The 121,896-nt window shown below is 37.4% G+C and overlaps 6 protein-coding genes and 2 pseudogenes across 17 annotated transcripts; 3 read left to right on the forward strand and 5 right to left on the reverse strand.

The window, feature by feature from the left end:
- LOC112196313 overlaps window positions 1-1,406 on the forward strand; it is a 4,329-nt pseudogene extending 2,923 nt beyond the window's left edge.
- A 2,279-nt stretch (window positions 1,407-3,685) lies between these two features.
- On the reverse strand, window positions 3,686-8,625 carry LOC112175747 (ethylene-responsive transcription factor WRI1). Its single transcript, XM_024313481.2, has 7 exons — window positions 8,247-8,625; window positions 8,073-8,155; window positions 7,858-7,866; window positions 7,494-7,582; window positions 7,141-7,265; window positions 6,972-7,048; window positions 3,686-4,685 (listed from the first exon to the last, which is right to left on the reverse strand). The coding sequence occupies exons 1-7, from the start codon at window positions 8,441-8,443 to the stop codon at window positions 4,060-4,062; spliced, it is 1,206 nt and encodes a 401-aa protein (XP_024169249.1). The 5' UTR covers window positions 8,444-8,625; the 3' UTR covers window positions 3,686-4,059.
- A 35,102-nt stretch (window positions 8,626-43,727) lies between these two features.
- Window positions 43,728-49,663, reverse strand: LOC112181834. Of its 2 annotated transcripts, XM_024320229.2 has the most exons (8): window positions 48,994-49,662; window positions 48,744-48,902; window positions 48,508-48,639; window positions 48,278-48,388; window positions 47,166-47,297; window positions 46,309-46,446; window positions 45,247-45,480; window positions 43,728-44,305 (listed from the first exon to the last, which is right to left on the reverse strand). In XM_024320229.2, the coding sequence occupies exons 1-8, from the start codon at window positions 49,483-49,485 to the stop codon at window positions 43,913-43,915; spliced, it is 1,791 nt and encodes a 596-aa protein (XP_024175997.1). In that variant the 5' UTR covers window positions 49,486-49,662; the 3' UTR covers window positions 43,728-43,912. The 2 variants fall into 2 exon arrangements, with proteins under 2 accessions (XP_024175997.1, XP_040368845.1); XM_040512911.1 differs by lacking the exon at window positions 45,247-45,480 and having other exon boundaries at window positions 48,994-49,663.
- A 2,408-nt stretch (window positions 49,664-52,071) lies between these two features.
- On the reverse strand, window positions 52,072-52,551 carry LOC112203492. Its single transcript, XM_024344461.1, has one exon. The coding sequence runs from the start codon at window positions 52,549-52,551 to the stop codon at window positions 52,072-52,074; it is 480 nt and encodes a 159-aa protein (XP_024200229.1).
- A 21,341-nt stretch (window positions 52,552-73,892) lies between these two features.
- LOC112182527 lies at window positions 73,893-78,525 on the forward strand. 2 transcript variants are annotated; one of them, XM_040513340.1, is made up of 7 exons: window positions 73,893-74,311; window positions 74,400-74,518; window positions 74,610-74,858; window positions 75,611-75,745; window positions 76,082-76,264; window positions 77,540-77,745; window positions 77,851-78,143. In XM_040513340.1, the coding sequence occupies exons 1-7, from the start codon at window positions 73,987-73,989 to the stop codon at window positions 77,996-77,998; spliced, it is 1,365 nt and encodes a 454-aa protein (XP_040369274.1). In that variant the 5' UTR covers window positions 73,893-73,986; the 3' UTR covers window positions 77,999-78,143. The 2 variants fall into 2 exon arrangements, with proteins under 2 accessions (XP_040369274.1, XP_024176797.1); XM_024321029.2 differs by having other exon boundaries at window positions 73,896-74,311; window positions 77,540-77,701; window positions 77,914-78,525.
- A 1,036-nt stretch (window positions 78,526-79,561) lies between these two features.
- Window positions 79,562-86,284, reverse strand: LOC112176273 (probable tRNA N6-adenosine threonylcarbamoyltransferase). Of its 10 annotated transcripts, XM_040513345.1 has the most exons (7): window positions 86,076-86,284; window positions 83,789-83,900; window positions 82,549-82,648; window positions 81,761-82,009; window positions 81,040-81,618; window positions 80,337-80,492; window positions 79,562-80,157 (listed from the first exon to the last, which is right to left on the reverse strand). In XM_040513345.1, exons 5-7 carry the CDS (start codon window positions 81,610-81,612, stop codon window positions 79,816-79,818), a joined length of 1,071 nt encoding a protein of 356 aa, XP_040369279.1. In that variant the 5' UTR covers window positions 81,613-81,618; window positions 81,761-82,009; window positions 82,549-82,648; window positions 83,789-83,900; window positions 86,076-86,284; the 3' UTR covers window positions 79,562-79,815. The 10 variants fall into 10 exon arrangements, with proteins under 10 accessions (XP_040369279.1, XP_040369290.1, XP_040369283.1 ...); XM_040513356.1 differs by lacking the exon at window positions 82,549-82,648 and having other exon boundaries at window positions 86,103-86,284; XM_040513349.1 differs by lacking the exon at window positions 82,549-82,648.
- Window positions 86,285-98,578: 12,294 nt separating this feature from the next.
- LOC112203506 lies at window positions 98,579-101,949 on the forward strand (annotated as a pseudogene).
- A 1,491-nt stretch (window positions 101,950-103,440) lies between these two features.
- On the reverse strand, window positions 103,441-104,340 carry LOC112203514. Its single transcript, XM_024344477.1, has one exon. It carries the CDS (start codon window positions 104,338-104,340, stop codon window positions 103,441-103,443), a length of 900 nt encoding a protein of 299 aa, XP_024200245.1.
- Between the last annotated feature and the right edge of the window lie 17,556 nt (window positions 104,341-121,896).

The following is a 121,896-nucleotide window of genomic DNA, read 5'->3' on the forward strand; positions in this document are numbered from 1 at the left end:
CATTCATGCAAGAGGTTTTTCAGTTTATCATGTGTTTAAACATATCACGGTATAAGCTTTACTTTCCGGTTGAAGTTTATTCTTATGCAATTGGGCCTCGGTTAGAATACTTATCAATTATTATTGCAGGAACATGCTGGTTTGGCCTTGCAGTACTTTCTTGGGGTTCAAGCTGAAACAGCTCTATTTTCCCTTTTGGTTAGTCTCTATCATGTTCATGTTAACTCACTGAACTAATTTATTTGCACAGGCGCAGAATCTACACAATTATGTCTAACTTTCTACATGTATTCTATAGCTCTGGATCTGCAGCTACCAAACTCTATTTACAAAAGTTTGCAGGTACAGCCTTCTCCTTTAACTTTGAATTTCTTTAGTGGTTTTGAAGTTATTAATTTCTTCTATTGGGCGCAGTAAGTGCGAACGACTGCTAGCTATGGACCGACAATCAGCTTTACTGTTGCCTTCGGTTAATCGTCCTTACCGGCAGTTCTCCACATCGAATATATCCTCCAGTTTAAATCTTACCGAGACTTACCATGTAGGTTGTTTTACGGAGGAAAGGTGATCTCTACTACTGACAGGTAAATTGTCATCATCATCATACATAATGGATCGGAAAGCCAGAAGATAATTTGTCATTTAAAGAGCTTCCACCTGAATTTTGAATGTTACTCGGCTATATAAAAGATCAACAAAATCAGTCAGTATAGACTTTTACTGAAAGTTGAGGATTCTCTTTGAAGACTACTATTGGTCTGAATGCTGAGACTCCGCTCTTATCTCTCTTTCTGGGTTCCTGGATACAGTTTCAACTATTATCTGAATTGAGGTGGTTGTTAGTGTTGCACTTTACAATCTGTGCCTATCCAAATGGGTAGGTAAAGATAGTCAAGTGATAACAACTATTACAATTTTTGAACTGAAAAAAAACTATTTTCTAATTGTTGAAAATCCGGAATATTATGAGTAAGATATGTGGTAACTGGTTAGAAATCATACTTTATTTGACCATATCTCTTTTCTTTTTTACTTGAGTTACTCTGCTTCTTTTTCTTTTGTTTTTTCCTTTTACTCTTTTATTAGACAGTTGTACATAGTTTGATGTGTTTTGTTTTCCACTTCATTATGCTAACTAACCGTTTTGCTTTGATTCAGGTAATTATTTAGTCGGGCATATGAGTTGTGTCAGAGGACTTAGCATGGCTGGGTGTTTTTAACTAGCTTTGACTTATAAAAAGACATCTGCAGAATATCCATAGATTTTGGAAAGTCCGTGTATGTGATCATATTGTGAACAGTAGGGTTCTAGTCGCCCTCAGAGTCGATATGAGACTCTTAGTGTTGAGTGTAGAATATTTTGAAGAATCAATCGATATATGCGTCAGTTTGCTATAGAAAAACAATTTTAACCCTCAAATTGACGATAGAATGGATAGAGGTTAATGTCATGGGGTAAATCGACAGTTAATAAAATGTGATGGGACAGATACGTTGAAATAAAACCTGAGTGAGTAAATTGACAGTATGTGCAAACCTTAGGAGGCAATTCAGCATTTTTAGCCTTAAGTCAGATAGTAACTCTCATATCAAACAATAACTCGAAGAACATAATTCTCGACATTCCATAGCATTTATTGACATACACATGTCAACGCATAAACAAAACCCAAAATCTGAAACTTCAATAATCAACACATTTCATTGGACCTGTTGATAAGTTAATTCCAATATTGTAAAGGTCACGGGTTCAATTCTTACTGACATATGTAAAAGAGAAGTAGGCTATGAATTATATTAACCATAGAATATATAGAAGAATTATATTAAATCTTGTATCCAACATATCTTTCGATAAATGCAGATCAAGTTCATCAATACCAATCGGAATCAATATCAAAATTTATAAGGTTTAGTGAAGTGACAGGTCATAACTAAATTGATATTTTAAACCAAGGTAGGAATCTCATCGCAATATTTTAGAGTTCATAAATCTCGCAAATCAATTTATCAGACAATCGAAAGTCATAACACATCACAGAAAACCATTTATTTCAAGACATGGTAAGTGAAATGATATTAAATGCCAAAGGCTTACTTTGTCGAAGAAAAATGTCAAAGGCTTACTTTGTCGAAGAAAAATGTCAAAGGCTTACTTTGTCGAAGAAAAATGTCAAAGGCTTAAAATCAGGCCCATTAGCCCAGTTAGAAAGACAGAGGTCTGTGATTAGATTCCTATATATATATATATATATATATATATATATATATATATATATATATATATAGTCTGGTTAGGGTTTTACTGTTTTAGCCGCACTGAGTTAGAGGACAATGGGGGCGTGGCGCCAGGGGTGGAGGCGAATTACGGTGGCGGGGCGCGAGGGCTGGAGGACGATTATCAAGAAGGCATCCTGGTCGAGGTTCAGAAGCCTCTGTGAGAGGGAAGAAGCTACGATCAATGTCATGTCCACGTTTTCTTTCGGATCTTACGCGGTCTTCAAGTTCCATACTGCTGCTCCGGAATTTACCAGGTTGGTTAATGCGGTCGAGGCACCGTCAGCTCCAGAGCAAGAGGTAAAAGAGATGTTTAGATACATGTTGTTGATTTTAGATCTACAAATGCAAATACAAAGAGATGTTTAGATATATACATGTTAATTTTAGATTTCAACTACAGGAAACGAATGAAAAGGAGAAGGATGCTCCGCTATCTCTCAAAACTACATCTTCATCCACCGATTTGCCTATTCACTCATTTGCCGATTCACTCAATGATGAGCGAATCTCTGTTCGTTGCTTGCTTAGCTTTTCTGGAAGTTTGAGAATTGAGGTCTCTTTCACTCTTGAAATTTCTCTCCTTTCTTTTTAGGGTTCTAGTCGCCCTCAGAGTCGATATGAGACTCTTAGTGTTGAGTGTAGAATATTTTGAAGAATCAATCGATATATGCGTCAGTTTGCTATAGAAAAACAATTTTAACCCTCAAATTGACGATAGAATGGATAGAGGTTAATGTCATGGGGTAAATCGACAGTTAATAAAATGTGATGGGACAGATACATTGAAATAAAACTTGAGTGAGTAAATTGACAGTATGTGCAAACCTTAGGAAGCAATTCAGCATTTTTAGCCTCAAGTCAAATAGTAACTCTCATATCAAACAATAACTCGAAGAACATAATTCTCGACATTCCATAGCATTTATTGACATACACATGTCAAAGCATAAACAAAACCCAAAATCTGAAACTTCAATAATCAACACATTTCATTGGACCTGTTGATAAGTTAATTCCAATATTGTAAAGGTCATGGGTTCAATTCTTACTGACATATGTAACAGTGAAGTAGGCTATGAATTATATTAACCATAGAATATATAGAAGAATTATATTAAATCTTGTATCCAATATATCTTTCGATGAATGCAGATCAAGTCAATCAATACCAATCGGAATCAATATCAAAATTTATAAGGTTTAGTGAAGTGACAGGTCATAACTAAAATAGCTAAGGAGCTAAAATAGAGAGTGCTAAAGTTGCTCTAAGGAAGACCTTATTAGAGTAACAAGGGGTGAGGGTAAAATAGTCTCCTATGGCTTTTCTATTGAGGACTATAAATGCTTTAAGTCTCTAACAAACGATGAATTGATGAAATAGGGAGGATGATGAAAGAGTAACAAGGGTCACAAGTATCAACCCAATTTCATTTATGACTTTTCTTAAATTGACATTGACCCAGGCGTTCGTGCTTCTTAAAGAGTGACTGATGGAGATGTTATTTGTTGGGTGTTCCCAAAATTCATCCCTTGAAATAAAAGCAATTAACTTACGATAGAGAGAGCCTTCATAAAGATCCCATCTTGTTATCTATTTTCAATTTTTCCTGATATAAAGTAAATAAATTTTCTATCTTTCTAACAGAAAAAGAAGATACAAAAAAGACCAAAACATATATATTATCCATCTTCCCAGCCTCCTACCAACCCACCCACAACAAATGACAACAAACTAGACCAACCCCAACAATCCACAAGCCTCAAAATTGGCCAACACCTTCAAACAGAGTAGTTACAAGAAACCGATGTAGTAGTTGAAGATGGAGAAGGAGAAGGAGGAGAAGACCCAATATCGTCCAAGTTTCCTGGCACAGCAGCTTGAACCCCACAAGCTTCAGTGTCCAATAAGCCACTCAAATTGACATCACTTGCACCTCCAAACATCAAATCAAAATTTTCCTCAAAGCCCAAGTCCCCAAACAAGTCCGGCAACTCCGAGGGCTCATTATCCAGTGGGATGTCAGGAACTGGAACAAGATTTTCCAAAAAGTTCCAATTGAACTGGAACTGGTGATCATTTGTAGGATCCATGACATCCTGCATTGTAGTGGTACTACTTTCTATGCAAGGCACAACATGTGGATACTGAAGGTTGGGGGAGACCAATATTTGTTCCTCCTCTTGTTCCTGTTGTTGCTCTTTTTGTTCCTGTGGCTGTGGTTGAAATTGATGTACTTCTTGTTTTACTTCCACTTGTTCTTGTGCTACATTGGGAGGTGGATCTTGTGGTTCTACACTCTTGAGTTTGTCAATGTAGTTGCTGATATCAAAATTGGTCACTGCATTTACTCCTCTGTACTCTATAGCTGCCACATCATATGCTGCTGCTGCCTCTTCTTGTGTGTCTTCATCAACAAATAGTAACAGACAGTTAAAACATATTAAATCAAGGGACGTGTGTGTAACTTAACTAAAGAAAAAACAATCATACTAGTTATCACATTCTGTATATCCACAATTTCAGTGCCCCACAGCACCTACCTTTTGCTGCATTAAAATGTAACAAGAAGGCAGGAATTAGGTGGAGGGATACATGGACCCTCACATGCTCATTTTCTATTTCCTTTTCTTTCCACTTTTGTTTTGTTTTTTTTTTTTTTTCATTTGTCCTAATTCCTTGAGGGAGGGGGTGTCTCTATTTACTATTTAACCACATATATTCAAAAACAAAATCCAAAAGGAATCATAAAGAAAAGAAAGAAACATAGAACCTGACGCAGTGGATCTATGTTTCCAGACAGTAGAGAATTCATGCTTTAAAATATGTATTGTCTTGAATTTCAAACACTTCACACTGTATTTTCTTCAACAAAAAAAACACCCATCATGTTTTCTCTAGCTGACTATCTTGAATTCTAAATCAACTACTCAAAAAATCTCTCTATTTGTCATATAGTGCCCAGAATTTCGCTTTAGGAGCTGTCGCTTGAAATTGAATATTTCAAAAGTTTTCTTTTTTCGTTTCTTTTTTTCAAAAGAATTTCACAACTTTTTTCTTTTTTCGAGGAAAAAAATTTCAGAAGTTGACATGAGTAAAGTGCCTTTAGTGCTTCACATATTTAAATTGTGAAATGCCCAAAAAAAAAAAAAAAAAAGGTTGTGAGAAGGGGTATGTGTGTAAAGGTCAAATGAGTGTGGGTTACTTCTAACCGTTGATGATTACTATAATCTTCAACAGTTTTTCTAAGAATTCGAAGAGCAAATTCAAGAATTTGGGTTAGATCTCGTTTACACGAAGAAAACGTAATGCAATAACCCATGGGTACGAAGACGGCTAACAATCGTTGATGGTTCAATCTCTCGAAAAACATTATAAACCGTCAACTCGAGTGAAAATGCTCATGTGATGGACTGACACTTTCAGGCTTTCTCTAAGTAATAATATTGGAGAGCTAACTTAACCCAAGATTAGGACGTTTTGATTTGGCAAAAGCCAACCAAGGCATGGCTCATGGCTGACTTGGCTCACTTGGAGAAATACACAAGAAGAGCAATGGGACACGTGAGAGTGTGAGACCCAGTGCCTGTCCCTTTCCAAAAGGGCTGAATCAATACTCTGAAATCTCAAATCTGGTCCTGTGTCCTTGAAGAAGAATGACAGTACCAACTTTACTTTTGTTTCTCAGTAAAGGGTGTCACGTGCCCTTCGGACCTCAAATAGAAAAAAGAAGAGGGTGTCACGTGCCCCACTTATCACACTCTTTTGCTGCTCAGACTCAGACCCAGATAAGGTCAAACAAGTTCTGTATATCCTGCTACTTCAGCCATGCCCAAACCCAAACCAAACTAAGCTCTATGTTTAAATGTATCTAGCCCCCTCTCAATTTTGGAACTTCCCTCAAAACCAACATGACAGCCATGACTAAACCGGAAATATGATGAACTACAAGATCAGTAAAACCAGCTAGGCTTCATTATTGTAAAACAAATATGACAGAGATAAAATTGTATTTTCTTCAGATCCAAATTAATAGTTTTTCCTGGGAAAAAAAATATATATTTGATTTACTCGGGAAATATGGTACTTTCTGGTGGTCCTGTCACATGTGGAATTTACTTGTGGCCTGTGGGGATGCAATACAAGTACTTTTGCTCTGGCCACCTAATAAACCTATCAGTTTCAACCTCTTTGGCAGCTTCCTAATATAACATACAGTTTTGAATTAATGACATTGATTACCAAACAGCCATTTGTAGGTTACCAAACTCCATTTTAAGGCCGAGTCTGTAATTTTATTTTCAAATGCGTAAGTGAAATAAGAACAAAATTCAAATATTAGAAAAGCTGTGTTTTTTCATGCAGCAGACAGTTTCATTTTGACATGTAATATATAATGTTTTGGACTAGACTGGAAATATAGCAGCCACGTATGTGCATTGACTGAACTAAAGGTTTTGAAATTGGCATCTAGCTCAGCACACAAGTTGGCAGCATCTTGTTGTTCAGAAAAATCCAAATCAAATATAAGCTGGACGAAAAAAAAAATTTGGACTAAATATAAGCCAGAAAATGGGCAGAAAAATATGTGTGATTGTGTTATGTGTGAGGAAAAAAGTGAAGGCACATATGCAAATTGTATCTGAAAACTGTGAACATTTAACAACAGAGAGGAGAGGAGAAGTGTACATACTGTAAGTTCCCAGGTACAAATACTTGTTTCCTAAAACTCTCCCAATTCGCGCCTCCCATCGCCCATTATGGTGATGCCTGTGAAAATTGAAATTGCAGCAGAGCTATAAGATGAACATCCAAGGCATTGCTTACCCAAAACCAAAAGTACAAACATGATTCATTAGTACCTAGCCACCCCACGATACTTTGAAACGCCTCTAGAAAACCCACTGCTCCGGCGGCGCAATGAAGCCAAGTATTCTTCCTTGGACACCTTCTGCATTTCATCAAGTTCCTTGGTGTATGTCTCCAGCTGCAGCATTCACATAAATTCAACCATTTCTGGTAAGTTAACAAGACACAAATTCAACCATCACAGCTGTACACAACCCATATCTTACATTTAACCCGCTAGGTGTGTGGTTAGGTGACTAGTTATTGTGACAATTCAACTGGGTTAGCCAATTATTGTGAGATAAACTATGTACACAAATGATTTGTACCCAAAAAGAAGAGGAAGTTGAAGAATAGATTAATGTACCGGGAAGTTGAGGATGGTTTCAGGACCCCAATACTTAAGGGCAGCAAGATCATATGTATGAGCAGCAGCATCCTCACTATCATAGGCCCCTAAATAAAATAAAATAATAGTTACGTCAAAGGCAGGCACAGCCACTTTATTTAATAAGAACACATCAGCCCACTATAATGACTAGAATCTTAATTTTTTTTTTTTTTTTTCCAAAATCAAATATTTGTTTATTCTTGAGCAGAACAGGAAAAATAAAATAACAGAAAATCACAGAGAGAAGGATCAGAATTGCAAGGAAAATACTAGAGTGAAATCATGTATGGTGATAGCAGTGATAAGAGAGACAGAGACAGAGACAGAGACAGAGAGTTACCCAAATAAACTAAATGAGCAGAGCAGAGCGGCAAAAGTGCATATGAACGTTGCATTGACAGGGATTTCCAGGAATAAAAACACAAGTCAGAAAACGCAAAAGAAGATTAGATTAAAAAACGAAAATTATAGATCTCCTTGAATTTGGTTATCATTATTTTATCAAATTAAATTAAACTGAGACTGAAAGAGAAAGAGAAATTTAATCATAATTACCTTGCCGTCCTTTCTTTTTCTGAATGTCATTCCATGAAGTCTTATCCCAGAGATGAGCTTCATACCTTCCAGTCCATCTATGCCTGTGAATTATGAATCAAATTAACATAAAGGTAACAACTGTGACACATGCAAATGAAATCCCAGTAAAAAAATGGAGAAATGAATGAGTACCTGGTGACCCCTCTGTAAATTGAGCTTCTTCCGCCTGAGTCTGGGCATTTCTCTGCAGAGTTCTTGTGGGTTTTTCTACTGCGTTTGGGTTTGGGTTTGTCTGATTGTTTCAGGGTGGTTGGAATTTCAGGGCCAGCACATGAGGAAGATGAAGAAGAAGAGGAAGAAGAGCAAGAATAACTAGGAGACCTCTTCATTTCTGGGCACTCTCTCAATTACTCAACTTGTTAGTAGTGGTGGAGGAGGAATGAAACAAAGCATAGATGAAATGATGGGTATAAATGCATGTCTCTTGTTGTTACGGTTGGATTGCTCAAGGGACAACATGTAATAGTAGTAGAAGAAGTGGCATTTTGGTAGGCTGAAGTGGTTAACCAAAAAGAGGGACTCACTGACTGACTAGTCTCTAGGGGAAGATAGCCAATTTATTTTGTAATGGGGGTTACTGGGGTTTGGTTTTGACCCAAGGTTAATGTGGAGCTGGGTTAAGTAACCAGGAGTTAATTAAAAGCCCTACACTTGTCATGTGTCACAGCCATGCTACCAATGGGACACACCGTCCACGCTGGCCTTTGCTAAGCTTCAGCTTCAGCTTCACAGAGAGAGAGAGAGAGAGAGAGAGAGAGAGAGACTCTATCCCAGATTTGAAAACTGAAATTCAATTTCACTGTCTCCAGGCTTTCAGACTGTAAGTCAGTTACTAGGTGCATCTGGGTTGGGCTTCAGCTTCTACAGGGTTCATAATCAATGGAGCTGCTCTAAGCTTCTCATAAAACTAATTCCACCAAAAGAACAAGAACAAGAAGAGGAAATGCTTCCGATTCATTTGGGCCTCTCTTCTCGAGTATTAATTGGGTTTAGGGAATTCAGAAATTTTAATCATTGATTTAGGGTTTAAGCATACAGAGAACTTGTAACAGAAGAGATCCATTCGTTTGGGTGGATTTGCTGTCTTCCAAAAAAAAACAAAACACAACAAAATCATAATTTTTTTAGGGGGGTGTATTGTATATGGGCCATGACCACTTATCCAAACAAGGCTCAATAGGAACCCAAACACTCCACCTAGTGATATTTGTGCCCATTTAGCCAAACTAATAGTACAAGGACGTTCATGGACTCTGAAACAAAAAATTATAAACGTGCCACTACCCACTAACCCCACGACTCTCTCTCTCTCTCTCTCTCTCTCTCTAAGTCTGGGGAAACGACCTCGATACTCACCGAACACTGGCGATTAGGATTCAATATCCGGCAACAGTTCTATTTTCTCCTGCTTCGAAAATATCGAAAGAGGTAAAAATTGAATTTCCGACTCGTTTTTTCAGATTTTCATGTTTTCTGCAAAATTTATTACATAAATCTTTGATTTAAACTTGTTGATAGCTTCAATTTAGTTCATATCTATGAAATTTGTGATATTGACTTTGCATGTGTGAAAATCTGTGAAATCTAGGATTTCTGGTTCATACGTGTGAAATACTGTTTTGAAAGTTATTTTTTTATTATAAATTGTTAATTGAGTGAAAATGTAGATTAATTGAAAGCCTATTATGGAGTCCAAACCATAAAAAATAAAACATTATTGCCCCCTAATAGACTTTGTATTGGAGGCCAATGATCACTGCTTTTTTTATTAAAGTGCAATACCATGTGAATTAGGGTTGGGCGTCCGGACCCGAAAGACTGAGGACCCGACCCGAACCAAGGGAAAAAGCCCGATTCGGTTCGGTTTTAGAATAGAAATTTTCGGTTCGGTCTAAAGCCCGACCCGAATTCATGTAATCGGTTCGGTCTCGGGTTCCATATTTTCAGGGCCCGAAAGCCTGAACCGACCCGAATTCATGTATTTGCTTATTGTTTTAGATATATGACTTCTTACATGAGTTTTCCTTTCTCTTTTCTTTGCAGGATAACTTGTAAAACGTTTCAATGTACAACCTGGAAAGGTTCCCTTGTAGTTTCCATTAGGATAGTTATATTCTTGTGATACTTTACAATTTATATATTACAACACAGTGACACACCTTATATTATTAGGTTGCTAGAAAGAGACCCATCTAGGGGCCCCGTGGCTGCGGGTGGCCTTTGATTTTGTAGCTAAATTAAATCTTTATCTTGATCACATGTAACATATACAATGATGTGGTGTTGGGCATTAGAAAAGGAAAAAAAAATGTTTCGTTTTTGTTTTTCAGTGGAAATAAACGTCTGGGCCCGAAAAAGCCCGAAAACCGAACCGGCCCGAATGGGTTCGGTTTCTGTCGGTTTTCAGTTTACAAAAAGACCGAACCGGCCCGAACCAACAGTTTGGGTTCGGTCTCGGTCTCACTAATTTTCTGGCCCGGCCCGACCCGAGCCCAGCCCTAATGTGAATGACTGAAAATGGAATGTTTTTTCAGTGGTCTATTGGGGGGCAATACACACATTATTGCCCTCAATAATGTTTTAACTGTGGTTCATTAATCATTGCAATTAGGGATTTGAAATGTCTTCCATTGTTTTGTGTTTATTAAAGTGCAATACCCTGTGAATGACTGAAAATGGAGTGTTTTTTTGTGTGTGGTCTATTGGGGGGCAATAGACACATTATTGCCCCCCAATAATGTTTTAATTGTGGTTCATTAATCATTGTAATAAGGGATTTGAAATGTCTTCCGTTGTTTTGTGTTTATTAAAGTGCAATACCCTGTGAATGACTAAAAATGGAGTGTTTTTTTTTTTGTGGTCTACTGGGGGGCAATAGACACATTATTGCCCCCCCCCCCCCCCCCCCCAATAATGTTTTAATTGTAGTTCACTAATCATTGTAATTAGGGATTTGAAATGTCTTTCATTGTTTTGTGTTTGTTAAAGTGCAATACCATGTAAATGACTGAAAATGGAATGTTTTTTTTGTGGTCTATATTGCCAATAATGTCTTTATTGGGGGTTCAGTAATGTTAGAATGTTTGATTATAAAATGATCATTTTGTTTTTGTTTGTGTGCAGAATGGCAAGACTGAGATTCACCCTGTTGAGTGATTCTGAAGAAGATGTCCACAATTCAGAGAGCTCCGATCAAGGTATTGAGTCAACATTTGATGAGCCACTGCACAAAAAAGTAGAACAAATTAGAAAGAGGTAGCAACAACAAAAAAAGGACAGCACAAATTAAGAATCTGATGAACAAGAAGAGGTTAATGAAGATTTTGAATGATCAATTGAAGAAGAATTAGAATCCAAGGACGAACAGACAATGAAGCAGTTTGTAATAAAAACAAGACAACAACAGAAGAGGAAAACAGTTCATGAAGAAGGAGATGATTCAGATGAACAAGAGTCAAAGAAAAGGAGAAAAGTTCAACCACAGAAGAGTAAAGGGAAGAAGCCAACGAAGGGGACAAAGAAATAGGAAGGGAAGAAAAAGGAGGTCCAAAAAGCTAAGATTGACTGGAAGCAGTAGAAGTGAACCCTCGGTTCATTTTGGAGAGTGATGAACGCACACAAGGAAAGAGTACCGGAAAAGATAAAGGAAATATTGAGGGGTACGCATTTCGGTGATATGATCGAATCCTTCCTGCAAGACAAGATAACCAAAATCCAACTGCACAAGCATGAAGTGGACCTCAAAATAATAATGAGGCACTTCGACCGCAAGGATAATAACTTCAAGTTTGGTGATGTTGTTATGGAAATAACAGAAGAGGACATCACGGCTTTGTGTTGAGACTAATTTCTACTACATTTTTAGTACATTTCTCTCTACATTTTGCTTAGTTATTTCCTTAACAATGTCATTTCTAACTTGTTTTATGTTTTTTAGGTAGTTTTGAGTCTGGAAATGAAAGACAACGAGTTATTTGAGTAGAAATGAGAAGAAATGGAGAAATGAAGTTTTCCCAGTTCTACTAGGAAAAAGAATCCCAGTTGAAGTAGGAATCCTAATTCAACTAGGAATGAGCTCGAAAATGAAGAAATGACAGAGTCCCAGTTGGACCAGGAAACCTGATGACATTAGGAGTCCTGATGCTGCTAGGAGACCTGGTGAGGTTAGGAGATGCTGTGTCTTGAAGATGACTCAACATAGTTCAAGAATGTTCTGGAATAATGAAGAATTTCGGAAATACATGAAATGGAATTCGAATTGGCCCAATAGGGAGAGTCTGGCCCAAAGCTTGAAGCATGTGACTTGCACATGATGCTCTAGATCCTTCTTGACGTCTTTGAGGAGTCCATGACCTATTTTAATAATTACAAGGAATATCAAGGAATTTCGGCAAATATCTTTTTGAGATATTCTTGGATTTCTATGGAATTTTGGAGAAGAAAATAGAGAAATAAGAATTGATATATGATTCCTAATTCTAAGGAGGTCGAAATATGGTCTACACATATGGAAGATTTCGGCAAAAGGAAGGTTACTTGCTCTCCAATTCTCATGCAATTTTCTTATTGGCCGAGTGATGCAATTAAAGAGAAATTCAAGGGAACCCTAGCCCTTGCCGTTCACTATATAAAGGAGGTTTGTGAAGCTCTTCTAGATACCACAAAATTCAGAATCAAAAGCCACAAATACTTCCCCTTCTCTTCCAAGTTTCGGCAACTTCAAAGAAATCCAAGTTCAAGGCCGTGAAGCATCCTTCTCTCCATTCAATCATCCTTGTCGTGATCCTCATCCATTCCACCACCTTTTGAAGAAAGTGCAACCATGAACACCATCTTTTGTTTTCGGTTTTGTATAGGAAAGTTATTTCAGGTTTCTATGAAATTTCGATTTTATTTTCTGTTTTGGATCTTTAATTTGCAATTTCTATGGTTGATGAAGTGTTGATTTTAGATATGTGATTTTTCGAATACTATGAAGCATGTTTTAGGTTTTAGGATTTTAAATTGAAAAGTTGCGATTTCTATATGTTCTTGCATGATTGTTAATTTCGAGCTTCAATCCCATCTTTTATGTGTTAATTGATCTTTGGATGCATACTTAGGTTGATGAACATGTAATTGAATCCATATTAAGTTGCTAGCGTTCTAGGCTTTAATAATTTCAGTGGAAAACCTAAAAATACTTAGGTAAATTAACAATGAGTCTTGCATGCTTGATTAGCTTTCTAACTTGTGTTCTTAGATTGGATTGATCAAACTTCCATAATTCTTAATGCGTTGAAAGTGTTTTTGTTAGTGATTAGCTACCACTAGTAATTGCATGATTAATAGGGTTAACTATGGTGCGTTCATCTAGTTAATTTAATTAAGGAAAGTAAAAAGAACTTTGTATGCGTTCATCTGTGTTCTTGATTGATTCTATGCTTTGACATATTTTGATTTGTGATTTGATGTTTGCAACCTTGCCAACGTGTTAGTAGTAGTTAATTCTATCTAAATTCGTTCAGTCCATAATTCTACTTGATTCTGTGTTTTGATGTGCCACATGTATATATTTACTTAGTTGTTAAATTAGAAAATAAATCCTAAATCTCCTTTACTTGTATTTTTCATGAATAATGTATATATATTCTTTAATTTGTTTTACTAACGTTTTATTTTTCAGGAATTAATTAGGCCCTAATCCCCGGTTGAGAACGATCCCTACTTATTCTTACTACATTGATAGAGTTTTAAATTGAGCACTAATTTGTGCAGGTCACTTTGTTGCACCTTCCTGCCAAATGAGAAGTATTCAACGTGAACAAGAGGGTGGTCAGGGATGAGATGGAAGTCTCTCCAATATTTGGTAGCCCTTTGAAGAAGTAGGTTGTCCTGAGAACAGAGGTGTAACAAAGCTCTTAATCGAGTTGACAAAGCCGACCAAACAGAAAGACGCAAGGAAGATCGCCGTGTTGATGATCACGTATCTCTTCAACAGAACCGGGACTCAGATAACGTGGGATATGGTCGCTGTTTGTGAAAGCATTGGGACCAAAAACATGTACAATTGGCCAAGGCTGATTCTCGACTTCTTAATGGAAGCGCTGAAGAATTACAGGAGAAAAAATCCAACGACAATGAATGGATGCCTGCTTCTCATTTACTACTGGTTCCTTGAGAAGACCAAGGCAAAGAACTGGATCCCGGGAAAGCAGAAGGAAACTCCAAGATTTGTCCGATGATCGATAAAAAAAATATTTAACTTGGAGCAGCTTTACAAGAATGAGAACTTGACTGTGGTAAGTAAAACACAAATACATTATATGCATGTACATATCTCATTATTACATCCAACTGACTTATAAATGTAACAAGATCTAATCAAAGTTGGATCGTGGTCTGCAGATAGGGCTTGATAACCTCGAGCTGGATGATGAGGATGAGGACACTCCAAGTTTTGACAACTGGATAAGTATAACAAACTGAGTTTGTCTATTGCAAATTATTGGGGGCAATAGACACATTATTACCCCCCGATAATGTCTTGACTCTAGTTAATTTACCACTAAAGTTAGGCTTTGAAAAGAAATTTGTTTTTTTTTTTTTTTTTGTTTCTTAAAGTACACTAGCCTGTGAATCATTAAAACGGGAGTTTTTCTGGTGGTCTACTGGGGGAAATAATCTATTTATTGGCCCCCAGTAAAGACATTATTAAGGGGCAATAACTTACAAGTTTTGTTCTATTATTTGCAGGTGCCCCAGGCAAGCCAAGCAGAAGAGGAACAACATGAAAGGCTTACGAGGAATGTCAAAGAACTCATCGATGAGATGGAGGTAGCGACGAATCCCACCAAAGAAATGGATGCAAAGTTAAGAAGGATTGCCAAAGCAAATGAGGACCTGAATGCACAGAACAAGGATCTATGGACCAAGTTAAAGCTTGCCGATGAGAGCATTAAAGGTCTGGAGGATGAAAAGAAAACATGGGCAGAGGAAAAGAGAGCCAAAAATAACCTCATCAGGGCTCTCTACATTAGGCTTGGAAAGGAAAAGGGAGAGCTCCCTCCACCACAAAGTCAGCTTCAAATAGTTCCATTTACGTCCAAAGTGTTCTATGATGAAGTTGAGGAAGAAACTCCAAATGTTGGAGCAAGTGTGGGAGAGGAAACATATTATGCAGCCAGTATGGGACATGAGACGGAGATGGTGATATCAACATATCCTCTCTCTATGGAACTACCTGAACAACAAGAAGAAAGCCGAGAATAACCTCAACAACTAGAAGGTGGGAATCAAGAAGAGGAAGAACATCTCGATAACATCATAAGGATGATTGCTGAAAAAGAAGAGAAGGCAGAACTTGGAAACAAAAAAGAGAAAGAAGGGGCCCAAACCTAACAACCAAAATAGAAGAAAAACGTGGAGATCCATTCTATAGAGAAGAATGTGAAGGCATACAAGAGGGGTGCCAAGAAGCCTAAAGAAGAGGAATGGAAGTACGACACTCCTGAAGAAGCAAAGGTGAGGAAAAGAGCAGCACCTAAGAGAGCTACGAACGTGCGACAGACACTGAAAATAGTGGAGAACAAGATCAAAATCAAGGGTGTCAACTGCAAGAAGCGAACTTGGAAGACATTGAACGTCGGAGTGGCAAGGCACTTTAAAGACTTCTTCAGAGTTGCCGAGAAAGACACATAAGTACACAACCTAGTTTCATTTAGTAGAAAAATTCAATTTATGTGTTTCAAATGGTTTACAAACTAATTAGAATCAAATGTTTCTGTTTGCACATATCAGAATAATGTATCAGTAGCGATCTATTACTCTAGATCACCAAGAATAACCTCAGAGAAATCATCCAAGAGGGGGTTGTCGAACTGATGTAAGTCTTTCAATGAAGCGTTCCATTTAATGTATTATTGAGGGACAATAATCACATTATATGGTTATTTGGGGGGCAATAAACTTTAAACTAGTTCACTGATATAGTTCTAATGAAAAATCAAATGACACAATTGCAGGTGATTAGTGTTTATATTGGGATGTTGAAGTCTGATGTTGAAAAGCAAAATGCTCAAGTGGGATTTCTCAGTGTAGACGCAGTGGTAAGTAATCAAAAAAGAAAAGAAAAAAGTTTTGTGTTTATTAAAGAGCAGTAGTCTGTAAAATGTTGAAAATGGACTGTTTTTTTGTAGTCTATTGGGTGGCAATAGACAGATTATTGCCCCCCAATAATGTTTTGACTGTAGTTCATTAATCATTTAAATTAGATCTTTGAAAATTGTTCTATTGATTTGTGTTTATTGATTGAAAATGTAGTGTATTCTGGAAGTATATTGGAGGGCAGTAGACATATTATTACTCCCCAATAATTTTTTTGTTTGGAGTCAGTAATGTTTTGTTAACCCCACAGTTTTCAGTTTTAACTTGAATTAACTTGGTTATGTTGTCTATATAGTACTATGCCATAAATCATGAACAGAACAAGGAAAAAGGTGAGGACCCTAGACCATTTGAGTGTGGTGTCGAAACAATGTTGATCAAACCATTGTGGTCGATTTGTCGTTTCAAAAATGTGCTAGTACCGATCCACCACAGTACAAGCTTCCACTGCACTTTGATGGTCATCGACAACGAAAAAAGTTGCTTCACTCATATGAATTCATTGCGCTAGCAATCGATGAATTCACCAATGAGGAGAAGTACCACTTAAATGCAGCAAGAGTGGTATGTAATCATTTCACGACACTTGTTTGTTTTTCATACTGTTTAGGATGATTTCCAAGAACTAAACTTTTATATCTGCAAAAAATAGGTGAAGCGCATAAAGAAGTTCATATATTCTGTCAACTTGACCAATATCAGGTTCCCAGGTGACAGCCAAGATCCAGACGTCACAAGAGAAAAATGCAAAAGAAAGGACAAAGATGATAACCTAATTGTGGTTGAAGAAGAAATGACCGAGGAGGAAAAAGAAACCAGGAACTAGATTTTGCATAACAATATTGTGGAGACAGATTATGAACTTTATGAAAACTTTGAATGCCCGCAGCAAAACACATTATTGTAAGTACCTCAAACCAAATTGTTTGACTTCGTAGTTGTGAAAGATGTTGTTGTTGACTACATTCCTAAAGCTTCAAAACAAATTGTCTGTTTATTACACCCCAATAAAGTTAACATGAATTCTTTTGCTGCTTTATAGTACTAATTGCGGACCCTTTATGCTTCATTTCATGGAGAGCATAGTAAAGGGGGAAAAACCAAGCAAGGAAGATGGGGACAACATGAGGCAAAGAATGCTAGAGACAATCATGAACCTTCAATTAGGGAGAAAGTGAAGAATGAAATTAGGGATTACATAAGTAGGAATTTAACTTTGGGATTCCAAAAGTAGGAAGTAAAATTCTCGTATTAAACTAATTTTCAAATTATGGTGAAATGACATGATTTGGATGATATGATATACTTATGTTGCTTTCATTTTATAGCAGTCCTTTCAACAAATTGCTGATAGATTCATGCACCAAAATAATCAGGTTTATTAGGGGTTTATAAAGGGTTTATTAATTTTGCCAAAATAATCTTTATAAAGATGGTCAGAAGTTACTCATTTGGCTTTAGTTTAGATTACAAAAGTAAATATATTCAAATTCAATACTTGGTGAACTCACCCAAATAATCAGATTTGTTGGAGATCATAAGTATAGGTTGGCTTCAAATCACATTATGAACTACTGTCCTTGAATAATCAGGTTTGTTGAAGGGTAATAGACAGATTATTGGCCCCCCAATAAACCACCTGTAAGCAGTCATTGGAATATCAAACCTGTTCAAAATTTAATTTCATTTTGCTAAAAGTAATAGAAATCAAAATAAAAATTAACATCAATCATCCTTAAAAGAATAATGGTTCAATGAGCCTGAATATAAATAATTATTGCCCCCCAATAAACCTATTACTGCCCCCAATAGAAATTGTAAAACCTATCAACCCTTTACAGAAACATGCACTACTGCTGAACAAGAGGTTCTGTGCAGCTCAACTTGTTATGTGTGCCCATTTTGCCGCAACAGCAGCAACAAATCAGCTTCTTTTCAACCTCTCCATTAGACTTGAACCGCTTCACCCTAGGCCTCCCGGTTGGCATCTTCACAAGGGGAGTAATATCAAGTCAGTAGCAAATTCAGAAGAAGACATATCAACATTGGTTATCAGCCGAATAGGAAAACTGTAGCTGTTCTTGAACATATCAACACGAAAGTACTTATCAATATAATCATAGACATTTGCAGAGGTAGCTTGTATTGCAGTAAGGCCATGAGGACAAGGAAAGCAATTTATTTTCCATTTCACATATGAATATGAATGATTGGAAATGTTAACTACATAAGAAAAATCAAATCGAACCTCATAAACACCAGGGCTAGAGTAATGGACACTTAAACGACAGGATTTGTGCATCTGCTCCTTCAACCTTTCCTCCATTTTGGGAGTTACTTCTGTGGTCCAACGTTGTGCCTCATCTCCCCTCTCACCCATCTGCTCCATTTGTTTAATTCTGGTATGATCCAACATATAATATACCGGCATCAAACGCTCAAGTGCAATCCAAGAGTTAAATGATTCAACAAATCTATTAGCCATAATTCTATAACGGCAGCTAGTATAAAATGCACTGCACTAATTTTTCACTGGAATTTCAGCAAGAAAATGGTCAATAATCTCAACACCCCCTCTTCTCTAAGCAACTGCAAATTGAAATGGTATTCATTCTCAGTAGAGGAATATGCAACCTTAAAAAAAAATTCTTCTTAACCTCTTCTATCAAAACAGAATTACCTTTACTTTTGTATTTACCAGCAAGGTTTATCACCAAATGCTTCTAACAGAATAGGTTAGGATAACCAACAAATACCTTATCGAAAACACTCAACAGTCCAATACCCGGATCACTAATAAATGTAATGACTCTTCCTTGAGGTTCAAGCAAACTCTTCAAATTCTTAAAAAGGAGTGTTCAATTTGCATCTATCTCAGAACCACAAACACACATGGCTAGAAGTTAGAAACCTGCACAAACCAGAACATAAAAAGGTCAGTCTACTGGGGGGCAATAAAGTGTTTATTGGGGGCAGTAAACTATTGCAGCGTGCCGCTCTAAAATGATAACAATAACAATGAATGAAACTAAAACAAGAAAGATAAAACACATAGGAAAAGAAACCAACACAAAAACAAATATTACTGGGGGGCAATAAGTATGCAATTACCTTGATTTCCATTCCTTCTAGTTGCAGAAAGAATCTGGTCCTTGTAAATGCTTTTACCAAATGTGTCATCGACATACAAGACTAGCAAATAGAATTGGAAACCTTCAACACAACCTCCATAAGCTACGAATAGCCTCTCAAAATGATTAGTAGATGGGTTAACTTTCAACACAAAAGAAGAGCCTGGATTACTCTCCAAAACAGCTTCCTTATACCAAGATAACATGCTGAATGAATCTGCATCGGAACCATAAATCGCTTCATTAGCCCTTTGCTTTGCTTTCAAAGCAACCTTGTAGGAATGATCAAATCCATATATTGACTTGAACTTACTTATAATTTCCCTTGGCTTCAATGAAAGATTATAGCTAACATCGACAGCAATGCAAGTCTTGACAACCTTGGATCCCAAAAACTTGTGCGTTTGAGTCCAAACTACACCTTTACAAGTGTGTATATTATTCAACTCTCTTATATAAAGGAAACCATTGGCAGATGATGCAAGAGCGCGAAGATGCCAATCACAACCTTCGGCTCTAACATTTGAACAAGCTGCATGAATACTGTCCAAATCATTTCTCAAAAACACAAACTCGAAACCAACTGCAATTGCCCACTTCCTGTGCTTCTTAAGGAACTCAGCTGCACCATGAAACTTTTGGCCAACATGAACATGAATATAAGAACTCCACTCATCAGACAAATACAACTTGTGAACTTCAGTCCTAAATGTCTTCCCCACATAATTGTCTTCATCAATAACTCCCGAACAACTATCCACTAAACACGTTTTGCTGCAACTTCCACCAATCTTTGAGACAGAAATCTTAACACAATCTAACTTATGTATTCTAGCACCGCATAACAGCATCTGGAAATCACGATTGGAACGAAGAAAACAAACTTCATAATCAGGAACTGAATACTGAAGCTCAATAACATCACTTGGCAAAAACTAGAACATATGGAAAATGTCTTCATACAAGTCAGAATAGCTCATACATTGATTCAGAGGAATCATATAACTTTTTCTAGAATAAATGCACCTAGCAACTAAAGGATTGGCCATAATCTTGAAAAAAACAAAAAAAAACATAACAAAGTTATTATTGCCCCCAAATAAATAAATTATTGACCCCCCCCAAATAATATAATAAGAACTACCAAAACACATCACAGCAGTTGATAGGGACATTTTAATGCGACGTTTTAATATTTAACTCCCCATATTTTGCTTAGTTATTTCCTTTACTTAATCATTTTTAATTTAGTTTCTATTTTCTAGGTACATTGGAGAAAATGACAAGGAAATGAGCTTAAAGACATCTGAGAAGGATGTGAGACGTTGGAAATGACAAGTGAGAGGCACAAGGGATGCAGAAATGAGCTGAACTGAAGAAATGAAGTTTTACTGGTCCGACTAGAAAACTCAGTTGAACTAGAAAAGCAAAAGAAGATTCCGGAAAGTTTAAGAACATTTCACATGAGGAGTCTTGACGAGGCTAGGAAACCTGAGAGCATTAGGAGACCATGTGGCCTCAAGATGACTCAAAACTTGAGATTATTCTAGAATACTTGGGAATTTTTGGCAAAATGAAGAACCCTAGATGTTATAGGGGTCTTGGAGGTAAAAAAAAGATATTTTGAGTGGATAAATGATGATTTGCCATGAAAAAATAAAGGAAAACTCTAGAGTGACGTTTTGAACTTATCCTGGACAAACTCAAGGGATTACAATGAGCAAAAAGGTTGAAAACAGGTCCAGATACATTCCTTGAGCTCCACACCCCATCCTTGGCCGAAATTAAGGAGACAAATCAGAAAATAATCATGTAATTAATGGAAAAATATTATCTCCCTAAAATCAAGGTGCAATTTTAGAGGCTTCTCATTGGTTAGATGACACAAGAATGCTGACGTGGATTTATCTGATTGGTTGGAGTGATGTGGACCAATTAGATAATTCCTGGAAATTAAAAGGAGGATCCCGAAGGGGATATCCCCAATATATGGATGCACCCTGGGACGTCTCATAGACCACTTCAAACACCACTTCTCCCATAATTCTAAACACTAAAAATTCCCTTCATTCTCTAGTCTTCATAGTTTGCGTTATCAACCAAGGAGGAGAAGAAGCCATACAATACATCAAGATCCTAGCCATCATCTACCCTTGTGTCGTCCCTAGAAGATTGCTTACTTTCAAGGATCTTCAAGCTCTTCGTCTCAAGACTTTGTCATTCATCTTTCACGGTGTATTTCATATTTTCTTTTGTTTTCCTTTGTTTGATTCGTAGAGTTATGAATTCTAGTTAACATGACGTTAAGGGCAAAGTTTAAAGCGTGTTTATATGTTTTGAAATAAAGTTGTGATTTCTATGTGTTGATTTCTATTTTGCTTATGTGAGATTGCTTAATTGATTTTGGATTATAGAAAACTTTTATATCTATGTGTTCTTTGGTGGCCAACTTAGGATATATGTATGTAATTGGAGCTAGATTTAGGTTAACAATTCACCTAATAGTTTTGTGACCCTAAATCATAAGTAGTAAAGGCTTTGGACAAAAGTCGAAATCAATTAAGGAGGATTGCAAATAGATGAACTTTTTCATACTAGGTTGTGCACTTTGGTTGACATTGTTTCTTTGTTCTTCATGCATTGATTGTGTTCTTGAGTAGCTAGCTTTCTAGACTATGATTACATAGGATTAATTTAGGTGCTTTCACTTAGATCAATTATTCAAGAAAAGTAAAATATGGGAAATCATTTGCTTACTAACGTTTCACATGGTCAACTTCTTTCTCATGACATAGAAAATCAACTATAGGAATTGTGATTGGATTTCATTCATATGATTGTGGTTTTGAAATTTGTTCCTTGCGTTCCACCTCTTGTATATGTATTTCACATTTTTATTTTTGTTTCTTTTAATTTTTAATTACAAAATCCTAGATCCCCCATTTAATTTCATGTGTATATTTTCATTCTTTGTTTTATTTTTATAAATAATATTTTATACTTATATTAATTCTTTATTAGTTTATGCAATTACAGGTGTACCATCAATCCCCGATTTGAACGATCCATACTTATTCTATACTGACAACTACATTTTGCAGGGTTAAATTGTGTGCTACTTTTAGCATATCAGCAGTACCAAATTACTCTGGAAACAAAGGAAAAGATCATAAACAATAATTATAGAGACTTCAAAACACTTAAGACACATTATTGCCTCCAATAAACAACTTATTGCCCCCCAATAATGCAGTCCGAACTACAAAAACACTTCACAACCAGTTCAAAGTTAATACGTAGCTCAGATTTTCCTAAATCCGTTCCAAGTTAACACCACAATTCGTACAAAAAAAGACGTAAAAATTCAAATCAAACAGAATAAACTTAGCTAATATCAAACAATTACATATTGATGAAGAAAAGAATCTAACCGTAACGGAGGAGCACAAACAAGAGCTCGATCTGCATCTATGTGATTATCGTAGTAGAGCTTCTCTCTCTAGAAATCGCAAAGCTTCTCGCTCTATAATTCACATAGCTCCTCTCTCTCTATAAAACAGCAGAGATTCTCTTAAAAATCAGGGAGCTTATCTCTCTAGAAATCGCGCTGATCCTCTCTCTCTCTCTCTCTCTCTCTCTCTCTCTAAAATAGGGGAGCTTCTCTCTCTAAATCTCATTCTGTTACAATTTTGAAAGCTCGGCAGTTACAAAAGGGCAAAACGGTCAGAAAATTTAAAGAAAACAGGCCCGCTTTGAAAGAGTTGGGCAATTGGGTTTAAAAATTTTAACCTTGTTGTTTAAGCGGTCAAACTCTTAGAGTGTTTGGGTAAGTGGGGTTAACTAACCCAAGAAATGATCATATTTCCCATATTGTATATGGAATTAGTGGCACTTTTAAAGAATTTTATGGAATTTAAAAGTCTGGATGTGTTCAATACAGACTTTTAAGAATCCATAAAAGACTAGGTGTATTCAATTAGGATTTTTAAAAATCTTTATGAATTCCACCAAAGTATAGGGTATTCAATTAGCACTTTTAAAAATGAATAGAAGTTCAGGGGTATTCAAAATATCATTCATACATACAGAATTGGAAAATCATGGACTTTGTAGTGTTCAGTATAAATACTACACTCTAGTATTTTCCAGCCACCAGACCAAAGATTTTGAGCATGGGAAAAGTTTATCAAATCATCTCACTGCGCGCGAAGAGGTTGTTCCTCCCATCATCTATCTTGTTTTGCTTCTCTATCGTTTCTCTAATCTCTTGTGGTATCAGAATTTTTTGATGCCCAACATGTTCATTGTTGTTGTCGAATGTGATGTTTTCGTCTTTCAATTGATTTATGAAACCCTAAAAAATATTATCGTCTACTCCTAGAACCCTAAAACCTATATTGTCTTCTATAGTCTACAAATATATGTTGTTTGATTATATTCAAGCATCTTCCATATGTAGTTGCTACTACTATCCACTTGATGAGTCCAAACTAAAGTTTGATACAATTTTCAGTCTTTTGAAACCCAATAGGTTCTATTGCCCAAGTGAATATTTCTTCGGTTCTTTTTTTTTTTTCGAAAGAATTTTGTTCTTTTCTTAGGTATTGAATCGACTTTGCATAGCAATGCATCACCATTTTGTGGAAAAGATACCGAAGAAACACATACTCATTCATATATATCTATATGCTTTTGCATGTCTTTTTGTGTGTTTTGGATTGCTCAATGGGTATGTGTTTCCATTTACCATTTATTTTCTTATTAGGTTGCCTGATTATGAGGGACAAAGACCTACTGATTATAGGGCAGTGATAAAATATAAACTATTATATTAAATGATAGGAGACCTAGCTGTTGTGTATTCATAGGATAGAAAAGCCATTAATCACTGTTAACTTAAGCTTCGACCACTCTCTATATGTGATTGATTTGAAAGGTACAGAGCCTCTTCCAAGTTAATTACAAATCTATCATTATTCTTTCATGATGTATCATGAAGATAGCTCTATAATATTATCTATGATCAGTCCTTTCTAAATGAGTAATATAATAGCAAAGTTTTCCATATAATAAGATCATCACACCCCTAATTAATTGGTTAGGACACTTATCATTGGCTTATTTCATGTTCATTGCTCCACCCTATGATAAACTAGGAGCACTTTTTTTTCATAACATTATAGTGTCTTGCTCGTAGAAGACCAAAATATAGGTATTTAACCCAGATTACTACAGAGTTGAATGATATGATCATGGAGCTGTATCCTTCTAATTTATTCCATGGAGATGAACCAATCCTGGCCAGTTAGAAATCTCAACAGCTAGCTAACTCTGCTCATAAATCGACAAGTCTTAAACAGAATTTATAATGAAAAGACATTTGGTTGACTTGTTGTGGCATAACTATCAATTTTTTTTTATCAAGCTTAAATATGTGGTACCTAACCAGTCTAGGATAAAATTCTTATTTTGCTTCTGGATCACATATGAGTTGTTTTGATATAAAATTTTGTACCCTTTTGTGTGTTTGTACTGCTTCATTTTGCTTTAATTTTTTGTGTCTTTTCCGTTTTCTAGCTGGTAGAATAATTTTTTCAATAGAGCAAAAATTTTAGTGTTTTGTTAGGCAAATATTAATCTGATTACGGTATCTTGTTTTCAATGTTGTAATTACATTGTTTTGAATATTAATATTTCAATTGATAAAAGATTGCATGTATGATTACTTTTTAACAATCATATAGATGGGAGACTCACAGGGAAATGGTAAACGAATGGATCATAAAACTTGGATTGCAGAAGTTAGCAATGTTTTGCTTCAACTCACGGTTGAAGGTGCCAAACTTGCGTTAGGTGATATAGTGAGAAGCAAACAAACAGTAGAGGTGAAGCTACTTCCTAAACTTAAAGAATAACTTGGTTATGATATAACTTTTAGCCATTACCAAAGCTGAGTGAATTGGTTTAAGAAACAATACACTAATTACTCTCAACTTATGTGTCATATATAGTTCTGGATTTGGGTGGGACCAGATTACAAAGTGATTTACTGCTTAAGATGAAGTATGGGAAGATTATTTGAGGGTGAGCTTATTGCCTTTTATCTTATTCTAATTTTGGATTACTAATTATATCGAATGGTTATCATATTGATATCTTGTTTTTTTTTTTTTTAATTAGTCACATCCAACACATGAATTTTCGGACAGATACTTTCCTAGACTATGAGGACTTGAAAATTGTAGCTAACAATGGAACTGCAACTGGAATGGGCTCAATCAATCTAGGTGATGATATAGATGCCACGACAAATGAAGCGGAAGGTAACGATCTTGGGGAATAGGTGGCATTGATGGACTAGTTTTTTTTTTATCAAAATACTCACATGTTTGTACAAAGTGAAAATAAGTCATCACACATAGAAAACTCACCATCTCTTTCACATCAACCCTCCCAAGGTACCAATGTAGATGCTCCACCACATAGCAGGACTCAAGGAAAGCAGAGTAGAACTAACTATCAAAATAGCAGCAGCTTAAAGGAGGCAATTGGTCAAACTGAGGTTCTAGAAAAGCTATCAACTGGCATTGATAAAATTATTAGAAACTTTGACAAAATTTGTCGCTTAATGAAGAATAGAGAATTAAGAGAGAGTGAGTGTTGGAATGCTCTTAAGGAGATCCCAGGATTAACTGATGAGGCTTGGTTTATGGCTGTTGGTTTGTTTAACACTAAAGAAAGCAAGATATCTTCTTGAAGATAACTCCTGATAAACGACATGCATGATTGGATCACCTATAAGCAAATCCAATAGGTGTGGGTGAATCTTCCTTGAGACACTTAATAAACAATATGCAAGTTCTGCTATTAATTTGAAGTTATGGAATTTGGTTTTATTTTGTTTGCATTGCAGCTTGTTTTGAATGATATTACAACTTGATTTTTTTATTTGAATAATTATGAGTTTTGATTTGCTTTTGAATTAATGTTAATATTGTATTATGACATTCTTCTAATATGTTTAGGTATTTTCTCTATTAGCCATGTCTGAAATGGACATGTATGGAGCTGATGAACAAGAAGAAGAGTTTTATGAGGCTATTAAGATTTTATTAATGGCAATACAAGCATTGGTTTATGTGTTATATGACCTTATGTTCAACATACGTGGTGAACATATTAGACGTCAACTGACTCTGCGACCAATGACATCAAATGGATACATATATATGAACAAAATATTGGATAGAGACCCACGAATCATTCGGGAGTTGTATAGAATGTATCCTGATGTGTTTCGAAAATTATATAGCATCATGATTACATGCATTTTTATGCGCGTAATTACACTCTAAATACTAGAATTAAGCTAATATTTAAGTTAATTATTATGTAATTAATTCATTTTATTTATTTGCAGGTAATAAGCCGAGTTGCTGAAATTGAGAGAAAATGGTGCGAAATTAGAGCAAATTAGAGTCAACTCCGACTAAATGACGAAAAATCAACTGATTGACCACCGCATCAACCAAGTCAACTTAGCCCGATAGCATGAAGTCCAAGGCCCAAGACCAAAGAAGCACAAGTGAAGACTCAAGCCCATTTGTATTATATCTTTGTATTCAAATTTTAAATTCAAAATGGATTTAATGAGAATAATAATAGTGGACCACACCTCACACACATCACACATGTGGATGAGATATTTATTTGTGTTCACACTAGACACATACTCACTTACACTTTTACCCTCCGATTTTCTTTATATTTTCCAAAATGTTTTCTAATCTTCTAATTTTCTACATTTTTATTAAGTTGTTTTAGTCTTTTCATTTTACCCATTTTCTACTTGTTTTTTAGCCCTTGGATCTAGGGTACAAGTCCAATCTTGACCCTTGAACACCCATTTAAGCACCTTTGCACACACATTTCACAAGCTTAACACCCATTTTTCTACACCCTAGGCCTTTTGGCCGAATTTGGGGACTTCTCTCCTCTCCTCCTCCTCCATTTTCTACATTTTCTTTGGTTTTATTTTAGGAATATGAAGGACTACTCACACAAAACTTCAAGGATCCATCAAGGGGCTCAATCTCCACAAGATTCAAGATTTAGGTATTTTGTGGGGTTGTAATTCAAGGCTAGTCATGCTAGCTTCATACTATTTGTGACTATCTTTGTTTTCTCCTACACTTTTCTACTCTTTACTATTTGAATTTTGTAATTTTGATGTTCATGAATATGGGTTGTGAGTAGTTACTTTTGGGAGCTAGGGTCTAACTCTAGCTCAATTTTGATGAATGAACATATTTTCAAGTGATAAATAATATATTTTCATATGGGTGCACTCTAATTACTATGTCAATTGATTGTTGATTCATAAATTTTAGGGAATTGACCACTCTCTTTGTTATGTTTTGAGATTTGTGTTGTGTGATACAATTGGTGGTTCTTTTGTTCACTAGCTTCATGTAATTAGTGTGGTATGTCAAGTAGTTGCTTAATCGAGAATTAATGATTGTCTAAGTTTCTATTTTCTTGTACCCATCACCTTTAATCCTAGACGTTGTGGCCCTAACAAGGCATAATGATTAGGGTTAGAGAGTTCATTCTTGCCTTACTCGGAAGAATGGATACCAAATGAGAGAAATTGACTTAGTGGCCTTAATCGGCATTAGGTAGAGAACTAAGTAATCGTTACATTCTAGGTTGTAACTATTGCATGCTTAAATCCCTAATTTCTAGAGCTCTACGCCTTTAGTTCATGTTTTGGTAGCTCATGAGTTCATATTTGTCCTAACCGAAAATGTGAGGAAATTCGACTTAGTGGCCTTGACCGGCATTAAGTACGAGATTTGGTTCTCATGAAAATATGTTTGTTTACTTGAAATGTGTTTGTTGCATTGAAATTGCTAGAGAGTGATGCGTAACACCCAAAGTCTATTTCTCTCTTTCATTTTTCTTCATTTTTAATTGTTATTGTTAATTTAGTTTTTGACTTAGTCTTTTAGAAAATTAAAATCACAATTTTGAATCATAATTTTTACCTCATTGTAAATAGTCTTTTATGTAGCATCATATAAGAAAAAACACCTTTACGGGTTACAAGACACATTTGTGTTGGAGACATGCTTAATTGTAACCTTTTTATGGGTTGTTGGCCAAAACAATCGATACAGTGAACCTTGGCTGATATTTGAGCGATCTCACTTCACTGTTAGCGGAAATTTCAACAAAGTCTTGAAGGCTTTAAATACAATAGCACCAGAGTTTATGGCTAAACCTGAGTCCATACCACCTAACATAAGAGAAAGTGCAAGATTTTATCCTTACTTTAAGGTAAGCAATGCAATGTTGATTGGTAGTTATTTATTTCATTGTACACTAATGAAGAAATTCATTATCTTTCTTTTCAGCTATTGTATATCTTTTTCCATTGTTTTAGGATTGCGTTGGAGCTACTGATGGCACACATATTCCAGCAACGGGAAGATATTACAAAATGTGAAGATATTGAAATCGCCATTCGAAGATATCACAAAATGTGTTAGCTGCTTGTAACTTTGATTTACTATTCATATATGTGATTAGTGGATGGGAGGGTTCCTCTCATGATTCAAAAATGTTAAATGATGCAATTTTTAGACGAAATGGACTCAAAGTGCCACAAGGAATGGTCTTATATGCATATAAAAATTTCAGCATGCTTATTACAATTTATGTCATAGCATATATTCCATACTAATTGCAAATGTTTTTTATAATTAGGTAAATATTACTTAGGGGACTGTGGATTTCCAAATCGACGCAGGTTTTTAGCTCCATTTCGAGATACTCGATATCATCTCAAAGATTTTGGTGGTGAAAGAAAACATCTTGTCAATGCTATTGAGTTATTTAATATTCGTCATGCTTCCTTAAGAAATGTAATTGAGAGAATGTTTGGAATATTTAAGTCACGTTTCACAATTTTCAAATCAGCACCACCATTGTCGTATAAGACACAAGCAAAGCTAGTTTGGCTTGTGCATGACTAAACAATTTTTTTCGAGTGGAATGTCGTTCAAATGAATTTCCTCCTGAACCAGAAGACGATCCGGTAGACAATCATGAAGATAATTTTGAATGGGATGATTTTCAAAACCAAGATCAGCAAAGAGAAAATGCTAACGAATGGAGAATGAGTACTGCTACTCATACTCATATGTGGACAGATGCCTAACCAAATGCCAACAATGAAAACAATGACAATGAAGGAGGGTGTATCATATCCATTAGTGGCACTTTTAAATAAGTCTATTGAATTTAAAAGTCTGGGTGTGTTCAATACAGACTTTTAAGAGTCCATAAAAGTCTGGGTATATTCAATCAGGATTTTAAAAAATCTTTACGAATTCCACCAAAGTCTAGGGGTATTCAATTAGGGCTTTTAAAAATAAATAGAAGTTCAGGCGAATTCAAAATATCATTCATACATAGGGAATTGGAAAATCATGGACTTTGTAGTGTTCAGTATAAATACCAAACCAAAGATTTTAAGCGTGGGAAATGTCTATCAAATCATCTCTCTGCGCGCGAAGAGGTTGGTCCTCCCATCATCTCTCTTTCTTATTTTGCTTCTCTATTGTTTCTCTAATCTCTTATGGTATTAGTATTTTTTTGATGCCCAACATGTTCATTGTTGTTGTCGAATATGATTTTTTCGTCTTTCAATTGATTTATGAAACCCTAAAAAATATTATCGTCTGCTCCTAAAACCCTAAAACATATATTGTCGTCTATAGTCTACACATATATGTTGTTTGATTATATTCACACATCTTCCATATGTCGTTGCTACTACTATCTGCTTGATGAGTCCAAACTAAAGTTTGAAACAATTTGCAGTCTTTTGAAACCCAATAGGTTCTATTGCCTAGGTGAATATTTCTTCGGTTCTTTTTTGAAAGAATTTTGCTTCTTTTCTCAGGTATTGAATCAATTTTGCATAGCAGTGCATCACTATTTTTTGGAAAAGATACCGAAGAAACACACTCATTCGTATATATATGCTTTTACATGTCTCTTTGTGTGTTTTGGATTGTTCAATGGGTATGTGTTTCCATTTACCATTTGTTTTCTTATTAGGTTGCCTGATTATGAGGGACAAAAACCTACTGATTATAGGATAGTGATAAAATATAAAGGGCTAATTTCACTTTGCCTCCTCCAACTTTGGTTTGAAAATCATGTTAGTCTTTGAGTTTTTTTTAAAAAAAATTTTACCCCTGCACTTCCTAAATTCATCTTCCGTGTCCAATCCTTAGAGCTCCATCTAAATGTGCTGTCAATTGGTGACATGGCACCGATAGTATGGCCCACTTTTTAGCATTTCAACCCATAAAAAGGGTAAAATGGAGATCTCCCCTCCTTGATTCACCTGCTCATAAATACGGTGCCATTTTTGCATGCTCTCTAGGCCCTTCTTCTCTGTGTACTTGCCTTCTCTCCAGTTCCACAGATTGATCACCATCACCCTCGTATTGAAATAGCACGCGCTCCACCAAGAGAAGTCTGCGGCGCTTGACCAGAATTTTGAAGTGGAAGAGGCGAAACTTGAAGTCAAGGAAGGTTGCAGCGATGACGCAACAAAGGTAGTCCTGGGTTTGAAACCCTCGGTTACAACAGCAAAGCTGAGGAGAGGGGATTTCTAAAAGAATCGGCTCCGTGTCAAGAGGATAGATCCAAGTCCTGATTCCCTTTCTTGACGTGTTGATTATCCTTGAAGCGGTTGTAGTGATTGATAATAGAGGCGATGTAGGAGTGGAAGTCGGATCGAGTCACAGAGTCAGATGCGGGCTTGGGGAGAAAGGGCAGGGATTCCGACGGGGCGACAGAGGCAAAGGATGACCATCACCCGGCACAAGAGGATGAGGTGAAGGCATTGGAATTGTTGAGGATGGACGTGAGGATCTGGGTAACAGACTGAAGAACTATGGCGCCAGAGAAACAAAGACTAAGAAAATTAGAGAGGAAGAAGAAAAGGGTTTGAAGCTAAAAAAAGGGTTTTAATTTTACCAAATTTCAACTATCCCTTTTGAATTTTTCCACAGCTGAAAAAAGGATTTTTAATTTCTATAATTAGGTTAATTGTCAATCAGTTGCAAACAAGTACATCAAGTGCGAGCCCATTGTAAGTTTCTATGTTGATTTCTTCTTCATTTTTGTTTTCACAATTCAACAAAGATTAAAGCCTTCTCTTTTTTTTGGTTGAAAAGCCAGTGGCGCGAAGCTACCGTGCGCTGGATTATGACTGAACGCCTCTAAGTCAGAATCCGGGCTAGAAGCGACGCATGCGCCCGCCGTCCGATTGCCGACCCGCAGTAGGGGCCCTAGGCCCCTAAAGGCACGTGTCGTTGGTGAAGCCCTCACAGCAGACAAGCTGCGAGGGCCGCCTTGAATTACAATTTCTACCGAGCGGCGGGTAGAATCCTTTGCAGACGACTTAAATACGCGACGGGGTATTGTAAGTGGCAGAGTGGCCTTGCTGCCACGATCCACTGAGATTCAGCCCTGCGTCGCTTCGATTCGTCCCTCCCCCTTCCATCCTTTTGTTTTTTCTTCCTTCAGCCCGGCGAGGCTAATCTCCTACACTTGGTGTTTTTTTTTTCGGAGGACAATATCTCACACACTATGTTTTGCTCGACCTCATCGGCACTTGGCAGTCATCTCGGACTCTGCTTGGCCATGCAGGCAATGCCATGGCTCGCAGAGAATTAGGGTTCCTAGCGCAATGCCATGGCGCACGCTGACACCAATGGAATGCTACGGCGTGCCAAGGCATGTGTTAGGGTTCGACCTTGCCCAGAGGAAAGTGACGCAAGCAAGCACGGGAGGGGCGACCCCCGTGCTATAGACTAAATCAAAGCTCGAGAGGGGCATCGAGGGTGAGTTGCTCATTCAAATATCTGCCCTATCAACTTTCGATGGTAGGATAGTGGCCTACCATGGTGGCCATGGCTGACGGAGAATTAGGGTTCCTAGCGCAATGCCATGGCGCACGCTGACACCAATGGAATGCCACGGCGTGCCAAGGCATGTGTTAGGGTCCGACCTTGCCCAGAGGAAAGTGACGCAAGCAAGCACGGGAGGGGCGACCCCGTGCTATAGACTAAAGCAAAGCTCGAGAGGGGCATCGAGGGTGAGTTGCTCACTCGAGCGGCATGCCAACATGTAATGCCAAGGCTTCCTAGCGAGGCTAGTGCAAGGCTAACTAGCGAGGCTAATGCAATGCTAACTAGCGAGGCTAATGCAATGCCAAGGCGTGCCAAGGCATGTGTTAGGGTTCGACCTTGCCTAGAGGAAAATGACGCCAGCAAGCAAGGGAGGGGCGACCCCATGCTATAGAGTAAATCAAAGCTCGAGAGGGGCATCGAGGGTGAGTTGCTCACTCGAGCGGCATGCCAACATGTAATGCCAAGGCTTCCTAGCGAGGCTAGTGCAAGGCTAACTAGCGATGCTAATGCAATGCCACGGCGTGCCAAGGCTTCCTAGCGAGGCTACTGCAAGGCTAACTAGCGAGGCTAATGCAATGCCACGGCGTGCCAAGGCATGTGTTAGGGTTCGACCTTGCCCAGAGGAAAGTGACGCAAGCAAGCTTATATCTATCGCGACCCCAGGCACTATCAGATTATTATGACTGATTTGATTCTACACAAGAAGAAAGCTTATATCTATTAGCTATATAATGTGATTGACTAACAAGCTCCCGCCTTTCAGGTACAAGGATTATTTAGTTTTGCTTATTGCTAATTCTGTATAGTTTTATAGTACAGCTGTTGGTTATATGGTTTTTGAGTAATGGTGATTTATTGACATTATCTGCAGGGTTTGTTATGGAAGTCAGCCTTCGGATTTCTCTTTTGTAAGCTTGTATCCATTCCTTGGAGACAAATTATGATTTTGGTAAATTTCTTTCATTTCATTTACAAATATGTTCAAAGTATATGCTTGGTAATGAGGAAAATGTGAAGGTGGATTTGAGAATTGGAGTGATCCTATATGGGGATCTATTTGTGCCTCTATGGAGAAAAAAAGAAGAATAAGAATAGTGAAATAGAAGCATCCCATAATTTGTTTTATGTTGTAGAGAATTGGATGATTGTATTGTATTCATCTCACCGTGAGGTTTATATAGGGTTACATCATGAATACAAAGGGCAATACATAATAGCTATACATTACGAGTTTGTCAATCGCATACATTACGAGTCTGTCAATCGCATACATTAAGCAATACCTATTGCATGAATAGTCATTATCATTTACAACACTCCCCCTTGGATATTCCATGTCAATAGTGTTGCCTCTGCTATGTGCTTCTAAGTTGTCTCGTCAAAAACCTTGCCAAGTAATAAAAACACTGTGGGAAAAAACAACCTTGGTCGAAGGAGAAAAAAGCACAACGCGTGTGAATGTGGAGTAGTCTACATCCTTCCACACTCCCCCTTGTGCCGCTCAAACTTGGTGATGACGTTTTGATCGTTGCCTCACTAAAAACCTTGCCAGGTAACAAAAACCCCGTGGGACAAAAATAACTCTGGTCAAAGGGCAAAAAGAGCATAACACGTCCTTCACTCTTCGAGATCGAACATGTAGACATCATACCTCCCCTTGATGTCAAGGTCTTCCCCTGATTTCTACAATTATGGGAGTTCGGATAACTTTCTTAATCCGATGCTCTTCACATGTTTCTCGAAGGTGAATTTAGGTAACGACTTGGTACACAAGTCCGCAACATTATCCTCTACACAGATTTGATTCACTTCAATATTTAGAAGTGTTTGTTGTTGCTAATTGTAAAAGAACTTAGGCGATATATGCTTGGTGTTGTCGCCCTTGATGAAACCTAACTTTATTTTCTCAATACAAGCTGCATTATCTTCATAAATGCATGTAGGTTTATCTGTGGTAGACTTCAAACCACAAGTTCCTCGAATGTGTCTAACTACAGACCTTAGCCATATGCATTCTCGCACGGCTTCATGTAGAGTGATAATCTCTGCATGATTTGAGGAAGTAGCAACAAGGCTCTGCTTTGTAGACCTCCAAGATATCGCAGTGCTTCCCATGGTAAAGACATAACCCGTTTGGGAGCGACCTTTGTGCGGGTCGGAGAGATATCCTGCATCAGCAAAACCCATCAAGACATCGTTGTGATTTTGATGGAAGGGAGGAGGAGCACAGAAGGTGGCGTTTTGCCTTGTGGAGTTCGATCCCACACTTCCGTTATTTCTTTTCTCTCTGTAGGGATAGAACAAGCCCATATCAATCATATCTCTCAAGTATTGAAAGATTGTCTTTATGTCAATCCAATGGCGGTGTGTTGGCGCAGAACTATGTCGAGCTAACAAGTTCACTGCGAATGAGATGTCCGATCTTGTGCATTGAGCTAAGTACAATAATGCACCTATTGCACTTAGATAGGGCACTTCAGCCTCTAATAAGTCTTCGTCCTCATCCTTTGGACGAAACGGATCTTTTTCAGGCTCAAGACTATGACCGATCATGGGAGTACTCACAGGCTTTGCTTTATTTTCATTAAAGTGCCTTAATAATTTTTGAGTATATGCTGACTGATGGATCATAATCCCATCACTACGGTGCTCAAGTTCTAGTCCGAGGCAAAACCGTGTTTTCCCAAGATCTTTCATCTCAAATTCAGATTTCAAGTACTTAGCTGTTTCCTTTACCTCATCTAGAGTTCCAATTAGGTTCATGCATCGACATAAACTGCTACAATTGCAAATCCTGAACTTGTCCTCTTTATAAACACGCATGGGCATATTTCATTGTTGACATATCCCTTCCCAATCAAGTAGTCACTTAGACGGTTATACCACATCCGTCCGGATTGTTTCAATCCATATAGTGAGTGTCTCAATTTTATTGAAAATGCGCTCCGTGGTTTAGAGCCACTTGACTTAGGTAATTGAAGTCCATCTAGAACCTTCATATATATCTCTGAATCTAGATCCCCATAGAGATATGCTGTAACCACATCCATAAGCTGCATGTCAAGTTTTTCGAAAACTACCAAACTGACAAGGTAGCGGAACGTTATAACGTCCAATACAGGAGAATAAGTCTCCTCGTAGTCGATTCTAGGGCGTTGTGAGAAACCTTGTGCCACAAGCCGGACTTTGTATCTAACAACCACATTTTTCTTATTATGCTTTCTAACAAAGACCCATTTATGGCCAACAGGCTTTATACTTGGGGGTGTCAGCGTTATAGGCCCAAATACCTATCTCTTTGTTAGTGAATCCAATTCAACCTGGATTGCATCTTTCCATTTAGGCCAGTCTGCTCTTCGTTGACATTCCTCAACGGAGTGAGGTTCGATATCATCGTGTTCTATAATTCCTTGAGCAATAGAATATGCAAACACATCATCAAGGATAATAGAATCTCGATTCAACGTCTCATGTACACTAGTGTAATTCATGGAGATCTCCCCTCCCTGGAATTGGTTCTAACATTGGAGCATCCCCCAATGATGTCTCTTGAACATAACCATAATCTGGAATATCTTCATGAGACGGGTTATTTATGTTGATGATTAATAGATCTTTCTGTGCCAAACTCGTTTTCTTTCTCGGGCGAGAATCCATCGAACCTTTGGGCCTCCCACAGTTTCCTTGCTGGGAGCCCAGCCTGAGCCACATTGCCATCACTATTAGTGGTGGAGGCGCCATGCCCAATACACCTAGGGGTGGCGCCATGTCCATGATTTTTAGGGACATCAATCCTTGCAGGCACGTTTGCAGCAGGTATATGTGATCTTATCACTTTAGCGATATCAGAAAATGCATCAGGCATAGAGTCTGCTACGTTCTAAAGATCGAGAATTCTCCGCACTTCAATTTCGGACTGTGCGGTTCGGGGATCAAGATGAGACAAAGTGGGGATAGACCACGACAATTCGTGTCGTTCCTGTTGAACATTATTGTTCCTATCTCCCCCTAACGGCGGGAAGACTATCTCACCAAAGTGACAATCCACAAATCTAGCTGTAAATAGATCGCCTGTCAAGGGTTCTAAGTAGCGGATAATGGTTGGAGAGTCATATCCAACATAAATGCTTAAATCGTCTTTGAGGACCCATTTTGGTGCGCTGTGGCGGTGCAATTGGCACATAAACTGTACACCCAAATATGCGCAAGTGTGAGACATCAAGCTCATATCCAGTAACCATCTGGGACGCAGAAAAGGGTTGAGTGGCAGTAGGCCTCAGACAAATGAGCATAGTTGCATGCAATAGTGCATAGCCCCAAGCAGAAACAGGGAGATTGGTGCGCATAACCAATGCTCTAGCGACCATTTGAAGTCTTTTAATGGCAGCTTCTGCGAGACCATTTTGGGTGTGAACATGAGGAACATGATGTTCAACCTCAATCTCAATGGACATGCAATAGTCATCAAACGTTTTTGATGTAAACTCTTCAGCATTGTCAAGACTAATTGACTTAATGGGATGATCAAGGTAGTGAGCCCTTAATTTAATGATTTGTGCTAGGAGTTTAGCAAATGCATCATTTCTTGTGGACAATAGCATGACATGTGACCATGTGTCGATGCATCAACCAACACCATAAAATATCTAAATGGTCCGCAAGTTGGTTGAATAGGTCAACAAATATCACCTTGGATTCTTTGTAAGAATGAAATATTTTCTTTAGTGTCCTTTGCATAGGATGGTCTCGATCCTAATTTTGCTAAAAAGCAGGCTTTGCAAAACGAAAGATGGGCTTTAGAAGCAACCAGGGAAGTATCTGGTTGAGCCACGAAGTCACAATTGACTTTAGAAGTAGAAAAAGGAACCAATGAGGTATTGGTGGTGTCAATACCACTTTTGGGCCGTAGGGGGTAGGCAGCGCCAGCCCTACCTTGGATCGAATTTTGGTTCTGACTTCTTTTCGTTTTGAAAAATGGATGTCCGTGTGAAGTCTTTAATACACGGATCATCATATCACGATTTGGGTGTCCCAAACGATCATGCCAAAGCCTATATGTGTCAGAATCTCATAAGTCATCTCTCATGACATGGTTGGATTCAATAATTCGAATAGTGGTTGCATACAACCCACTAGATCGACATATAAGTTTCTCTAGTACTCGTTTATGTCCGTAGTCATTAGAGGTGGTGCAAAGGAACTCTTGTCCATTCTCACAATGTGTTTCCACATGAAAACCATTGGCTCTTATATCTTTAAAACTTAATAGGGTCCTTCCAGCCCTAGGAGCATATAGAGTTTCGGTGACATTAATACTTGTGCCATTTGGCAACATAAATTGAACTGGTCCTCGACCATGAATCAATTGTGATGGTCCAGCCATTGTAGTCACAGAAGATCGACTAGGTGTCATCCATAGAAATAGTTTCCTATGTTGCAATATAGTATGTGTGGTGCCACTATCAATAAGGCATTCCAACTCTCCAGGAAACATACTGAAAAATAATAAAGTTCGGAATTAAAACATGTCCATGACATCAAATAATAATACGATACTTTATTAATAAAGATAGCCAATGATTACATCAAAGGTCCCAAAAAGTCTAATCCAAAATAAAATCAAACTAAGACACATTGTAGTCACTCTATCCGTTTGGTAACTCCAATCAAATATGACCAGGAAAGTAGAGAGAGATGTTGGTGGAGCGAGGCTCTCTTAAATACCATTAATCTCAATGACTTTCCTAGACATCATATTTCATTGGGTGCACCACATAAGAAAGAGTTTAATACAATTGTCATTTATTGACTAAGGCATATTGCCATTACAAAAATTCTTGGAAAATAAAAGGACTAATCTAATCAAAGTTTACGGCATCCTTGTGCACTTCATCGTCAGCTTTGAAGTCCTCTATGGTGAGATGGACGTCTCCACCATTTTCTTCTTCTTCTGCAAGGTACAGTTCTTGCTCCCTCAGGGCCCTGTATGCCCTGTATCTTGAAGCTTGTTGCTCGCTTGTCTTGCATTGCTTGAACCAATGCTCACTTGATCCACATCGATGACACATGTCATTGTGGTTGCCTCCCTTTACTTGAGGTGCACGTTGTGGGCGTTCCCTAGGAGGGTTGGTGCTACCACCACGACCCATGGCGCCTCCACCACGACCAGGGATACCACGACCACCTCTCCCACGTGTGGCATTGCGTCCCTCATATCCTTTATTCTTAAGGTTCCGCTCCTTGCGCCATCTTTTTGGTGCATTATAATTCGCCTCATGAACGCTTTTAGTTCCAATGGGTCTTGAATTATAATTCCTCACGAATATGTTATCATATTTCTCAGCTACAGATATGAGATTGACAAGCTGATGAAACCTCGTGATCCGTCCAACATTGACTTCAGTGCGGTATTGCTTTGATAAAACAATGGTTGAAACGGGGAAGGTGGGGAGAGTTTTCTCAATTAGCTCTTGCTCTGTGACAAGTTGTCCACAAAACCTCAACATGGACTGTAGGCGAAGAGCTTCTGAATTATATTCAGCAACAGACTTGAAATTAGCAAAGCGCAGATTATTCCATTGAACCTTCAAGTCAGGGAGGAGGGAATCTTAGACATTGCCAAAGTGCTCTTCTAGCGCTACCCATAGCTCTCTTGCATCCTTGATAGACATATACTCCAATCTGAGTGCCTTGTCCATATGGCGTCGCATCAAGATAATTGCTTGAGCATGCTTTGTAGGTGTTCGCACGAACACACGATCTATGTTAGGTGCCTAGATTATGGGTAATATTCCCTTTGAAGTGAGGTGGTTCTCAACATCGGTTACCCAACTGTGGTAATCCAAGCATGTTGAGTTAAGCATGGGAAAGTCGAGTCTAGGTTCATTCGACATCTTGAAAATAAGAAGAGAAGATATATTAGTTTCAGAGCTAAACTTCCACGAAAACTAAAATAATAAGATTTCTGAGCTATGCTACCAAGAAAACAATTTCCAAGAATCTTTTTGGATTATACCAAACAATAATGTTTTAATATGGTTACAATTTGATGCTTACGGACGCTCTTAGTCCGAGCATTACGAACGCTCTTAGTTCGTTAAGCGTGAATCCCCACAATTCCGCTTTATTAAATAATCGAACCCATGTTCGTATATTGAAAATCCTGCATAAAATAAAGGAATTTAAAAGACAAGAAAGTAGGAACTTTAATATTTAAAACTTACTTGTTGAAATTCGGAGCAGATTCGCTTCTGAACAGCTCCCACTTTGAATGGTGTACAGATCTCAAAACGATACAATAGGGCTGAAATTTGGAGGTCAGATAGAAGAGGTAGAGACGAACAACTTTGATAAAGGAAGGATTTTGATCTGAGGTCCCGATCAAGATGTTTCGGGGCGTGCAAACAGGCTGATCTGCACAGGAAATAGCGTGTTGCTGTGCTGCAGGGGCAGCAGGTGTGCGACGATGCTGCAGGGGTAGTAGGAGGCACACGGGTGCTCAAGGGCTGCAGGAGCAGCGCACGGTATGGATAGCAAGGTCTAGGAGCTTGCGGCTGTTTTTGGTGAAAGAAATTTCGAGTGTTAGGGTTTTTTTCTGGCTAGGGCTTGGTTTAGAGTATTGTGCTGATAACATGTTGTAGAGAATTGGATAATTGTATTGTATTCATCTCACCATGAGGTTTATATAGGGTTAAATCATGTATACAAAAGGCAATACATAATAGCTATACTAATCAATCGCACATTACGAGTCTGTCAATCGCATACATTAAGCAATACCTATTGCATGAATAGTCATTATCATTTACACCATTTTAGTTTTTTTTTTTTTTAAAAGTTATTTTGGGAATTTTTCCATTTATGTCGAGCGCGACGTGAAAAAGATGTCTAATTGTCGATGCCACATCACAATTTGATGGCACATTTAGAGAGAACTCTGAGGATTGGACACGGAAGATGAATTTGGGAAGTGCAGGGGTACACATGATTAAAAAAAAAGATCAAGGACTAACATGATTTTCGACCCAAAGTTGGAGGAGGCAAACTGAAATTAGTCCAAATATAAACTACTATTGAATGATATAAGACCTAGCCGTTGTGTATTCATAGGATAGAAAGGGCATTAATTAATGTTAACTTAAGCTTCCACCACTATCTACATGTGATTGATTTGAAAGGTGCAGGGCCTCTTCCAAGTTAATTACAAATCTATCATTATTCTTTCATGACATATCAGATTCTAGCTAAAACATAATGAATCTAGCCCTATAATATTATATATAATCAATCCTCTCTAAATAAGTAATATAATACCAACGTTTTCCATATAATAAGGTCACACCCCCAATTAATTGGTTAGGACACTTATCATTGGCTTATTTCATTTCATTACTCCACCCTATGATAAACTTTCATGTTCATTGCTCCACCCTATGATAAACCAGGAACACATTTTTTTTCATAACATTATAGTGTCTCTGCTCATTTGACCCAGATTACTACAGAGTTGAATGATATGATCATGGAGTTGTATCCTTCTAATTTATTCCATGGAGATGAACCAATCCCGGCCAGTTAGAAATCTCAACAGCTAGCTAACTCTGCTCATAAATCGACAAGTCTTAAAAAGAATTTATAATGAAAAGACATTTGGTTGACTTGTTGTGGCATAACTATCAATTTTTTTATCAAGCATAAATAAGTGGTACCTAGCCAGTCTGGGATAAAATTATGGTTTCGCTTCTGGGTTTGATTATGTTTTGAATGATTGAATGATCACATATGAGTTGTTTTGATATAAAATTTTGTACCCTTTTGTGTGTTTGTACTACTTCATTTTGCTTTATTTTTTTGTTTCTTTTCCATTTTCGAGCTGGTAGAATAATTTTTACAATAGAGCAAAAATTATAGTGTTTTGTTAGGCAAATATAATATGATATTCTCCTACGGCATCTTGTTTTCAATGTTGTAATTACATTGTTTTGAATAGTAATGTTTTGATTGATAAAAAGTTGCATGTATGCTTGATTTTTAACAATCATATAGATGGGAGACTCACAGGGAAATGGTAAACGAATGGATCGTAAAACTTGGACTGCAGAAGAGACCAATGTTTTGCTTCAACTCATGGTTGAAGGCGCCAAACTTAGGTTGCATGATATAATGAGTAGCAAACAAACAATAGAGGCGAATCTACTTCCTAAACTTAAGGAAAAACTTGGTTATGATATAACTTTTAGTCATTACCAAAGCCGAGTGAAATGGTATAAGAAACAATACACCAATTACTCTCAGCTTATGCATCATATTTCTATGTTTGGATGGGACCCGATTACAAAGAGATTTACTGCTGATGATGAAGCGCAGATTATTTGAAGGTGAGCTTATTGTCTTTTGTCTTATTCTAATTTTGGAATACTAATTATATCAAATGGTTATCATATTGATATCTTGGTTTTTGTTTTTCTATTTTATTGAGTTTATGGCTTTTGTTTATTATGGTTTCATAATTCTGCACTTGCTATTAATTGTTTTGTTAGAGGTTAGAAGTTAGAACCAAGGACTGAAAAATCAAAAAAATTGCCGAAATATCGGCACAATTTTCGGTTTTGGAAGTCCTCGATATTATCCTTGGTTACCAAAGGAATTTCTCAATATTTATGAATGTTTTGCGAAACATTCAAAATTGCTGAGAATTTAAGGAATATTTGGCTAAATGGCCCCTCCCAACTGAAAACTACATGCCCAACTGAGACTTGAATAATGAATTTGCAATGAAAAATATATTTGCACAATCCAAGAGTCGAACCTTGGTTGCTTGTGCAACAGCAATAGCTACTAAACCATTCTTGCTACCAAGCCATTAATATACCAAGCCATTTGCATATTAATTACATCTTTTAATATAACCTAATCAGAAGATTATGGTAAATATGTAATCAATAACCAATTTACAACTAAATATTTTTTTACGACCAATTCTCAATTTGAAGTACCAATATTTCAAATTCTTACTTTAGAAAAAACAAAAAAGGAACATTTTCATTGAATTTATTACACATTCATGTTCCGTAGCTTCATCCTTCATACATTTCTTATGCTATTATTTTAGTAATAAAAAATTAACTACGTTTAATATTACTAGGTATATAATTATTTAATATCACTAAGTTTTGGTTTCTGTAGTCTATATTATTGGTCTAGTTCATTCTATTCACTATTCCATCTATTATAAAAGTTGAAAACCATTGAGAGTATTAAGTTAAATTTCAAGAAATATTAGACGACTCCGCATATACAACTTCATCTTAAATTACTACAACTCAATATATAACAATGTTCATTCAACATTCGTTTGAAGTAAAGTAGATAATTGATCAAATAAACATATGCAAAAGTTTCATTCAAAATTTCTGAGTTTTTCTTTAAATTTTCATTATTTTTCTTGAATATTTACCAATATCGACATTTCCTCGATATTTCTATCGAAATTTTCATTTTTCGAATTGTCGATATATCCTTAATATTTGATATTTTGTCCTTGGTTAGAACTATCTACTCTACACTTCTTATTAATTCTTATGTTAGAGTGAGACTAAAGTTAGTAATGTGGTTCTTCTTGTCATACCCCAAAAAAGTATATTACATAATTTTTAATCTTAAAATATTGTCGTCTTCCTAACCAAAAATATAGAGTTATTCAACATCGATGTCAGACTATGGCCTATTTTGGGATAGCTCGGCTTAAGTCGTAAACAACTGTAGTTTATATAGCTTATGAAAATTATTTTCTACCAACTTCTATAATTAGCAGCAATAGCTTAATAGTGTAACTTTTAAAATAAGATGCTTTATTTAATTTTACCAAAAACATTTTGCTGCTAGACTTACAAATTTTTTGCACAATATAAGCTTATACCAAACGGAGCATAAAGATCATGGCCGTACAATTGTGAAACAAAGCGTTTTCCATATACTGTCGTGTTATATTTAGAAAGAAAATGCAACAGCCGAGTGTTTTTTTTTTTTTTTTTGGCGATTAAAGATACACAAACAAAACAGAAAGAAAGAAACCCGTGAAACAAGCTCTCATGGGGGAGCTGAAACGGATTCAGACATCAAGATTTGGAGCGTTGGATGTGGATTCTGAATCCAATTCAGAGGACACTCCGACCTTGAAGCAAGGTGACCAACTTGAACAGCTGCGGTATTTGCTTCCCTAATTATCCAAGACCAGTTGATAGAAGAAAAAGAAGAGGCCATAAACCTGAGTGTTTTTAGGCTGAATATTGGAAGTGAGAATGTTATCCCTAATGTGGCCAGACGCTGGGTATTCAATTTTGACAGGAAATTAATCGGATTGTACAAAATTGTCTCCCAACAGGGTATAATAGGTAACAAACTGTTCGAATAGTTTGATTCGCTATAGTACAAGTATGCTACAAAATTTACTCATTCATTCAAAATCATTTTTGTAAAAACTAAATTTACAATCAAACATTCTTCCTTCAATAACTGGTGTGTTCTTTCAGAAAAAAGAAGCAAATGGAGAAAATGAACTTGAAATACCACCGCCACAGAGTAAAATACCCCTCGACTCTATTCTATTTCCAAATAAAACCCTGTCAAACTTATAACTTTGTGCTGCAGCCTGCAAGCGATACTCACCCAAATCACAAGAGATGGATCTTGCACTCTGCAATTCCATGTCATCTTTCTCAAAATGTCTGATGTACTTCCTAATGTCTTGTTGAAGCTCAAGGGTTTCAGCTGGCTTATGAGCAAATGAGAATTTCCACTCTTTGGCTCTGTTGGCACTGTTAGGACTAATCTGATTCAAGGTTGGCTCTGCAGGACCACTGCTGACCATTAGTCCTGAGGGATTTTGGGCATTGGTAAATTGACTTTGGATGCTCAATGCCTGAAAAAGAAACTAACATAGTATCATCAGAAATCAAAGTTTAGTAAAAGTACACTAAAAGAAAAAAAGAAAAAAAAGGGAAGAAGATGAATATTAAAATCCATACAAAATTGAAACTAAAATAGCCGAAGTGGAAAATGGAGAACAGACCCAAATTACTAGGAAGATCAGGCCGAAGAAAAATAACTAAATGAAAAAAGGCAAACATCAACAATGTAAAAATATAGTTGTCAGAACCAAATAGCACTGGATATTTGATCAGGAAATAATGAATGTGGTGTGGGAATTGAACAACAAAAGGGAACCCCACAGAATTTTAAAATTTACTAGATTAGTCATTTCTTCACCCAGGCTTAGGAAGGCATTTTAGGGACAGAACTGAATTTTAATCAAGTGAGCTCTTTCCCCAATTATGCCAGCTGAAATGTAACTAGAATCAAACTTCCTATACCTAAATTGATTCATACTCTAATACCAAACACTTTACTCTATAGTTAAATTTGAAAAGTAATTTGCTTTCTCATAGTGTGATAACACCATATCAGATTGGCATGCACAGTTGATAACATATTGAACTTTTCTTGCTTAATTTACTATACCTTTTTGAAATATCTATTTCCAATTGTAATTTTTATATACTTCATTTAAATTGTAAAAGACTTGAAAAAATTCTGAACTAACAATAAATTTACTGAGTTCAGTAGTTGAACTGAAAAAACTTAATCCAGCAGCTGTCTGAGTCAATTGACAGAATGGTCTTACAATTATATGCTAGAGAAATGAACCCAAATGAGGATATATGTACAACTTGGTCGCCATAACTTAGATGCATTTCTTCCCATTCACAAACATAATAGTTTAGGGGAAGAAAGCGGTAGAAAAAAGAAAACAAAAACAAAAACTTTATAGTAAACAGTTAAACACAAAGGTATGGGATGGACCTGTTTTTCATTGAGTCTACGGTTTGAGCTATTCATGACTGAAGCACTTGAACTTTCTTGGAGTAAAGATAGACTTTTATCAACAGGGGTATTAATACCAACTAAGTTGAAAGGTGGATCCTCTGGCGATGAAAAGTCAGAACTATCAAAAGTTGACAGGGATACACACTCATCAAAATAGGCCAGAGCTTCTTCTGTTAGACGTTTTGACATCTTTCTTCTTTCAATGCTAGCCTGTGAGAGCAATTTAATAGATGAGCATGAAGAAAGGACAAGAGACAGAGTGTGATGTTTTTATCTGAATTCTGGATGCAAGTCTGTTCTCAATGTTTTTATGGCTGTGACCATACACAAAACATAAGAAAGCTTCTGAGCAAGCGGTGATAAATATTCCATGTACATATATAGAGCATTTGTGCACAGACGCATTTTGATACATGCTCCAACGAACTTTCAAGTGACATGTCCTAGTACAGTTTTTGGTAAATGTTAATTTAAATCCAAGAGGCAGCATTTAACAATTTATTAAGAGATGGAGAATTTGTTATTAACACTCTTTAAAAGTTAATCCAATTCCTTTTATTTTATTTTGAGCATACCGGAGCTAATAAATATTAACTTTGGGGTGCAGCAACGCTGTTCTCTGGATCAGTAGTGACCAGAAGAAACCCTGGTCAATCACCCTAGAATCTACACCCAAGGGTAGTAAACGAATTATCTCAAGCTGAAAAGATTTCTTTCCACCCTTTGATTTAGATTCAAGGGTGATTGACGAAGAATTCCCTGGTGTACTGACCAAGAGAACAATACTATGGAGGATAGATTGACTTTTTGGGATTGTTGATAACAACTTCCTAAGATATGCAAATGCACAGAAGATCCATACAAACTCGCTTCATTTTCTGAAAACTGAATCTATTGTAATATCTGCATCCAAGAATATAAAAAACACCAGAAAACAAACACACTTGCCATGCTCCAAGGCAAATAAATCCGATAATACTAAATGGAAATTAACCGAACTACTAGGAGGGAATTGAAGGAGAAGAAAAAAATTCCTACTTTTCTTCCAGGACGAGATTTTGGCGCATTAGATATCTTGGGATCTGGAAGTACTTCCTTCAGGATTCTGCTGAGCTCTTGTCCACGGTGCTCCTCAACAGCCAGATCTGATTGAAGTTTGCTAGCCCGTTCCTTGGACTGCAAGCTTAAGGCAACGTTCTACTTAGTAGAGATATTGTACACTGAATAAAAAAATAAAAAAATAAAACTAGAAGGGAAAAAAAAGAGAGAGGCAAAAAGCAAGAAGAATAAAGGGTTGGAAGTATCCCTTCAATGACATTGTTTCCTTAATGGGGATCAACATCTCTTTTAAATCACGTCAACAAAGGAAGCTTCTTTTAGATGAAACTCAGTAGGCATACACAACAGCAATTGATAAGAATTTTGGGTCACCCAAAAGTAATGTCAAAACAGGGTAACTAGATTCTTCAAACCCTTAACATAGTTGCATGAAGCAACCACTTCAAAAATTCCAATGCACGCATTTGCAATGTGGGGATCTCATGATTTTAAAGGTAAAAGTAATAATACACTCCTACAGTCCTACTGAAGTACCAGATTACACATTACACTAAATAATGGATTGTAAAATTACTGCCACATCAATTATGTACCCCATCAAAAATGAAAAGGGGATCTGAATTACAGTGCCACAACAACAGGCACGTGTCCCTGATGAAACATAGTCATCTGGCTTAATCAGATCACTGTGTCTTCATCTACTCTAACATATTCTATCTAGTAACTTCCAAGCAATGACATTGTCAAATGTCAATTAAGCCACACCCAACTAATCAGCATGGTCAAACTTTGGCACAACCTCATACCAAGCATGGTTACAGAAATGGAAATTTTACCTGCTCAAGTTTTTTGGCATATTCTCTTCTGATGTCCAAAACTAATTCAACTGCACTTGGATTTACCAGGTCAGGAGGGATATCAGAAACGTCAGAAGTTGCCAGTGCCGGAGTATTGCCCCTTCGCATAGCCTGAGCTTGTAAGAAGCAAAGAGAATATAATCAAAATAAAAACAATGCCTGCAGTCTGCAAATACATACAATTTTTTTTTTTTAAATGCCAGCCTCTTGACATTGCTCTTGTTAATTAAAGCAATTGCATGGGAGCAAGCACAAGAGATGTATATTTATAAGAACACAGAAAATATGGCAACTAAGAACATGTAGACAGTTTTTTTTTTCGGTAGCTAAACAACACAAAAAATAAATCTATAAATTACTAGTCATCTGAAGAAACAGGCTGTGGTATAGCGGTTATTTGTAAGGTAGGTACTGCCTCCATGATTCCTAAAAACAAAGAGCCAAAAACAAATCCTCAACCAAACTGTCCAAAACCTGGTGGTGATCCATCTGTTCAAGACATTACACGTACATTAAGGTCTCTCCTTTAACAACTACATGATATGCTTAGGGTTCAAATTGCCTAAGCAAATGTTTTACTTAAGGTTAGACACTAGGTTTGTATTGTGATGCCTAACTCCTAAAGAGCTCTTTTAAATAGTCACTTTAACCTTCCATTTATAATCTCAAATTGTCGTACCTTGACATCTGTATTAATATGCTATGTGTCCATACAACTGAATTCAGATACTAGAATTTCAAATTGCAGTTTCATATTCCAAGGAATATCAATGAAAACTTAGAAGATAGAGGTTGGTTACAAGCCATAAGTGATAAAAGACTTTAGTTCTTAAAATATATTATCAAAAGTTTGATATTTCCACAGTGAGCAAAAAAGACGATGATACTTATCTCCTAATTATGCCAGACTATGATCAAGCAAAGAGAGAAGGTATATCATATATGTAGATAATAATTGCATTACCACCTTGAATATTTTTTGGATTTAGTAATTAATTCAAAATACACAGGTAAATAGCACGTCTCACTTCAGATCGAACTGTTTCATATATAGCTGTGCAAATGATTAAGAAAATCCAAAAAGGACTCACACTTTCAAGGTCAATTTGAATCTCAGAGATAGCACGTCTCACTTCAGATCGAACTGTTTCATATATATTGCTGCTTGTGGTATCATTTTCCAAATGAACTGCTTGAACTGACTGCAAATTTAAAGGCCATTTAATATTTCAAAAGCCAGCTTTACAATCTTAACTAATTTGCAGATAAAAATTAACACAAACACATAAAAAGCAAGCTCGAGTCTCCAAGTAATACAAACCAAATCATCACCAGAATGTCCATAATTCATATTCATCTGTTCACAAGCTGCTTTAAAAGTTTTATCTTCGGCTCCAGATAAGGAACTTGCTGTGGAAACTCCGTCTTCCCAATTCGAAGATTGCAAGCTGGACTAAAAAGCGAAACCCAAACAACAAAAGGCAAAATAAACAACCAACCAACTTTATAGTCATTATCATAGACACAGACACAGAGTTGGATAATGAATCATCTTACCAAGTTTGCATGTGAAGGCTGGAAAGGCGAATGCTGACTGGACCACGTCCTTAAGCCTTTCAACTGATCCAACTCATCAGAGCTAGTTCTAACTAACCCGCCCTTTTTGCCTTCGTCCCCTTTATTCAATGTAGAAGTACATTCTTGTTCATCTTCACTCTGTACATACACAACAAAACAAACTCAAAACTCATCTACTGAACTACTCCAAACTCAAATTGAGCTGAACTGAAAAGGGTAAATATTAAACCTTGGAAATGACGGAACGCCCCCTGGGCTCCGGACACCGGGAAACGGAGCGGTTGCGACGGCCAGTGTCGACTCTGGACAGGCTCCGACTCGAGTCAACTCTGGACTGGCTCCGACCGACCAAAACATCGGCGTTCCGCGACACCGACCGTCCCCTTCTAGTATCGGCCGCACTGGACGAGGTTGCCGGCCTCGAATCTTTGTCGGGTTTGACTAGCGGGGTTTTGGGGTCAACAGCGGTTGGGGAATCCGTAGACCAGAAGAGAGGGTTGTCTCTCTTGTTCAAGAAAATATTATCTTGAGAGTCGAGAGTGCTGACACTTCTGGAGAAAGCGCTGACACTTCTGGATCTTCTGATTGGTGGGTTTGGTTTCTTGGTTGAACTAGTATCTATATCGGTGCTCCGTTTAGAAATAGCTGACGATGATGATGAAGTTGAGGCACCGGTGGGATTGCTTCTTCTGGTGGAGGATTTGAAAGCCGAGACCGCCATTCTATCTCTGCTTCTTCCTCTTCTTGTTACAGTGGCATTCTCTATCCAATGTCTAGAAATGGAAGTCAAAATTGGAAGGAAGTGAAGGAGAAAATGTACAGAATATAAGGAAGACCCAAAAAGAAGAAAGAAATGGGATTTTGGTGTCCAATTCAGTTGCGCTATGATGTTTGGTTGGACTTTTGGGGTTGGTAATATATATCGAACCATTTACGTGTACATGTGCGGAAGTGTATATGGCTGGGTTACACCATTTGAACGCGTGAGAAAAACAGCTGAATGATTTTTGTTTTTAATCCTCGTGTAATGTAACTACGGGTGAGTTTCCACCGAGCACCTTATAACAAATATCGAGCGAAAACTTTTAAATGAACGATTAGATGACATGTTTAAATTTTAAAATATCAATTAAAGTTTAAATTACTCATCCCAACTGTTAATTCAAAAGTCTTCACTTGATCTTTATTATATTATAAGGTTTTTATTACTAGAAATTATTATATGCACCAACGGTGTAAGTAACCCAACACTTATAAAACAATCTCAACCATTGATAATTATTATCAACCTTATTTTTAAAAAACAAAAGGTTTATTTAATGCAATCTAACCATCCATTCATATTGGTGCAAGTGCACGTCGGTGCTCTGAATCATCTCTCATTCATTAGAGGATCTCCCTCCTTCATTACACTAATCACAAATAAACAGTCACCTCCATGTGAAATGGCTTTATTTAATCACTATTCATGAGCTAAATTTTAGCCTCTGATAATCACTATTCATGGGCTAAATTTTAGCCTCTGATAATCATTATTCATGCAAATAGTAAGGGCTATAATTTTGACCATCTCCAACCCTTAGGGCTATAAGTTTAAATGTCATGTTACTTTATTGTTTTTCATTATATATTTCAAATATGCAGTATTTTATAACTATGCTACTATTTCTACTATTATATAATTATTTTTCTAATCAAATCTTATTAATTTTTTGGATATAATTTTATAGTGCCATGTGCCACTTTGTAAGCAACTATTCGGATTCTTGATTAGATTTTATGTCCTCTTATCCCAATGTCATCTTCTCAAAATTTTCATATAGGATTTAACGTGGCCACGTGTCAAGATATAATTCCTCATCAAGATTTTTGACCAGATTTTATGTCCATGTGGCATATCTTATTTTTAGCTCTAAAACTCAATATAAGCTATGCTTTGGTTCCATTCTTCACCATCTCAACCACTTCATCTTCAATCACTTTCTTTCATAGAGATTTTAATTAAATTCTGCAATGAATTCCAATTAGGTTGCCAAGTGGGAGGAGATGACCACCAAAGAAGAGGAGGAGATGCAACAAAAAAAAGGAGGAGGAGGAGGAGGAAGAAGTTGATACAAGCCTCAGAATTGCAAATAAAAGGCGGATGATAGAAATTGGAGGGCTTATGAGCAACTTCATCAACAACCACAGTGGGGTGGCTCAGTTCCAGGTCGCACTTACAAAAATCAACAACGTGGGTTAGCTAACTAAATGTTGTTTAATGACCACTTCGTGGATAATCTGGTGTTCAATGAGGTTGAGTTCAGATGTCGCTACAAAATGAAGTGCAAGGTTTTGCTTCGCATGCTAGACAATGTTCAGACAGTCAACCCCTACTTTAGGCAATCATATGATGACACCGGCCAACCCAGCTTCTCTCTCCATCAAAAGCTAACATGCGCACTCCGTATGCTTTTCAATGCATGCTCAGCAGATTCCTTGGATTAATCCTTTAGGATTCCTAAGTCAACTGCAATGGAGAACATGGGACAATTTTGCCGTACCATTGTCACGATCTACCAGGGACGTTACCTCCGGGCACCAAACTCAAATGATTTGGTTAGGCTTCTATAATGAGGTCTTGATGAAGGTTTCTTGGAATGATCGGGGTCATTAGATTGCATGCATTAGTGGTGGAAGAATTGTCCCACAGGGTGGTAGGGAAGCTTCAGCGGCGAAGCGAAAAAACTCACCATTGTTCTGGAAGCCGTGGCAAATTTTGACACATAGATATGGCATGCATTTTTTGGGATCCCAAGAGCGCAAAACATCATCACTATTCTAGAGCGTTCACCATTATTTGATGCCCTTATAGCTGGCGAATCACGACATCTGGATTATGAAATCAATGGTAAACATCACAATGTTGCTTATTATCTTCCTAATGGTATTTATCCAAAATGGGTGACTCTTGTCCAATCAATTAGATGTCTTGTAACTGAAGAAGAAGTGACACTGACAAGAGGCATACCGAAAGGATGTTGAAAGGGCATTTTCTCTTGCAGGTAGTATTATTTTAGAAAGAGAATTTTTCTAGGCTGAAATCTATTATGACTTAGTAGGGGTTTAATTAGGAGTTATTGCATGGAACAATTTCAGTGAGTCTAGAATTTATTAAGGATTTTAGAATTTATGTTGTTTTTATGTTGTTATAGATGGTTAAGAAAGAAAATTAATGTTGGAATTAAATTTAGAATTTATGTTTTTTTTTTTTTTGAGAAGGGAAAGAAAATTACAACTTAAAGCCCCTACTACAACCAGAACCAAACTAATCAAAATTAAAAGCAGACAAGGCAGAGAACGGCAACTTTTTCGACCAAGTGATAGGAGTAGAAGATCTATGACCCATATTTGTAACAGCATCAGCAACGAAGTTGGCTTCCCTGGAAACATAAGAGAAGGAAATAGCTTCGAAATTGCTAGCCAGACTCGGGATGTCTTTCACAAGAGTACGAAGACGCCAAGGAGGAGCACAATTTTTGTTGATAGAGTCTGTAATTAACCTGGAGTCACCTTCAACATAAAGCCTTCGACAATTAAGTAGGAGGGCATGATAAAGACCATCACGAATAGCACTTCCTTCAGCAATGGGGACAGAAGCATGACCAATAGCTCTCGCACCAGCAAAAAGGGGGGAGCCATCATGATCCCTGATAACAAAACTAGCAGCTGCTTTCTTATTGTTGACAACAAAACCATCGAAATTGAGCTTGGCGAAGCCAGCGAATAACTTGAGTGGTAGGGGCATGACCCTTGAAATGGCAAGGGTTATTCCTTCTATAATTCTCACCAATGGATGCCGCAGCATGAACCACCATGTTAGGAAGAGAGGGAGAATGTCTGAAGATGAGGTTATTCCTCGCCTCCCAAATTTTCTAGCAAAGAAGGAGAAGATTTTCAGTAGCAGACTTTTGGTAATCCTTCCTGAACCAGGAAAGAAACCATTCTTCAAAGTTTTGGAATTCTATATTGGTAATGCCAGCAAAGCGCCAAACATTTGCAGCAAAAGGGCAGGAGAAGAAAAGGTGGTTTAAGTCCTCATCCCCTGAGCTGCAAAGGGCACACAAGGAATCATAATTAGTAGAATAACGAGCAAGTCTTGCCCTGGTTTTCAATCTTCCCCTAGCTAAGAGCCAAGAGAAAATCTTGACCTTAGGAGGAATGTTAAGTCTCCAGATTTCATTCAAAATTTTAACCCTCGAATGGGGAACAACCGAATCACATTGAAGCCAAGTGGCTGATTTAACAAAAAAAATACCGCTGGAGGTCGGCCCCCAAACAAATTCATCCCTAGAGTCCAAAGCAGGAAGAGGAATACTTAAAATAGAGTTAACTGTATCATGATCAAGGAAAACAGAAAGTTTATTAACATTCCAACAGCCATTAACAATATAATCACTAACATTCTCATCAATATCAATAGAAATCCTATTAGTAGGCGAAATAAGATTGATCAAAGGGAAAGAAAAGGCCCAGTTGAAAGTCCAGAATTTGATGTCAGTACCATTACCAACAATCCAGCGCATACCTTGAATTAAAAGATCTCTATTATCAAGAATATCTTTCCAGGCCATAGAATGGTTGGCCTGCTTATTTTGCATGAAAAAAGCTTGTTTTCTTAAGTATTTCCTACGAACAATATCCACCCACCAGTTATCATGATCAGAGATCACTTTCCAGCCTAATTTTGCCAAAGCAGCCTTATTGAAGGAAGCCGCTGGCCGAATTCCAAGACCACCTAAGGATTTAGGTAGACAAATTTGGTTCCAAGCAACTGGGGGGAATGACAATCCCTACCCCAGAAGAAGGATCTAGTTTCTTTATCAATGGCTTTAGTAACTTTTGGAGGGAAATTGAAGCAAGACATAACATGGTTTGGCATTCCAACAATATTAGATTTTATAAGAGTAAGCTTGCCCGCTCTAGAAAGGGTGGCCTTTTTCCAACCACTGAGCTTATTTGAGATCTTCAAAAGTAATTCTTTAGCATTCAAGGGGTCTTTCCAGAAAACAATATTATGGATCCCTAGATATTTACCAATTGAAACCTTGTGTTGAATTCCCAAAATACTTGTAATATCAGATTTAGTACTATTAGAGATCTTTGAGCAATAGAAAATAGAAGACTTATCTAAGTTGATCTTCTGCCCTGATGCTTGGGAAAAAAGGAGGAGAATTCTGGAGATGTTATGAGCTGCCTTGTTGGACGCTCTGGCAAAAATTAAACAATCATCAGCAAACATAAGATTGGATATTCTATGTCCCCCAGGGGAGGAGAGAATGCCAACATGATTCTTAGAGTTAGAAGCAGCGTGATTTAAATGTCTAATAAGAGGTTCCATGCAGAGAATAAAAATATAGGGAGAGAGAGGATCTCCCTGACGAATACCCCTAGAAGGAGCAAAATGACCTTCTTGCTTGCCATTAATAAGAATGGAAAAAGTAACAGAAGAAATGCATTCCAGTATTAAGTTGATCCATTTAACATCCAACCCAAATCTGTGTAAACACAGGTTAATATAATTCCAATCCAATAATCATAGGCCTTTTCCAAATCTAGCTTAATAGCCATGGAGCCAGAAGTAGCCTTCTTTCTATTGAAAGAAGAAAATAATTCATGAGCAATGAGGATATTATCAACAATAGATCTTCCAGGAGCAAAAGCTCCTTGGTTTCTTGATATGCACTTAACCAGGAGAGGTTTTAATCTAGCAATTAGAATTTTGGAGATAACCTTATAAACAACATTACACAAACTAATTGGTCTAAAATGACTAACAATTTCAGGGGAGTCAACTTTAGGGATCAAAGCAATGTTAGTGTGATTCAAGAGCCTCAGTGACGTATTATTTTGAAAGAAATCCATAACAATGTTACTTATCTTGTCTTTGACTAAGTCCCAGTGCTTCTGATAAAACATGGCATGAATGCCATCAGGTCCAGGAGCTTTCAGGGCTCCAATAGAGTTAACAGCTAGCTGGATCTCATCCATAGTTACCGGTTTTAAGAGGTTCGCATTGTCAGCACCATCAATAATGGGTTCAAGAATATTAACAAACGATGTAGCCCTTTCCAAGTTAATGGCATTTGTTGCTTTGAATCTTCTCAGAAAGTCCTGCAAAAAAATATAACTGATATCAGTATGATCATCAATCCATAATCCTAACTCATTTTTTATTTTAGTAATTCTATTTCTTCTCTTCCTAATTGTAGCTTGAGTTTGAAAATACTTCGTGTTTTTGTCACCCAAGGAAAGCCAATTTGCCTTAGCTCTCTGAGCCCAAAAAAGTTCTTCACTTTTCTCAAGTTCTAGGAATTGATCAAAGAGTTCATCAACTTTGTTCTGAAGGAAAATGGAGGTCGGAAAAAGCATCAATTGATTCTGATAAAAATTCAAATCATTCTGAATGTTATTTAGGTTTCTAAAAAGGCTCCCATAAACATCTCTACCCCAGTTAGAAAGCTGGTGAGAAAAAACCCTAGAAATTGCCAAATAATTCTTAAGAGGGTTAGGATCAAGGTTTTGAGATCAATTCTGCTTAACTAAGTTAACAAAATCAGGATGGGAAAGCCAAATAGCTTCAAACTTAAAAGATTTAGTTCTAGAAAATTTGGATGGTAAAGTAGTCAATAAAATAGGGCCGTGATCAGAACCTAGAATTGGTAGGTTCTCTAGAGTGCAATAGGGATAAAGTTGAAGCCAACTAGGGTTAGCAACCGCTCTATCCAAACGTTCATAAATGACAGTGTGATCTTTGTGTTTGTTGGTCCAAGTGAAAGGTATTCCTTCAGCCTTTAGGGAGGTCATATTAATATTATTCAAGAAGTTAACAAAGTTCTGCATAAACATATTGAAAGGGGAGTTACCACCACATTTCTCATCAGCAGAAACAATATTGTTAAAATCACCGACAAGGATCCAAGGATCATTATTTTGGGGTTCCAAATTACTTAGAACACCCCAAAAATTGGTCTGTAGTTGCTTCTGAGGATAAGCATAGACAAAAGAAATATACCAATTTGTGAGAGAGTTCATATCATTAACTTGGCAATGCAGATATCTGTCATGATGATCTAAAACATTTAAATTAACAGTACTAGAGTTCCAAAGTAAGAGTAATCCGCCACTCTGTCCATTAGAAAGAACAAAATCAAACTTATCGAAATAAAAGGCAAACCGAGAAGCAATTTTATTGGCCTGACTTTCATCATGAATTCTAGTATCAAGGACAAACAAGATGTCTAGCTTTAAGCCAGTTATATAGAATTGAACTTGAGATAGAAAACCTGGCCAGGAACAGCCCCGGCTATTCCAACTAAGGATTCTCATGATTAACAAATGTGTTTGAAACTGATCCATATTCTTGGTCCTTACTGGTCATCATCAGATCTAACAAAAGCCTAGTTATCTTTGTGGGGCAAGGAGCATCAAAAATGGTCCTCTTCTTAGAGTATCCAGAAATGGCCACGAAATCTTCATGTAGATAAAAAACAACACATCTATAGTTTTCCTTAAGCAAAACAAAATCACCCAAGTTTCGAGCACCAGAGGCATCCAAACAAATCACCCAAATAAGAGAATCTGTTACAAGCACATGCAACAGAAAAAATCTGCAGAAAATGAAAAGATTTGAGCATGCAACAAAACAACCAATACCAGTGACAGTAGGATTTATAGACACGCAAATAGAAAATTCAAGAAAAGAATTTGAAGGGTTAAAGAGATCTCCCTGTGAAGTAGTTATCATGAAAACTGGGCAGAACAGAACCCACAGGAGAGAGTGGATCACAGGATTTTGATCGTGGAAATGAAGCAAAGCAATCGAACTAGTGTACAACGACCACGAAGCGATCTTCCTCTCGGGAATGAACAAGTTCCGTCGAAAAGGGGCTTTAGGGGCGTAATGATTGACTGCGCCGAAATTTGCAGGTCCCAACTTCCTACCATCACAGAGAATCGGAACTTGGAATACAAAAGGTAGGAGAGAGCTATTGGGTTTAGGTTTATCAAAGCCTGGCCAATTTGATCTCCAAGTAGTCACCCAAGCAACCCAGAGGATAATGAAGGAGCAACAAAAGAGCGAATGCAGAAACCCTAATTCCCAAATTGGGAAGGCGCGTGAGGCGCGTACCATATTAATTTAGAATTTATGTTGTTATTAAAGGTTGAGGAAGAAAAGATTGAAATTCAATTTGGATTTCAATTTATTTTCGTTGAAGTGTTTTAATGGTGTTAGGACCCACCCCGTTATCTCACCCTGAGATTCGAGGTGGCCCTGTGAGGGCCACTTTTTGAGAAAATTCTACCCAAAATTGGGCAAAACTTCCCCTAAAAGTGGACTGCCCAAAACCTGTTAATATAATAAACACTTCTAAACAATCACCCTCAATTTGAGCCACCCTGCTCCCAAAACCGAACAACTCCACAATTTAGAGTAAATAAATTATCCAAGTATCTCAAATTACAACCAAGTCATAGGTTACAATATTAATACAACAGTCTCATGGTTATCAAAGCAGCCTAAAGCCAAAAGAACAACGATAAACAAGGTAGGTTAGCAAGTAACTTACGAAGGATAGATAGCAGCGGTGGTGCTAAGCCTCAACTCCTAAACCCGAATAACTATACTGTGAACTGGGCATTTGAAACCAAAGGGCCTAGGGGAAATATATAAAAACGTTAGCGTGAGTAGACAAAAATAAGTAATTATAAAGAAAATGAATTTTTATGCTTTCCCACATTTATTTCTTTAAAAACTCGATCCATGCAACATCTAGATAAACATAATCCGATTGAAGCTCACTTCCATAAAACCGACTAGCCCCGCTAGTCACAAAACAAGTAATAAGGAAGGAAAGAGAAGCCGATACACAAGAAAAATAAAACCAGCCCCGCTGGTTGAAAGAAATCGACTAGTCCCGCTAGTCAAGTAACAATAGGATATGGAGAAGAGGAAATCACCATACAACAAAGAAGCCTCCCAAGCTCTACCCTCGACTTCAACCCACAAACACAAAGTAAGTGAGGAGGAGCCTCGACTGCAACTCACATGAGGAGGAGAACTAAACAAACAATCTATATTGACCCAAGTATGCTGAATAAAAAAATTCAAAACCAAGAAATTCATAAATCCATAAAGGTTCCCCAAATTTCAGAAGAAAATAATATATTCCAATGACGTGGCCCCGCACGCCAAGATATTTTCAAATTCAGAACAAAATAAATCAGCAAATAAGGCAAAGTCTTAATCACTTAAAATAAAAGCGACGTCATAAAATCAAGGTAAGTGTCATAAATCAAACTCCACAATCTCAAACGTACTTGATAACATTGTACAATTTCTAGTTGAAGACCTATAGACAGCAAGAAATTATAGATACTTACAACAGCCGTTTCTCCAAGCATGAAAAGAAGAATAAAGTAAGTGAAAAACTTGTTTACCTACCCCGTAGACACGAGGAAAGCTTGTCCAATGTTTATGAGGATGTTACACACTCAACTTTAACAAAGTTGTCTCTTCAAGTATTCACTTATTGCATCAAAAGAAAGATTGATATGGATGAGTTTTTTAAATACCCGAAAATTTCTGCTGAGATAAAGATGGAGAGAAGAATTAGAAATGTATTGGAGATCAATGTAGGGAGTGGAGAGACTGGAGGAAATGTCGAAAGCAAAAATCCTTTCAAAAAGTTGCTAGAAGAGGATGGACAAAGTGGTGTTGGAGATGGGAGTAGCGGAGAGAGTAGTGGCAGTGATGGCAGGAACAGTGATAGTGGCAGTAATGCGGCCATAAAAAGAATGATGTTTGTACAACTATTAAAGAAGTCACTATTATTAGTGGTGACAAAGTCCGCAAATTTACCTAGGTAGCCAAAAATGGCGGCATGAGTAGTGGTATTGGTGGGGGCAGTGGCAGGAGCAGTGATTTTAGTGGTGATGGCGGAGTAGGTACTGGTGTTGGAGTAAGTCCTTGTGTTGGAGTCCTCAACTATGCCAAGGTCATTTGAGATGGCGGTAGAAGCAGTGATAGTGGTTGTGGCAGCGGAAATGACAGTTGTGGGAGTGGCTGATGCGGTGATGGAGATTCATAGGAGATCCAGCAGAACAAAAGAGGCAGAAAAAAAAAATCGTTCTATTGTTCAAGAACTGAAGTTAAATGTTTTAATGTTCAATAACTGATTATGAAGCTTTTGCTGTTGAGTAATCTCGAATCTCAAAAAACAAGTAGGAAATCTTTAAGATTTGAGTTTCTTGTTTTGGATGATTTTTATTATGAAGCCTTTGCTGTTCTTAGTGATCTTGAATCTAAAAAACTCAAAGGAAAATCTTCAAAATAACAAACTCTTATCTTATTAACTTGAATTAATTAGCTGTCAACGATAAAAGAAATCGGTAAAAAAAATTAAATACAAATCGTAAAACCTAAACATATAAGAAAAACATAATCATAGTTGATAACTTTAAATAGAAATAAGATAACTTTAAATAGAAATAAGATCTTGAAAATAAAACATGCATTAGTGCTATATGAATTTGATTAGAACCAAGATCTCGAAAACACAACATTCATTAGTGCTATATGAGTTGTTTCTCTTCCTTGACCCGAAGAGATAGGAAGAGAGAAAAGTGATAAGGGAACTGAGAAGAAAGGAGGAGTCCAAAAGCAAGATAGGCAACATCCGCCACGTCTCCGGACAGTGACAAAGTAGTCGCTTAGAAGTACCACAGACAATGATTTATGTTGACACAATATACAAGCCATAAATTTCATCACATTTAACAAAGTTACAAATTATGTTTCATTCATAACCAACTACATGCATAATGAATATATTCGTACGATAATTAACATATCATAGTTCACACAAAAATTAAAGAATTATGAAATATATATATATATATATATATATCTATCATTGGAATAAGAACTCCTAAACCTTGAAGAAGAAGAAGAAAAAAAAGGTGAGTCAATCCTTGTTTTTGCTCCACAACAGCAGTCCCTCCTTAGTTTGTGTCACCTGCTAAGGTACCAAAAACACTACTTTTTCCTTAAACTCACGATTATAGAAGAAAGAGATGTAAGATTCTCTCTATCTTGATAGGATTTTATTTACATCAGCTTCCCCATTAAAACACTCGGATGGAAATAAATTGAATTTCAATCTTTCCTCTCTCAACCTTTGATAAAAACGTTTATTCTAAATTTAATTCCAACATTTCCTTTCTTAACCTGCTATAACAATATAAAAACGACATAAATTCTGAAATCCCAAATAAATTCTAAATCTCTAATAAATCTAGACTCACTAAAATTGTTCCATGCCAACTATCCTCTATGGTCGAGTCTCTCCACTGATCCCTACACCCTCTTCCCCCCAATTGCGAGCATGATCAGCGGTCTTGATTTCAATTTAGAAATCAAATTCTCATTTGAACAGGAACGGCAGTGGAATATCTCCGTGGAAAAAAATTTCATTACTAATTATTGAAAATATAAATAGTAGTAGTGCTGTTCTTCACTCTCACTCACACTCTCTCTCGCTCATCCCCTCCTTCATGGTCTCATTCTCACTTCCAAGCCAATAGACGAGACTCTTCGTTTTCCTTCACTCTCGCCCTCAGAAACCTGTCCTCAAACTTAGATGGTACGATATCTCTCCTAAAATTACCGCTCTAGCTCAACATTTTGTTTATTATTATTTTTTTTCATGTTATGCTTCTGGCTTGGTTTCGATATCTCAGAATCGAATTAGGATTTTGTTTGGCTTTTCTTACAGCTTTGCTAACTTGCTCAAACGCTGCAACACTTAAAGCGGAATTTCGCCACTCGTTTGAGCTTCGTGTTAGTTTTTTTTTTTCATTTCATTTCTCTGTCTTTGCTTTGACTGCAATGTTTGCTACTTTGCTTTCTTCAAATTAGAGAGTTTTGCTTTGTTATGCTTGTGTACTCTCTCCCTCTTTAATCTCATTTATGAAGTATCTCAGCAAGGATTGCTTGCTTTTGTTGCTACTTTTCTTACAGCTTTGCTAACTTGCTCAAACGCTGCAACGCTTAAAGCGGAATTTCGCCACTCGTTTGAGCTTTGTGTTAGCTTTTTTTCATTTCATTTCTCTGTCTTTGCTTTGATTGCAGTGTTTGCTACTTTGCTTTCTTCAAATTAGAGAGTTTTGCTCTGTTATGCTTGTGTACTCTCTCCCTCTTTAATCTCATTTATGAAGTATCTCAGCAAGGATTGCTTGCTTTTGTTGCTACTTTTCTTACAGCTTTGTTAACTTGCTCAAATGCTGCAATGCTTAAAGCGGAATTTCGCCACTCGTTTGAGCTTCGTGTTAGCTTTCTTTCATTTCATTTCTCTGTCTTTGCGTTGACTGCAATGTTTGCTACTTTGCTTTCTTCAAATTAGAGAGTTTTGCTTTGTTATGCTTGTGTACTCTCTCCCTCTTTAATCTCATTTATGAAGTATCTCAGCAAGGATTGCTTGCTTTTGTTGCTACTTTAGTTGTTTATTTCTTGTGTTTCTCATGAACAGCTATAATTGTTAATAGTCTGTATATGGTTTGTTGATTTTAAACCCTGCATCAGATTGTAGTTAAGAGTAAGTAGGGCATCGTTCTAAGCCGGAGATTGGGGTATACTTCCTGTCAAAAACGTTAAACAAATTAGTATTATTCACAAAGTATGAAACAAAAATAAAACAAAGTAAAAGTATATATTTACGAAAATTACAAGATAAGGGATTTATGAGAGTTTGTATTCTAATCTAATTATCTAACCTAACTTATACAGGTGATCAAACAAATCTGAATCAAAGTAGAAGTAGATGAATGGAGAAGATGTAGTTATCAATCATTAACACAAAAACAGAATATCAAATTATAAATCACGAATCAACATATGATGAAGATAGAAATCAATCAAGAACAAAGATGAACGCATAGAAAGTTCTTATTACTTCCCTCAATTAATTTAACTAGATGAATGTATCATAGTTAATCCTATTAAATATGCAATGCTAGTCATAGAACGCTACTTACTAACAAAATATATGTAACGCATAAAGATCAATGAAAGTTTGATTGATTTAAGCCAAACACACAAGTTAGAACGCTAATCAAGCATGCAAAACTCATTGTTAATTCACCTAAGGAACTATATGTTTTCCACTTAAGCAATTAAGACCTAGAACGCTAACAAATCTTAATTTAAAATCAGATATATGCAAATCCTAATTGTTTCGAACTAACTAAGATAAACATATAAAAGGTGGGATATATGCAAATCCTAATTGTTTCGAACCAACTAAGATAAACATATAAAAGATGGGATTGAAACACAAAATCAAGAAACAATCATCAACATATCATGAAATCACAATTAACAATCTAAAAATCCTAAAACGTTTATCATACTTCATGGTTATAGAAAACGAAGATGGTCAAAATCTGTGTGTTTGTGGATTTCATCATCCTCACTTTTGATTTCTCACCGGCTTCAAATTCTTCCTGAACCTCAAGATAAGGAGGAAGACTAAAACTCACAGTTGCCAAACAAGTCTAAACTTCATAATCATCTAAGTAAGAGAATTGGTTGGCTAAAATGACTACCTGAACCGCATTTTCAAAGGCAAGAAACACATGAAGTTCATGGTTATGTGTGTTTGCGTATCATTTGAACTTCAATGAGATACTGTGAAGGTGCACACACATGCAAATAAAGGTTTATGACCAATCATGAAACCACCTGAGATCTAAGTCCATGCAATAAACTAAATGACTAACTTGAGAGAAATTTCATAAAACCAAGCTCTCAAAGTATTGGTCACATGGCTGAGTTTTCAAGTGTTGGGTGAGTATTTTAAATTTTAATGTTTTCAAATTGTGGATGTATCGGCTAAGTTTTCAAACGTTGGATGTCTAGATTGAATCTTTAGTCTTCGACAACCCAGCCAACCAAATTTCTCAAATCTTGGATGTCTCAGCTAAGTTCTCAAGTTTTGGATGTCTCGACCGAGGATCTCGATCATATGATCGAGTTGTCTTAAGACATTCTACTTTTATTTAAGTCTTATAACCATTTGGCTTCAAAGCCAATGCTTATGAGACTAGAAGGGCTATGTTTGCACCTATTTTTTGCACGTCAACCTAGTAAGCTCTCACTGTTGGATGAGAGAAAGTTTTGGCTGAATTAAGTAAGGGCCAAGAATGAAGTCACTCGATCATTTGGCCGAGAATGAAATTAATTAGTCATTCACCCAAGATGAGAAAATCAGCCAATTAAGCATTGGGTCGAAGGAGAATATAAAGTTTAGATCGTACAATCGAAATGAAGGTGTTGGCCACCCACTATTAGCCAGGTGGCCAGCTGGAGAGGCAATGATTTAACAAATTTTTGTTTTCTTTTTTCCTATATAGTTGCATTGATGCTTGTTTGATGACTTTTGTTTATTTAGTTACTTTTGCTGTATTAGCCGAGTTTTCAGCTCTTTTATTTCTCTTTAGTGGGTTTGTTATATAGTTGTGTTGTAGCTGTGAGTTGGTCTTGATGGCCGCCTCTGTTTTCTCTTTGAAGCTCCTGGTTTTGCCTTTGTGGCCCAAAACCTACTTTGGTTTACTAGATGTTTATACAGTCCAAAGAAAAAGGAAAAAGTACGTTAACACTATTTCTCTTATAGGTTGGTCAAATGTATGAGTTATGGATCATCGAGAACAAACCTGGACAGTAATATGATTTAATGACCGTTACGTGGATGGAACATGGACTAATTGAATGGCAGGATATATGGTTACAGCCTGAATTTGTATTGAATCACCAACTGAATTAGTGGAAAATTATAAAATCAATACAAAAGGTACATAAATTTTATATGAAAACTCCCAAAAGAGCTAAAAACAGTTGGATGAATACTTTTAAAAGCATAAAGAGAAACCGAATGAGGATTGGCAGAAGTATGAAGAAGAGTCCATGGAGAGAAAGAGAAAGTTTGAGGAAGAATATCAAGCATGACAAAATACATATATGATTTCAATGGTATCTCATCCACCTCATCCATTCATCCAATACGATGAGGAAATTTTTAGTTCGGTTGTAGAAGATGAAACCAGCCCAGAAGCTCCGCAACTGGCTGAATTAAAGATAGAGCCCAAAATTAGTCATTCAAGTGCCCTCGAAGAACTAGACAATCATGTGATTGAGTACATAGACAAATTGGTTGAAGAAATTGAACTTTTTGTCATGATTGTTAGAGACAAAGTTGACCTATAAAAATCATAATTAGCAAAATTTGAGGTAAAAGACGAAGTTTGTGATTCAAGTACATATCTGAAGGTTGAAATATCGGCTTACATGGTGGCTGAAAATCAAGAACATACTACATGTGATTTTAGTATAATGCTTCATGACCTCCAAAAGCTTGAACCGAATGAAGAAAACAAAGAAACTTCTGAGTTCGAAATAAAGCATTGTTGGCCACCACTATAACGGCCACAAGAATTTTTACATTTTGTTTTCTTGCTTTAGTTTCGGCAAAAATGAATAAAAAAATATTTAAAAAAAGGTTGAGTTAGTAGGAGTACAGATTTTACTTCTATATTTGTTATAGGCCAAAATAAACTAAACTCGGCCGAGTCAGCTAACAAATTGGTTGGCTAAAGTAAAGAGAATATCTCAGCCCAATTAGCTAAGAGATTTTGTGGCTAAAGTAAAAAAATAATTGTCGGTCAAGTTGACGAAGAATTTGTTTAGTTGAAAAAAATAAATAGATGTCGGCCAAGTTAGACCAACAATTTTGTTGGCTGAAGTAAAAAAGAAAAGTCGGCCGAGTTGACCAAGAATTTGGTTGGCCGAAGAAAAAAATATTGTTAGCCAAGTTATCCAATAGTTTGATTGGTTGAAGTACTTTAGAAGTTGGTCGAGTCCACCAAAGAAGTCTTCAGTTTATGAAGATGGTCAAAATCTATGTGTTTGTGGATTTTATCATCCTCACTTCTGATTTCTCGCTGGCTTCAAATTCTTTTTTAGCCTCGAGATAAAGAGGAAGACTAAAACTCACAGTAGACAAGCAAGTCTGAACTTCATAATCATCCAAGTAAGAGAATTGGTTGGTTTGAAATGAGTATCTCAACCGCATTTTTAAAGACAAGAAACACATGAAGCTTATGGTTGTGTGTGTTTGGGTATCATTTGAACTTTAGTGAGATACTGCAAAGGTGTGCACACATGCAAATAAAGGGTTATGACCAATCATGAAACCACCCGTGATCCAAGTTCATGCAATAAACTAAGTGACTAACTTGAGAGAGATTTCATAAAACCAAGTATTGGTCACAGGACCGATTTTTCAAGTGTCAGACAAGTTGTCAAATATTGGGCGAGTATTTTAAATTGTAGATGTCTCAACTGATTTTCAAGTGTAGGCAAAGTTTTTCAAATTGTGGATGTCTTGTAGAATCGCTGTAAATCTGTATGTAATTAGGATTTTATTTAATTAGGATATCTTGTAATTATGGAAAGATTGTTTCCTATTAGAGTTAGACTACTCCTTTGTACTTGTATATATACCCTCATTGTTGGATGAATAGAATCATCAATTTAACCCTGAATTGGAGTATTCTTTTCTACTTGGTATCAAAGCAGGTTCAATCCTTTGAACTTGCGCTGCATCCTTTGAATCCTGAATCTTGAAGAACACCACAAACCGCTACGTACCACCACCATTGAATTCCAAACCACCATCACCCTACCTTTTTTTGAAAAAAATTCAGATCCATCTTGAAACCCTAGAAAACCCAATCCTGCAAAAATCCCGAATTCCTCAATGGTCAGACCTGTAATTGAAGGCGAACAATCACATCCCGAGAAGGCAATGGTGCCATCCTCACAAGTCATCTATCACCACTACACCACCCAACAAGACAACTCTGTGTTCCCAATAAGTGTTGTCTTGAATGAATTCAACTACGCCATATGGGCTCCTCTAATGCGGATGCGCATTGGAGCACGAGGGAAGATTGGTTATCTGACCGGAGTGAAGGCTGAACCCGCCATAAATTCTGCAGAGTATGAAGCTTGGGCCACGGACAATGAAAAGGTGAAAAGTTGGCTCATTGACTCCATGGAGTCCTCTCTTATGAACCGGTATATTCGTCTCCCTACTACAAAAGATATTTGGGAAGCTGTAGTGAAAACTTTTTATGATGATTCTGATGAAACCCGGATCTTTGAATTGAACAAGAAGTGTTTTGAAGCAAAGCAAAATGGACGGCCTATTCCTACCTACTATAATGAGTTAGTGGTGATGTTCCAGGAGATTGATCAAAGGGTGGCCTCTCAGAATGATAATGTTGCAGCTGTAGTTCAAGAGACCTCAGCGATGTCCCGGATGCCTGTTCACATATTTTTGAGTGGACTTGACCTAGAGTATGATCAGGTGCGTGGAGAAATCCTACGCAAGGAACCTAAATTCTCTTTGGAGCAGAGCTATGCTTACATTCGCAAGGTGCAATCAGAGAAACAGGCTATGGGGCATTCGATACCTACCGAATCTTCTGTTATGGCTGTCCAACGCAAACTCGGTCCTCCTCCAGGCTTCTCACATCGTCCTTTAGGTAAACCAAATCCATATGCAAATAGAAAGTGCATTATGTGTGGGGAATTAGGTCATACCAAGGAGCAGTGCTATGAAGTGATTGGTTACCCTGATTGGTGGGACTTCATAAAGAAACCGCGAAAGAATCTGGGCAAGGTCGCCATTGCTACTACAGAGGAACTTTATGTAGACAATGCCTTCGCTAATGTAGCGCAGTCAGGTATGAATGGTAAGGTTACTTTTAATAGTACATGGATAATTGATACAGGTGCATCTGACCATATGACCAATGACCCAAGTCTTGTAAAAAACCTTATACGTTCCCCTCAAGATGTTGTCTCTACTGCTGATGGTACTCCAACTCCGATCACCGGAGAAGGTTCTATTGCTCTATCTGATACCTTAACCCTTGAATCTGTCTTAGTTGTTCCATCACTAGCTTATAATCTCCTGTCTGTTGGTCAAGTTATTTTAGCTCTTGCATGTATTGTGACCCTTCTATCTGTTTTTCTGTGTGTTTCAGGACATTCTGACTCGATGGATTATTGGTTATGGTGTTAGAAGGGGGAAATTATACTATCTGGATCTGACAGAGACTGGAAAGAAACATAAGCATCTTTTGGGACAGGCTAATCAGATCAACAGGGTAGAGAATGCGAAGGAAGCTGTATGGTTATGGCATCGCCGTTTAGGTCATCTATCCTTTCGTTATCTTAAGAAGCTGCAACCTCAATTGTTTTCAGTTGTTAGTGATTTGGATTTCCACTGTGACAACTGTGAACTGGCCAAGAGTCACCGTATTTCATATTCACCGAGTCTTAATAAAAGTCATGTTCCTTTTATGAAGATTCACTCCAATGTCTGGGGTTCTGCGAAAATTCCTTATCTTTCTAGAGCTCGGTATTTCGAAACGTTTATTGATGATTGCACTCGCATGACATGGGTGTCATTACTGAAGAATAAGAGCGATGTATTTGGAATGTTTATTGAATTTCACAAAATGGTGGCAACTCAGTATCAACAATCCATCAGAGTGTTTCAGTCTAACAATGGTGGAGAGTTTGTGAATGGCCCTATGATTGAGTTTTACCAGTCACATGGCATTCGTCATCAAACCTCCAATTCTTATACTCCTCAACAGAATGGTTTAGCAGAATGGAAGAATAGGCAGTTGATGGAAGTTGTTCGTGCTTCCTTGTTTGGCATGAATGTACCTAGGTCCTATTGGGGAGAAGCAGTAAAATCAGCAGCATATCTTATCAACCGTACTCTTTCACGGGTGATTGAGTTTTAGAATCCTCATCAGAAGCTTCATACACTTTTGACCATCCCTTCTATGCCTAATTTGGAGCCCCGGGTGTTTGGGTGCACAGCCTATGTTCATATTCCTAAGCCTCAACGCAGCAAGCTTGATCCCCGTGCCCGTAAGTGTATCTTTGTTGGTTATGCTAACTTCCAGAAAGGTTATCGATGTTATGATCCCCTTACTGGCACTATACATGTCTCTCTTGATGTTGCTTTTTGTGAATCCGAGCCTTATTACTCAGGGGGAGTTTCTCAGTCTTCCCTTCAGGGGGAGAGAGGTTGTGAAGGGAATCCTAGTTCTATTATTGATTTTGATGCCTTTGAAGACTTGAAAAATTTGGAGGGTAGATTTGAGGGTAGAAATTCGGAAACAGAAAATGCAGTTGCCGAACAGAGCATTGTGAATTCCAAAACAGACAATGTGACTGCTGAACGAAGTGTTGTGAATTCTGAAATAGAAAATGCCACTGCCGAACGAAGTGTTGCGAATTCCAAAACAAAAAATGCGACTGCCGAACAGAGTGTTGTGAATTCCGAAACAGAAAATGTAACTGCCGAACAGAGTGTTGTGAATTACGAGATAGAAGAGACGACTTTTCTGGATAGCTTGAATCAAAATCAAGATGTATCTGAAGCTCACACACAAGATATTCCCCCTTCTGCATCACCAACTGAAGATCCCGGTCAGAATGATCCTCCTTAGGTACCCCTAAACTTTAATGAATCTTCTGGGTTAGAAAGTGTCGAACCTAGGAAATCACAAAGGGTTACCAAGGGAATTCCTAAGAAACAATATGAACCAGTTATCAAAGCCAAAGCTAAATACCCTATAGCTAATTTTATGTCTAACCATAGGATTTCTGGGTCACATGCACTTGTTGTTAATCAATTATCTACTATATCTATTCCTAGTAACGTGCAGGAAGCATTGACGGATCCAAAATGGACAAAAGCGATGAATGAAGAATTGGAAGCTCTTCAAAAGAATGCAACATGGGAGCTAGTACCTATGCCGGTTGGAAAGAAGACTATAGGATGTCGTTGGGTATTTACTGTAAAGCTTAATGCAGATGGAACTATTAATAGATACAAGGCGAGGTTGGTGCCAAAGGATATACACAACGCTATGGGATTGGTTATGAGGAGACTTTTGCACCTGTGGCAAAGATTAATACTGTACGGATTCTAATCTCACTTGCAGCAAACAAAGATTGGTCCATGCACCAGTTTGATGTGAAGAATGCGTTTCTTAATGGGAATTTGGAGGAAGAAGTGTACATGAATGTGCCCCCAGGTGTTAAGAATTACCCAAGTGACGTTGGCAAGGTGTGTAAGTTGAAGAAGTCTTTGTATGGCCTGAAGCAGTCTCCAAGAGCTTGGTTTGGAAGATTTTCAAAGTCCATGAAAGCCTTTGGGTACAGACAGAGCAATTCTGACTATACCTTGTTTATCAAACGCAAGAATGGTAAGATTACAGCTCTTACCATGTGTATGTTGATGACATGATTATTACAGGGGATGATCCGAAAGAGATGAATGAATTGCAAAAGTATCTGTCAAAGGAGTTTGAAATAAAGGATCTGGGACAATTGAAGTATTTTCTGGGTATTGAAGTTGCAAGGTCTAAGAATGGGATTTTGCTTTCACAAAGGAAGTATGTCCTTGATTTACTTGCTGAAACAGGGATGCTGGACTGTAGACCAATGGAGACACCCATTGAGATGAATCACAGACTTGCTATTTATCATGATCAAGTTCCAACTGATAAAGGGAGGTATCAACGTCTTGTAGGAAGGTTGATTTATCTTTCACATACTAGACCTGATATTGCTTATGCTGTGAGTGTTGTTAGTCAATTTATGCATTGTCCTAGTGAAGAGCATATGGATGCAGTCTTTCGTATTTTGAAGTACTTGAAGATGGCGCCAGGTAAAGGGTTACTGTTTCAGAAAAAAGATGAATTGGAAGTTGTTGGGTACATAGATGCAGATTGGGCTAGTGATAAAACTGACAGACGTTCTACATCTGGGTACTTCACTTTTGTTGGAGGGAACCTTGTCACTTGGCATAGCAAAAAGCAGAAAGTTGTTGCCAGATCAAGTGCAGAAGCTGAGTTCCGAGGTATGGCACACAGAGTCTGTGAAATGTTGTGGATTCGTAATGTCTTGAAAGACCTGGGTTACAAGCTTAAAAAGCCTATGGATTTGCATTGTGATAATACAGCTGCCATTGAGATTGCACATAATCCAGTTCAACATGATAGAACAAAGCATGTGGAGGTTGACCGTCATTTTATTAAAGAAAATCTTGACAGAAAGGTTATTCGCTTTCCATTTGTAAACTCAGAGGAGCAATTAGCTGATGTTCTTACTAAAGGAGTGTCCAGGAAGGTATTTGACAGCTCAGTTGACAAGTTGGACATGAGGGGGAGTGTAGAATCGCTGTAAATCTGTATGTAATTAGGATTTTATTTAATTAGGATATCCTGTAATTATGGAAAGATTTTTTCCTATTAGAGTTAGACTACTCCTTTGTACTTGTATATATACCCTCATTGTGGGATGAATAGAATCATCAATTTAACCCTGAATTGAAGTATTCTTTTCTACTTGTCTCGGCCAAGTTTTCAAACATTGGATGTCTTGACTGAGTTATTAAGTCTTCGACAACCCGGCCGACTAAATTTCTCAAATCTTAGATGTCTTGGCCAAGTTCTCAAGTTTTGGATGTCTCGATCGAATTTTCAAGTTCTGCATGTCTTAATTGAGTTGTCTTAAGGCATTCTATTTTTATTTAAGTCTCATAACCACTTGGCTTCAAAGCCAATGCTCATGAGACTAGGGGGGCTATGTTTGCACTTGTTTTTTGCACGTTGACCTACTAAGCTCTCGCTGTTGGATAAGAGAAATTTTTGGCTGAGATTAAGTAAGGGCCAAGAATGAAGTCACTCGATCATTTGGCCGAGAATAAAATTAATTGGCCATCCTGCCTAGATTAGAAAATCAGCCAAATAAGCATAGGTCGACGGAGAATATAAAGTTTATTTCGTATGACCGAAATGAAGGTGTTGACCGAAATCAGAGTCACTCGACCAAGATTAAAATTTTGAGTCATCAACATATATTAAAGTTTTGAATCCTACGACATGAGTCATACAACTGAGATAAATACATCATTCAATCACTGGGCCGAGGTTTGAGAATTTGAGTCGAACGACTCAAAAGATGATGAAAGTGGATCACACACTTACATGGTTGGGAAATCCAAGTTCAAATGAGTGACTACGTAGACGGGCCGAGAAGGAGTTCAAATGTGCTCAGCCAAGCCCAATTGACAAATATCGGCCGATGAGTCCGTTCAAGGAAGAAATCCTCACAAAGAAAGAGTCCAAGTCAATTAGGGATTTCAATTATGAAGATTTTGGATATCAGCCAAATCATAACATTTATGGAAGAATTAATCCAAAAAAGAAGTTGAATCCTGCTTAAATTCCACATCTTAGAGACCAAGTTAGCCTAACTTTAGATATGCAAATATAGGATTTTTAAAGAAGACGTGAGTTGGCACGCCCGAATATCAAGAAGGATAATTGGACCACAAATTCCTAAGCTCTCAGTTCAGCGGAGACGATTTTGAGGCAAACACAAAGTTGGTGAGAAGTTAACGCATAAGGAAAGACTTGTTGCACTCTTTATGGATTGGAGTCTCGCCAATATAAATATGTTGCTGGGAAGGTTAGTGGAAGACACAAAAAATAAGATACAAGGTGACACGGTGGACTGTAACAAGCGCACTAGTGTGTATAAAGAGGTGAATGACGAAGAATTCATGAGATTTCCACTAAGGAAGTCACTGCGCGAGGACCTATTTGATGTTATGGTGGATATGGGAAGGTTGAAAGATGATATGACAGTTGTTTAGATATTATAACCGTAATACCATACAAAGTCACGGACATAATAAATGGCGTGGGTTGCTGGCGAAATCCTTCTTGAAGGTGAAGGAAGACTGTGTTGCAGAGATGAGAAAAGAGTAGAGATTAATGTGGATCAACAGTCAGAAGACGGACAAATGGCAAAATCTGGAGAAAGTTTATAGGGCAATGGGTTTTGTAGTAGAGAAAGGAAGAGAATGCGACATCAACGTAGGTTGCATGGGATCAACACATATTGCAAGAAAACAAGTAATATATAGTGTGAAGTTTGATGTGGATATGAAATGAAGCTGACACAGAATATGAATAATAATGTCCATATTAATAATAACTATTAAAAAAAATTATTAAGTAATTGGCCAAAGAAAATGGGTGATACAAAATTAGGTTCATAAGTGGGATTGTGGAGGCCATGTGTATTTTATAAAAGTAAGAAACTCACAATATATGTCTACAGTTCGCTGTTACAAATACGGTTGGCAAGTTGGTTAGTTGACTATAGTGTCAATAGAGTGTAAGTATATAAAAGCAACTGGTTTGGTGAAACAGTCGTCATGAATGGGAGGTGAAAGAAGAATTAGTACGTGTAGTTTGGCTTTGCAGGGTCATAGAGTGATGCTTGAAGCACTTCATGGCCATGGACAAGTGGTTGGATCCGACTCTGCAAGTAGTCCAACATGAATACAACGTCAGAAATAGAAAATCTTAGGGAAAAAAGGCAGCAACACAGATAAATGTGTGAATCGATCTCATGCGTGCGCTCTAGGTGATTACAGAAGTGATAAATATAACTACATCAAGTGCATAATGGGATATCAGTGGATGGAAGAGGAAATTATTGGGTACATGGGAAGATTTATTGACGATCCGTACTGACTGAAAGTGAAATTACAAGATTTGTTGGGATTATAGACTTTGTGTTTTTTTTGGGGGGGGTGGTGGCTGACAATAGATGAAATAAGGTTAGTAGCAAAACATATGTTTCCTTTCAATCTTTATTTATAAGTAGATAGATAACTTAAAGTGTACATATTGGGCTAGGAAGGATGAATATGGATGATAGTCATTCTGGAGGAAGGGTGAATATTTGAGAGAATCTTATTATAGGTGAAGTTCTTCATGAGTTATTGTTTGATCCACTTTTCTTTCTGTGATGGTGAGGATAGTTTCATCCTCCAGTTAGTAGGAAAAATGTTACCGGTATGAAATTAAGAGGGTCAAAAAATTCAAACCAAATCATACCCTACACTCACTATGCTAAAAGTTATAATATTTGTAAAATAAATCATTTTACAGAGCAAAACCCAATAATTAAATTACTTCAATCATTCTGAATCATCTCGATTTGTAATCGAATGCCAAAAGGGAAGGATATTTTTGGAAAATTGCCATCAGCCAACTCAACCTTAAAATAGTCCACCAAATTCATGATGTGAGGTTAAACTTTCCTGATAAAATAATCTCAAAAATTATACAAGAAGTAGTTACTACTAATAAAAAACATATGAAGTAAACAAATGGGTTCAAATTGCAGAAATCACCACAAACCCAATTCAAGCTGAAAACCAACTTCATCAAAATAAATGATTTTTTCTATCATTTTCTTAACTCACTCCATTTCAAATAATACCGCACAATCAAACACATGCTCAACAGACATATCAAAACCAAACATAAAACACCACAACAAATTCTAACTCCATTGACATGCACAAAAACTACAACAACAAAAAGTGGCCCTTTGTTTTTCTTCATGCACACAAAAGTTTAAAAATTTACCTGAACAAATGTGTATTCTTTTGTACTCCATTGAATATATGAGAATTGTCTTCTCTTCCGGCCAAAATCAAACTGAATAACAATAATCAAAATCAATTTGGATAATGAGAATGAGAGAGAGAGAGAGAGCAGTCAGAGCTAACTAGGCTGATTGATGCAGCGGATCATCGGGATCAGTTTCTCTCTGTGCTTTTAATGAGCTGTTAAGGGGATGAGATAACGCGAAAGGCAGAGATATTTATGAGGTGAATGACTTCCATAGGACAGTGGGTGGGGAGATATTTTCACTGCGAAAACACCATTAACCCTTGCTGCTTTCATCACGACGGAACTTGAATTACAGTTTACGTCCCATTAACAGCCAACAAAAAGTAACCAATTTCTGTGGATGATAACTGCCCACGAAAGTGGGGCCCCTTTGGTTCATTGCAGCCTATTCCATGTTCTAAATAACAAGTTTTTCAGGGAAAAGAAAATGTAGGAGTTTTTTTCCCAAAATGAAAAAGGAGAGCCATAGCTTAATATCCATTGGAAAGACAATATAGACCTGTTTGTGCAGTTATTGGCCTAGATAGATACTATGGCTACTGCTCCATTGCTGCCGTCACGCATCTGGTTCCACTTGGATCCCTCATGTTCCCAATTCCAAAGCCCAAACCTTAATCCCTCCTTCCCTCTCCGCCGTCGCTCTAATCATACTCATAGCCTCACTCTCACACTCGTCTCTTCTGCCCACACTCTCACTCCGCCGGAGCCGCCGCCGCCTACTTCCACCACCGTCCCTCACACCTTGCTTCGGTTCGCCGCCTCCGCCGCCCTCCTTCTCGGGATTGGGCTCGGATGCTGCGTCGCCTCCGCCCGCTCTTCTCCTCTAGCCCAGCCTCCGCCGGCGCTACAGGATCAAGGTGGTGATTCCGGCTGATTGAATTTTCTTTTTTTTATCAATAATTTCCGATTGGCGTAACTGTAATCTCGAATTTTCGATGAACACAGCTACGGATGATGACAATTTAGAAGCGGCGTTTGGAACTTGGAAGTCCAAGACATTCGCTTTGACTGTGCCCTTGACAGTTGCTGCTCTACGCGGCTCTGTACCTCCTTCATGGATTAAGGTCTGCCCCCACATTTTGTTTTCTGATGGTTTTCGGTGTGTATCTCTTTACTTCACTAAGCACATTGTGTGTTTTGTTTCCGGACGAGTAGGATTTTATGCAGTCTCAAGGAAAAAGATCAAAGCTTCAACTCAAGTCTCATGCAAGTCTCGAGAGCGTATTTTCGGATCTCTCAAGAGACTTCAGCAAAGGCGATGTTCGGCCTTCTTCTGTTGCGGCTGCTGATGTAGTTAGTATTGGGGACTCTTGGCTCAGTCATGCCATTAACAAGGGTCTAATTGAGCCAATTCAAGGGGTAGAAGACCAGGATTGGTATAAAGGATTGAGTGACAGATGGAAAGTAAGAACACAACTGCTCTTCCATAACATATTTCTTCCCCATCCCAGAAAGCTTAAATTATGCTAAATGTCCAAATTATTAAGGGTCATAGATCACTTTGGCATGCAACACTAGTGCTCTCGTGTTCACAAGTCGGAGGAATAAATATATTAGTGGCATCAACGTAATGGAATATATGATTAGCTTTGCTGTATGAGTTTCCTAGACTATAGGCCCTAAAAACTACATGAACGATATATATATATATATATATATATATATATATATATATTTTTTTTTTTTGTTGCTGCATCTGCTTATGAAGAGAGGGTATGTAACCTTTTGATTTTTATCACTGATGTATATGTTTCCTATATTATGTGTTTTAAGGTGTTCCTGAGATTATGTTGTGTAACCAGAAAACTAAGGAAATGAACCATAAGCATGTAGATAAATATTGAGAAAAGTCCTGCTTAAATGTTTCACATGGCATGCCAGACATTGCCATGTGAAACATCGCAATCAATGGTTGTTAGGCGGTGTGGTTGTTTCACTATTGAGCATATTTCTGTAGTGGGAGTCAATAGTGTGGTATGCATCCAATCTTTTTCAAGATCAATTAACTCTGTGAGCTGTTTGAGTTTGGATGCATACTTTTACTCAGCTGTTTAAAGCTTTGGCTTGCATCTGTTGTACTTTTTGAAATGTTGATGTCTTTTTTTGTTTGTCTAGGGTTTTTTGGTGGTGTTTTACTTTTACTAAAAAAGTCTCAGGTATATCTACGCAGGAACTCTGAGGGGAGAATTGACCCTGATGGTAAAATATGGGCTGCTCCATATCGGTGGGGCTGCATGGTGATAGCATACAAAAAAACTAAATTTAGAAAGCATAACTTGGCTCCTATATCGGTAAGTTGTCTAATCTGCCATTTTATGATAGGTTACTTATTTGATTAAGACTAGTTTTAGTATGATTATCATTACTCTTTACTCAAAACTTCATTTGGATCAAATAATTTACTAAGGAGATTGGACAAATATTATGAAAGAAGTTGGAGCACAAATTCAACGGATAATATAGGGACTTGCAAGATTACCTTCTGAATTTTTCTTAATTTAGCTGAAACCCTAAGTTAAGATGTGAATACTTGGGTTTTATTTGTACCAGGCATATTTTTCTTTTTATGAAATGATTTTGTTCACTATTTTTCTGTTTTTATTTTTTAATTATCTTCTTTGCCACAGGACTGGGCAGATTTATGGCGACCTGAACTTGCAGGAAGGATTTCAATGGTTGATTCTTCTAGAGAGGTTATCGGTGCAGTTCTGAAGCATATGGGAACCTCCTACAACACACAAGATATCCATTTGCAAGTTGATGGTGGGAAAGATGCTGTAAGGCAAAATCTGGCTTTACTTGGAAAACAGGTATTGATTTTGTATCCCTTTCTAAAGGATCCTCAATAGAACACACAGGCTAACATATACATTCATATTTGTGATCTCAAGGTTGAGAAAGAGATGATGATCTTGACTCCTCCAGTTGAACCATACAATACAAGTCCTTTCCATCATTTCTATGACTAATATATATCCTTTCCTTGGTCAAATTGATAAAAGATAAGCCAACGATAATTGTGTGGTCAAACTGTGCAAACAAATGCAGTCTGTCAGATGAAACTGGAATGAGAATGATGATAGTGGAAGGCTAAATGGTGTCCGATTTGCTGAGGAATAATCCTTTTAAGGGAACTAGAGAATGAATGGTTCCAATCATTGGATTGCATCTCAGAAAGGGGAGATGTGCAAAAAATGGCACATGAGTCCTATTTAGAACAGGCGTTGATAAACACTCATATAACCATAAGTAGTAGATCCCTTCCATTTGTTCATTTTGTCATGGACTCTTGCGTTTTCAAAGCATAAAGATGTGCAAACTTGGGAATCACCTGTACTAAATTACCTCCCAAAAACATGTCAGATATCTGGCAAGAGAGTAATGCCGTATTATTCGTGCTTGCTGCTTTTAGGCATGGCTGGCCTTACTTCTAGCTTGATATGGTGTGTTGCCATGACTCGATAATTATTTCTTATATTTCACCCTATTGTAGTTGCAGACTTCACCTTTCTAACTAAAGCATTGGATTTGTTCTACCTTTAGAGCTTTAGGGGTGAAGCATTTGCTAATATGCCGTGATCCTATTATTCCATGAACACATCAAGTCTAGCCAAGTATGTGACAGCTCGCTAATTAGAGAACAGCTCTCCTTCCGACTCTTTGGTATAATTGTTTTTTTTTTGTTTTTTTTTATAGGTCTTGTTGTGTTTTTCACAAAACATCGACTATTGGAATTGGTTCTCCAAAAACCACCCGCTGAGTATCTCCTCTGGTTTCTTGTGTATGGCACACTCATGGAGTGGGACATTCCAAATGTATAGTTAGTTCAGAGATTAAATATATCATAAACCGACTGTTTTGAGTGAATATCGAAGAGCTTATAATATAATTTAGGAGATGTTGGGGGGGGGGGGGGGGGGGGGGAGGGGGGCATGAGTATATTATTATTATCATTGTGGCTTGCAAACTTTGATTATTCATGTGAGTAGAAAATGAATACTTGCAGAATGGTCTCGATGGTGGACATTATGAATTACCTACTGTTGAATCATGTCCTAATTAAAATGCTTGTTGGTTTTATGTAGGTCCGACTATTTGACAGTGTACACTATTTGAAAGCATTTGCAGTTGGAGATGTGTGGGTGGCTGTCGGGTGGAGCAGTGATGTTCTTCCTGTTGCCAAACGCATGTCTGATGTTGCAGTAATTGTTCCGAAATCTGGAACTAGTATATGGGCAGATATGTGGGTACGTTCTGCATCATGTTGTGTTACTGAGACATTTGCTTTCTTCTCCTAGATGTCATGTTACATATTCCTTTTTTTTGTTCTTTTTTTCCTCATGCTTGCTTCTCCTAGATGTCATGTTACATATGCCTTTTTCTTTTTCTTTTTTCCCTCATGCTTTCTTCTCCTAGATGTCATGTTACATATTCCTTTTTCTTTTTCTTTTTTTCCTAGGCAACCCCTGCTGTCTCTCGACTTGAAACAAATCGAATTGGGGGGCGAGTTAGAGGGCCATCTCCACTCATCCATCAGTGGATAGACTTCTGCTTGCAAACTGCTAGAGCACTCCCTTTTAAGCAGGAGGTAATCCCAGGCGCCTCCCCCTCTGCACTTGATAGTGCCCCGGCTGAAAATTTAGAAGAGTTCACCAAGGGTAAGCCAAGACTGGATACAAACCTCATTGTGGGAGTACCGCCACCTGAGATTTTGGCAAGGTGTGAGTTTTTGGAGCCATTATCTGACTCCACACTATCAGATTATCAATCGCTAATAGATAGTATGCAGAAATCTAAACATGGTTTGGTCCCTAGTATAAATTACAATATCTTATCATTGATTCAAAATTTGTGGTTGAAGCTGCATTCAAATAATAACAAGAGCTTGAAGCAAGTTTAGAAGTGGTCTTTTATGAGAATTAATCGCTCTGTTTGTATTATACCATGGGAACAGAACGTCATGGAGATTTCTGCAGAGAATTATCTGCAACTAGAGGAAACTTTTGGCATGTATACTTGGACAGATTATTGATCTTAAGATTATAATCTAAACTATGAGCATGGTTCAGAATGGATGGTATTATTCTTTTTAGAGTTTTATCATGATTAGTCCCTTAGCTCAACAGAACACTCGGAAGTGGTCCTGGACTCGGAAGAACATCAAACTAGTACTTCTGTCAACAATCTTGTCAGTGATACATTAGAATAGAACTTGTGTGGTGTGAAACACGAGTCACTGTTTTGGGTAACTTGGTCTCGGGTTGACTTGGGATTGACTACTCTTTGACAAAGATCGATCAAATTTCCCTCACTGTGCAGAAGTGCAACCACTACTGGTCTACGTCTACAATAACATGAATTCATTGGCCAATTGATGATTGAATGGAGAGGAAGAGAACTGGTTGAGCATGATATTCTTTGGAAGCCAAATTCATGGTGGTGTTTCTACATTTTATCGAAGGGACCACAATCACACACGCAGAGAGAATATAGAGGCGCGATATATAGTGGTTCACTTAGCTCAATGTGAGGCTAAGCTAGCTGGACTACGTCCGCTTCAGTATAGCGATCACTACAGAGGTAAAGATATTGCGAGTGGTAACATTTTATGGTAAGGGTGACCTCCTAATATAATGGTGGAGGCCGCTTATACCAGTAGGCTAGTTAGGGGTACTTATTACAAGTATGAGAAATCTATCCATGGGGTTGGGAGCGCCGTATTGGTGCTCTCATCCATATATTTGCTATGATAACGAAACCGAGGAGCTGGTAGTAACAACGAGCAGCAAAAATATATTGTACGGTAAGTCTGCACCTACTGGTGTTTGCTTGCTTGACATGTAGGGTTGGTCACTTGGTATAGTGTGTGTTCATGTCAGACAGGATGGATCTTTTTCTGAGTGAGTAGGGGATGGATGCAAAATTTGAGGGCACAAGAGGATAGAAGACAAGAACTCGAGGAAACAACCCAAAAGAGCACTCACTAAATTCGTTTTACCCTGGCATTTAACGTTAGTTGGAGAAAGAGTATTAAGAGCTTGCAAAGTACCACCATTTCCACTAGATTGCATGTAATATAGCCTGAAATCCCCCACCGACATATGCAGTGCGTAACCCACGCATCCATTTTCAATAGAAAATATATCTTACAAAAACGATGAAAAAGTCCCAAACTTTTTAAATTTAACTAGAATACCAATTTACTTGAGTTAGGTACTTGCGGTAACAAAGTCAAGCACCTTTCTTAAAAATCATAATACCGTTGCCATAGTTCAGCTAATTAATTTAAAATTGATGTTTTTAACATCAGAGGCTGCATACCTCAAGAACTACTAGATTTTCGCATAAAAACTAGATTTAGCTACTTCCCATACCCTGAAACTTTTGCTGACTCCTCTTTTACTCTCCAGATTGCTTCCACTTCATCAGTCCGGAACCGTTGCGTGAAAGTCGATTCCTCCAACGGGGTTGATGTTCCATGAGCAAAAGCAAGAAGACCAGTATAAGCAATCATTGCCCCATTATCAATACAATACCTATCATCAGTTGCAAACAATCTTCCACCCCGTTCAGCACACATGGTTTTCATCATCTCTTGCAGGCGCTCATTGCAACCCACACCACCAACAATAAGTACATCTCTCTTGTCACAATGTGCCATTGCACGTTCTGTTATCTCAACAAGCATTGCGAACACATTTTCCTGTGCCATCGTAAAAAAAGAAAAAATGCAGAAAGTCCATTATTATTGCTAGTGTTCTTGCTCTGAATGCTTTGCTAAGTCGTATAACTAAACTGGAAGTTCTTAAACAATTCTGTGTCTCTTTCCGTTAAGTTGGTATAACTAAATTGTATGTTCTCAATGAAAATAGCATTGATTACCTGAAGTGAGTAGCACAGGTCTGCAGGGGTGCACTCGTCATTTTTTAATTTCTCCACAGCAGTGGCTTCAATGTAGCTCAGAATTCCACTAAAAGACACATCCATCCCTTTGACAGCATATGGAAGGTCTATAAACTGTTCTCCTTTCTTTGCAAGCTGGGAGGGGAAGGGAATCACAGAAATCATGATGGAAGCACTTCCCACAAAAATTCAACTCAATCACTCAGATTCGAATGAGCAGTTACATATACTTCTTCAGAAACCTTAAACGAATATGATAAAGACAGATAGGGCACTGAAAGTTGAAGGCATCAAGTTTTACTGAAAATTAAGACCCACTAAGAGTAGAGATTGATAAAACTGAAAAATTTCAATAACGAATTTGGAATTATACATGTCAGAAATATAATCTGCTATTCAACTATGATGGATTCTAACATTCCAAATGAAACCATATACGAAAGGCAGGTTAACCACCATAATGTATTACATAGAAATTATGTAAGCAGGATCCTAGATTTTAGAAATTAGACAAAGTACAGAAAGTATAACTAAAAATCTCACAAGGCAAGCCCAAATCAAGATGGAAAACTCTTTTTATATACAATTTAACAAGATTCCTCAGAATAAGAAATTAAAAAAAAAGAGAAGGCAATATTCAGCCTCAATATACAATGAAATGAAACATGCAACATTGATATACCTGCTCAATGTTATATCCGGGGGCTGGATCATTGGAGAGTTCTAATACCCTAGCAAACCGATCCAAGCAATTTCCAACAGCAATATCAATGGTCTCTCCAAAGATTCGATACCTTCCTTCACTATATGCAATTACCTGTGTGTTCCCACCACTTACATACAACACAACAGGATCATCCGCACCAGTCACAATCCTTCCCATCTCGATATGAGCAACACAATGATTGACTGCAACAATGGGCTTCTTCCACAGCTGTGAAAGAACCCTAACAACAATGGCAGCAACTTGAAGTGGTGCTCCCATTCCAGGACCCTTGGTGTAACAAAGGCAATCGATCTCTTGAGGGGTTACTTTTGCAGTTTCCAAAGCAGATTTAATTAATGGCAGAATGTATTGGAGATGGTGTTGTGCAGTTTCACGGGGAAGGAAACCTTGGCCAGGAGGGGTAATGTATGTGTGGCGTGGGTTTGACAAAATTGTGCCATCCAAGGTCACAACGCCGACACCGATCTTGTTTGCTGAACCCTCAAACCCTAGAGCAATCTGTTTCTTCATTTTTGTAGAAGAATTCATGCACACCTAGCAATTGATTCAGAATTAAATTACAACAAGGCCCAACGGGTACATTCATCACATTCTCTCAAGCATATGAAATTTATTCCCAAATAGTGACTCTGAACTTCTCAACTTGATATAATCACACACACACACACACACTCACCCACACTGTAAATTGTAAACTTCCCAAACTGCATATAAAATTCTTTTTCGTCCAAAAAAAGAAGATGTTATTAATGGCTTTGGAACTGAGGACATGGAACTAGTAGAGGTGCAAATTTCCTGCCTAAAAGATGAAATTTGATGCCATGACAAGCCACACGATGTTGTCTGATACATATAAGCAAAGATTGGTGCTGACAAGTTTATTTTAGTCCAGGTAGTCCGAAACACCAAATCAATCCAGATGCACCTGTAAAGGGTGAAAACTAAGAAGGGCCAAGACTTGAAGCTTTTCAAGTGTATCAAGTATATTTTTCTTCTTTTACTCCAATAAATTGGTATACCAGTAAACATTGGTATACCAGTAAACAGGGAAGTAAATTTCAACCCAAGAGAAAATATAGCACAAAAGTTGCAACGACAGACAGGGAAGCTTATAAGCTAACACCTAGAAAATACGAGTTAAACTTCAATAAATACTTGTGGACTGAAAATTACTAAACTTTAGCAATTATCTGAAAATTCCAAAATCTCCCTTCCTCCTTCCCTCCTCGTCTTTAATAAGCATAATCATGCATTACACAAAATGCTAACACAAATCTATCATGATATGTATATAGTTCATGCCATAAAAGCTGAAAAAGAAAAATTTGAGTAAATCTCTTGGGTGATATAGACTGGTATGTTCCATTTTCAGCATACTAGGACTAATTAGCTACAACGTGTAGGATGAGCAGGAAAAGAGAGGCCGTGTAGGATGAGCAGGAAAAGAGAGGCCATAGCATATACCTCATAAACTCAAGAGCAACCCTCTGCAACCCAGAATTAGGATCTTGAACCCTCTCCACATACAACTCCAATTGTTGCTTCAAAACAAATCTTCATCCAACTGCACATAACACAGATGCAGACAGCTACTTTACTTAACACGAGCTTATCCAACCCCCATCTAATTTACTTTTCAATTGAATCTGCTACCATCACCCTAAATCTGCTACCATCTAATTTACTAAATAAAATCCATGCAACTTCCAAACTAAAAGAACCATGATCAAAACTCTTGAAACTAAGGGACCCAAGTCGTCAAACCCTAAATCTAAGAAAGGCATTAGCTAATTTGAGCAACTTCAATTACTCAAAATTGTTAGCTTACCTGGAGATTTCGACTAATCAGAGCTCGAGATGATGGAGATGGCGTAGACAGAGATGAAGGTTGCAAAGAATTCAAATTTGGGATTGATTTGGGTTTAGAGAATTGAAGCCATCAATTTGGGTTTGGGTTTAGATAATGGGAGTGGAGCTACAGGTGTGTTCGTGTTTGTGTCTAACTGAGATTAGGGTTTGCTTTTTTTTTTTTTTTTTTTTTTTTAACTAATTGAAGAGGGAAAGGGGAAGAAGTCAAAAAAACATAAATGGGAATTAGCAAAAGTTAATTTTAGAGTTTCACAGCGTGCAACAGTTAATTTTAAGGCTTGGGTCAGGAATTTCAACCTGGAATGCGGGCTCATTCAAAACCAATGCAAATATCATATTGACGCCCGTGCTTGTACCAACTAAAGCCAGAGAAGATCAAGCTGCTCTTTAGAATCAATAAATAGCAAAGTCTGTCCTATCATCAGTTTTCAACTTTTCCCTAAATACCTCAACTCACTCAATAAAATGATTGTATATTTTGTATGGATTGTTAAAATTGTATATGGAAACCTGAAAAAATCAAGATGCTTATTCCCAGGCTTGTCTATTTTTGCCTAACTAATCCTAATGGAGGCTAGGGGTTTCATTCAACTGCTTAACTGTAATTAAATTTCGGTCAATTCAGTCAATGCATGGCATTTGCCTAAATATTCCTACTGCAGGCTAGGGGTTTCATTATAGAATAAGAAGAATGTACAAAGAAGCCAATAATAAGAAAACAATAGCCTGCTAATTTAGCACTAATCATTCAACTTTAGCAGAAACAATGAAAAATTATTGAAATTAAAGCAAACAACTTTCATTGTACACAATTCTAGAATAGGTGATTATTTACCCTCAAGATCCAACTAAATCAATTTGAGATAACCCCTAGGCTGCAACAGCTCTCCAACAATTCTGTCTGGCTCACTCAAGTCTCTTTCGATGACACGCACGCGGTGACCTTCCTGTAACAAAATGCAAATTCATGCTTAACTCAGAAGCTCAAATTAGAGCCACGACAGCAATGATCTGAAACCCAAATGTAATATACTTTAGGTTATTAATGCTTATGTAATTCACAACTCTCCTCCTTAAGCTTTCTCAAATGTAATACACATTAATTCTGTCTTGCTGATGATTGAAAAGAATGGAACTTAAGTACATTTTGGACTACATAAATCAAATTTCTAGCCACCAGAGACCAATGAGAAAAAGGAAAAAAAGGCAATCAACTTTTATCTAGTCTTTAAAAACTTTTCTGGTTCAAGTCCCTATTCTAGGATTTCAGATTCTAATGCCTGCAGATTCAACCAAATTTTGTTCATTCCAGGAAATCCTCAACCTTGTCTTTATCAAATTCATCCGTAAATTCTTAAAATTGGGATTAAAATGGCAATTTAATTCTTCAAAGCAGTAAGAGAGTTTCTTTCTTTTTCTTCTTGTTCCTGATTGTTCTTTAATACTCAATTGAATAGATACAGGATTCTTGAGACTGTCTAATAGTGGGTTGTGAATAATTTGCAGCAATGATGAAGGGTCTTAGAGATAGGATTCTTTCTCAGTTAGTATCCAAGTCTGTGGTCTCATCCAGACCATTATTAGCAGTTATAGTTTCTTCAGTATGGAACCTTCGTGTAATGAAGTGCTTAATGACCAAGGTAAATAAAAAGAAAAAAAAAATTGGCAAATTTTGCAATTCAAATTTTAAGACTTTCCTAAGCACTCAATTGGGACAGAGAAACGGAGATATAAGGCATGGCATCTCAACCTCTGGATATCAAGAGGAAGATCATTGTTTGCAAGCCAAGAATCTGATTTTGTAACATGAATGACTTAAACAATTGAATCAGTATCTAATAAGCAAACAGGGTGTTGAAATATTTGAGCTATTGAACAGCATTCAAGAACATATAAAAAATCCCTTTGCAAGCTGTTAAAAGAAAAACTTCATGAAGAGCAGCACTGCTTTCTCAAGACCCTGAAAAAGTTTCTAAAGTCATGAATTTACCAAAGTTTGTTTAGTGATAGCTACTTGTATAAGGGCTGACAATAGATCAAGGTCATGCAACTGCCAACTGCTCAATAAAACTTGATCCATCAAAACTTGATTTGAGTCTGTTATGGTTCTCCTTCTATGTAATGATTATGATATGTAAGCAGTGAAATTAATAAGGTTGGAACCTCCACACCGATGATGATCATTGCATAGATGCTACCACATTTTTGTACATATGACTCAGATTCATTTTCTTATCCTCTGTCTCTATTTTTTTTTCTGGGATGAAAAAGGCAGAGCTAAAGCAAACATGTTACGTTCTGAATTACCACAGAACCAGGGAACAGAGTTGGTGGGCCTTTATCTGGAGCATGAGTGATTGAGTAAATCAATATATTGATAATATATCCGCAATATTAAAATGATAAAATCATATTTAATCATAATGTGGAGAATCAGAGAAACTAATACAACATCACTGCGACAAAAGTTGCAGGAACATGCTCAATCTAGAACCATACTTTTGTTTAGGGTGTAAAGCTGCATAATATCAGTTACATGATATTCTTTCTATAGCCATCTCATGCCTTCAGACTAATTCCTGGGCATGAAGGGTGAGGAATGCTTCCTGGCCCAAGGAACATTTACTGCTTCTAGATTAGGCAAAACCCTAAACACCTGGAAACCAATAATACTCCAGGCATTGAAAACAATAAATAATTGAATAAGCGCTTTCGATTCCATCTAAAAACATGTACGGTAAGGATGAGAATATGTAACAGAAAATAATAACTCACAGGAATCTTTATCATATCCTCTATTTTCCATCTCAGAGGGTTATAGACAACAACCAGACTTAAACAAACTATATTTCCTGAATGGTTCATACTATGCATTGCAGAAGCGCAACATAAAACGTCAACACAAGCATAGAGGTCAAATAAGTATAGAGGTCACCCAGCTCAAAACAACCAATAATAATTAGGCCACCACAAGCACACCAAACCCACATCCTGCTCATGTACTCAAATATCACAAATTAATTTACGACACAAACCATTTCACAGGACCATGATTAAAATTCAAGCAAGACCAATAGAGAAACAGAAATTCAAGATAGATTGTAATCAGCACAGTCACTCACCGTCTTAAATTAATTCTTCCTCCTCACCTATTTTCTTTCTCTTTCCCGTGCTCTCTCTTTTCTCTTCTTCTTCTTCTTCTTCTTTCTCCCTGATTCCCTTGCTTTTCTCCTCCTCCCTCTCTTCTTTTTTTTGTCTCTTCCTCCCACTCGGTTCTGTTTCTTTTTATTCGATCTGACTTTTTCTCTTCTCTCCTTTTGTCAGCAACCACCAGCCTAGAGTTGGTATTTGTACCCCGCTGGGTAATACCCACCCAACCATTTTTGCCATTGGGTATTACCGGTATGGGTATTTACCCACAATATAGTTCACCGGTATGGGTATTTACCAAACCCATTTCTAAACAGGTAGCCCATAGCCACAACCCATTTACCCATTTCTAATAAGGGCAGTTTTTTTTTTTCTTCGGCGGAAGGCCTTTAGCCTAGTAAAGCAGGGATTATTATTATTATTATTATTATTATTATTTTAATACTTACTACTACTAATTTAGTCTTAAATTGATAAGAAAATTGAGTATGACCCATTTTTATATGAATATTTTGTAATTACACAATTTATTTCACAAAACCAACTTCCATAGCAAGTTCTACCATAATAGTAATGGTGCATGCATCGTTACACATAGTGTCCTACCACCTCAAAACACATTTAGAATATGGTTTAGCCTAAATCAACTCACGCATGAATCATCACATGGTATTGCGCACACCTAGGGTTGCAAAGAATTTCAACTACCACAAAGTGAAATATGCAACACGCAATACATAATGCTCAACGATCGCTCCTTCCCAAAAGATACCACACACAAAGGTCCAACTATAGACGTCAGATAAACTCATCACTACACTAGCACAAAGAGATGCGGTACTCCTCTATCACACTTCATCTACACAAGATTAATTTCAAGCAGATAAGCACTTCATCTACACAAGATTAAATTCAAGCAGATAAGGTACCTTGCACCCCTGCGTTCTGCTGGCCAATAACAACCACCCTCGCATGTCCCTGAGGATGTTGCCTCTGCTGATTCCTCTGTCTCATACCCTGAGGTCGGGTACACTCATTTGCCAAATGCCCTACTTGTCCGCAATTATAGCATGACCTAGGTTTCGGCTTCAAATACTACCTCGCCATGTGGCCCACTTCCTTGCAGTTATAACATGTTAAGGGTGCCACCTGCCCGTTAGGTGCAACCCTAGCAGGTGCAGCTGCCACTCTATCTGGCGCCTGCTGATGAGTCATCTGCCTCTTCCAGAACCCATCCTGATTATCTGTCCCTTCATTGCTCCCAACAATTGCCTTTCCCTTCCTTCGAAGGTCCCTGTTAGCCGACTCCTGTTCCTGGAAAGTCAAGTTCTCCTGCTCAATGGCCATAGCCTTAACGAAAATGAGCTCCACAGTCTTCAGTTCCAGAACAGCGACATCGCGCCGGATTGAAGCATTCAGTCCCCATTGAAACTTCATAGCTAAGCTCTCAGCATCCATCTGCCGCACAAAGCGATACAACCTTGAGAACTCAGCCTCATACTCCCTCACACTCTTAGTCCCTTGGACTAACGAGATAAATTCCCTTTCCAATTGCTCCCTCACTGAAGGCGGAAAGTACTTCTTCCTGAACAGTTCCACAAACTCATTCCAAGTCATGGTGGACACATCCATAACTCTCTGTGTACCATTCCACCACACCCGTGCATCGCCTTGGAGCATAAATGTGGCAATCTTTCTCTTCTCAATGTCTTCGCAGACGACCATCTCGAAGTAGGTCTTCATGTTCTCGATTCATTGATCCGCTAACATGTGATCCGTACCTCCCTGGAATGGAACTCCTCCCAACCTCGAAATCTCCTTTGCCAACTTCAACAAACGAGTGAGATCTACAACATTCGTAACCTCCACAACAGGTGGAACAGGTAGCCCAACATTCTATGCCTAGACATCCTCGAATATATCCTCAACAGGAGGGATCTTGCCCCTACCTCGAGCTCTACCCCTACCTCTGGGTCTACCTCGACCCCTAGCTCGTCCTCCTTGTGAATCCATACCTAAGGAGCATAGCAACCTTGGTTAGTACTTGTAAAATCTTCAAACACAAGTATAAGTCATCGTTATGACTAAATCAACCACACACTACGTCAGAAGATACAATTCTATCCCCTATGTAAACAAGAGTTAAATCTAAAGGTCCTCATTCCTCAAAAGACTATAACTCCTAGAAGCTACCTTAAGCTCCTACAACTTATTCACTGAGCCAACACTACCCTGAAGACTGACATTCCAACACTCATTGCATACCCAATGACTATATCAATACCGAAGAGCATCAGATGGGGATCCGCTGCAGACGGGCCATCACTCGAGGAGTATTGATTATCACCAAATATGCACCTTACGCTCTGATACCAAACTGTCACGCCCCTGATTTTAATACAAATAAAAATCGATATATAATCCCATAATTACATATGCGTGAACGTTCAGCCATCAATACAAAATACCTAGAAACTTTTTCTCTTTTTACCCAAGTACAAATTGATGCCCTGAACCCACTATATCAATATCGACCCGCTCCATAAAGTCATATATTACAATGCTTACGAATTAAATTGTCAACAACAAAATAAAACGTAAATGCTGCTCAGAGTAACTATACAACGGAAGTCTTTATCAACGGTAAAGTCGCAAAGATAGCTTCCTACCGTAAAGCTGCAAGGATGCCGCCACCGCTTCAGCCACGATTACCCTGACCTGCAAGATTAACCCCTACACCGTTTGAATAGTGTACTGGGTTGCCACACAACAAACCCGGTAAGATTTTGCAAGCCCGTATGAGTAAACTCAAAACCACAAAGCAAAACACATTTTTTTAAGTCACCTCAACCTAAACACGATATGCACATATCTCACACCTACGGCCATCAATTCCATAACCTTTCATATCGTGCCTACATAAGTCAACTGGTGACTAAAGCTTCATGCTCAGATTCTCAACTAGCGTCCCATTACACAAATTTAATCAAACAAGACTTTCTCAAGCAATGTTTAACGTCATTCTAACGCACTACGGCGAATTCCAAATCACACTCATTCCCTTTCCCCCCAGGAGCTTTTATCATCAACATGACATCAAAGGTGAAAATCAATGAATCACCTTCCTATCCTCACCACAGAGTACAATTCGTCACCACTATGGCTCTTAAGATAAATCAAACCATCAATCAATACAATCAAGAAGAAACAAAGCAATCACATATCAAAACAATCAAAACAATTCATAGTAACCCATGCATATAATTTAGTTCAGGAGGTCACATTAAGTCAAGCAATTCAAGTCAAAGTAGTCATCGTAATCCCACACTCTGACGTCTGTAGGTAGGCCCGGCCATCACAGCAGTCTCCTCGATTATTGTTAACTTAATAATAATTCAGCTCCGCTACCGAGCAGTCATCGCATAGATTCCACCGGTCATCACACAGATATTTATCATCCTACTGATCATCACATAGATTTCAAGGATCATCACATAGATTGCAATTGTCCAGCTGATCATCACCTAGATTTCAAGGATCATCACATAGATAGCAATTGTCCAGCTGATCATCACATAGATTTTTCCGGTCATCACGCAGATAGCAATCATCCTACTAATCATCACACAGATATCGCTGGTCATCACATAGATAGCAATCATCACATAGATTCACGCAGATATCACTAATCATCACACAGATAGCGATCATCACATAGATATTTCTACACAAGCTTTACATGACAATCATCACAAAGATTCATCATACTGATGTCATCGATTCATTACACAAATATTCCTACACAAGCTTTACATGACAATCATCACAAAGATTCATCATACTAATGTCATTGATTCATTACACAAATAGTCCTACACAAACTTCACATGGCAATCATCACAAAGATTCATCAATACATATATATTTCACATAAATATATATATATATACACACACGTAGTCATTCACTTAGGAATACCACTAATACCAACTATAGTCGTAGTTAACCTAATAACTCCAAGACAATAGGGTAATCTCGCTCATAACAAATATCGATCATGCTCATAACAAATATCGATCCTGCTCATAACAAATATCGTGAGATGTACTGTCAGGACCCACCCCGGAATTACCCTCCTAACTCCAAGATGGACCTGCGAGGCCCACTTTTCGGAAAAATTCGACAGAACTTCCCCTAAAAGTGGACAACCCTAAACCTGTTGAAAACATTTCTAAGTATAGTAATTTCTATGCTTGAAGCCACCCTGCTTCCAAGCAACAATCCGCAACTTTCCAAGTAAAAACATTGTACTACACAAACATAACCATTTATATAAATTACAACCCAACAAATTAAATCTCTCGACTTCCTCCAATATTATACAACTCCCAAACACACATAATTAAACAAATGTATAAATCCACCCTTTTTAAGTCATCAGAGCAATCTAAAGAACACACTCGAAATATAATACATAGAGTAGGTTAACAAATAACCTACTGAGGATAGATGGCGAAGGTGGTGCTAGCCTCCACTCCTAAGCCGGTCAGCAACACTGCGATCTAGGCAATTGAAACCAAAGGGCCCAGGGGGAAAGTACATAAAAATGTTAGCGTGAGTGGACCAAAATAAATAAGTACAAAGGAATGAAAGTTTATACTTTCCCACAAATTTACATTATAAAATCTCGATGCATGCAATATTTATAAAACGTAATTCTTTAAATCCAAAACTCGTGAAAAACATACCAGCCCCGCTGGTTAAAAGAAATCGGACTAGCCCTGCTAGTCAAGTAATGATAAAATATGGGGAAGAAATTTCACCATACGAAAGAAGGGAGCCTCCCAGGCTCGGGTCGGAGTGTCCCACACTCTGGAGCATCCCATGCTCTGCTCTTACTCACCCACAAACACATAGTAAGCAGGGAGGAGTACTAATAGGCTAGCTAGCAATAAAATATAGCGACCCAGGTATGGTGGGTAAAAACTATTAAAATCCAATAAATCCTTAAGGCTTCCCCATGTCCCACGAATAAAGAAAACGCGGGTGCGATTCCCAACCGTACCCGGAAATTCTCGTAAAAAGTCATATAAACCAACAGCGTGTCCCACACGCTAAAAGGATAAATAGATTATCAATAAGGCATTCCCAATGCCAAAATCGTAGGTTGATAAGTAAACATGGAGGTTTACTCCAACAAAACTCAATTTGCCAATAGAGTCTCAAATCGACGAATATAAATATAATATAATATAAATAGTATAAATCCGAAAATCACCTCGAAAACAATTCGTCGATAATCAACATCAATTATGAATTCGAATCCGAGCATAGCAACTTGGTAACTGAAACTTACAAGTGGTATAAATCAATATTTATTTCATGACAATCATTATCAAAAGCAAAACTACGGAATAATTTGCAATCAAACTTATATGCTCGGAAAATAATATGTTAAATAAATAAATCATGCTTTAATAAATAAATGCATGCATCACTTATTTGAAAACGAAAGTCCACTCACAGTGTACGGCTAAGCCTGTCGTCGATCCGAACCCTCCTCGAGGGAATCCTCCTCACGTCCTGTACAATATAACGTCTGTAAACCTTAATTACTGGATGGAAAACTAAATTACGATAATCAAAACCAAACCCTAACATCATCTTTATTTGCCCAAAATCTCCCAATCTTCTTCACTAATATTATTCCCTTAAGGTATGGGCTTTAGGGCCGAATCAAGGAAATCCGATAGATGGATTTCTCATAATTCAATTAACAATTTCATCATTGATCAACATCAAAATCCATAATCACTCTTCTCCAATTTTATCCCCAAAACTGCAATCATGGAACTAAAAGTATAATTGACTAATTATATCAACAACAGAAGTCAAATTCCGGCCAAAACACAGTCTCACGCGCCACCTACAGTGGCGGCGCGTGGCACCCACGCGCCGGCACCAACCTCCACCATCGGCTACCAAATTTCATATACAGCAACTACTCAACACACTGATTAAACTTCTCAACTACAACATTCCCAAATTATACCTGTAAATGGTCGAATTCAACCGGCGAAATTAACCCAGAAAATCAAGAACCCTAGATTTTCAATTCTGCCTCTACACTTCAAATCTTGATTCGAGGTTAGGGGCGAAATGATCTCCGTGGAAAACCAAGCCTTCGACGGCAAAATGGTGACCGGAGGTGGCCGGAATCGCCGGAAATCGGCAAAAATGGCTAACTGCCACCGTAGCTTCCTCCGCTCCAAATCGAGCTTCTCCGGCCAAATCACCGTAATATACCTCCACAGACGTGACAAGGGGAAGAAACCGAGCTTGGGGGTGGCCGGATTACATCCTGGGACGGCCGGAGGAGGAAGAAATCAAAGGGGAAAGAATCGGGCCGAAAGGGAGGAAGGGTCGGGGAGAGAGAGAAGAGAGAGTTACCCGGCTAGGTAGGTTTCCAAAAATAGAAATCTACCAACAGTAATTTCCATATATATATAACTTACCATGAATAGTAAATTCTACATTTTTAGCCATAACTCTCACATACTAAGTCCAATTTTTACGTACCACATATGCACGCGCTCGGTTTAACGTCCCCTACAACTTTCATGAAGAACATTTTCTCAAATTTTGACCCGAACAAAAAGTCAACTTTTAGGGCCACTAAAATATCAATAAAGATTAAAAATTGAAAGTATCCAACAATTATCGTCCAAATAATGAGTAAATCGTTAATTCTAGGTTCGGGACGTAACATGTACTCACCAAACAATAAAGGTAATCCGTTCATTAATGAACCTTATGAGATTACTCACCTTTGAATCCCGCTGCGTCTTCACACGAGAACCAAAACAAGCACAATCGCCGCAATCCGTTCAACAAGTCCAACAAGCACCTGAACACATAGGGTTTTGATTCAGTGCACGAATCACAAAGTGATTAAAGTTCGAAACCTTCGTTTTGAACTAAATCCCCATGAGTAATGCCAATCGAGGCAAGACCTCATCCGAGACCTCCCTAAGTCTCCAGAGTACTTCCACGATCGATGTGTCCAAACCACAAGTCGATCGGAAGCTTGAATCCTCACGGATCAAATAAATCAACCGGTATGAAACTGTAAAAATCATAACAAATCCATTCGAACTCCAAAATTTGCATATTATATATTGAAACGCTCATATCCACGAGTAGAACATATATAATACCAAAAACAGTTCCATACATGGCCGGAAAACCACCAGAACGCAGCCACAGGCTGTGGCACACCACCGCAGGCCAAAACTCATTATTTCCCAAAACTCCCAACATCAAAAAGTTTCATCTAAACATGCTTGTGATTTTCATAACTAGCTCGAAGTCAGAAAACAAGCATAAAGGATCGAAAACTACCTCACAAGCCGTGGATCACTATTCAATCCGAGTTGAACCAAGTTTCACGTGAATCTATCCAAACAACCACCAAGGATCGATCAAGGAGGCTGCTCTGAGCTCAACCAAGAAGACTTGAAGCCTCGCCGACGTCGGAGATTGGAGAACCGATCGGGTCCGAATACATGAATCTTCGTCGCCTTCTAGCGCCGCCACCACCGAGAATCGCCGCTAGAGGACACCACAGGGACGACCAGAGCAAGCAGGCGATCTGATATGGAGAGTTTCGTCGCCGGAGTTCGCAGGAAAATCCGGGTCAGATCGTCCGGGTTCGGGTCGGGTCAGCCGGTTTCTTCGATACTGAAGGTGCAGTCGAGAGAGAAGAGAGAGAGAAAGGATATCAGTTTCCGGAAATGGAAACCAAATGAAAATAGTAAATTTCCCACTTGGGAAACTTCTATTTATACCAAAATGGAAACTTCTTCCAATGGTCATAATTTCTTCATACGAACTCTGATTGACGCGTTCCACATGTCCACGAACTCGTATCGACGCGCTCTACGACTTTTGTGAAGGAAGTTATCAAAGAATCCCAACGAATAAAAGTCAACCTTTGCAACCCCCCTAAAACCACATTCTTCGAATAATTATTCTCCCGAAACACTTCCGCTCCATCCATGAGCCACGAAATCATCCAATAATTAGAATTTTGATTCAGGAAAATCCTCGAAAAATAAATACGAATTTCCGGGATATCACATCAACAACGTGCATTAATGTGCCCTGTAATTTTTACGTCATGACTACTCTGTTTTTTTATAGGAGCAAAAAGTGTGACGATATTATTGAATATGTGCGCCATTTTAGCCTTGTTTCTCCCTTAGTTTAGTGTTTTGAGTCATTAAGTCATTTTGAGTGTCTTGTTGAGTGTTTGGAGTGAAATAGGTGGAAAAAGTAAAATTAATGAAAAATCCTAGCTGGATCAGGATTCCTCACTGTCGACTGTTTTTGCGGTCTTTACATTTTAATTCCCTTTATTTTCTCTAGAAAATTCTGATATTCTCCTGCTTGTTGTAGGAAACGTTGCCTGGTGGAACTCTTGGAAATAGCAATGATGGAGTCATAAAATAAAGCATTAAGATATTTGACCAAGCAATGAAGAAAGGAAATAAAGGAGAAAGACGTTTTCAGTTGGGGAATAAAGGAGAAAGACGTTTTCAATTGAGGAATAAAAGAGAAAGATGTTTCAACTGGAAAATAAATAAGAGAAAGATGTTTCAGCTTGGAAATTAAAGGAATTGCCCCATTATGAGAGGAGTTAAGGCCTTAAAGGAGATGTTTCAGTTAGAAAATTAAAGGAATTACGATGCAATCCCATCTGTCCAATGATGAAGGGTATGATCGACAAAAGCCAACCAATGCTCCCCTATAAATAGGCAACGTCCAGAACAGAATTTGCATCACTTCCCAGCCAAGATAATTCCTTGCCTATCACTTTCTGGCCAAAAACTTTTCCGAGACTCTGCCCAATTCACTCCTTAAACTTCCATCACCTACAAGACCGTGACACCATCCATCCATCAATCTACAAAGCTCTAAGGCGCTGAGTCAAGGACTCTCCACCACCATAGCAGAGACGAGTTCATCACCGTGTTGCTAAGCCGCTGAGGAAAGCTTCAAAGTGTAACTATGACTCTACTTACAATTTTTATTTCGGTTTTGTGTGTTTCGATTTGCGAGTTGTGTAATTGGAGACACAGAATTTTCAGAATATTTTTATTAATATTTTTGAGATTTTCAATTTATTATTGAGTTAATTTCGAGAATTCTTTTATGATGCATGTTACAATCTTGTGCTCTTTTACATGTTTAGGTAATTTTCAGAGTTAGGTTCATAAGTTTGCATGCTAGAATCACGCTGAGTGTTCTTGTGTGTTTGCTTAATTTGCCAAGAGTAATTGTTATTTGTTAAGACGCTGAGTTAAAACAAGTAGTACTTAGTTCTAACGGGTGTAAAAATCATGCTTTAATGATTAAATGATTCTGGAAATTACGTGTTAAATTCTATGTATAATGGTTAATTTGCACGTGTGAGCTGATTCGAGGGTTAGATAATACTACTAGTTAAGAGAATTACGTTGAGTGTTTTCGAAAATTAGTAGTATTAGGCTTGGTAAGGACTTTTCCGATCCAAGCCTACATTAGAATGAATCAGATAAGTGGATTGATCCGCTGAGGCTTTTCATTTGAGCTCTTATCTAGGCATTAAAGATAGGCACATTTTTGTAGCATGTTGAAATGGATTTTCTGTTTTTACACTTAGTAATTTCTGAGTGGTATTGGTCTAGGTTAGGGAAGTCGATCATTGTATATAGGTTTATTTTTTTAATTTTTTTAATTTTTTGTAGATTAGAAACCAAATTCCAAAACCCCCATTTTATTCTTTTATTTGTTAATTGACCTTTTTGTGTAGGTGTACCCTACAATCCCCGGACTGAACGATCTCTGCTTATCCTATACTTACAACTATATTTTGCAGGGTTAAATTGTGAGTCTATTTTAGCCGCATCATTTTTCTGTAGTGTCTCATTCCTTACAAATTTTACACTTGCTCTATCATTAACAATTTCATGCTCTGATGGTAAAAGCTCGACTTAGTGTGGAGGTCAACACATACGGCCCCACCATCACCATCCTAGCCACCATTTCTTCCTTCCTCTAGCACTGCCTCATAATGATAGTTACTTTTGTCTGACATACAAAAAATCATAGTATACATATGTAGGAAACAAAATAATATTTTTTCTAAGTTGAAAAGGCGCGCGCACACACACACATATAGGTTAGTAGTTCAATCATCTTCAATTTTTACTTTGTTTGGTTCAGTTACTATTCATCCATTGAAACTATTTATTCATATGAGAAATTTCTTTATTGCTCCTTTGCTAATAAAAACACAATTTAAGGCTATGGTGCTTTGGTATGGGGTATTTTAAAACTTATAGAATAAGACCTAAAGCCTCAGAACCAACGTCTTCCCAAAAGAGAATCAAAACCAAAGCGAAACTTCTCCCAACAGACCATCAAAAATGACTTAACTCAAGCATGAGTTCCTTCAATTCTACATCATCTCTACGTGATTAATGGTTCATTATTATGTAGGGGCATACATTCTAAGACATAAATACAAGTAGAAGATATATCTATATGTACATATACTTTCTGCAAAACCATTTGTACATGTAGTTCGGGTCCTATTTAGAATCCAGGTCTTGTACATGTTGAAACCGAAAAAATTCAAAAGCCCATAAAGGAAAAACATTTTCGGTAAAGGAGAAGGTGTAAAAGTAGCATGCTTCTTCTAGAAGTCTAGTGACTGTTGGGTTACTCTAGCTTTGTTCAAATTCAAAAGAGAGAAGTAGAAGAATACAACAATGAAGCTGAAGTATACACGTTAATAAAGGTGGAGTTATTGATGTCAAAATAATCACAGACTCTCAGCCTTGATAATATGTTTGAGTCCAACTCCATCACTATCACGTCATCTTGGCAAACCCAAGTTGCCTATATATAAAGAGAGACTCTACGGCAAAAAAAATGGTGGGGGGGAGGACGTGAGGAGATAGCTGCGTGAGGGGGACCAACACGAGCAGAACATAGCAGCGTCAGGAGGACCGGGAAGCAGCAGAGGAGAGGAAGAAAGCAAGAAAGAAGAGGGTGAGACTTTCACCGAACTGCACCTTTTCCTTTTCTGTTCTCAAATGATGCAGGCCTCCAGTGATATCGAGCTCCGACACGGCGTGCCTTAGGGTGCCGATTGTCGTCGAGCTCCGGCGCGGCGTGCCTTAGGGTACCGACATCGTCTTCAAAGCTCCGGTGGCGGTACTTTAAGGTACCAATACTGTTTTAGAGCTGCACGGCGCACCCCAGGGCGTTGTATCATCCTCAAATTCCGGCGATGGCCGTTGGTTCTTGAAATCCCAGTAGCGGTTCCATGTTCTTTAAAGTCCCAGCAGCACCACAAAACTGCTCTGCTCAGAGGTGCCTTAATCAAAACCTGCAACAAATCTGCAAGGAGTATCGAAACAGAGCTGAACACATCTCTTTCAGCCTCACTGACAGTAAAAACAAAAAGAAAGCAAATTAAGAGCTTCCCTGTCAAACTGTCCAAACAAAAAAATCCGAGCAAAGGGTCCTTGAAACTTTGGCTCTGCTGCTCTTCAAATCAAAATGAGCTCGGTGGCAAAAAGTCAAAGAAGAAAACCAAAGAGTTACAAGAGTGCAGTTCATAAAAAATAAAAGAAAAGGGATGTGTGGCCTATCGTTCTCCATCAGTAAAGATGACAGAGCCACCTCTTGGAAAGTCAATTAATGGAGCATAATCACATGATCAAGCTTTCTCCAACACACCAAGGACAAAACAAAAAAAAAAGCATAATAAGAAGACAAGAGTGAAGTTTGGCAGTGGTCTTCCAAAATAATTAAGAGGAAGGCTTATTTAAACATGTCTTCTTATTATACAAAGTGTGCTGGAACATGATGGCACCACCACGAAATAGAGGCAAAAGAAGAAGATTTAATTAAATTCTCAGGACATGATAGGCCGAGTACGTGGTCTTTTTTTTAATACACCTGCAGTCAAAGTGGAGCTAACACGTTTGATGTATAAAGTTTCAAGGCAAAATACATTTAAAGCATGCAATAAAGCTAATCTCTACGAAGCTACGATGAAGGATGATTGGCTCTGCTCTTGAAGAATTATAACACAGCACCTGTTCGATAAAACGCGGCAGCCAAGTTGAACACCAAATGTGAACAAACAAGCTCCTAAGCAGTTTAGGCCTCGGAGAAGCTTTAGGTTTCTGAGAAGTTTACGGGTGTTCATAGTAAAATTTGATGCCCAAAATAGAAGTTTGGTGCACTTCCCCGAATTCTTTTCAAGAAAAATTGAGACTCGAAGTTCACTCATTACATTGGGGGTCCCTGTATTAAATTTGGGGCTGAGAAAGCTTCATGGATCGAGGAACATGACTCGCGAGGATACAAAAAGAAGCCCATGTCCAAATTTGGGCCCATTTGAAGAATTCGACAAAGCATGACGCTACGGGTTTCCATTTCAAAATATCCGAGCTTTGGTTTCGTTAAAAATACCTCGGAACCTAAAAAATATCCTTTTGGTACAAAACCAAGAAAGCTCAAAGCCACAAGTCTGAACTACAATGGTTGGATCCCTTCACAGGGTATGTAGGCAATCTAGCGACCCACTAGATGCAACCACAAATTCAAATCGAATCCCTGACTCCACCAGTCAAATTCAGCCAATCCGAATCCCTGACTCCACTAGTCAAATTCACCCAAACACCAGAAAAAATCACATCATTCCCAAATTACCCAAAAACAAATTCAAGGGCTTTAAACCCTAACAAATAACCCGAACAGAAATCAAAAAATAAAATGCGTCATCTACCCATTTAAATCCCAAATGCCGGAACTACATGTGGTTTGATCCCGCAAGGGTATGTAGGCAATCTGGAATCAAATAATCTAGATGCAACCGCATCCTAAACACTTTTCCTATTCCAAAATCCAAGCCTTCCAATGGGTCGTTCACCTATTGAAACTCTTGAACTACGAGTGGCTTGATCCCTTCCCGGGTACGTAGGCAACCCATTCCAAAATTCGGATGCAGCCGCAAAAACAAACAAACACACATTGGTTTCTTTATAAATGGAATCAAAGGGTGTTCTCTTGTAACAAGAGATTGTAATTAAGAGACACATTCTGTCTTGAATGGGTTGAACCCGAAATAATTAAAACTCTATTCTGTTAATGAATATGAGTGAAATTACGTGGGGTGACAGTTTCACTTTGTGCAATTTTTTTTTGCTCAACAGTACACAATTTTATAAATTAGAGTCTCTCAGTTTTTTCTCTCTGTCTGCTATATTACACATCTCCCAGGCCCCGAATTCACCTAACTTCAAGTAAATATACACACATATATGCAAGACCAATAACTAAATCCATGTTACAAATATGAAATCCAGGACAAGAAGAGCATATACAGCTCCCAACCTACCCTTGTAGTTTACTATTTAAACTTCCCTTCCCCAAAAATGTCAAACCAAATGAAAAATTAAAAAGCCTCATTGCAAAGCCCAAGAATGAAACTGAAAACGCAACAACATCAAACTCTTATTCAACAAAAGCAAAAGGAACCCGTAGAATACTCATATCTCAGTAGGCATGATGTTTCCAACTATCTTGTTTAGTTTAGTGCAAACCCATAATCTTTGATGGCAATATTTATAGAAAACAAAACATTAGAACCCAAATAGTTTTGGAAATTTGTGGCTCAGACTTAGGAGTCTAGTGCAGCTGCTAAAATAGATTAAAAAAAAAAAACTACATATGCTTTCCAAAAAAGCTAAGGAGCCAAAATAAAGAGTCTGCTAATAAAGATTCTCTAAGTGTAGCTGCTAAAATAGAAAAAAAGCTAAAAATGTTTGCCAAAATAGCTAAAGAGCAAAAATAGAGTCTTCTAAAGATGCTCTAACTAATCTAACTTACTAATCCAGTTTACTAAACTTTTCAGATATATTTGGTGGTTTCATTGATGAAATGGGTACATTAAAGAAGACTACATTTACGGATGTGAAAGGAATGCTTGAACTTTTGGAGGCCTCAACTCAGCTTCAAAAGGAGAAATATCCTAGAGGAGGCTAAATCTTTCTTAGTGGTCACTCTCAGAGATATCAATGTTATTTGTGATGATAGAGACAGTTGCATTTCCAAGCATGTGACCTATGCCTTGGAGCTTTCATCACAAAGGAGAGTGTAGTGGTTTAATGCAAAATGACACATCAAATCCTATGAGAAAGATCATATTGATCAAGCCAACATGACCACTTTACTTGAGTTGGCTAAACTTAACTTCAACATGGTTCAAGCCACACTCCAAAAAATCTAAGGGAAGCATCCATGTAAGTAAACCAAATGAATCTTCTGCTTCTGAAAATGAAAGAATCTTGGTCTTGATAAAAAATAGTCATCCTTACTTTTCTTATTTGGATTATTATGCTTTGTGGTTTCGATCAGGTGGTGGAACAATTTGGGTCTCAGTAAGAACTTGGACTTTGCAAGAGATAGACTGGTCGAATGTTTCATGTGTGCTGTGGGATTAGCTTTCGAGCTTGAGTACAAGTCCTTTAGAAAATGGATAACTAGAGTCGTCAATTTGATTCTCATCATCGATGACGTTTATGATGTTTATGACTCATTGGAAGAGCTAAAACATTTCACCGATGCTATTGAAAAGTTAGTTTTTCAATAGTGCTTATGTAGTACGCACTTTTGCATGGTACGTTGTTTAGAAATGGTTAGATCAATAACATTGTTTTAAACTGAATAGGTGGGATATTAGGGAAACCGACAAGCTTCTGGAGTGTATGAAGATCTGTTTCCAAGTACTCTACAATCGTACTTGTGAAATTGCTTATGAAATTGAAGAGGAGAATGGTTGGAACCAAGTATTACTTCATTTGCAGAAAGTGGTATTAGCTTTCTCCCTTCTCACCAGTCTAATGGTAGCCAAATGAAAGAACTGTCTTTATCCCCCAAGTCTCGGGGCTTCAAGTTTATACCCCTTCACACATATTGTTTTAGACAAATGCACATAAAAAGTTGAGAGCCCTATCTTTATAGTTTGTATCTCTATGATGGACCCTAAATACAACTCTGAATACTTATGGTGATGATAGGCAAATAATGGCAATTCGTAATCTTAATTAATCATGGTTGAATTGAACTCTAACTGTCTTCTTTTCTTTTCAAAAACTTACAGTGGGCAGATTTATGTAAAGCATTATTGGTGGAGGCAGAGTGGTACAATAAAGCCTACACACCGTCCTTTGAAGAGTACCTTAGCAATGGTTTCATCATTTACTTCGCTGATTTTGACTCATGCCTTCTTCTCTACAACACATGATGAAGGGATCAAAAACATGGCTGATTTTCTGCACAAGAATGAAGATCTTGTGTACAATATCTCTTTGATACTTCGACTCTTAAATGATCTAGGAACTTTTGCAGTATATATATTTATTCTGGTTGCTTGCTCCATTTAAAGCCTATTTTGTCTTCTGAGTACAATGCTAATTGAGTGATTAAATAAAAGGCGAGCAAGAGAGAGGCAATGCTGCTTCATCAATCCTATGTTACATGAGAGAAGTGCATAGTTCAGAAGAAATAGCTCGTAAGCACATCAAAGGCAAGATAGACAATGCATGGAAGAAAATAAACGAAAAACGTTTCACTCAAGTGCCCGAAATATCTTCATTCATCAACATTACTACAAATATAGCTCGAGTTGGTCATAGCCTTTATCAAGATGGAGATGGATTTGGTGATCAAGAGTAAGGGACTCGGGGTTAGATTCAATCTTTACTAGTTGAACCGCTGTCTTAATTGAGTCAAACTCGCTAGTACTAGTTATCCTAGTAATTTCTTACTCTCATAGTCTCATAGTCATATTGGCTATAAATGAGGTGCTCAGATCGTTGTAGGCAATGTTAGTGTCTCTAGAAAGTTTAGGAACTCTCGTACTTATATTAGCTATAAATAATCTAGGTGCTCAGATCATTGTAGGCAATGTTAGTGTCTCTAGAAAGTATAGCGGTCATAAACAATGTAATAAATATATCAATCGATATTACTGTAGGTGATTTGATTTTGTTGAGTAAATTGCATCCTTATTAATTGATTGGAAGCCAAAAATCTTTAAATCATGAATAATAAACTGTAATAATGTGAATGACAAGAGACTGTCATTGTAGAGGATGGAAATGAGGTAGATTAAGATACTCAGCTTTTCAACAAGGATTTTAGGTTAAGGGAGGCTATGTTGTGTAAAGTAATTAACCCAATTTTCTAAAGAGATCGGGAAAAACCCATACATATTTTTCTATCAATCTACACCCAATCCACGTAGACAACCTTTCTTGTAGAATGTCGATGTATAATTTTTTTTTTTTTTTGTGTTTTCCTATATGCCTGATTTACCCTTAGACAACTTTTTTTTTTTTTTTTTTTTGGAGAAATAGGGCAACCTTCCTTGTAGAGTGTTGATGTATAATTATAGCATATGACATTATGGCTTAAATCGTGCATGCTTGGATTTCAAGTTTTCATTGAGGATATATATATATATATATATATATATATATATATATATATATAACACCATGATTTCAAGCTGTACAGATACTAGTTCAGTTCTATAGATCATAAGAAAGAAGTTCAAATTTGTTGTTGTGAACTTGTGTATCACCTATCACCTATGCATTCGTGACCATATTCTCTTTCTAATTTTTGGCTTTTGAAAGGATGGTATAATAAGGTATGTTATTCATGAGATTTTTTTTTTTTTTTGAATAAAGGGCTGGTGCGGCTGCCCTCAAGCCTTGATTAATGAAATCGTCGAATACAAGGGAAGAACATTGAGCCTAAACCCCTTATTACAATAGGCACCTAGAGTACATCCTGAAATAATATCATGAGTCTCTACTAAACAATTGTATTTAAATATGCACCAACTAGCAAAGAACAATTGTATTCGAAAGTATGAAGTATAGGTTATTCATGAGATTTAGTTTTTCAAAAATCTTTTCTTTTGTCATTGGTAAGGTATCTTGTTCTAGGTACATTGTTATACCTAGAACAAGATTGAAGATACTTTTCTTTTCTTTGCACTTTTCCTTTTGCATATTGGCAAATTAATTTGATGATTATTCATTTTCAATTGTTACGTAATAGATAGGTATATGCATATAGGGATAAGTTAGAGATTTTCAACCTAAGAAATATGGTCAACTAGCAATGATAGAATACCTAAGAAAGAGATTGATGTGAAAAGAGTTTTTCTATTTTATTTTTTTTAAAATGGGGTTTGCAACCCAGTCAAGCTGGGAGGCTCATCCCCACGCCTATATTATTAATATTAATTATTTGCCGCATCGAGGGGGACGTAATACCTTGACCTCGAGCATGCTTAATAGCATTACAGTTATCGTCGTAAAGGACATCCTGCAAAAAGCCCGGAGCCTCATCCAAATTAAGATCAATAGTATGATCTAACCAAGCAAAGTGAGCAATTCTATCCGCTGCACTTTTTGCTTCACGATTCACATGTCGAATCCTAATAACATCAAACTCTTGCATATAATCTCGACAATCATCAAGGATCCGACTTACCTCAGAATTATCGTCAACTGGATTGTTAAGGGCTGCCACCAACAGAGACAAGTCGCTTTCCAGCTCAATCTGTTTCCATCCTTGATGAATGGCCAACAAGAGCCCCGCCCTACAAGCTTCTACTTCACTATGGAAGGCTGAACACAAATGCGGCCAAAATCTAGACCAAGCCGCCTTAAAGTTCCCAGAATCATCCCACACAATTACACCCACTCCACCGCTTCTAGTATCACTCATAAAAGCACCATCCACATTAACTTTAAGTCTGCCTCTAGGAGGGAACTCCCATTTAGCCACATTGCCCTTACATCTCTTACTATGTGCCTTCAGAGGATGACAACTTTGGTAATCATGAAGCAATTCAAGTGGCCACATAACTGCATGCATGGGATTGAACTCACCACCATTCAAGACCAGCTTGTTTCTCTCAGTCCAAATAGCCCACAATTGCATGAAAAAAACATCCACATGTTGTTTGCTTAGCTTCTCAATTACACCCAAAATCCAGTCCTTCATATTATTAGCATCGAGATTATGAGCTCGGAGCCCTAGTGGTCTATATAACCAGCAACATGCAATCACCGAAAAATTCTTGAACACATGCATGGTCGTTTCCTCCTCCTATCTACAGAAAGGACAAATATAATCACACAAATTTAGCTTCTTGCTTAGGGCCCCTTTAGTAGGAACAATATCTTTCGCTAGCCTCCAAACAAAGCTACTAACTTTGGGCATAACCTTGGCCCTCCAAATTAGCTTTCACAGCTCATTATAACCGCCCCCGTGACCACTGGAAGTAGATGCTTGTGCCTGCAAATCACTTGTACTTCTAGCCAGATGGTACCCGCTCTTCACAATATAGATCCCATGTTTGTCGAAGTGCCACACTATTCGATCAGGTGGGTTTCTCAAACTGAGAGGTATCTTCCAGATCAATTCCACCTCCTCACTTGTAAATAAGAGCTCCAACCGGTCATGTCTCCATTCACCAGCCTCCGCATCAATCAAGTCCGAGATCCGCAAACCCTCCCAATCACACCCAGCCCTGGAATATGGTTTAAACATATGGGGTCTGGGTATCCATGGGTCGCTCCACACTGAGATGCTTGTTCCTGAACCCACTTGAAATCTAATCCCTTTCGACATCAGCTCTTTACCCTTCATTAAGCTCCTCCAAGCATATGAATCACCTGGCCTCACAGATGCATGCAAGAAGTTTGTAGCAGGAAAATACTTGGCCTTCAGCATCTGCGCCTGTAGAGAGTTAGGGTTTCGAATCAATCTCCACCCTTGCTTCGCCAAGAGAGCCTGGTTAAAGTGTTCCATATTTCTGAACCCTAGACCCCTCATCCTTGGGAGTACACATTTTGTCCCATGCAATCCAGTGTATTTTCTTGTTATTTTCAGTATCCCCCCACCAAAATTCTGCAATACAACGATGCATCTCCTGGCAAAGATGTTTGGGCAACTCAAAACAACTCATCACGTATGTAGGTACTGATTGCACAACCTATTTGATCATTACTTCCTTTCCGGCTGCAATTAGGGTTTTATCCTTCCAATTCTTCATCTTGTGCCTTGTCTTCTCCACTATAAACTGAAAAGCTTTGGTTTTAGAATAGCTCACCTCAGTAGGGAGTCCCAAATACTTGTCGTGTTTATCTACCCTCAACACACCAAGGACATCAGCCAACTCCAGCTGGGTCTCCAAACTAATGTTCTTTGAAAAAGAAATAGAACTCTTGTCAAAATTGACCTGTTGTCCAGATGCCCCCTCATAACACTGCAGAATTCTCTTCAATCTCCCACATTCCTCTGTATTTGCTTGCATAAAAATGAAGGAATCATCGGCGAAAAAAAGGTGACTAATAGGTAGTGCTCCTACAGCAATAGAAACCCCATGCAACCTACCTTGCTCTTCCGCCTGCCGTAACATTCTAGATAGCCCTTCTGCACAAAGCAGAAACATGTATGGTGAAATAAAATCTCCTTGCCTCAACCCTCTTGAAGGATGCAACCTACCTCTGGGTTCCCCATTAATTATAAAAGAATACGAAACAGTCTGCACACAACGCATGATGCACCTGACCCAAATAGAGTGAAAACCCATACTCACCATTACAACCTCCAACAACCTCCATTCCACCCTATCGTATGCCTTGCTCATATCGAGCTTTAAGGCCCCATATCCCTGAGAACTCCCAGTACGTCTCTTTAGAAAGTGTGAGATCTCAAACGCAAGCAATGAGTTATCAGATATCTGTCTACCAAGAACAAAAGCACTCTGATGTGGTGCGATGATATTCTGAAGCAGGCCCTTCAATCTGTTTGCTAGGACCTTCGATCCCAGTTTATAAATCACGTTGCACAAGCTGATAGGTCTGAGTTGGCTCATGTGTTGTAACTCTTTCACCTTAGGGATTAGGGTGACGTACGTACCGTTAATTTGACACATAAGATCATCAGACTCCATAAAACACCTCAAATAAAGAGTTTTTCTATTGAAACCTCCAAATTTACTCACTTGACCTCCTATGCTTTTTACACCTCCTATCAAATTTTCAAATACTAAATTTACTCACTAAACCTCACTGAATTTCCTCAAATAACCTCACTCATATAATTTGCAAACAAACTATTATCTTTAAAAAAAAGAAACTTAGTTAATTCAATGATTAATTATTCTACAAATCTTAATTACATATCCATTCCTTAATCAGACAACATAAATATTTTTTCAATAAAAAAAATTAAACACAAGGTATTGAGTTTTAAAAATTAATTTTTAATCAACAAGAAAATAACATGAACTATTTTGTGGTTTTTTTTTTTTTTTTCTGTTTTAGCTCTGCAAAAAAAAAAAAGAAGATTAATCATTTTTTCTTAATGTTTATTTTATATACCTCATGATTAATTATTTAAATATTTGTTTATTTTTTAATTGCTAGATCATTTTTTTTTTTTACAAATATAATGGACAGACTTAGATTTAGGTCATAATATGATTTGTTTTGTTTTCCCTCACCAATATGTGTTCAATATGTATATCATACATTTTTATGGCACATAATCATAGTTTTAATTCTTATTAAATATATATATATATATATATATATGTGTGTGTGTGTGTGTGTGTGTGTGTGTGTGTGTGTGTGTGTGTGTGTTGTAAATATTATTATCTATATGGCTGTCCACGTAAATACTCATTAGTTGTGTAAACCCTACCTCTATTTAAAGAAGGCTAATGAGACTGAATGAGAACACTTCTACTTCCTCCCTACTATTCTCTCTCCATATTCTCTCTACTTTATAACACGTTATCAGCACGATCTGCTATTATTTTTTGAAAACTCTATGATGATCTACGAGTTTATGGTGCAACGTTGTTGCTATTAACTATAACTTATGATCTATGAGTTTATTCATGATCTATGTCATTTATGCATATCAGTTTATTTCTTAAGGTGCCATCGATTCCTGCTTTATTTCATGAGTTTATTTCATGATCTATGATCTATGCTTTAATCTTATATATAATCATTACGGTGCCATCGATTCCTGCTTTATATACTAATATACATATGTTCTTTTTCTCATATATGAGTATAATTGCTGCAAGTTTTGGTTGATCACGCAAATAGAATCATACCCGTTTTCCTTTCTGACAATCTCAATTTTTTTTGTCATCATGCCTCTCTCCTTTATTTTTGGTTTTGCAACCAAAACCCAACGTATCATCCCATAAGGTGCAATAGAGGCATTAGTTTTTACTTGTCTATTTAATAGCATTTTCTAGGGTTTTTTGTCAGTATACACTCATAAGATTTTTTTGTGTGTTTCCCTCAATTGTCATTAGGCATCAATCATATATTTCATGATTACAAGTATTAGTATATGCCTTATGTTGTCATCTGCACATGTATTTATGAATTGATTAATATGAGAAGCAATCTTGACATGATGAGAGTGATGACCACTATCTATGTTGATTCAATTTATGGCAGGATCAGTAACTCCCAAAGGCGGATCAATATTTTTTTGATATCCAGGTTATACAATCCTACGATTATGTGCATAAGTATGCTCAAAAGGTAAGGACGTATGATATGATTTTATTACTCATAGACTGATTTCAATGACCATTGTAAATTCAATTCGATCAAAATACTTTCTTTATATGATTACACGAGGGCCTGAAGTTCCTCAAAGATTGTGTAGTGGAAAAATTGCGATATGAAGTCTCATAAATTTATACAATTACAAGGGCCAGAAGATCCTTAGAGTTATATAATTAGGTATATGAACTCACATATTTTTAATCCCCAATAATTATAAGAGGGCCGGAAGTTCCTCAAATTATTTTAGTATTGGGGTTCCCTCCTCCGTACGACAATGTGAATTTGAAGTTCAATTTTGAACACTTGGTTAAAGCTAGAAGCTACGTACGTTCTCCACAAGATAAAATTATGTACTTGTGTGATTAGAGGAGAGAAAAAAGATGATCATTTTGTGAAGTTAAGCAGACTAGAAGTTCTGTGTAATTTCTTCAATAATGGAACCAGAAGTTTCCACAGTTAATTTTATTGCATGGTTTATCTATTTATTTTTCTTCCCTACAATTTTCCTATTTTGTTATGTACTTTCATTACAGTACTTATCTTTTAAATTTTTTTTGTTACTCATACGGACCAGCAGTCCTATACCTCGAACATATGAATTTCGAATGTAATATTTTTGAACCAGAAGTTCAAAATTTCATAACAGAACTTGAAGTTCTAACAGTAAAACTTAAACCCGAAGCTTTGAGTATAAAATATAAATTAGTTAAAAGTGAACTTGAAGATTCACTTTAGTTACCTCGAGCCTGAAGTTTCGAGCACCAAATTTATTTGAACCCGAAGTTCAAATTACGAAATCTTAGAACTTGCAGTTCATAGAAAAAATATTCGAACTTGAAGTTTCGATTACACATATAATTCATTCATAGTTTATTTGACTTTATGTCAACTCGAACTAGAAGTTTCGAGTAATTTTCATATGTCGATTGATACATTCTTCTTTATGTCTGCTTAAAGCATTCCACCTTAGAACCTGAAGTTCTAATTGTGCAGACTCGAGCCTTAAGTTTCGAGTGGATATATGGACAATTTATCGAAAAGTTTTAATCTGGGTCAACCTCAAACCTGAAGCTTTGAGGGGATTATTTTGACACTGTTACGTCCCGAACCTAGAATTAACATTTTACTCACTATTTGGACGGTAATTGTCGAATACTTTCAATTTTTACTTTCTATCGATATTTTAGTGGCTCTAAAAGTTGACTTTTTGTTCGGGCCAAAATTTGAGGAAATGTTCTTCATGAAAGTTGTAGAGGACTTTAAACCGAGCGCGTTCATATGTGGTGCGTAAAAATTGGACTTAGTATGTGAGAGTTATGGCCAAAATTGTAGAAGTTACTGTTCATGATAATTAATATATATATGAAAGTTACTGTTGGTAGATTTCCATTTTCGGAAAATCTACCTAGCCCCCGGTAACTCTCTCTTCTCCTTCCCCAACCCTTCCTCCCTTTCGGCCCGATCTTCCCCCTTCGATTTCTTCCCCCTCCGGCCGACCCAGGACGCAACCCGGCCATCCCCAAGCTCGTCTCCTTCCCCTTGTCACATCTGTGGAGGTATTTGGCGGAGATTTGGCCGGAGGAGCTCGATTTTGAGCGGAGAAAGTTACTGTAGCAGTTCGCCATTATTGTCGATTTCCGGCTATTCCGGCCATCTCCGGTCACCATATCGACGTCGAAGGCTTGGTTTTCGACGGAGATCATTTCGCCCCTAGCCTCGAATCAAGATTTGCCGTGTAGAGGCTGAATCGATAACCTAGGGTTCTTGAATTTCTGGGTTATCTTCGCCGGCCGAATTCAACCATTTCCAGGTAAAATTGGGATGTGTTGTAGTTGAGAAAAGTAATCAGTGGGTCGAGTTGTAGCTATACATGGAATTTGGTAGCCGGTGGTGGAGGTTGGTACCGGCGCGTGGCCACTGTTGGTGGCGTGTGAGACAGTATTTGGCCGGACTTTAACTTCTGTTGTTGAGATAATTAATCAATTATACATCTAGTTTCATAATTGCAGCTTTGAGATAGAATTGGAGATGGAATGAATATGGATTTTGATGTTGTTTAATGGTGGAATTGTTAATTGAATTGCGAGGAATCCATTCATCGGATTTCCTTGATTCGGCCCTAAAGCCCATACCTTAAGGGAATAGCATTAGTGAAGAAGATTGGGAGGTTTTGGACAAATAAAGATAATGTTAGGGTTTGGTTTTACATATCGTAATTTAGTTTCCCTCCTGTAATTTTGGGTTTATGAACGTTATATTGTACAGGATGTGAGGAGGATTCCCTCGAGGAAGGTTCGGATCGACGGCAGGCTTAGCTGTACATTGTGAGTGGACTTTTGTTTTCGAATAAGTGATGCATGCATTTATTTATTAAAGCTTGTTCTATTTGATTAACATATTATTTTCCGAGCATATAAATTTGCTTGCAAATTATCTCGTGGATTTGCTGCCAATGATAATTTTTGTAAAGTATTTATGATTTATACCGGTTGTGAATTTTGGTTATTAAGTTGTTATGCTCGGATTCGAATTTATAATTGATGTTGATTTTCGACGAATTGTTCTCAATGTGGTTTCCGGATTTATATTATATTTATATTCGTCGATTTGGGATTTCATTTTCGAAATGAGTTTTGTTGGAGTAATTCTTCATATTTATTTATCGACTTTTGATTTTTGCATTGGGAATGCCTTACTGATAATCTATTTATTCTCTTAGCGTGTGGGACACGCTGTTGATTTATACGACTTTTTACGAGAATTTCCGGGTACGGTTGGGAATCGTACCCGTGTTTTCTTTATTCGTGGGACATGGGGAAGCCTTATAGATTTATTGGATTTGAATAGTTTTTACCCACCATACCTGGGTCGCTATATTTTATTGCTAGCTAGCCTATTAGTACTCCTCCCTGCTTACTATGTGTTTGTGGGTGAGTAAGAGCAGAGCATGGGATGCTCCAGAGTGTGGGACACTCCGACCCGAGCCTGGGAGGCTCCCTTCTTTCGTATGGTGAAATCTCTTCCCCATATTTTATCGTTACTTGACTAGCGGGGCTAGTCCGATTTCTTTTGACCAGCGGGGCTGGTATGTTTTTCACGAGTTTTGAATTTAAAGAAATACGTTTTATAACGTTGCATGCATCGAGATTTTATAATGTAAATTTGTGGGAAAGTATAAACTTTTCTTCCTTTATACTTATTTATTTTGTCCACTCACGCTAACGTTTTTATGTACTTTCCCCCTGGGCCCTTTGGTTTCAATTGCCCAGATCGCAGCGTTGCTGACCGGCTTAGGAGTGGAGGCTAGCACCACCTTTGCCATCTATCCTCAGTAGGTTATTTGTTAACCTACTTTATGTATTATATTTTGAGTGTGTTCTTTAGATTGCTCTGATTACTTTAAAAAGGGTGGATTTATACATTTGTATAATTATGAGTGTTTGGGAGTTGTATAATGTTGGAGAAAGTTGAAAGATTTGATTTGCTGGGTTGTAATTTATATAAGTGGTTATGTTTGTGTAGTTCGATGTTTATACTTGGAAATTTGCGGATTGTTGCTTGGAAGCAGGGTGGCTTCAAGCATAGAAATTACTATACTTAGAAATGTTTTCAACAGGTTTAGGGTTGTCCACTTTTAGGGGAAGTTCTGTAGAACTTTTCCCGAAAAGTGGGCCCCGCAGGTCCATCTTGGAGTTAGGAGGGTAATTCCGGGGTGGGTCCTGACAGACACCAATTTAAAAGTAAGTAGATATTTAACCGTTGGTCTATGACGAATGAGTATGAGTATACCCCAAATTTGTGATCGTGGATTTTGTAATTAAAAGAGATCAGAACCTGTAGTTCCTTGATCCTTAATTACATGAGGACTTGAAGTTCCTCAGTGATCAAACTAACTAGATGATCATCTAAAGTCCTTCACTCATAAGTTATGGTCATAAAGTTTAAACTCGATATTTCGAGTATATTATTTTGGCCAGAAGTTCAAAATGCATTTGATGTTAATCTACATTAGACAACAATACAATAATTGAACGTCATGTTTTAACTGTATAACACGGACCAGAAGCTTCGTGTATATCGTATGAGATCTACCGTTCAATTCTTACAAATTTGATTTGTGTCATCTTCAAACTTATGTTTTGAGTGATTTTCAGGCAATACAATTTCATGCATGGTGTCTAGAAAATATTATTAAAGCTTATGCTTATGAGGCTAATATAACAATCATCTCAGATCTTACATATCTGATTGATGGCTCCAGAAGAGCACACATTATTGTCCCTTTGCATTCTGTGCCTCCAATATTACTAGAGATGTATAATCTCCCCGTCTCATAGATCTCATTGTATAGTAAGAAAGCCTATTGACATGGCTACACCATGAAATGCCACCAGAAGTGGATCATGGCAAGAGAAAAATAAGGAGTCAATGTAAATACTGTCCTAACATCCACATATGTCAGGAAATTGTAAATTGGGTGTGTGTCACCTATGGTACACTACATGGTGGATGATTATCAAGCCACTTTCGAAAGGGCACTAGTCAAATTAAATTGTATTGACTAGTAAGAACATTGAGATCATCACACATCCCTGATGTCTTTTGCTTACAATAAGCAACTTGAAAGCACTATTATGCTACTCCATAGATTTATTGTATCCTTTTGAGTTCTCATTGAAACTAAATGTTTCTTAATCCGATTATCTAGGAACCTGATGTTCCTTAAGAGGTTGTTATAAATTGAAAAAAATTGAAACCTCAAGTCTCTTGGATCTCCAATTATATGAGGGCCTGAAGTCCCTCCTCTTTACGACTACACATTTATATGTGACACAGAACTTGAGGTTCTCCACATGATAAAGTTACTTGTTCTTATGGATTATAGTCTTTAACTCGAAATTTTCAAGTATATCATTTTGGCCAGTAGTTCAAAATGAAGTTGGTCCATTCTAATTATCAGTATTTCACAATTAATGTTTACTGAAGCTAAGGTAACAACCATATCAAGAGTTGTAGATCTTGATTTATGGCTCCAAATGAGCTACTATCATGTTACCGAATTTGAAATATTGTTGCATTAATTGCTTACTATATGGTTGGAGAAGACTTTATGCCATCAGATATATACTGTATTGAATTTTCTGCAGTAAATTAAGGCATATGATGTCATGAACCTGAAGTTCCTTGAACCAAATACACTATTTTGGCATGACCGGTTACGTCATCTTTTGTCTACCATGTTGCATGGAATCACTTACAAGTTTGATGATTGCTAATCTTACTCACAAGCAAATTGTTTATTTACATATTGCCGAGTTGTCACTTTAATGAGACAATCCTCCTGCAATGAGGGGGAGAAATATTGTTCTTGAAGAACGATATGAATTGGTGTGAGATATTTATCCACCGTTTCATTTTGACTTTGAGAAATATCAAAACTAGTGAATTGATAAAAGAAAGTGACAAAAATTATATGTTAAATGCAAAGGCATCTGCTTAGGTTAAAGTCCTTGGGACCGACCGTATTAATACAAACAATGTAGACTCCATTTGATTTGTGGGATGCAAGTGTATCCAATTGACATGGTTCTCCTGAAGAGAATGTCATTAAACAATATCACAACTCCTAATATGGCTACACATATAAGGGATGTAAGTACGCCATTGTGAAATGATGTCTTAGTGATACAATAATAAATCAATATGGTTGATGCTAATGGACAAAACGTTTTTGACCTAAAACTTGGTTTGGGTTCGCCACCAGCCAATGAACACCTTCACTCCAAAGAAAGTGATAGATTTTTGAATGCATCTTTTGAGCATGGTCATAATAAGACAGTCTTCCCGCCGTTAGGGGGAGGAAAGACTATTGTCATTTGAATAACGGCGTGAATTTGTGTGGATTGTATCCACCAGGTCTAAAGTTTTAAACTCCCAAAACAGGGAAGATTATACAAGCCCTATAATGCTATATGAGATTATAAGAAAAAAGAGCCACATTCGCTACATAATTCATCTATGAGAGATGATTGTCCTAGAAGCGACAACGTATGCCCCAAAAGTGGCATGGGTACCCAATATCAATAAGCTTATTATAGCTAATGCATGCATATAAGAATGTGTGGGATCTATGATTGTTAATCATCGATGATAATTTACATTTGGTAGCTACCAAAAATATTCAAGGGCTGTATGAATGCTATACCACGTTTCACCATGAATGTCGACAAAATATATTATTGGCCAAATTGGAAAGAGGCAATTCCAATGAAATTGAATATTTGAAACGTGATGAAATACTTAGACCTTTAACCCTACATGGTACAAAAAGGTATTTATCAAAAGTGAAGATAAATCACTATGACACAATGTCTATTTATAGAGACATGAGATTATGAATATGTTCCCTTATATGAATGACAATTTTCTATAAGTACAGTGTTACATATAGCTGTTATATTGATGAGAGATTTATGGCACTTTGTCATCGTATATTATGAAGACACATTGCTAAAAGAAAAATCTCAAAAGCAAAGTGTCATAATAAGTGTATTTCTTATCAAATCCTCAAGAGATTCAAATACATAAATGATTCAAATGCAAGTCCATGAAAGATTGAAAGAGCCTGAAGCTCACTCATGGAATCAAAGAGTCTAAAGCTAGCTCATATGTACTCATTTCGTTCTAGTCAACGAGATCTAAATTGCCTTAATGAGTACTATGACGAGACTAATATCGAATTCGAATTATGATTATAATGTTATAACATATTCTAACTTTCGCAAAGTTATGAATTATTTAGAGCTCTTCAATACACAAAGATATTGATGTGTATGGCTAGGTATGCCATGATGATTTTTCAATGTTTTAAACTATACAAAGATAAATATATCAATTTCTTTATATTGTCTAGCTTTGTCAGTATTGCTTTAACTTTGCATGTATGAAAATTTATGATGAGCCCCTATATGCAAAGCACACATGGTCTCACTTTAGTGATAGACACATCAAACTACTATACATGGTACATGTAGATTATCGCATACATAATTAAGTCTTGCAACAATCAGGGGGAGCATCCGGAAGTATGCTACCTAAGACATATGCGCGTTGTGCTCTTTTTGTCCTTCGATCAAGGTTATTTTTTCCCACTGGGTTTTTGTTACCCGACAAGGTTTTTAACGAGGCAACAATAAGCGCGTCCAATACCATCATTCATTAGTGGACATCCAAGGGGGAGTGTTGTAAATATTATTATCTATATGGCTGTCCACGTAAATACTTATTAGTTGTGTAAACCCTACCTCTATTTAAAGGAGGCTAATGAGACTGAATGAGAACACTTCTACTTCCTCCCTACTATTCTCTCTCCATATTCTCTCTACTTTATAACAATATGAATGCTTTAGTGAGTATGTATTGCAATTGGACAATGAAAATAGATAAGGAAAATAATTAATGCAATCTAATATTATTGAATTGGAAAGTCTATAGAAAATCAATGTAATATTTTTTGGTATAATTATTGTCCTTAATAGTCATTTTATAGTAGATATATGTTATTTAATAATTCATAATAGAGTGATGTCAAGTAAGCAGATTTTGAGGTTCCAATAGCAACACTCATGTGAAAATTTATTCAAATAAGTAGGTTAAAATGAAAATTTCTAGAAGTGAGGTTAACTAAACACACGCGTCTAATCTTTAGGTTGTAATAAAAAAAAACTATTAGCTAGCTTAATGTCACGCCCCTGATTTTTAACACAAATAAAAATCGATAAACAACCCCATAATTATATATGCGTGATCGTTCAGCCATCAATACAAAATACCTGTAAACTTTTTTTCCTTTTTAAACCAATTACATATTGATGCCCTGAACCCACTGTGACAATATTGACTCGCTCCATAGAGTCATATATTACATAAGCTTAATTACGAACTAAATCGTCAACAACAAAATAAAAAGTAAATGCTGCTAAGAGTTAACTATACAACAGAAGTCCTTATCAACGGTAAAGTCACAAAAATGGCTTCCTACCGTAAAGCTACAAAGACACTACCTCCACTCCAGCCCCGATTATCCTAACCTGCAGGATTAACCCATACATAGTTTCAATAGTGTACCGGGTTGTCACACAACAAACCCGGTAAGCTTTTGCAAGCCCGTATGAGTAACTCAAATAACTCATGCAAAACACAGAATAAATCCACGCGAATCACGAGATAAACTCACACAAATCACGGGATAAACCCACACGAATCACGAGATAAACTCACACGTTTAAATCAAGAAACAACTCACACAAATCACGGGATAAACCCACATAAATCACAAGATAAACTCACACAAATCACGGGATAAACTCACACGAATCACAAGATAAACTCACACGTTTAAATCAAGAAACAACTCACACAAATCACGTTTAAATCAAGAAACAAAGCACGGCGGACAGACTAGAGCTCTAACTGATCGTATTCACTAACCCGGCCAAAGGCGTGAATTCCCGATTTTCCCACCCACGATCACATTTCGTGATCCACGATCCTCAACTCGTAAGTTTTTGGATCCACGGTATAAATACCAAAACATTAAAGGAGTCGCAGTGGACCCAAAATGTTATACGAATCTAAAATGAAAGATTCCCTGTAATTGATCCCATCAATTACTCCCGGTACAAGACCCATATTTAAATAACCCACCACGAACTAAAATGTTCCACAAATACACAACACTTTTCAAAACAATAGAAATCAACCATTTCACAAAATATTGTTTCACGAAAAGTCACACTCAAAACAATAAAATGAACACACCCATAATTATTGTTTTATCACACAAATCCACCGACACACACACACACACACACACACATATATATATATATACACGTAGACATTCACTCAGGAATGCTACTAATACCAACTATAGTTTGCAGTTAACTAAATAACTATTAAAACAATAAGGTAAGCCTGTTCGTAAATGAACATTGTGAGATTACTCACCTCGAAACTCCCGCTGTGTCTTCAATACAGAACAAAACAGCCTAACCACCAACTACTCGTCCAAGAATACTTTGTCAAGTACTTAAGGAAAGTACAACATTGATTCATTCAATGAAACACAAGGATTAACGTTCGAAACCCTAAATCGAACCAAAATTCCTAAAGTGACGCCAATCGAGGCAAAACCACATCCGAGACCTCCCAAAGTCTCCGAAATACTTCCACGATCGATATGCCAAAACCACAAGTCGATCGAATGCTCAAATCCTAACGGATCGAATAAATCAACCGATATGAAACCGTAAAAATCATAACAATTTCATACAAACTCCAAAAATTGCGTATTATATATCGAAACGCTCGTATCGATGAGTAGAAGATATATAATACCAGAAAAAGCCATGGCCGGAACACCGCTACAGGCGATGGCGCACCGCCGCCGGCCAAAACTCAATATTTCACAAAACTTCCAACATCAAAGCTATTCATCTAACCATGCTTGTGAATTTTCATGACTAGCTCGAAGTCAGAAAACAAGCATAAAAAGTCGAAAACTACCTCACAAGCTTTAAATTTTTGCTTAATCTGAGTTGAACTAAGTTTCACGTGAATCGATCTAAACAACCACCACAGATCGATCCAGGAGGCTGCTCTGAGCTCCCCAAGCCTGGTTTGAAGCTTCGCCGACGTCGGAGATCAGAGAACCGATCGGGTCCGATTTCCTCAAACTTCGCCGCCTTCTAGCGCCGCCACCACCGAGAATCGCCGCAAGAGGATGCCAGAGGGACGACAGGAGCCAAGTGGCGAACCGATCTGGAAAGTTTCACCGGTAGAGGCCGCCGGAAAATGGAGTTCCGATCGGGTCGGAATACCGGGTTTCTGTCGGGTCAGCCGGATAACTTTGATTCTGAAGGTGCAGTCGAGAGAGAGAAGAGAGAGGAAGAAATATTTCCGGAAATGGAAATATGCATTTATGAAAAGAATTTCGGAATTTCTCTATTTATACTAAAATGGAAACTTTTCCGAAAGCCATAACTTCCTCATACGAACTCCAATTTCCGCTTTCCACATATCCACAAACTCGTATCGACGCGCTCTACAACTTTCGTGAAGGAAGGTTTCAGAGAATCTCAACTTATCAAAAGTCAACCTTTGCGCCACCCCTAAAGTCATATTTTCCGAATAAAAATTCGTCTGAAACACTTCCGCTCCATCTACGAGCCACGAAACCGTCCAATAACCACAAATTAGATTCCGAAAAATCCTAGGAAAATAAATACTAATTTCCGGGGCATCACACTTAAAAACTTAAACCTCTACCTTTAAGTCAGGTTGTAAGTAAATGGATGGAAAACAAAAATAGAAAACACAAAATCTCAAAATCTATTAGCTAGGTTTCAATAAAAAAAAAAAATCTATTAGCAAGGTTAAAAAAAAAAAAAACCCTAGTAGCTAGGTTAAAAACTTAAACCTTTACCTTTAAGTTAAGTTGCAAGTAAATGGATGAAAAACAGAAATAGAAAATAAAAAATCTACCTTTAAAATAGAAAGATTAAATTCCACATTCATTTAAATCTATAAAATCTTTGAATTAAGAAAAAAAAAAAATATATATATATGTGTGTGTGTGTGTGTAGGTAAAGAAAAGATTCATAATTCTAGCAATAATGATGAGTAGAAGGAAAACTGGTGGAATAATGGGACCAATAAATCCATAATTAAGGTATTTAAAGAGGACGTTAATTTTGCTAGTTGACTAATATTTATCAGATCTAAATAGTGGTGATATGTGTAATTATAGAAGAAAAAAAGGTAATATTTTTCCTAATTGGTAATAATTGGGTGTAGATTGAAAAAAAAATAATAGGTGGGTTTTTTCCATTAAATTTTTTAGGAATTTTATAATGAATTTCCCCTTAATAGAATCCTTGTTGATTGATTAGAAGACTATAAGTCTTTAACTCATGAATAATAAAATGTAATAGATTATTAGATTTCACTAATTCGCCTTTCAAAACTTTAAAAGCGTGAACTATATATCTCAAGTCAACTCATTGTTAAAGGTCAAAACAACATATAGCAATTCAAAACCACTGCAAGTGGCCTAGTGGTTCTTGCCTAGTTGGGTGTGCTCCCCAACCTAGGTTTAAACCCCGAAGCTGTCAAAGTGGCCAGGCACTGTGCTGCAATGCACAGTTGGAGCATTTCACATGTGCCGAAGGAATTTATCTTGGGCCTAGGAAACCTTTGGGTTCCCCTTGACAAAGTCAAAAAAAAAAAAAAAAAAAAAAAAAAAAAATAGCAAATCAATTTTTCATTGGTATGTCTTAAAGAAAATCGAACTAACAAATTACAACTCAAATTCTTTAAGTAATGATTCACATTAAGTTAAATGAATGAGTTGTCTTGTTGGGCAAGTCGGCAGTATAATTTTTTCTCATGTATATAGTGTTAGAACAAATTTGTGGCCGGGTATGAGAGAGTTTATGCTTCTAGGGCACGTTCTAACAACACTTTCCTTAAGACATTATTTGCTCCACTATCAAGTGTGCAAAGGGGAATAATCAAATATGCATTTAGAATACACTGAAGTCCAGCACAATGTTGTTGTTGGTTTTCATTTTGCACTCACGAAAACCAATCTAAACACTCAAAAGAAGGTTTACAAGATGACTCAAGGTTACTAGAAACTAATTATGCACTATTAGTTTCTAATAATTTTATGTGGATGCCGGTGAGCTTTGACTTGTTGGTAAATCATAAATTCAACATTATAAAAGTTATTGTAAGACCCTGGCCCAAAACTAAACCAAAGCATTTTTACTGGCTGAATTTAAAATTTCAAATACAAGATAAAGTAGGAAGAACAGTTGCTGTAATTAAAAAGGTAAAGAACATGTTCACAACAGAACTAATTTAGCAATTAGATCCCAAAAGGATTCCAAGTGCTATCTACAAACAAAAGTGCTTTTCTTTTTACAAGAGTTGACCAAAATAAGACAATACTACTCTCCACTGCCCATAATCCAAACTCCTTCGACACCGAAATTAAAAGAACCTGTAAACACAAAGAAACGAGGGATGAGATAAAGCACGCTCAGTGAATGACTCGAATAATAAGCTAATAACATCACTCAAGAACATCACAGCCGCAAGATTCAAAAGCATAGCAATAACATGTCACCAAGAAGTAATTAGTTAGGTAATCAAACACCCACTTGAAAATAAATCAAAACAATGATCAACACATTTCATCAAGAAGAATCAAGCTGCCACTGCAAGTTCATAAATCAATTTGAGATGCCACTGCATACCCACAGATCAACACAGTGATCAAAATCATTTCATCAAAATGAATCAAGCTGCCACTGCAAGCTCACAAGTTAAATATCATATGGGAATGCCACCGCAAACCCGTTAACTAAAATAATATTAGGAATGCCACTGCAAACCTATTAGCTAAAATGGGTTACCACAACCCAGGGTTACCACAACCCAAATGATCGTGCCACACATGGTCACGTCATAATAGTAATGTGCACATTGCCAGTACCACTCTCCTACTGGCTAGAGGATTCCAAAATAATATATAATTTTCGTGCTCCCACCGCACAAAACGGGAAATCACACATAGACTCTACTCACCAGACACACTAAAACAAACCATACACAAGCACTATAATTTCACAAGAGGATTGACTGAACACAAAGGCAACTAAATCAAGATTGGGAACTATTGTGCTCCGCACAGATGGACAACTACACAAAAGCATTACATCTCCTAAATCTGATTTCAATAAGAACCACAGTAAGCCATACGCTGAAACCCTTTAACCTAACAGCAAAATCCAAAAGAAAAGAAACAATCTGATGCAAGTGAAACTAACAGATTGAAAGCTTTTGATATAACCTATGCTTCACAATTACAACCAAAAATGTATATTTTAAAAACAAAAGCCCTTGACATAGAAACTTGCAAGACCACGAACAGAACATACAAATCAAGAAAAGAAACACAAATTCAGAAAATAGAAATCATTCACATTTGGTAAACTAACATTTAAACAAATTGAATGTCTAACCAACTTTACCCCATGTTAGAAATCAGAGGACTTGACAATAGGTCTAAAACATTTGCTAAAGTAAAAGTAAAAGCAATAACAACCATAGATACCAATATGAACAATTCCGCAATAGGAACTTCCCCAATTTCCATAGAAATCGATAACAAGAGAAAAATAGATCAAATAAGGAAGTCACTCGTACCACTATACAATTGAACAAAAGCATCAAGTTTCTGGAAATAATTTACTTCACGAAGACAAGTAATAAACAACAACAAAAAAAACATTTCACAAGACCATGATTAAAACCCAAGCAATCCAAGCAAGCACAATAGAGAAATAGAAATTGAAGAAAGATTGTGATCAGAAGAGTCACTCACATAAAGCAAAACAACAATGTATACTGAACAGCCCAAATGGAAACCCTTCACTTTTGAAATCTTTCTCCCTTTGCCTTCTCATAGTTCAGTTTCAATAGCAGCAAAATCAACTCCCATTCTCCTTCATTCATCTCCTTCTTTTTCTTCTAACACCCAAATCGAAACTCACACCATTCTATAGCTTTACTCTCCTCCAATCTAGACATACCCAATCGTAGCCTTTGAAGAACTCCCCAACCTCTCCAATTCTCTCCTCATTCCCTCTTCGTCTCCCCCTTTCAACTTCTCGTTCTTCTTTCTTTTTCAAATAGTCACGCTTCCCTCCCTTCTGTTTTCCTCTTTTCATCTCCCTCTCCTTCATTTTCTTTTCCTTATTTCCGTTCTCTTCCCCGTGCTCCCTCTTTTCTCTTCTTCTTCTTTCTCCCTGATCACTTTGCTTTTCTCCTCCTCTCTCTCTCTCCTCTTTCTTTTCTCTTCCTCTCTCTCCTCTTTCTTTTCTCTTCCTTCCTCTCTGTTATCTTTCTTTTTATTCGATCGGTCTCCCCCTTCTTCTTCTTCTTCTTCTTTTTGTTTTCCTTCCTTCTTCTCCTC

This window comes from Rosa chinensis, chromosome 1 (genome assembly GCF_002994745.2).
Source record: "Rosa chinensis cultivar Old Blush chromosome 1, RchiOBHm-V2, whole genome shotgun sequence".
Lineage (NCBI taxonomy): Eukaryota > Viridiplantae > Streptophyta > Magnoliopsida > Rosales > Rosaceae > Rosa > Rosa chinensis.

Excerpts from the sequence above, each read along its gene's own strand:
- LOC112203492 (XM_024344461.1), bottom strand. The coding sequence starts at position 52,551 with ATGCCCCTACCACTCAAGTTATTCGCTGGCTTCGCCAAGCTCAATTTC.
- LOC112176273 (XM_040513350.1), bottom strand. The coding sequence starts at position 81,612 with ATGAATTCTTCTACAAAAATGAAGAAACAGATTGCTCTAGGGTTTGAG. Across the intron at positions 80,493-81,039 it reads CCGGATATAACATTGAGCAG|CTTGCAAAGAAAGGAGAACA; the intron begins GTATATCAATGT and ends TTCCCCTCCCAG. Across the intron at positions 80,158-80,336 it reads ACCTGTGCTACTCACTTCAG|GAAAATGTGTTCGCAATGCT; the intron begins GTAATCAATGCT and ends ACGATGGCACAG.
- LOC112181834 (XM_024320229.2), bottom strand. The coding sequence starts at position 49,485 with ATGGCGGTCTCGGCTTTCAAATCCTCCACCAGAAGAAGCAATCCCACC. Across the intron at positions 47,298-48,277 it reads TTCAAATTGACCTTGAAAGT|GCTATGCGAAGGGGCAATAC; the intron begins GTGAGTCCTTTT and ends TTACAAGCTCAG. Across the intron at positions 46,447-47,165 it reads ATGCCAAAAAACTTGAGCAG|TCCAAGGAACGGGCTAGCAA; the intron begins GTAAAATTTCCA and ends TTAAGCTTGCAG.
- LOC112182527 (XM_024321029.2), top strand. The coding sequence starts at position 73,987 with ATGGCTACTGCTCCATTGCTGCCGTCACGCATCTGGTTCCACTTGGAT. Across the intron at positions 74,312-74,399 it reads GCCGGCGCTACAGGATCAAG|CTACGGATGATGACAATTTA; the intron begins GTGGTGATTCCG and ends CGATGAACACAG. Across the intron at positions 74,859-75,610 it reads GATTGAGTGACAGATGGAAA|GTATATCTACGCAGGAACTC; the intron begins GTAAGAACACAA and ends AAAAAGTCTCAG.
- LOC112175747 (XM_024313481.2), bottom strand. The coding sequence starts at position 8,443 with ATGAAGAGGTCTCCTAGTTATTCTTGCTCTTCTTCCTCTTCTTCTTCA. Across the intron at positions 8,156-8,246 it reads ATTTACAGAGGGGTCACCAG|GCATAGATGGACTGGAAGGT; the intron begins GTACTCATTCAT and ends CATAATTCACAG. Across the intron at positions 4,686-6,971 it reads TTTGTACCTGGGAACTTACA|ACACACAAGAAGAGGCAGCA; the intron begins GTATGTACACTT and ends TTGTTGATGAAG.
- LOC112203514 (XM_024344477.1), bottom strand. The coding sequence starts at position 104,340 with ATGCATGTGTTCAAGAATTTTTCGGTGATTGCATGTTGCTGGTTATAT.